Below are 144,179 nucleotides of genomic sequence, written 5' to 3' on the forward strand. Positions count from 1 at the left end.
CCCCACTGGGAGCAAACATATGGCTTCTGAGAGGGTTTGACCCATTTGCCATCTGCTAGTGACCAAACTAGAGGTAGGGAAATGCAGCATCAGCACCCATCTATGACAAGATGGAAGGAGACCTCCTGAAATTAAGGTGAACAGATTGATCAAGCAAAGATTTTGAAATAAAGGAAAGCTTTTTAGTATACCAGAACTCATTAATAAGTACAGCTATACATTTGTATGAGTGCATTAGGGCTTCATATATATTTATGAGTAATGCTATGATAATGCAAATTCTTCCATAGCAAATATTCAGTTGAAGTTATTAGTCAGTCTTCAAGATCCCTTTCATCATTATTTTAGTTGCTTGTAGACACTGCACAAAGATAATTCTGAGGTGGACACTGTTGGTCATCCCTACCATGCAGCAGGATGCAGTGAGGGGCTTCTCAAACTTGTAAATTTGATAACTCCAAAAGTAGCCATATTTCACTAATAATAATTCAAGTTGATAAATATATTTATTGTATTTATTTGTTTATGTTTTATATAAATGTATTTATTGATTATCTTTATTTTAGTGGAGCAATCCACTAATGCAGCCTTTCTGTTTCAGTGGCTGGAGTTCTCTGCATCAATGTGCTATATGCTACAAAGCAAGCAAGTTGATTTTATTAATAAATTGTCGTCAAACAATATCTCTATTTCTCAGTGCACTTCATTATGGAACTGCCAGCAGCAGACTTGTGCCAGGACTCTCATCCCAGGATAAAAGAGATTTAATATCTGCACTACAGTTTTTTGGAGCTGTGAAGCATTATTCCGCATATGCTTATAGTCACTCACTTCCATCTTTTAAAAATATGCTGAAATACAGAGCAGATTTTTATTTCAGTATAGATCTATCAAGCAACAACCAGCCAAAGGTTGGGTATAGGCCTTTTCAGGCTTGCCATCATACCAGCTTTGAAGGAATCCAACGCTGCATTTGTACAGTTTAGGAACAAATTACTACAAGTCCCTTCCTGCTGATCCTTTTCTCCAAATTCTCTAAAGAACTTCACCCTTCATAAAACTTTCATAAAAAACAATGTACCTAAATTTGTATTAGTCCCCCTAACAGTAACATAAGTCATCAAGTGCTAGATGACTCACAGATTTAGACTGCTAACTCAATTACCCACTGCTTTTCATTCTAGACAACATTCTAGTTTACATTGTTCCTGTCTTCGTTCATTCAACAGTATCCATCACTTCTTAATTTAAGGAATTTTAAAAAGAGCAATGAAAGGTAAGAGTTGCGAAAATGAAAATAAAGTTTTTAGCTCTAACTTAACTTCCAAGCATTCAAAAATTATGTCTGCTACTTTGATTTTAGGAGAATGGAAGCTCGGTGTCTGATCAAAGCTTCGAGAGCTCACAAATTCAGAAACATGTTCTTAGGCTTGGTATCCAGCACAGTGTTTCCTAAGGTAATTAGCTTCACTGATTTAAGAAAGTTGTGGTGTTACAGGCAGTAGATAGCAGACACCAAACTGTTACAGTGTTTTCTAGTATTTAATTTTTCATTTGGGTCATGTCAGAAAAACCACAAGAATGTATTCCCAGAGTGCTTCACAATTTCAAACTGCAGAGCAAAGTAGGACAAAACGTCCCAAAAATTCACATCACAAATTGTTTTGAGGCCCAGGCAAGCACTTAGGCTAAGCCACATATTAGCCACAGGAATGTTTCTTTTGCCTTCTGAAAAGCCTGAAGAGCTTGAGAAGACCAAATAACTCCAAAAGACCAATATATTTTCCTACACATTAAAGCTGCCGCCTTCAAACCTACCTATTTTTAGCTGCAATTCAATTTCTCACTTAGATTTTAACTGTGTTGTTACATAGAATACATTTTTCTTTATGAAACTGTCAATGAAAGAGACTGTAATGGCTGTCATATTTAATATGAACTTTAGGCTTACTATTAAAATGTCATTTTTATATCCAAAAATTTTTATTCTGAAAACTTCATAATTCTAGAACTACATACAATTCTGAATTAATGTGATTAAGGAGATTTTTTTCTGAAATATTAGAAACTTGCAAGAGGTTTTAAACACATGGCCAGTGTTACACCTTTTACTGTTTTTTTATGTTAATATCCCTTAATCCATTCATTTCAAACTTGTCATAATTTTTAGTCATTAACAGCACTGATAAGAGATTTCTCTCATCAATATCAGAAACTGTGCCTTTAATTGCAAATTCTCTTTCCTTATTGTTTAAAATTTATTTGTAAATTTTTAACTAAAATCAGCTTACTGAGAAACAAGACTTAAGCAATCAGGGTTATATTAGCTTTGCACCAACATTTCTCAGAATAAAGTAGTTCACATTTTAGAACGTTTCTAAAAGATTTTTTAAATTTTGAAAAAAGGAAAAGCTCTACCATAAATTACTCTAAATAAAAATCTAAATGATGGGAACCAAAGTGGCTTTTTCAGTCTTGTTCCAGGATTTTTTTTTTTTTTTTTTTTTACCTGGGAAGCCATAAAGAATTTTAAATTCTGGCCCATATCACTGTATTGAAAAAATTTCCTGGGTCTCACTCTGGTCTATGAATAGATAGTTCTGCTTGCCAACTATGGTACCAAGTCCTTCTGAATGCTTTTAAAATCCTGAGGAATCTTCAAACTCCTGAAGAAAATGCACTATTTCCCAGAGAAAGGAAAATTATTTGCCTATTAAGTTTGTCTAGCAAATTGGTTAAAAAATGAATGCCTAACCTATGTGTTCCAGCTGTAAAAGAATATGAAATTGTGGCTCTCATTTAGTTTCACACAGAGGAAAATAGAACTTATAGCAGAATTTTAAGTCCTTCAGTGTTATTTTAAAGATAGTGTTTTACTATGTTTGGATTTATTAAGGAGACCATAATTCAGTATTGTAATCTAATAGTCATGAGGGAAAAAAAAGTAAAAGTCAGCAGTAATTAAATTGAGCTACATGCTAGAGGGATACAGTTATTATTTTCAGAAAGTAGCACATCTACTGGTATTGTCTGTTCTTTTGCAGAGGCAAGCAGCCTATTCTTTGAAGTATCTGAACTATTAAATGTGAAGTCCATAAAAATACTTTGTTTACAAACAGAGTTCTTTTTAAAATCACAGCACATAAGATTTTTTAATGTGGACTGATGCTAAAGTATATACAGGACAGATCTATTGTTTGTGACAGATGTTCTAAAGGAACATGGATTTTAATTAAATTCTTCTCTATTTACTTGAATTATGTTTTATTCATCTATGATAAAGCATTGACACTCAGACAAAATTAATGGTGAGGTAAACAGATGCACTAAGGCTTCATTAGTTAATTGGCTGAACACCTCCATAATGTTTAGTGGATGATCCTTCATTTTCAAAGGGTTCATGTAACATTCCTGACCCCAAAATGTCTGTCTGAACAAATAAAAGGGCTACTAAGAGTGAATTACAAATATAGAACTAGCACCAAACACAACCAAGATTTCAACACTCTGAGCTTGTAAGCCTAATAAATTTAATATTTTTGATTATTATGTTATAATATAAATCTGGATAACACTGGGCACAGGTATAAATGTGGGGAGGAGTGGCTGGAGATGAGCCCTGCAGAAAGGGGTGGTGGTGCTGGTTGGCAATGGCTCAGGGTGAGCCAGCAGTGCGTGCTCAGGCAGCCCAGGGGGAAACCCATCCCAGGGTGCATCCAACCCATCTCCAGGCAGCCAAAAGGGGACATTTCCCCTCTGCACTCAGAGCTGAGGCCTCACCTCGAGTGCTGCGGGCAGGTCTGTGTCCCACAGCTAGCAAGTGAAGGTCCTTGAATGCATCCAGAGGGGGGCACTAAAGCTGGGAAAGGGCTAGAAGGAATTTCTTATGAGGAGCAGCTGAGGACTTTGGGCTTGTCTAGTTTAGAGAAAAAGAGGCTTAGAGACAACATCTCATTGATCTCTACAGCTTCCAAAGAGGGAAGGTGGGGTGGGAGGTGTTGAGCTCTTCTCCCTGGCATTCAGTGACAGGACAGGTGGTTCAAATGAATGGCTCTTTGATGGTTCAAAGATGGCCAGGGTCCAGACCTGGCATTAAGAAGCATTTATTTACTGAGAGGATGGTCAAACACTGGAACAGCCTTCTTAGCTGATGGTCTTTGATGCCACAAGCCTGTCAATGTTTAAGAGGCATTTGGACAACATGCTGGCTGGCCCTGAAGCAGTCAGACAATTGGGCAAGATGATCATTGCAGCTTCTTGACAACTGAACTGTTTTATTCTACATTATTAAATATCAACAAGTGGAAAGGTTGATAAATTATCTTTTGTTATTCCTGATATTTCAGACAAGAGAAAGGTGAATTTTTTAATCTCTAAAAATCAATAAGGTCTTATTTTTAGACAAAAACTGCTCATATTTAAAAAAATGCAGCTGATATTTCAGAAAGTTCATTCCTTACTTAGCAGCTCATTACATTACACTATTTCCTTCTTTTCACCCAGAAAATAAGTTTAGTTTATGGTTTCAATGTGTTTCTCTTCTAACCTCTAAAACACAGAGGGAGACAATATCTTTCTGGGCAGCATTTATACACAAAATTTTTCCTAATTATAGAACACCCTGTCAATTTAGTTTGTCAATGACTGGCTTCCTCAACATCATCAAAAACCATGGTGGAACCATGATTGCCTCTTTTGACATATAACTGTGTATTAAGAACTTACTCATTAACTGCAAGCTTATTACCAAGAGGGTAAGGATATAGACCTAAAAAGCTTTGTAATGGGATATACAGCATTTCACTGTTAAGCCATTCATCCACATCTGGTCTAGCTTAGCAGTGACCTAAAATCATTACCGCATGAAAGCTCCTTCCTAAGTTATGCAAAAGGAACCATTTAGTCCAGTTTTGAGGACATATCCACATCACAAAGGACCCATTAAAATGTCTTGCAGAGTCTCCAAGGATTTAAAAAATGAGCTTGCTTAGCTGAAGTTAAATTTATTATTACTGTGGTCTTAAATTGCTGCTGATTCATTTTCTGCATGCTGTAACCATACAGAATAAAGCCAGTAGATATATTTTTTGCATATTGTACTTTTTAACTCTTTAACCTTATTACAAATATGATTAGAAATAGTGCATCATACCCATTAAATGGCCACAGAGGAGTTTGCAATGTTCACGTTACTTTGACAGGAGCTGAATAGGAGCCGAGGCCCATGGGGTTGTCAAGCAGCAGCTCTGGCCTGTTTATTTCAGCTGTTACCTTATTCTCCCTTGGTTTCTTGTAGCCAGAAACCCAATATTTCCTCCTCTTCTACCTGGGGTAGCTCTGTCCAAAGCCTTGTTTCCTGCTCTGTGCCCCTTCTCTGAGGCTTATGCAGGCTCTGACTCTCAGCAGCCAGACTATTCCCACCTTCCCATGGAGCTGGAAGCCCTGATTCCACAAACACACCCTGGGCACAATTATTTTCTTCCTCACAAGTCCCTTCCCTGACTGCCTAAGCATCCTAAAAACATATTGAGTCTCTTGTTTAGCACTCCCCATATATTTCTAGCAGCAAAGATCACTTTCCAAAAAACAAAAAGCTTGTAGGAGGTCACAGCACAAATCTTCAATGCCTTCTCACATCCCTGCCATGTTCCTGGGAGGTGACTTTGCAGGCCCGCTCACAGACTCTCAGTGCATTTGGGGTGGGGAGGAGATACCTGGGACTTTTTTGTGCATCTCTGCATGACTTCACATACAAGTCTGAAAGTGTAGATAACAACAAGCATAGAAGTATAACACTAATACCAAAATGGATCATATTGCTGTGTTTGGTTTATTTGTTTCTAGGAGCTACAAAAAAACCCTTGGTATTTACCATAACTACTGCTGACCTCTCCAAAATCAGGTGGAATTACATCAGCAGATGGAGTTGTGATTTTGGCTCCTAATGTTCTTACTGCCTGTGTACTCCATCACTGTTATCCCTGCTTTGTCATTAAATAGGACTTAATCCCCTCGGGCTATCAGAAATAGTTCCCATAAATTCACATTTTAAGTTCAGCACCATGCTTTAGTCCCAAGAATTCACTGTGCAAAACTTTGTTTCTTATACATCAAGAACCTTCTATTTTCAGATTCAGTACTAGGATTTTTTTTTTTTACATTTCAAATAAGAATAAAACAAAAACCAATAAAATGCTAAGACATTATCAACCATTATAGCCCACTCCACATAAAAATTAGTAATTTTTTCAATCTTACTTTAAAGCCAAGGATACCTTACTTGGCCTTATAGAAAATAAATTCACTTCTTTAACACTTTTGATGCATTCCTGAAGATTTTGGCTACTTTACCCTTTTAAAGCCATATTTTAGAAATTGAAGCCAGGGTAAAATTTGAGAAGAATGTTTTATCATCTCTCAAGAAGGCAAAATACTCATGTCACCTTCTTGAAAAATTAGTTAAAACCTACCTGCATAGCATTACTGGTACTCAGATCCTAATCAGCTTTCCAGTACACAAAAATCACTTTTGTGCTTCACAGTACTCTAATAGCAACCGGAACTTCATAGGCAAAACTAATAACATATTCATTTTTTGGCAGGAAATTGAGGAGCAAGATTATTTCCAAATCTTTACAGTCCCACAACCCTTTATCAAACCTTTCAATCTCAAATGAGGCACATACATTTCTAATGTTTTTACTTCTTCCAAGAATTCAGCTTGGCTTTTTTCAACTTCATGACACTTTCCTTGGGGAAATCACAGAATCAGGGGAAAAAAGAAAACAAAAAACCCCCACACAACAGGGGAAGATATTGGGCCTGAAGCTTTTTAATGACCCTGGTAAGCCTTGAATAAGATCTACAGATTTATATTTCCATTAGAAGTGAAACATGAGAAGTCAGCAGGAGTTGAGTTAGCTCTGTACCAAGAACTGAGCAGCACCTGAGGCAAGATTCATTGGCATGCCTGTAATAGGTGCAGCAGAGAAATAACTGTGAGAGGAGTAAGTGCTAAGGTAGCTTCAAGAATAACCTAATGCTGATATTTTGGAGCAGCTCCAAAATATAATTTATCAGCATGCAATATCATCAGTGGTAAGGAATCCCACTCACTGCTGCTGTGCTGCAGACCCTGCTCCTCCCATGCTCTGCACAGCTCCCAAGGGAACTCTGACAGCCTTCCTCCTCATCACTGCTGCAGGAATTATCTCACTGGGAGCCATTAAAGTACCATTATGCCTTGTTAGCTCCCTCACTCTTCTTTTAAAATTAAAAAGAACACTCAGAAGCTTGGATTTTAGTGGGGGTGGGGGGAGTGTTAATCAAGTTTTCCATGCTGTGTGCTAGATTTGTTACTTGGAGTCAACATCCCTGGTGAACACCCATCTGTGTCAAGGCAATGATAGATATCAGTCTCCTTTCCTACCTTGTACATTTACTCCTATAATCTCTTTAAAGAACAATGTTTTTCCTCACATTGAAAAAGGATATAATTGGTATTGCATTACCACCCAAAAAGTCTAATACTCTGACTGATAACATTATCAGACTTTTCAGACTCTCAAGATAATGGAGTTGCTAATTGATCCATAACTTTTTTTTATCAAATGGCTGGTGATCTGCCCTATATTTACATCTTTATCAGGTTTCTAACAGGTCACTGCACAGAACTTTGGGGTTTATCACATTACCTTTTTCATCCCATTTGAATCTCACTTTGGTTCTGTGATGTCTTAGAAGATCTTAGAAGAAGAAAGAAAGCTACCTTCTGCTTGTGGCCCAGCTGGCAGTTATGAGCTATCAATCAGAAAAGGAGGACTTAAATAGAGTCTTATGGCACAGATTTTCTTCTCCTCACTTTCAGTAAAATTATTTGAAAGGCTGGAACACATCACTGTGCATCCTGGCCCAGGAGATAACCACATCTGAGTATTCACTACATCCACCATTTTTCTCATAAAGGAATTTATTCTACCCAAAGATTCTTTGCTCAGCTGCCTGCAGGGAGAAGTCAAATGCTGGACTATCTTCCACTGGGCTGTCAGGACGTGTTATTCTGCTGATCAAGGATCTTCAAGTACCCAACACTAATCAGTCCAAGACAGGCTAATTATAATCCCTGAGGCCGCCTCCAGTCTAGGAAAATATTGCTAAAAAAAAAACCTATGAGCCTTGCCAAGCTGGCATTTTTCCTAGCTCCAAGTGGTATCAAATTTCACTTTCAGACTGTATAATTTTCAGGCTGGATCTAGCTGGGGGAAATATCATTTCACAGGCTGAAGGTTTGTTGAGGTTCTCTATAACCTCTGCCTTCCCTGTGGTTCTCCCATACCAATGAAAGCACCTGACAAATATAAAAAAATGTTATTTTATCTTCATACTTTTGCCTAAGTAATGGATGTCCATAGTCTGAATTTATTAAAGGCTAGTTAAAACCACGTAGATTAAAAGGATCCATCAACAATTAACAGTCAGTAAAAACACAGGGAAATGCACAATTCAATTTCTAAACTATTCAATAAAAAGTTCAATAAAACATGCTGTTGGAGTTCACATGTCTAGCAGTAGTTTTAGGGGCTGGGTTTAGCAGACTAGCTTGTTTAATTTACATACTAAATGCATCCCTAGATTTAATTTTAAAAAATTCAAAATATCAATATAGGAATCAGAGTTACATGTCAGTATACAGGACTAAGACAAAACTGAAGTGGATTTTAAATTATATTGCGAGCCAGAAAATAATGGAGATTATTTTGAGGTCTACTTTTACTCTTTATCAGTCATAAAGTGCCTTTCTTGCTATGTTCCTCTTCCCTGAGCTGTTGGCACATTAATTGAAAATATTCACCCTTAGCTAACTTGACACAGCTATTCTGGTTTAAAAAAGAAATATTTATTAGACTGGAAAGAGCAATATCTCCACAACCCAGGGGACTGCCTAATTCAGAGCAGATGTTGGTCCCATCATGTATCTTATATCTCATTTTAATGCATATCCATCTGTCAATAGCTGGTTTGGGTTGTGTGCTCTCTGAACAAAACCTAGGCAATAAAGTTTCATGAAGATCAACAACTGGTGTTTTGATGTGTCTGCAATAACTGAAAAGACAGCATCTTGTAGAACAAATCTTATCAATCGCTAATTTTGGAAAGGAACACTTGGAGATCACGCAAAAGCAGGCAGGTCCCCCTTTCACAAAAACCAGCAATTTCTTTTTAAGTAGAATGGCATGCACATGTTGCATCCAGCTTCACAGAGGTGCTGCCTCTCTATCTGTATGGAAATCACTTTGACTCAGCCAGTACAGATATTTGCCTGGTCATTTTAAACTTCATTGTAGAATTCAGCTGACATTTTCAATTCAGCAGACTCAACACAGCTGAGCATACACTACTTAAAAATGTAAATTTGTGCTGCCAAAACCACTGAGCTTTCGATATGTTTTGTAAATGTTCTGCTGTGCAATCTTTTACCTAAGACCAAAAATCCCCAAAGCTACTTTCCTTGCTTTAGGGTTAACATGGCATTTTCCAGCACCCACATCTCTTCCATTCAGGCCTGTTCCCTTGCACCATTCTCTCTGGTGTGTGCCCCTTGCCTGTATGTGTGTCTCTGTGTGTAAAGTTAAACTGGCAGTGGTGTCACCTGGCACAAACACACAGTGGTTTGCAAAGGGAATCAATGACATTATGTCCATTCCACAGGGATGAGCAAGGGGCACAGGTACAGAGGCAATATGAAAGGGGCACATTCAGTGTCAGAGCCAGAAGCAGTTTCCAGTCTCCTTGGTTCAAGTATCACAGGCCACTCACTACCTTTCCTGTAGCTTATCACTTCTCTGACCAGCTTTTATTCTCTATCCTATTACACTAACATTTAAACCCAGGAGTTTCTTGTACTAGTTTCAGTACATTTTCATGACAAGCACAGGAGGTGGAATACCTAAGCTCTTTTCTCAAACTATTTAAGTACCAGTGTTTTGTAGAACTCACCATTCAAGCCCTCAAGGTGCTGGCAAACAATTCTCTGTATTGCCTAACAAGAACAGGGACAAGAGACATCTGAGGGAGATTAATCTCTCTTGATGAAAGTGACTTTATAAATTACAGCAAAGAAAAGGGATCAAGTAGGTGGTACCAGCAAATAAAACTGAACTTCCAATCCAATTCAAAGTGACCTAACAAAGCAAAGCAGAAAGAATAATTTAGAAGTTTTCAGTGTAATTCACAGAAATACAAAAATCAAGCCTCTACATTTATTTAAAAGTTTACTTCAAAAAGCTACTGCATTGCATACAGGTGCAAAGCACTTCAGGGGTTAAAATTCTTTTCTTCTGAAAGAGTTAGCACCATTATTGCTGATACACTGTTTTTACATCATGCACAGAGTATATTTAGATTCCACCTTCCACAGATACAATAAAACCCAAAATCCCCTAATTATTTTCAAAGGTTATCTGTGCATATTAACATGAAAAAACTTCTTGCTGCTGTTAATGACCGAGTAAGATACTAGGATGAAATTTTGAGAAGGAATAAGACTAGATGGCATATTAAGGATCTATAGAATAGACTCTGCAGATTTTAATAGCTGACCCTTAAAATGGCAACTTGCATATCTGCTGTGTCATTGCCTTAGCAACAGAGTAGACATGCTGAAATGTGACAGATAGCAGCCTGTTCTAGCTGAAGCTATGAGCTTGAAGGGGATGGGTTTTTAGCGATATAAATCTGATTTATTATTCTAAAAAAATGACATGTTTTAGGAGACTAGCAGTGAAGCTTAAAGTACAGGAAGGACACATACTAGCTAGTGCAGCCTTGGCCAGGGAATCAGCCTCTTCAGCAGGAAAAGATAAACATGATCTAACACACTTGAAAACTGTAAGTAGCGTGGAGTAGCCTCATGCAACAGCTTTGAAAGATGTCCTTATTTGAAAACATTCTCAATAGACTATAGTTATTCCATCAATAGCACTCAGCTCTGAAGTACAGCTTTTCAGGACAAAAACTAAGCATCAAGAAAAGTTTTTCATTAGATTTTTTCAACATTAACTAGTATTTTGTTTAAGTTTCTTTAAGGCTCATTTTGCAATATCAGCTGAACAACAATTTTATACAGCCCTCAAACTTGATAATATCAGGCTCTTTTCTTTTTGGTTTATGTTCATTGTACATGTTCTATCTGCCTCTCAAATAAAGACCTTTCAAAACCATATATATAGATATAAAAATGTAATGCAATTGACTGTTCAACAGCATTTCTTGGTGAACTCAGTTACCAACATCTAATGTTGTACTATGTAATGCAAAAAAGGCATCTGTCCTTACTTCCCAATTTTCTACCTAATGAGCATAATATTTCAGTTGGTAGGTACATTGTTTTCTTTTTTTCCTGTTATGCAGACATGTTTTGTTGTATCAAATGTCTTGGCAGAGAATATTCCATCACAGCAATCTGTTAAAAAAAGGAGGAGCACTTGCCCAGCCAATAAAGGAAATGCTAGTTTAAAACTTTCAAAATAAATGTGGGATTTTGTTGTGCTGTGTTTTTTTTAACCAAGGAGTGCACAGAACTTTTTCCTTTTTGTTGTATATTATTATGTTGCATAAAGGTGCAGCTTTTTGTTTCATTTCAATCAATACACTCAGTTTCTCTAAAACACTATGATAAGCAGATACTCCTCTTTTGAAAACTAGAATGTTCCATGCTTCTTGTGTTAATTTGCAGCCTAGTTTATAGCAGGTAGCAAACATTTTTTGCCTCAAATCCCTTGAAAGTTCATGATGGATCTCCACTAAATGCTCAGCTTTATCCAATAAAAGCATGACCATTAAAAAACAACCAACTAAGAAAAAAGTCAGAAGAACCAACAGGAAAATACAAAGACAGGCAGATAAAAGAGAAATTTTTTTTAAGTTCTATACAAGCAACAGGAAAAACAGCTTTTTCTCCCAGGTCTGCCAGAGGTTTTCCAAGAAACTTGTGCACATTACTTAACTCTTATAAGGAAATATTTAAGAAAAGCAAGAAAAAAAATTTATTTACCTCAAGTTAAGCTGAAAATCAAGGCAAACAAGTCAGAAAAGATTTGCCTGTTTCTCAGGCAAATCATTACAACCCCTAGCACTGTAAGAGTACTATCCAAGCTCCAGTAGAGAGATCTGAATTTTATTGATTTAAAACATAGTAATAACCCTGGAGTCCCACAGAAACTGTCCAGAAGAAAGGCAACATTTTTCCAAAGTGTTTAAATAAGAAAAGAATGACAACTTTGTAGAAGAGAGCAATTACAGTTATACAATTCAGAAACAGCAAGCTGGAAGGAGAAAGTAAGACAAAAGAAGTCAATAAATGATGGAATTGAGAGGAGATGAAAACAAATACAAGTCTAAGATAACCTGCAAGGAGGACTTATGGAGGATACACAGGATGCATTTTAAGACTGAAGTAGATTCAGCTACAAGCTTTCAGACCAGAGGAAAAATGCTGCAAAAATTACACAGAGAACAAACAAACTTGGATTCAGATACTAGTCTTCTTCATTTTATCCACACCCCCAGCCAGCAAAAAACTGGCATTAATATCTGACAGCACATGAAGCAACTTCATGTCTGCACCCTAATTCTGAAACTGTGACAACATTGGACTAACAAGAGAATCACTACAGGGCAGCTCTTGAAAGACAAAAAACATATACAAAAGTAATAGATATACAGAAAGACTGAAAGCAGAACTAATTACTGCAGCTGGGTGCTTCCTCAGTCCAATGCTGGGAGTTCTTTAGCACAACCTCGTGCTAACAAAGCCCATCTTTCTAAGTGTGTCAGCTCCCATAAGACACGGTACCACAGAGGCTGAGAACAGTATTTTATAGAGCTATTTCCTCACTGAAATCACCAGCACTTGAAAGACCTCTTTGCCACAGAGAGAATGCAGAGTCCAGCTAAATGCTTGGCATACTTTGGGCCTCTGAGAAAGCAGCTGGATGTGGGGCAGCAGAAGTGCTGGGGGTCAGTAATTCTGTGCCCGCTGCCCCAAGGATCTTCCCCTTCTCAGAGCCTCTCTACTGCCTCACCTACAGAGCAGTGAGTCTTCCAGAGCCAGCTGCTGGCCCTCAGTGCTCTTAGCAGTTCCAGAAGCCACTGGGCTGGCAAAGGCAGGGAAGTGTCGATGCAATTTACAGTGCTCATTCTCCACCCTTAACTTTGAGGCTGATACTCTCCTCAGGACACAAAGATTATCCCTCAGGCTGCAGGACATGCTATATATTTACAAGCTATCTCCATTTTTAGGCACCTTAGAAGACATTCTTGACACAGCTGAGGGAAAATCCCTCCTTGCCCACCACCAGGACTGAACACTGGACAAGCAGGAGGCAGCAGCATTTTGGCCGAGTCTGCCAGGGCAAGCCTGCATCTGACACATGCCATGAAAACAGAGTTCACACAGAGCATTCCTGGCTTGAAACATCCTTTCTGAAAATGCCAGACATTGTAAAGTACATTGAGCTGAATTTTTTTGACCTTGGAGGGATGAACAGCTGAGTCAGCCTTGCTGGGATTCATAGCACTCAGGAGTGCAGATATTTGAAACCTGTCTTTCATGCACCAAACAGGAAGGGAAGAGCTATCTGGATTGTTTTTTAATTTATTCCCTCTTTTCCTCAGAAGCAAAGCTTTTCTGAAGGCTTGTTAAAAATAAGAGAAATTTTGCTTCAGGAAAGCACATTTTGATACTCAAAGAGATTTCTGTGGTGACCCCTCTGACATTACATATGCATATAAATAGGAACATATCACACTAGTTGAAGGATTTATCACACTAGTTGAAGGATTTATATTACACAATTTTAGCAGGTTTTTTAATGGATATGAAGTTAGAGAAAGGTACTTTTAATTTTAAACCTACAAACAATATAAAATATAAGACTGGATATGAGGAGGACAATACTCCACAGGTCTTTGTCCAGGAGCACAGGTCAAACAGGATACATGCCCGTGCAGCAAGCAAAGTACAGGCAGCCTTTAAACACTGACTAAACAGAAAATTACTACAGTAACAGCTTGTTAGGATTAGAAACATAGCTGAGGCCTGCCTTGCCCTCTGCCAAAGTCTGAGAGCCTGAGAAGCCCAAGATGGGAGCTGCCTTTGCAGGAAAACTGGATCATGACTGTGATATCAGATACGATGTCCATGCATTGCCACTTTCAACCACTTATGTCCTGTTCCCTCACTAATCTGGTCTCCTTTTGGCTCTCCATCCAGCTCAGCTTTTGCATTGATCCCTTCCTCCTGTGGCAGGAAAGACTTGGCCCAGTCTGGGTAACTCATTATAGGGGCAACATTTGCAACTGTCATTAAAGTAGATTCTAGCTGCAGAAAAGGAGGGTTTGTTTTTATAGAAGAGGAGAAGCAAAAGTCACCTTTACCCTGTCCAGTCCACAGAAATGTTAGTATTCAGACATATATTAGTTGCAAGATGATTTCTTGATGTCATCTTCTCATTCATGTATTATTAATTTTATCCCAGTAACACCAGTATATCATCTCATTACAAAATGTAAAGAAATTTCATTATAGAACATGGGCCATATTTACAATACAAAATATAAAAATATAATATTTCAAGAGAGAAACAGGATATCTTTTAATACACTTTTTTTTTTTCTTTTTAAAGCAACTCCAGAACTTCAGACATTCTGCCCCTCCCTGAAGCTATAAGTACTCGGCAGAGACCGGGGCGGGGAAGTCAAGCCCAGAATTTTGTCAGTATTTCTTTCATGACACAGCAGTGACTTTAACAGAAGGGTGCAAGTAGACTAGGAGATGGCATGGGAATTTTTCTAATTATTTCCAATTCCTCAATTATTTTGAAGGAAATACTTCACCAGTATTTTGGAAATGCCATCAATTCTAATCAATACCTGAGCACTTCTGCTAGAGATCTCCTTTGACTGGACTTTCAAGGGATGAGTTTCTCAACACAGCTTCATTCCAGATCTGTCAGAGGTGGGAGGCACAGGACATCCACTCACTGTGCTACTGTAATGTGACCTACAAAAGATAAAGCTCAGAGCATTGGGTTCCCTCAACTCTTCTTTAGAGAAGAAAGAAAACTTCCTTCCATTGAGGGCATGCTCTGATCCCCTCTAGGTAGGCTCTGTATTGTTGCATGGTGAAAAAAACCACCCTACAAAGTGTTAAAATTGTACCAACTTCCATTGCTGTGGTCAGGTTTTGTCATCAGCTGCTACAGCTGCCTTGGGAAGAACCAAGCTTCTGTTTCTCTCTGCACTGAGTGCTAAGCTATGTAAGAACCAGTTAATTGATGATATAATAAAACCCTTCAGAGCAAAGTGAAGATTACACAGTAACATCCTTTCAGTTCACTGGTACACATCCATCTCCAACCCCATGTCAGTATGATGCTGCAGACACAGAAGAACTCTGGCCTTCAGAGTAACTGCCCAAATGCAGCCACCTCAGGGAAGAATACATGTATTTACAAAACATATTGCCTTCAGTAATGGTATAAGGCCAGCTGTGAAACACAGCTGAAAGCAGCACAATTTTCACACTGTCAAATGCTGTCTCACTTGTACCAGTTGTGAATCTGCCCCAACAACAATCAAAATTGTGTGATATCTTTAGTGTTTCTACATTTGGTCATGCTCTCAGGCTTGCTCTTCATAGTAAGACTCCCTTCATCACTCCATACTTTTCCATATCCTCACATACAGATCTCAGTGCAGCACTTGGGCCCATACAAAAATTAACAGGAAGCATTCTATAATCAAAGTACTCAGCAGGAGTCAGAATTAGCTAAGATTAACAAGAATCAAGTAGTGCCATCACAGCTCCATCATTAGCAGGTGTTTCCCAGGGCAAACAATGCTGTAAGAAGTGTGAGGAATAGATAGTAACAGGAACTTGTTAAGTGTTTAAAAATCACATTCTTTTTAAAAATCACAGTATTCTTATTATTAGGGGGAAAAAAATTCTTCACTGAGGGCTTCATAGTAGGTCATGCCTCCATTAATACCATCAAAAGGTGTTCTTTTTCACCCAGTATGTTTCCCCTAAGTTTTTACGTTGATCTGAGAAATTCTACTTGTAATCAAGTCACTTTAAAAATCTAAGAAAATGCATTTATTATTGTTGATGATACTAAAAGCATAATATTTAAATCAGAAATATCTGACATCCATGTCTCATTGGCTGTTCTTGTATGATCCCTAAAGTTGCACGTTAAGGGCATTGCTCACCAGCTCCCCTCACACCCGATTCTGCCACTAGGCAGACATCAGCTGTCCTGCCCTGCCCCCATCCTCCTGCTAACTCATCCCTTCCGAGTTTGCCTGATGGGAGCAGCAAGTGCAGGAGACCAACACTTTCATACTGTAAAAATGTATCACAAATAAAACATAACTCTAATAATGAATTTACAGACATTTGCTTTGTGTTTTGCAGTGGGGAAAAAAAACCCAACAGAGATACCCAGACCATGCAGAAAAAAGCAGATATGATTCTGTACAGACTGCCTAATTAAGATATAAGGGCTCTATTCCAGCTTGTGCCAGACAAGACCATCACACACACCCCTATTGAGGAGTAGTCAGATCTCACTACATTTATTATTTTATCAAATAGAAGGGACCAAACCCCACAATAAATTTTGATATCACTACAAAACTAGTGATTGCTTTTTTCTTGCTGCACTTTTGAAATCTAAACTACACAGGGAGAAACAGAGCCAGAGACCACTCCCTAATTCCTAGTGGACATATTGATCAATTAAAATGACATGTGTCTGGTCTTTTCTTTTCCTTCTAATAGCAAGCAGCTGAAAGACAATATTTCAAACATGCAAAATCAAACAATAATGTTGTTATATACCATCCAGCAAGATTAACTTGAAGTTAAGCAAAATAAACCTAGGCTCCAAAAGAAAAAGCTTAATACAAGATAAACAAATACTGGACATTGTAAAGAACTACTAAATACTGTAGACATTATTTTAACCAGCTTTCTAAATGTAAAAGATATGCATTTTCTTCCCAAGATAGAGGTCGAAACCTTTTTAATTATTGCTATTATTTTATTCATAGCAAACCCCCTCAGAACGCTTGAATCTTTGGCTACACCTTTTACTGCAGTTGCAGCAGAAAAAAAAGCTTGTTTTCTTTCCAGTAAAAGATAGTTCTAAAAATTCACTAAATTCATACTATAATTTTAAAAACAGAGTCAAAGAAAGTGAAAGAGTAGAAGAGCTAAAAGCTACTGTCCTTTCAAAATACTTGGTTATTTTTGACAATTAAATCTATGTTTTGTTTTTTTAAGAATACCAGTAGAAATAGGACAGTACTGAACCATGTTTAAAATCAATACTGTTCCAGTTGCTCGTTCAGCACCGGTTTGCACAGCATTTTCTGTGCTATCATGCCAGGGAAGGCCAATGAAAGTAAATAGGTGATATTAATGCTACTGAGAAAAAAATAGGTTCAAAGAGGAGCTAAACATAATAAGAATGCTTAAACGAAGAGACAGGGAAAAGAACAAGCTATGTTTATGGCATTAGAATTGAAAACAGATATTCTTTCCATTTAAGCAAATCAGACAGTAGCCACTTTAATTGGATTGTGAAATTTAAATATACTCCCTTCAAATATTCAGGCTATTATCACAAATGCAAAGGCAAGTCTAAACATTCAGACTGAATGCATTTTCTGTAGGCCTTTGTCTTAGCCTGTCTGCCTGAAAATAATACTTAGGCATGCAGCATCTTTCTTCAAAATGATTTTACAAGGCAAAACCCACACACTTACATTAGGAAAACCTTACAAAACAGGAAAAAATAACCCTGCAATTAAGAGCAGCAGAATATTTTGCAACTTACCATGTCCTGTTCAAATCATCCTCTTTTGATGTTTACGGCACATCTGTAAGATGCAATACTAGGAGGTGCCTTGTGTGACCTGCTGCATGATGCTGTGACATCAGTTCAGATGATGCAGCTCATTATGGGAAAGGCTGCTGTTGCTATGGCAACCGAGATGTGATACGAATCCTTACTGCATTTCCAGGGGAGTCCGAGACAATACGGAAGCCCTTTAAAGAAACAGACTAAATGCAAACAGCCTTTTAAAGTATGGTGCCACAGATTTTAGAGCCCATGTTAGTACATGCCTGTTGTTAAGGAATATTTTAAACAAATGATTCCTACGTGGTGATACAGAATTGAGATGTATGAGCTATAAATTATTTCTATATTTAAAACTTAATATCGTATGTGCCAATTTAAGAACAAAATTTTTAAGTCAAATTTGGTTATCATTTAAGGGAACCTTACTTAAAATAAACAGTCAGTAGCATGATTTTAACACTAAGGTTCTACAGGCAGTAGTGATTGAACAGTATTTTAAGAAATATATATTTTCACTCTGCCCCACCCTGCTCCTACATCCAATCTGTCACTTACAGAAAAATCTTGTTGCTAGGGGAAAACACTTGATACTTCAAAATGAGCAGATTTAACACTGTTGAATGAATGACAATGAGTTTTAAAAAAAATGTCAGGGGGTTGGCTTTTTATTCAGGAGAGGGTAAAGAAGTTTCTAGCCAACCAAGTAAAAATCTCCTTATCATTTTTCAACTGTAGGACAAACTACACTGCCCTCTGCATGCTGAGTAGCCTGGCTTTCATGCGCCCATCAGACAGAGAGATGAGTGAAGATTCTGAAAGCTGTGGGCAAGCTGCTGCTGTGCCCAGTGGGCCACACTGCTGCCAGCCTCCAGGTAGAGCAGGAAGGCTGGCAGAGCAGAGCCCCTCCCCATAACCCTCATGAAGGCCTGGGGCTGGAGACTGAGCCTGTAGCCATCACCTCCTGCACCAGGAACCTGCTCACACCCTCTGCTCAGAGTAGCGATGAGAGAAGCAAAGGTTATGTGAACAAGTACTAAAAGGAGCTGCCTGGAAATTAAAATTCACAACTAAAGAACCACCAGCACATTTTTGGCTACTTGCCAGTTCTATTTGGATGAGAAAAGTTTCTGGCAAAAACTGCTTTCCCTAGCCATGAAAATTCCTTTCTAGATGGTAGAAAAGAAAGTACACAAAAGGCTGGACCCTATACACTTGATATGTTGAAACCCAGAGTAACACAAAAGCTCAACTTTAAGTAAGAAGCCCCAGTTCCCCGAAGATGTCCAATAATGTCCAAAGCATGTGCTCCTGTCTAAAACCCTCCAGTCCATTAAACTTCAGCCTGGGAGTAAAAATTTTGATTATTGATTTCAAAAGAAACAATAGGAAATAATAACAATAATAATATCTCTTATAATAATATCCCAATATCTCTTAGCCATCACTCAACTTAGAAAGAAGAAACTTTGATACCTTTTGATTAATGTGTCACAGCACATGCCACAGTGGAGACAGCCAGAATACACAGAGCATCATCACATAACTTCAGAGAGCTTCAACCCATACAGAGCAAGACCATCTCACTTCAGAAGGCTGCAAGCATCTGCCCTTCTTGTTCTTTAGCCCAGCCTTTTATACCCCTGCTGTTGATGCATTGCACTGTGTGCCCTCTGTTCCCTTTGGTGGTTGGTCAGTGCCCCTGGGCACTCCAGGGCTCATTGCTGTCAGTGCTGCTCACCTGCTGCTCACAGCTGTGCCCATTGGGGATGAGGCTCAGCCTCAATTACCATAAACTGTGTACCTACATTAATGAATTAAATAAAGTCTCTCCATAAATCTGGGAAATGTCATAGACTTTCTAATTAGTGCTGGCTTGACTTTGCATGATCTCTTTTTTGACAGTTTCTCTCTTCCAATCCTATGTCATTCTAAACAATAAAATAAAGCTTTCAAACTGACACTATCAAATCCAGTCTAGATATACATAATGAAGAGTTACTCACAAAACAGCTATAGCTCTAGAATTTTGAATGTTTGAAACTTCCTTAGGTGTCTGAGAATGTAATTCACAATTTAGCAGAGGAAAACACAATTGAAACTTCATTTCTGTTAGACTGACATGAAAACTGAGGTATGTCATTTAAATTAACAAAGTTTATGGTGTGCTGCATGCCATTCTGTTCAAATAATGTGAGTACCTTAAGTTTTCCTTAAAGGAACTATTTCTATTTTGTTAATTACTATTTGATATTACTTCCACTACCTTTATTGCTATGGAAATGGAGTTGAAAAGAGGCAGTGAGCTTTTCTTTTTCTTAAGAAAAGGAGGAGATTCAGATCCATCATTAGGGCAAGCCAGGAGTCATAATTTAGTTGATACCAGAACTCTGCCTCATGCCCATGAGCTTGTCCTTTGTTCCCAAACACTGGGAAGTGGCAGTGGTGGGCTGGGCACGTTGGGGAAGCACATCCAGAGCCAGCCCCACCACGGTGGGGTGGCAGTGCCCACCAGACACCCTTTTCCAGGCTCCTGCTCCAGACTCTCCAGAGGGCAGCTGGCTGCATGTGACCTTCACGTAAACTTCTCTGGCAGGAGTGAAGCAGCAGCATAGCTAACAGGGACACAGAGGAGAATGGAGAGGGAGGAAGGTCAGGAAAGAATAGGGAAAATATCAGGCTATTTTTTACAAAGACTTCTGCCTACTTATTGCTAACTATGGCCTGTATGTGTTTGTTTATTCACATATGCAAATTATATGTAAATTAAGACAAAATTATAATGTTTTTCCTTACTTTTGAATGTTTGCTATTTTTTAGATATCATTCTGTTGTTAATTTTTCCCAAAAATTATTTCTCATGAGCCAAGGCACATGTCAGATTGGGAGCAAGACAGCTACAACAGGAATGTCCCAGGCTGAGTGGGAAGTATTTGTTGCACAGGTCTAATGGTACTATAGTGGCTTTACATGGAGGACTGCAACCACAAGATGCTAAAAGGAATTTCTACTTTATGAATACAAAAGGTAGCACCCACAAACTTTGCAATCTCCTAATTAAATCTGCAGGTCTAGAGGAAGATAGCTGGACCTAGCTGCTCTGGATCTTTTCTTATTTTTAATAAGGAAAGAAAAAATGAAGCTTTTTTACTCACCCAATCCAGGACTGACATATCTTCTAGATTTAAGCTTTTAAATTGCTTCCTATTCCTTACAAATCAGTGGAAGAGGAGGTGCAGATAGAGAGCCCAATCTGCCCTATTACCTCACAAATACATTGATCATTTTGAAGTATCACAAGCAGGTTTCCAAGACAAAAGCACAGGGCTTTGGCTATAACTTTTTCCTATCAAAATAGAAATACTTTATCCTACTTTCAATCATAGCAATTCAGATTAATGATATGCATAAATTACCAGCTTTAATTTCTTATTTTAATTACATTCTGGCTCTCCAACACATGTTGTGTCTTTCCTTTACTCCATTGGGACCCCAACAGTTGTTTTGAAAGGACTGATACTCACCTGAAAAGGAAGAAGTGTCTCATCTGCCATTGCTTTCCCTCTTGGTCAGTTTACATGCACAGCTAACATCTGCACAACCCACAAGGTTTTCAGTAAACAAGTCACAGTCATTCAAGTAGGCATGGCTTTAACTTTAAAAAGTTTTGTTTCCCCTCAGTAAGACCAATAATAAGCCAGAGACTAACCTTGACATGATTTACTCTCTATTTAATTATATTCAAGAAAATGAGTTAGGAGTAAATTCACAAACACAGTTAAAAAAGTAAAATGTTATTGCAGACCTTTTCTCTGCATAATCCAGCCATTTTCTTCTGTGTTGTTTCCCCCTTGAAATGAAGGAAAGCAATTGCTTACTGCTTGCCAGCTACCCTACCCAAATAGCCAAGAGAGAAAGGGGAGGTATGGTGAAAGACCAAATGAAATGAGAATTGCATATTCTGAATTACCTGCCCAATAAGCCAGAAACAGTCTTGAGGTTAAAATACATAAAAAGCAAAATCACAATTTTCTCAACACTGATACACACATCAGCAATGTGTAATGACACAACACAGGAAACCTTAATTCTCATTCAAGATTTTGTAATCCACCTAAAGAACCCATGTCCCAGATTTTGCATGGAGTGGCTTAATTAAACAGCTATATATACCTGGGTTTCTATTCCACTGTTGACTTTGTCAGAAGTAAAGGGTAGGGCATATACCTTGATGCCAACTCCATCCTGTTTCCCTAAATGGAAAGGGATATTAATCAGGATCTTATTGACTTTATTGTATTGAATCCATCAACTGAAGGTTTCATTGCAAACATGAGAGTTATACACAGTCTCCCTTGCCTAAACTCATTAAACATCTATTTCTACCCACATTGTTAGGTAGGGAATATTTTCCACCCTGTCACCGAGGTCATCTGAGCCTCTATTCCCAAAGTAAGGGAGACTAAGAATGGGAGCTGCTGCTCTGGTGCAAAACTGCACCTCATATGAAGTATGAAAAGTGGTAATGTTCCCACAGCTGCACAACCCAAAGACACCAGTCAGAGCCATACATCAGTGTAAGTTTGGAGCCTCTCATTTGTATGAAATCATCATCTAGAGAAGTCCCTGGTCACACAATGAGCACATTCACACTTGTTACTACAGCCTGAAGGGGATCTGGGTCACTGTTTTCCTATCTGCATCTCAGTCTCAAGAGAGGCATGAGATTAAAAGGCTGAAACTCAGTCTCCTAAGTGGATCTGCCTTGCTTCATTCTTTAGAAGATTAATAAATTAGTAACTAGGAGTGCATTTTTCTTCTTTACCAATAACATGAACGCATCTAGTGCTAATATCCAACAAACAGTCTATTCAGAAATAGCTTCACAAATTATTTTTTAAAAATGTCAAGAACACAAAGACAGTGGTAACTCTACAACTGGAAAAATCACCTATATTCTACATCCATATGGCAGAATAAAATCTTTCCATCCAACATTATTTAGTCACAAAGTATTGTGTCAGAAAGCAGGACAATATCCTCATTCCCAACACACTGAAAGATTAGAGCAGGGATTTGAGTAATGGGACACTTGTGTCAGCCACTTACTGAGCTGAGATCCTCAGGTGGGGAAACACATAAACTCCAGGTGTTGTGGTCTAGCTCTGGAGCAAATGCTATGTTATTAGAATACTCCAGGGCATAAAATATTGTGATGTTACTGTATTTGTTTTTCTTCATTCTTATGCTTTCAACCACCCAAGAAGCATATTATTAACACAATAAGAAAATGCCCTAGAAGGTCTTCAGCTTATTCAAATAACATTTATATGAAAAGAAAATGGCTTGAGATTGTTCTCCTTATGTTCTTAAATACAACCTATATGCAATATAAATCTCACTCACTTCTAATAATAAAACTTTAGCTTTCCCAGATCAAGTTGTAAATCTTGCCTCCAAAATTTCTGCCTACTCCATTTTTTAGTATAAAAGGCAGCACCAGAAGTGCTTGGGTTTTGCCTCTGTTACAGCCCTATCTGTTGAGTCATTGTATACCTCACTGTGTGCACCTTTCCACATTTTCTGAACTCATTTCTCACATTCCTTCTCTGCTTACACAGGTCTTAATCACAGTTGAGACTTGATCATTTCATGTCTTGAAAACCACAAAATCCTTCTCTCTGAACCCCAAAGATCAGTTTTGTCTTTCTCCATTCAGGGTATCAACAATAAATTCATCTTTCTGTCTTATTTTACAGTGAGCTTTAAATCCCTAAGCATTAAATTAAACACAATTAATTCTATTTTTACTTCAAACACTCTGGAAACCTCTGCATAGTTTCATCTTCCTGGTCCTACAGAATTGACTACTTTTTGCTCTGCCAGTAGCTTTCCAGCCTATTCATTCTATAAGCTCTTCATTTTCCACTTCCTCCTGCCAGCAAGAAAAATGCCCACCAAGAAAACCCCACAGTATCATGAATAATCTTCACACTCATTCACACAAACATTCTACTAAGATTGTTATGCACAGTTCTAACCTGATTTGTAAACAAGTAGGAAAACAAAAACCTGACTGCCATCACTGATTGACTTCCATGATGTTCTTGACCAGTGTATTCTAAATATCCTATTTTGCTTCCTCCACTTCAGCCCCCTCCACTCAACCTATGAAACTTCTCCCACTTGCCTCACATGTTCACTATGTATTACGTTTCAGGAGCAACAGGGTAATGGCATAAATTTAGTACACACAGAGACTCAAAATACTAAAGAAAAAAAGAAATAATAATTTTGGCTTTGTGCTGTTGGATATACAGGTATTTTCTCTGAAACAGGCTGGTTTAAAGTGAGCTGAGCATTCCAGTATTAGGTTAAAACTTTAGTTTAGCTCAAAGATAAGTCACCTATTGTATGTATCCCCAGAGAGATTAAGCACACCATGGTTCCCTGCACTAGTTAAAGCAGGGATCTATTTCCAGGATTTCAAGGCAATAGTCATTTAACAAAAACAAACAAACAAAAAAATTGTTCTCATCTGGATAGAGCTAATGATTTTAAGAGCACCTATTTACAACATGGCTGCTTTAATTTTTCATAATTTCTTTTTTAAAACATAGTTCAACATTCAGTGGAGTCCAAATTAGTACTTAAGCACAGTGGGATGGGAAAAAGTGTGGCTATTACTGTAATGGAATACAGAATTATACGTTAACAAAGAAAAAAAACCACAGCAGGGAGAACACAGCAAGAAATAGCAGAAAACTGATCTTCCTAAGGCACTAAACCCCACCATATAGATGAAACACTGGCAGAAAACAACTCATTATATTTTTAATAAGTAAATGTTATATGCCAGTTTGATAGCCCTAAAGAAAGCCAACTTAAGAATGGAACAGAGTCCACCAACTCATTACAAGCCCTACTTGGCATATTACCACTTAATTAGTTTGTGAGGTAGACAATTTTATAAGGAGAATAAAAAACATTCCAATCATTAACCTCTGCTGAAATCACCCAAATGCTGGGACATACAAAATTATGGAAGGAAGCAAAACATTTTCTTCAAGAAAAAAATAATTTTAAAAACCTGTGGCTTCTCATTTACTTTATCTTGGCTTTTGGTACTAAAGAACAACTAACACCTTTTACTATCAAGTGAAAAGAGTGCATGCTAAGGTGAATAATGAGAGGCAGTGACACAAATAGTGGCTCAGCTCTGATGGGCAGAGGATATTTGTCCAGCACCCAAAAGACAATTAAAGGCCATTCTGATGTGAGGATGTGTGTAATATAAAATCTAGTCTAAAAGTAATTAGCTCTGGCTACAGTTAAGAGTCCATACAAATGTTTTGGGCTGTAGAGACAATAAAACCAGTTGAGCAGTTGTAATGTTACCACCCCTAGCATTGCACAGTTTTAATGTCCCAGTAAATACAGGCATACTGCAGATCACACTGCTCTGAAAATACATTTTTCAGATGGAGATGGCACACTGAGCCCCAAATCTGCCCCTCGCTTGCCTGTGTAAATGAACCCAGTGTCCATATGACAAAACCAAAAAGAATCCCAACAAAAACAAGACAGAAACAGCTTTTCACACCTGGGCCCCTCCCAGCCCCTCCTTCCCCGGTTCCCACACCCTTTGTGGTGTCCCAACCAACAGGTTTTTAATCTGGTCACCAAAACAGTACAGGAGGCAGGCAGCTTCTTGCAGCTCTTGCAGTCTCAACAGGGCCTCATCATGCAAAGTTTGACCCTGGAGCAGAGGCTGAGTAGACTTCTTGCTGGAGAGTGGCTGCAGGTTCTCACATAGGAAGTGTTTGGTGACCAACAGGAAATATTCTGGCTGGGCTGTCTCACAGGAAATGGTTCTGGGTTTTACCAGAATTTCCTTCAAAGTGGTGAAGCTGCCAGGTGTTTGAGAAGAAAAGGCTGAAGCTCTGCTGGGGATCAAAGGCTAAACAGGACAATGCAAATCAACTTATTACAAACCTCAGCCACACAGCAAATTTACCCATCCTCTCAGATGGCCAGTCAGCCAATGAACATGTATTTAAAACAAAGTGAGGGACTGAAATCTAAATGAAGCAGGCTTGGAATCTGAAAACCTGGGTGCAGAGCAACTGGCAGTTCTCAGCAGCAACCCTTGATCCTACCATGGCATTGTGGCCCCAAAAGAAGTCAAACACCGAGAATCAGAATTGTCTCCATGACACATTGAATGCAATGGTCCCCCCAGACACAGAAGAAATGCCAGGGAAATGTCAAGCCATCCAGGTGTTTTTTACAAGTCAGATTAAATCCAGATTAGTTGATCCTCCTGCATGAACTTAAATTAGCTTTCTGGTTCAAAGCAAGAGTGTGTTTTCAAAACAATTCTCCCAATCCTGCACATTTATTGTACTTGCATCCCAACCACTGAGCAGTCCCCAGGACATGGACAGAATTCCTTTCTCATGAATCTAAACCAGAAGATGAACTCCATGAGTGCACCCAGTGCACTCCAACTGCTAAGAGGTATTTAATCCTGGGAACTAGACATGGTTTGGTCTGTAGTGACCCCCTACAATGTTTCTAGTGCAGACCTCGTCTCCAGAGCCTGCTGTTTTGTTCCAAAGCTCTTCTCTCACTGAGTAGGCAGGGCTTGTTTGGGGCAACACTGTCCCCGAAGCAAGGTTCTGTCACCAAGCTGAACCTCTGGGGTCCCTGCCATGCACCTTCCCTGCAGTTAACAGCTGCAGGAGCAGCTGGCTATGAACCTATATTACAATGCAGTCTCTGCTGCATTAGAGCAACCACATAGCCTCAAAATCTGACTTCTCCCTGAAGACAGTACAGCTGCACTCACACTACACAGCATCTGGTCTAATAAGTCCTAGTATAACTCTGCATCATTGCCTCTTCCCCTTGCACTCTAACAGCAAAAACACATCTTTTCCCCTCCCTCTTCTCTTTCAGACTCTCTTTATGCTACAGCCATCTCACAACATCTCTTCTTTGCCTTCATCCTCCCCTAACAAATTACCTGTATCACTCAACCTCCATGTGCTTGGTCCTCAAAATCTCTCAACACAGTTCACCTCTGTTGGTAGAACTTACCAGAACTGGCCACAGCCTCTGACAGCTGCATTCTCCCTTGGTGTGCCTGTGCCTCAGCAGTCCTTGGCACATCGGGGCTGAGGCTGGCTCATGCCTCCATAGTCCCTACAGCCATCCAGTCAGGCCTTTGCCTGCCTGGAACAGGCATCTGTGCTTTGGATGATAGACAGAAAAGAGTTCTTACTATTGCAAGACTCAATTTCATGGTTTTCCATAAAAGAATCATAAAATGCAGCTGCCGTGATTCAGTGGTTCACTTTTCACCAAAAAAATGAACATAAATATTAATCCTTCCTTCCTAGACCCTTAACTTTCAGCAGTGCAGTTCCACACCTTCCCTCACACTAATGAAACTTGTCAGATAATTTCATCAGCCCACTTAACTCACTAGTTCAGCAGAAAATGATCCAATTTTTGCTAGGTTTGTATCCTGCCAAATTGGTAAAATTAATTGACTGACTGAGGCTGAACAGTTGAGTCTGTGGCACTCCCATCTTTAGGAAAAATATGCTGATAGATGGTTCCACCTCTCCCTCCAAACTGCATATTTCTTTGGCATATTTTCTCTGGGCTTGGTGAGGCAGGGTTCATAGCTCAGACAGTGCTTGATGCAGGATCAGGGCTGGTGATGACAGAAGACAGCCTGACATTTTATTCAGTGCGGTTACATAACACTTGGATGTATTGGACCTTTTATGTGCTTGTCCCTCCATCACCTGAGGGGTTTATACCTCCTATTCACCAAATATCATCAGAACATATATTTCCCTGTCCTCTGTGTCCTTCTTTTCATACTGTGCTTATTTAGGTTTTGCCTTTTTCGTGGGCTTTGTGAAACACTTGTCTACCCTCACTATGATAAATTGTTCTCTCACAGAGATATATTTGTTCACCTCAGAGGCACCATCTCATTTTCCATGTAAGGTAGGTCAGCTTTATTTAGCATGTTGTTCCTCCATCCTGCTTTATTCTCATTCAGTGGACAGCCACAGGCTAGCATGCATTGTATGAATTCAAGGGGCAGAATGATTAAATTTAATTGTGACGCTTTCTAAGCTTTCTATATACTTCTTCCTGGGTACCTGAAAGCTTCACAAAACCAAACTCCTTCAGGCTCACAAAATCTGTAATGGAAGAGGTTTTAATCCTGCTTTCAGGAAGATAAACAAAGGCACACAAAGATTAAAAATAAAAGTATGACAAATATTGTGGTTCTGACCTTAGGTTTGACTTTTCAAGATCACATGTTTTCCTATAGCATGTTTTTATCTGAAGCCCAGCTGCTGTTGATTTCAGTTTCAGCTGTGAGCAGTTGGCAAACCAGTTCCTTGGGTTTCAAGTCAGGATCAAGAAAACAAATATCAACGTGACAAAAATTTAGCCTAAGTAAGCTGGTGAGCATTCTACAGAAGCTTTGCTGTAGAAGTAGAAACACAGGCAAGGACCTTCTGAACTCAATGGCCTGATTTATGAGCTTTTTAAAAACTTTTCTGTACTTGCTGCATGCTTTCAGCTTCTGCTGCAGAGGAATGACTACAGAAATCTTCTCCTGTCCTTTTTTGCTTTCACTTATTTATCCCAGATCCTTCCCATGCAGGCATTTTAAGGGGAGGAAACAACAGATGAGCATTATAATTACAGACAATATTAGAAAGCAGGGCCAGTTAAATATTAATTCTAGTGTTTTCTGTCTTAGCCAAGACAAGCAGCCTTACAGTGACCTATAAAACAGGGTTTTTTGAACAACAGACATAATTTTTTGTGTTTTATCCTACATGAGGTGAATCCAGATCCGTATCTCTGATTTACCCAAAAATCAAAGGTCCCTAATAAAATGTTATGTACAACATAGTTTTGATGCAGGTACATGCATAGGAGCCACAAACCAAGGCCAAAGAGCAGACCCAGCAGACACAGTCTGGCCATCAAGTGAAGCTAAATTTTGATGCTGTAAAATAGGCAGAGGACTGATTTACAGTATAAGTGACTTTTCTTTAGTAGTCTTTGGATTATCAATACGTAATAAATCAGAAAACATTTTCATATTGAGAATATTAGGTGATAATATATAGAACTACTGGCTGCCAGCAAGGGAAACAATTCATCATTTTTATAGTGCATGGTTATTTAATACATAACTGGCTATCTCAATACACTGAAAATCATAAATCTATGCAGAGTTTGTGCTTCTACTTAAAACCTTCAGTTCTGAACGTGCATTTACCACACAATATAATTATAAGCTTTTGATTAGAAATAAAATCTGTATCTTACATGACTCCTGGAAATTTTCATTAAATAAATTGGTTTACTTTCTGGTTTCAGTTGCTTAATATTCTCTGCACAAATTAATTTTCTAGTTAGTAAGAATGTACACTTTATTATATTCAGATATAAAATAATAGAAATCGGTTATATATGTGGATTTTTACAGTAGGAATATTTGACATTCAAACAAAACCAAACATAAAAAGGGTAACCCAGCCACAAATTCTCTACATCTGCCTCTTTATGATAATAATTTGAAAACTGAAAGTGACATTAATGATGTAAAAAAACTGAAAGTGACATTGTTCTTGTACATTGTTCCTCCAAAGGCCAGAATTCACTTTAACAAAATAAAACTCATGCCTTCAACAGTCAGCAAAATTACCACATGCTTTAAACCCTGTGGAGTGCTTTTGCCTTATGACTTTAGCGCACATCCCTGCTTCCTGCCCATAGACACAGCTATAGATTTAATCCACTTAGTCATCATTTAATGACTCAGTTACTGCCACCTTTTGGTACCTGACCTTGGTCTTTGGACTGAAACTAAAGCCATTTTTTGTTGACTGTCACTTTGCCTGCATGGCTCTCTGCATTCCTCTGCTTTCTCACAAATGTTAATTATTTGTTTCAATTTCAGTTTCTTCCTAATAAAACACTACCACATCAATCTCTTGTTGTTTCTATCTCCAAACTAGTTTGAGGCACAAAACTTCTTCATCCTTAAAAACCCCCCAGAACAGATAGTTTACTATCATTCATTTGTTTGGCAAGGTTTCTCATAAGCTCTGAGGAACTTTTTCACAATTTCATAGAAATATCATTTTAGGACTCCATTTTTTTTTCTATGCATTGTGCAGGTTTTAAGGCAGAGGTATCAAGGTATCAGCAGCTCTTCAAGCTGATCAGTACTAGAAGTGAAGTTGAAAAAAGACATATTTTCATTAGGCAAATTTCAAAAACTGGAAAATTAGTCTTCCCTTATAAAAATAAGAAAAGAATTTGAAAGATATGCACAAGCTAAAAAAAAAAGCTTTCCAAAAAAAACCCTTATCTGAAATAGAAGAAAATGGAGCAGAGAAGGGTGCTGGATAGAAGCAATACAGTGATTACCTCCAATAAGAAAAAGTGGATAAATATGATATATAAAACAAGAGGGCATAGTTAGTGGCATGCAATAAAAACACAACGTGAAATTAATATAACTTCAGAGTAGCATATGACACCTTCAAGAAGTCATGATCAAGAGTTTTTCTGTACCTTATAAAAACTCTGTCCTTACAGGAGAAACAATCCACCATAACTGAATCAATTTCAGGAAGATCCCTATATAGACAGCTTCTTAAAAAGAGGCTGTATGAGGAATCTAAGAGCTAAATATTGCAGGCAGGCCTAGAGACTGGCTACTTTAGACACCACTTTTTAGCTGCAGTAAAAGTACATCATCAATCAAAAATACTATCTATGTGGATTTCCAAAAGGTACTCAACAAAGTGACTCACCATAGGCTCTCAAGAACAATAAACAACCAGGTAACAAAAAGGAATTTTTAGATTAAGTATATGAAGGAGATGGTAGAAGAAAAGGGTTTGTACAGTACAGAGACATCACCAGGGGATTTCTGACAGTAGGTGAGGTGGGGTGTTGTGCTGGTAATTCAGATTCAGTCTGGTAAGGACAAGGGCTGCCTCTAAAAGTGCACACAAAGAAGTTACACAAGTGGCAGTGCATTAAAATGGCAGATAAATTTCAGTAGACAAAGTACCACTGTAAAATAACATACATAGGAAAAATTATCCTAATTTGCAAATATAGTGGTAGGTGCTGATATGTTCATTATGAGTCAGGAATGAGAGCTTGTGGACTTCATAAATAATTCAATGCAAACCTTAGCTCAGTGCTGTAGAAATAAAATAAATTATCATTAAAATAAAATAAATTAAATAAAATAAAAACACCAACCAAACCAAATTAAATACTTTACTTATTTCTGAGAGACTAGCACCAGCAAGTGCTCACCCTAGTCTAATGAGGATATTGAAGCCAAAGTCAATGTCTCCTCTGCTGGAGGGGAGCCCACAGCCCATCTGTCCCTCCTCCTTGGTGTGGAAATTCTGGTCACTTTTCTCCTTTTCTCCACAAGCAGGAAGACCACATGTGATTCATAATTTCGTCATTCAAGTCTGATCTTTGCTGATGGTTCTACCTGAAATTGCTCAAATACTCTACCAACCACCCTGTTTTACCTGCTGAGGGAATAGCTTTGTTGGCAGTGCACTGAAGATCCTTTGCTGGCTCCCAGCAGCTAGAAATGACTGTCACATTCTTCAGTAAAATTAAACCTTGAATGTGTTTTATAACGTCTGTTCAGAAACTCTCCTTATTAGAGAGGTTATTTTAAAATACATGTCAATCATATTAGTGCAATTGGGAATAAAAGAATAATTTGTTTCAATGTCTGTCGCCTACCTTTTCCTAAATACTAATTGCTTACTGGTATTATTAAAATTGCAAGAATATTTGACTTCTCAGATATTTGGTGAAATTTTTTTTCAGAAGTCTACATTTTACAAGGTGCTCTTTGAATCAGTAGCAGAACACAGAACTACCAAAATGTTTGCCTCTTCAACTCTTGTAACTTTGGTATCCTGAAGATGTATACAGACACAGAAAAGATGGCAAAGGGAACAAAGATTATGAGTTTCCTTACCTGAAGGCAGTTGTTTAGTGCACTGAGATTTAAATATGTTCACTAATATTGCCAAGAGCTAATTTCAGCATCCATAAAGCAGCATAATTTAATGAACAATCCTCGAGTAAGTTAGACTTTCCCATAAAATTTGGTTGCTCTGGAACACAGATAGAGGGTTATATAGCTATTGTAAAGTGAATGAGAGAAAAACTATTGTAAAATGGAAAGAGAAATCCATAGGTCCCATACCCTAGGGCAATTCATGACAATACTAAGCTTTCAATCTTTCACAAATTTATTTTCAAGATATATTTTTGTAAGATACAAAAATAACAGAACATTATCTAGAGGCATTTCAGAAACGCTGAAAGAGAAGAGAGAGTTATTCCAGGAATCCTCCTGTAAATGTTATGTCAGAATTTTGAGAGAGATATCCCAGAAGTACCTTTGGGTACACTGCTGATGTTATTTCCTGGCTAATTAGGGATATATGCTCTCTCCCAGCAAGATGAGTGACATGGTATGTTAAACCAGGTCTTGCCAGGAAAATGAAAATTCATGCCCATTTCAATACATCATCTTCTCTTCCTGGAAGTATGCTTAGTCACCATCCAAATTTGCACAAAAGCAGCAGATAAGCACAGGAGCATGAACACTGAGTCTGCAGAAGGTTCTGGTGTAGTGTGGATTTCCACTCTATCTATTTTTTCCACAGCTACTCATCTCTGAAAGCAGCTATGCTAATGTTCCTCTCTGGCTTTTTACCCTCCTTTGTCTTCTTTTATGAAAAGACCATAATGTAAATTTTTAAAAATTACCAAAAAAAAGAAAGAAAACAGAAAAATCATAAAAGCATGTGTGCTTGAGTAATCTTACTGCAAGGCAAGAACAGACATGCATATTACTCCTGCAGAAGACTCAGCTTAACTGTGAAAGATGAGAACTGAATTCTTCCTTTACACTGGGTAATAGCCCTCCAAGATTTTGCAGCTCATGGCTGCAGAGGATGGATCAATCATAGAAATTATAGTTGGAAAGAACTTCTCCAGGGGTTTGGTCCAACTCATGGCTAGGATAATGTTGGGCTGCTGCCAGCACCAGATCAGGCCAGTCAGAGTTCTCCTGCCAAGTCTTGAAACCACCAGAGGATGAAGCTCTCCCAGACTCTGTGTAACCTGCTCCACCCTCCCAGTGAAGAGGCTGGTTTGTTTGGGGTTTGTTTTGTCTACATGGGAGAAGAAAGTACAGAAATGACACAACACAATTAAAAAAACCCCACACTACATATGCTGCATGTCCTGATGGTAGTGTCATAGTCTGTCTCTGACTTGATGGGGACGAGGAAACAGCAGGGGAACAGTGAGGAACAGAGGGAACAGTGAGAAGTAGTGTGGTAGCTAATAGTGGGAGGAAGGAGTGGAATTTCTTTTCTGCCCTTCTTGCAAAGCTGCCTTTGTAAAAACAAAATAGAATCTTCCCCGGTTGTTACACAGTTACATAACCGCCTGTTATTCTTGAAAAGCAGCCTGCCTCAAAAAGATAGGGTTAAAACAGCAGAGGACACAGAAAGCATCCCAGTTTTGGACCCCCTGAGCTCAAATGGGTCATGCAGAGTTTTGACTAAAATGTCTCAAAAAAACTGAACTCAGATTTAGGCTACAGTGGGTTAGCAGTAGTGGTCTAGGGTAAAATAAAGAGTTGTCATGGGCTGAGGACCAGAAGGAGGCAGGGTTTAACAGCATAAATGTTGGAATTTATGCTGTTAAATTTGAATGCAATGGGGAAACTAGTATGTCTAAAATCACTATTATTTCAAATATTTGTTCAACTGCTTTTGTTGTCTTTTCTAGATTTGAAACCAGCCTGACAATCAAGTCACCCTGGATTCTGCTGCCTGAGCCTTGGCCACAGGAATGTCAGCCTGATTCACGCTGCCTCCAGCCCTCTGAGCGTTTCGTGGTTCAGAGACCAAACAGCCGCGTCCTGACAGTTTCAATGGGCGGTGTCAGCCCGTTTCCAGTGCTTTCAAAAGAAATTCCATCATTTCATGAATCATATCATTGTGTGGAACCTCTGAGATAATCAGACTCTGAACATCATCTCACAACACCATTTGGCTCAAAGACAGGGAAGCATATGTGCATTCTTTTCTACACAGATTTTGCAGGGGAAGTAGGGAAAATCCTGCTGGCTGTAAGACTTTTCTTAGCTTCATTTGCAAAAGGCTGGATGCTACTAGCAGGGGACAAGATGGAACTGGTTGGCCACAGATTGCACATCTCAGCACAGCTTAGCTCTGCTTTAAGCTTCTGCACAGAAGAGTGAAAGAGAGTCCCATGGGATGTGAAACCTGCTAGAGCTTACTAAGGGCATTGGATTGAAATAGTTGCAATAAATCCATCACAGTTCAATTTAATTTTTTTCCTTTTGCTGAATTTTTTTGAATTTTTTCCTCTTGTTGGCAAATTGAATGAACCTGAGTGCAGATTACAGCCTACAGAGGATGTCTCACCTACAGCTTACCATGATGCAACAGAACATGACATTGAGATGAAATTGATCTGCAACAAAAAACTTAAGTTGTCAAACCCTACACTGCAGCCTGACTTGACTATTTAGAATCCTAAATGGTGCTGAACATTCTTTATACCTGAGCTTTTATTTTGGAAAAGAAGTTAAAACTTATCAGAGGTCCTGCCAAAATTGAGACCCACAGTTCAACTACCACTTTATCTGACTCTTCAGAATAGTGTTTCTGGGTTGCGCTCTGAAACAGCTTTTATACATGTAAGTATATATAATATAGACATACATATATGTGTATATATTTGTCTCAAAAGGTTTTATTCAGTAATTACTCCTTCATTTCATTCAGTCACTGCCCTCCAGGCTCAATCACACTCTGGTATTTGACCTCTTCACATATGGGGAAAACAAACCCCAAACCCACAGTATGTTCTCTCAAGGAAGAATTTCTTGCCCTCTGAAATAAAAGAGCAAAGTTGATTGAGGAACAAAAACATTTTTTTACCTTGCCTGCATTGTTTTGCATAAAGTGTATGTTAAAATTCTCAGAGTTTCCAGATCATATGTCATATGAGAGCAATAAATTACTTTAGTTGGCTCTAGCATGAATTTCAAATAAATGGAATCCTTTATTTGTATGTTTGCATTTAAAATTGAATTTATTTTTCACATTAAAAGGTCATGTGTTCTAATTAATTCTTTAAATTAAAAGATAGCAATGTAAAAATTTCTTAGCAGGAGGAGTAAACAGAAAATAACAGAAAATAATTAATAACTCAGCTTTTCTGAATTTGCTAAGTATTTTTTAAGTACTCGGCTGATCTCTGCACAGTACTGAATTAAGACTCAATTCTGTTGACTCAAATATTTTCTTCAGTGATAACCTGTATTTATTTACACAGACAAAACAAAATTTCTCTTCTGGTGACACAGGCACTGAGGAAGATGTTGCTACCTCTGTTGAGGCAGTTTCCTTCTTTGTAAAATTATCTTCGCTTGAGGCACTGGGGCAGGGACTGCACAGAATTTTCACTATAGATCCAAGGAGTTAAAAACAGGTAATTTTTTTTCTTTCTTAAGCACAGATAACTACCTCAGTATCATTGTCTACACAAAACTAACCTGAGTCTCAGCATTTGGACTTATACTTCAAAGTAAGAAACACTCCAGGAGCTAATAGAAGTTCCTAAAGGCCAGACAGCCATAACACAAAGCCAGTCCCTCTGGGAAAGTGGGAATTCCCTTCTTCTCCAGCTTTTTGTCTGCTTCCCTCATACAGTCCCCTCCAAATCTCTTTGCAATCAAACTTTCAAGGGCTCAGCTAACATAGAAAGAGCATCCAGGTTCTTATCTCAGAAGTGATCCTCCACAGCACAATGGAATAATTATGATTAATTAACAGACACAGTTATTAAGGCCATTTCATGTTGTGATACTCATTCTCAGCAACAAAATAAGTCCAGGTGATTTCTGCTGACTGAGAGCCAAGACTGCTAGCACTACACTGCAAGCTGCTTAGGACACAACAAATCTGCCTCCTCTCTTCTATAAAAAGCAGAATGAGGTGACACACAGAGATCCCACCCCTGCCCATATTGTGCTTTTCTGCCCTGTGCTGCTTTGGGCTGCATTGAGTCAAAAATACAGTAAGATACAGCTTGGTAACCAACTATATTTCTATTCTCTGATATGCTTATGTTCACAACCTGTCTTTAAATACTTTGATAAAATTCAAGCAAAAGCTAGGGACTGTGTTCTTTGCTACATCTGGCAGTGCTAAGTAAGAAGAAAGCCAACTGAACTGAAAAAAGAACTGTCAAACTGAAAATGTGCTTCCTAAAAGCATTCCACAAAATTACAGTAGATTTCTACCATCCAGAGCAAGGATGAGTCAGGGCAATGGCACACTGGAACTGGGAAAGACATCTTTGTAGGGACTGGAATTATACAGCTAGTCAAAACCAAGATATAGATATTTCTACCACCAACATCTATGCTCTATCATTTGTTTTTACTGGGAAAAAAAAGAAAAAAAAAAAAAGAAAAGAAAAAAAGAAAAAAAAAAAAAGAGAAACTAATGCATGAGCTCTTTCTCTGCAGAGCTGTAGAAGCAAAGAGAGGCAAACCAGTAAAATATAAATTTCTATTGTCCTCTATGAAAAATTAAATGCTGCTGTTGAAAAATAGAATTAAATAATAATGAAAATAGAAATAATAACAAGATGATTTAGAAACTCTAATAATTGATAATCTAGGTATAAAAATATATAAATGTTATTAAATTGATAATTCTTTTGTTTTAATCCATGGAATTTTTTTTTTTTTTGTTTTAATTCCATTCCATATGGAAGACTATGAATGTTTACAGAATTTGATTGGAAGAAATCTGAGTTTATTTGGGAGTTTTGATGCACACTGCCTTCATGATCTTGGGAGGCTTCAGAGGCATATGTACCTTGTGCAGATGGTGAACGCTACTCGTGCCAATAGCCCATTCTTTCCACATAAGTGAAGTATTCACAATTATCTCTCTGCAGCACCAATGATCCATCCCTTGTAATGCAGGACAGTAAGTAATGAGCTCGTGGCACTTTTCCCTTTATGTATCCCTACTGCCCCACCATTTGATCAGACCAGAGTCTGTCTGGGTGACCTTTCACAGAAGAACCATCACAGAAGGGCTTTGGTTGGAAGGGGCCTGAAGGGTGACCTTGTTCCAACCCCCCCAGCACGGGCAGGGACATCACCCACCAGACCAGGTTACTCGGGGCCCCACCCAGCCCGGCCCTGAGCGCTGCCAGGGATGGGGCATCCACAGCTGCTCTGGGCAACCTGTGCCAGTGCCTCAGCAGCCTCTGGGCAGTACATATGTGGAGAGCACCTGGCACAAAAGGAATCCAAATCTGGTTGGCATATATCACTCTAACAGTAGCTGACAAAAATCTTCTGTTTGAATAGTGCACCTCTGCAAAATACTCTAAAATCAGGGGGGCTTTTTATCTAGTTTAAAGCATTCACATAATCATTGAGCACGCAAAATGGAAGTGGAGTGAACAAAATTAATATTTTCTCATTTCTTTGAAGTCCTAAAACATGGAAGAGGCAAAGCTGGATTTTCTGTCCTTTATACAGCAGAGAAGGAAGAGAAGAAGGAAATTTGACAGTCAATCAAGAAGTGGCACTTCATGACTGACTGTCAAATGCCAGGAATCTTTAAAGGACATTTTACTTCCTGGCTCATTGAAGATCTGTAATGCACAGAGCTGCAACAGTTTGAACTTTCTACTTACAGTCTATAGTGCAGAGATTTTTTTATACATGCAGTTGAGGGTTAAATATAGTCACATAACAAATTCTGACATGTCTGGGTAAAACAAATCGTGCTTCCAGGTAAGATTAATCTTTTAATAACTTGGCTACCCTTGACAAAAAGTTCTGCATTTGGCAGCAGCCTAATTTCAGTGTCTATATCCAGGCTGGATGTTGGGGGCTCAGCCAGGAATTAGAAGACAGAAATGATTAATATCTGGTGCTCTCTAACATTCACCATAGCCAGTGAACAGAGGTTGCTGCATCTCTAAGGCTAATTACATGTGCTATGACTGAATTAAAGAATAGCCGTGGCAACCCTTGTAAAATTAGCTATGATGTTGCAGGTCCTGTGAACCTATATTGCTCAAAATGGGTGAGCTGGGGAGGCCAGGAGAGGTGTTATGAAGGTGTGGGTAGGAAATACAGAAAACATGTTGCAATAGTTTAGTATAGTCGCAAGCACTCTGGGTTTTAGCAGTCTGGGATGATCTCAGCACTTTTTTTTTCAATTAATTTAAAACACTTTTGGAGAGAGCAATGATTTCTGTTCTGCTACAGTAGCTCCTAGACCCATTTATGAAAAATGTGGATTTTAAAATTCATGTCTTCCTTTCCATTTCATCTCAACAGTTTAGTGATTCTTCCCCACAAGGTGGCAGAAAGACCACACAGTTGACCAATAATGGTTAGAACCAACGTCTGCCTTGTCACAGAATTTCCACCTTAAAAGTCCCACTACCCAAGCAAAATAAAACCTTAAAGAATTAATTCTGTGTTAAATGAAACAGAGCAACATATCCATCTGATATTACAATGGTTTAAGGAAGAAGATCACAAACAGGAGAGATTAAACTGCTTAGTCATCATGACCTACTCCAACATTATTATGTAAATGGAGGCTTTTGTACAAGTGCCAACTAGCAATACCTTGGCCATCTGAATGGGAATGGATATGAAAGCAATTTGGATAAGAAAGAGAATCATATTTGAATACAAATGAACCCAGCATGGAGGGCAATAACCTCCTGTTGGATGAGTTTTCAAATAATAAAGATTTATTAGAAGAAACTCAAGGTCGGGCTTTTAAAACATAACTTTCAAGATGGTTAATGAGGGCACATGGCATGTGGAGAATGCCCCAGCCTCAGACGACGCAGGGCTGTGCATGTGGCCATGGAATGGGGCAGCAGTGGGCTCTGGAGCACAGGGCTCTCCCGAGCAGGGTCGCCAGGAGAGGGGGAGCAGGCAGGGCAAAGGTTGCCTGCCCAGCTGGTCATGGGAGCCTTCCAGCAGGACTAGGACCAGGATCCAGGGCAGGGGCAAGACACGACCCCAGCATGAACGAGCTCGGGGTGATGGTACCAGGCTCATGAGCTCTGTTCATGTGTGTCAGGCTGGGAGCCCTCGTGTGCCACAGGGGGATGGATGAGCCAGGGGCTGGGCCTGGAGCCCTGCTTGCTGTCTGGTCAGGACCCTGCCAAAAACATATGAGGGACTTCTCTAAACCAGCGATTACATTGTGTTCCTCTCCTGGATTCACCCAAGGTAGCTGATCACAGTGATGCACAGAGGAAGCAACTCTTGCCCAACACTGTATTTTTTCAACCTCTCCCCTTATAGTATCTCTCTTGGTATCCACCTGACATAATTTCCTTTTTTTACAGTAGGCAAAAAGACATGCTACATACACATTAGAATCCTTCTCAACCTCTGTACCAGATCCTCCAGTTTTTCCAACACCTCTAATCAATAAAATGCAATTTCCCCCTTGAGGATCAGCATTAGGAATAATCCCCACAAGCTCTGGAAAGGGCTCTGGCCCTGGCATACCAAATGAGTAACTGGCCTTTTAAGAGGCTTAAAAACCAACAATTTAGGAAATATCTTTCAGTAGAACTGACTGTTGTAGTTATTTCAGAATAAAATAAGAAGCAAAAGATAACCTGAAGTCAGGGCAAAAGCCACTTAAAGTGAACAGAAGCATTAAAGCCAAGCATACAGCAGCAATGGCAGTAAAGAGTCATGTGCCAAAAAGGCTGGACACAACCATGTCTCAATAACAAACATCTTCTTCAACTTGTGAAAATGCCCATATTTTAGTAGGAAAAAAATTCCAAAGTCAGTTCAAGCCAGAAAATCAAATTAAGAAAGCATTTAAAAATCAGCTTAAAGTGATTAGAATTTTTGTGAAGTGTAGAAAAAGGGATTTTTAAACCATTTTTGCTTGTCAGGAAGAAAGCATATCATTTGCCTGAGACTGTTGCCCACACACAAACAGAACAGCTAGAGGAAGCCAGGCTGTGCTATGTGACAGCTTCCATGTCCACCACAGTGCCACAGAGTCTGCAGCCTCAGCAGTGCCACCCCTCCCTCCTGCTCCAGGCCTAGAGGTCAGCAAAATAAGTTTGTAAGAATTTAGTTGGCCATTTTTGTGCTTTTTCTTCCCTTCTATAATGAGGTGAGCCAGACCAAAGTTAGGAAAATTAATTCACTGAAATACATTACGATGTTTGGTGTGCCACAAGAAAATTTTGTTGTACCTTCTACTGAATTTTGGGTTTTCAGTTTAAAGCAGCCAGATTCTCCAAGGTAATTTAGTGGAGTTTAAGAATAGCTTCTGTTTATACCAATGGGACTGTGCCTCCACAGAGACATTGCCCTAAATCTAAGAGAAGCCAGTGCATATAACAAGATTCTCCTCACAGAGAAAAAAAACCACATTTCAAATGCTTCTATTACATGTATGAAAAAGATTAAAATGATGATAATCTTATTCATGACTGAAACTGGAAAAAAAGATTATCTTACAGCTGAAATTCAGGAGACAGGGATTTGTCACCACGATGGTTCACAGATCCCCACATAGCCTCAGGTGAGCTGCATCCCTACTCTCATCTGAGAAGTAACGAAGGTGGTGTGTCACATTTCCTTCAAGTGGGCCTCTGATCTACTTAAATTGTCTCCTTTTGAGGGCAGGAACAGATGCTGATGTTTTGCTCTTACTTAATAGAAGACAGATAAAGTAAACATCAATAAAATGCCCTGCACTACATTAAAATTCTTGCACTAAACTACTTATGGCACCACAGAGAAGAGACAATGGCAGGTCCTTCACTGGCTGTTGACTGAGGGGCTTCTTGTCTTGCCTTGATCTCTGGGAAAGTTTGTATCTGAGCCACAAAGGAGGTGTATCAGAGCAGGCCAAATGTATTTTTTCCATGGAGATGTCATCTCCAGCAAAAACTGGACTGGTATTTTCAGGTCGAGCCAAGCAGGGTCTGTTCTGATCTCCCTGGACCACACTGTAAATTCCCCCCTAGATAAACATCCCCATGCTCTACCAGGTGCATGATTATTCTGCCTGGCAGCCCTTAGGCTTTCACACTGCCAGAACATGGGACATGCAGAAATTAAAGGAATGAAGCAGCTCACTGGCTTTTCTGTCTTTTTGCTGAGATCTTGCAGTTTTCCTAAGCTGCCAGGTTTCTGTGCTAAGTACCTGAGTTACTCATTAAGAAGATCTGCTCCTCGCCCAGAAGAATGTGCCAGAGGAAACCCTGCAAAAGGTTCCCAGTTTTCAACAAGGGTGGGGTTGGCCATATAAAGAAAAATCTATCTTGCAAAGCTATTTGTTGTAGTTAATGGATATCAGGGTATGACCAAATGTGCTTAGGTAAAATAAAGATAAGTTGCTGGAGCACTGCACAGAAGGAAGGCACTATGTTGCCAAGTTAAAATACCACTGGTCTTACTCAGCCATAACTGCTTTGCCCACTCTCACTTTGCAAAACTGAGAGTGGGCAAAAGGTTTCATGCACTTTGTATCTCTAACCCAGTAGCAATGATTTAGTATCACACCCAGATAAATAGTATGAAGTTCTAAAAGCAATGCAGTCAAGAACCTCTCTAGCAGCTGTTTGTTTTCATGGCATGTTCACAGATGATTTATCCCAGATTAACCTGTTTAATTAACTAAATGTGGCATAAACAGCAGAGTTATGTCTTTCTTATTCCAGGAAAGCTTATCTGAAGGGCAATCAGGTTTGCAATTCTTTAAAAGACAGTCAGAACCGTATCATAAAATGTAACAAATTTGAACAATCATCTAAAAACATGAAAGTATTTATAACACTGCATATTCACTTGCTGAGAATATTAAATGAAAAAGGAAAAATTTAACACAACCAAGAATTTATCAGATTCTATAAAAATCACACAAGAAGAAAATTTGCTCAATGTCAAGTCCTTAGTCAGTTAAGCTCTAATTGCACTGTAGTTTAAGATGGAAATGACTTACAGAGCTCATCAAATTTATGTGACTGCAAGGGCTGTCAGAGAAGATGTATCAGATAGTAAGCTGAGGATATATTTGTTCTTAGTAAAAAGGCCAAGCAAAAATCTATCTTCTTCCTACATCCATCAGCTGAGGCGAGAACACATAACTGGTTTAGAAGATAAGCCAATAACTAATTCAGTCATGTGGAAAGAGCTGCCATGAAATCCCTCCCACCACCCACAACATTTTTCCACCCACGTTGTTTGTGCTGCTGCACAATCCCCACCTAAACTTTTAGAAACTGAAATTCATCTCTTGGCAATCCTAATGCTTTGTTATTTCAACCCACGATTCTTTGCTTCGTTGGTGGCATAATATGGTAATGACAATGAAATCTCCACAAGCCTAATTCAAGACCTTTGGATGTCCACAGCAGCAGTCACTTGAAAGGGAATCTATCCTTATTAGAGCAGAGAGGATTTTCAATCAATAACTGTCAGCTGTACATTTTCTTAAACATGCTGTCAATGGGATTTCTCTCCTTCCTTATATCAGCCAAATGCTTTTCATACTCACAAATGTGAGAGCCATTTAGTCACTCCATGCATCTGTTTGGATTTTAGATTCTTCAGTGAGAATGCCAACAAGAAGGCCAGCGTTGACTGTGATTTCTGTGTTATCTGTACACACATCTAGCAGAAACTGTATTGAGACCATAAACTCATTTCCCATTCTGTAGGTCACTGAGCAGCTGCTGATAATGATTTTTGCTCACTAATGACCTAGGTTATATTTGAATCAGTGCCCTAGAGGTGAAAAACTCTGTATTCCATTACTGATTCCCTGAGTCATAAAATCCCTTGATAATTTTTTTCCTAGCTGGCTTTTGCAGTATTGTTATTTATTTTCTTATAAAAATTCCATGTTCATCAAGTGTCAGGAAAATGCAAAATAAAAAGCTGTACATATAAGAGATTAACTATTTGCATTAAATGACCCTCAAAATGGGGCAATACAATGGAATCAACACCATATAATAGTCAAATGGGTCGGAAGTAAGAGGCTTGTGACCCACTGAAAGGAAATACTCTGTCAGGAGAATAGAATTGTATAACCAAATATATGAGTAATACATTATTTCTGGCATAGTAAAAAAAGCTATAGTCAATGAATTATAACCTTGGCTTTTAACTCCATTTTTAGGTAATACTCCAACATATATCACTTGCATATTTAAGTTAACATGGCCACTTCCTTGCGGGTCCCTTCCAACTCAGCATATCCTGTGATTCTGTGATACTTCTAGTAAGATATTATACACATCATTTGCCACATTATGACCTCCCATGTGTTGCATACACAATTCTCCTGATGCCAATGTGGGATTAATGAAGAGAAACACCCAAGCCCTTAGGAGAAAAAAAATTTACTGTGAATCTTAAAAATCACAGATTTGTGTAGGAAATGTAGCAAGCTGTTAAACAGACAGAGATAAGTGCTTTAGTGTCTCAGTGTACCAGCGCTCTTTACATACTAGACTCTTCCTACCTGCTGTGCTTAGCTTCAAAATTCAACCCTGCCACAGGAAAGAAAAAAAAAGGTCTGTTTGCTTTTTCATGGCTGCACCACATGGCTTTCACTTTCATCAAAACACAGCAAAAGTGTCACAGGGGAATCATTCCCCTGGCTGCCTGAGCGCTGCTGATCTTTGACCTCGCAGGGAAATGGATTCCAGGCACACTTCTGCCTGACAAGTGAACCATGTAAAATCTTGATGAGGTGTGTGTTTTGTTTTGTTTGATTAACAAGCCCTAAAAATCGAGGGAAAGCTTTGTCTAACAAAAAAAAAAAAAAAAAAAAAAGCCCACTTTCTTTATCCATGCTTTCCTTTTGTAAATTTACTGACCTAGAACAGTAAATGCTGCCTTGTACATAGGTAAAAAGCACATTGGTACATCAAAGAGGCATTTTGGAAAGACACAAAGGGCACCAGCTACGCGTGCAGACCTTGGGCAAGGGGGAGGCTTAGAGCCATGACGTCATAAATCTCAGCAACTCTGCAATGCACCGAGCACGCACACGCAGCACAATGATTCTGCTCCCTGGAGGAAAAAGCTTAGGAGCAGGAGGAAAGAAAAGATTATTTTTAGCTAAGGGAACCCTTTGTCTTACAGCATTAAAAATCCTTGAGTTGGCTTCTCACAATAGCAGCCTTGTGCTGTGCTCTAGTTTTAACTCATGGCGTGCTACAAAATGTAACAATTACAGAGTAATGTGCTGCCTCCTAAACTTCCTGTTTGCTTTTACTTTATGCCCTTTTGTCTCTGATTAAAATTTTGTATACATAAAAGCTTCAGATTTAGCCAGAAAATGCAAAGCTCCTGTTCTTATTTATTACCAAGTTACATTTTTTCATAAGTAAAACAGACCTAACTAATAGGAACAAAAAGCAACATTTATTAGAGTGGTGAGTTTGAAGTGTAATACGTAAAATTAAACTGAAGGTGCATTCCCATTTGAACATTTTATCTTGTGAGACACAGATCTCCCTTTTCCTCTAATGCCAAAGAAATTTGATTCTACATCCATTAATAATCCCAGATGTCAGCCACAGACAACATTTTCATCAATCATTGCATTAAAGCACTGACCAAAAGATACACCTATAAAAGAAGAAAACACACTTTCCACTACCTTAATGTCTTTAATGTGTTTTCAAGACTTTAAGCCATTTTGCTGAAGGCTACTTTTAGTAACATGAAGAGACAACTGCATATACATCTCAGCTGCAAAAAATTTGATTTTGTTTAGCAAAGAAAAAAGAAATTTTATAACCTACTTTAGCTGCATCTTAGATACTCCCAAGTACCCTGCTACACTTTGTGGTATGCCTGGCTGTTTGCTAGAGCTAATTTGGGACCAGCTTTGACCTGGCCTCCAGTACGTGGGGAATTGCTGTGCCTGCCTGCTTTGCTCCATGGGGCAGGGGTGGCCTGGCATAGCTCTAGTAAATGGTACAACAGGGGTATGTCTACATCACACAAATCAAACCTGAGGTGAGCTACCCACATGGCCTCTGAAAACATTAATTCAAGTACCAGCAACAAGACAGACAGTGCAGTATTAGTCTGACTAATAAGCAGGGATAATTAGTCTGTATAGAAGCTTGTACTAATGAATTTCAATGAAAATGGGCTAAATCTAATTACCTAACATTTTTTCTGGTTAAGAGCACATAGACAAAGTGTTACTATGAATTTTCTGGTCCACAGTAGCTGTCCACACATTTAACCTTTCAGTGCAACTCATACCATGTTCATTCCACAGCCATACCCCTAGAACAGGCCTCCTGACTGCTGGTTTGAAAAGTTATGCTGAAGAGAGAAGGAAGATGTAAAACTGCCACAGGTGATCCTTTACATTACAACACAGCTGGAAAACAGAAAAAAACCCACATGCCACTACCATCACATCACAACTGTTCTCCACTACTGACTCCTGCTTGGGGCAACCTTTTAAAAATATTGGTATGGGGTAATGGAGAAAATAATTTTAACTCTGGCAGGGGAAGAGGAGAGAAGTATTACCCACCCTTCCTTTATCCAAAAATCCCACATTTTGCCATCCCACACCATTGGGCAACTCCTGGAAATCACATGGCTTCAGTGAATGAGAAACACAGGTCATGATAGATTCATCATTTACCTGCCACACAAAAATTACAACACTGCAGGACTCAACTGTTTGACAGCAGCAAGTCTGCTCCTCAAAATTCAGCCTCTGTCCCCATTTCTACAGGTATTGTTGTTCCAGATAAACAAATCAAACTGTTCACAGCTGGTGATTGTTTTAAGACTATTAGAACTTGGCTCACTGCTTCAAATTCAGAAGAAATTGAAATGAGGCATAACCATTCAGAGACTTACCTTTCAGAAAATTGCTTCAGAACATGCAAAGTTGCCATTTTCATACAGAAGTTTGTTCACTGCTATTTCAGGAAACAAGAAGATCCTTTTACACAGTATGGCTATCCTCTCCATCACTAAACAACCTGCCTATAAGGATTCCTAACCTTATTAAGAATTGCTAGTTATCACAGTAATTAGGAGTTTGAAGTGTTATAAATAGTTGTCAAATGTGTCCTAATTTCCTAGCACGTACAGTAGATAAGGCATAGTGCTTACTGATATCTGATGCTATAGATGTGCTAATTTTACTGGCATCTACAGAAACCATAAGCAAATAAATACATTGCAGAAAAAATGTCCTAACTCAAATGTTACAGTCTCACCCTTCACAGGAAAAGCATATGAAATCTGTTAATAACTTGAACTTTAGCTGTGTCTTAATAAGATATTTAATTCTTTTAGTAAGTGAGGCAGCAAATTCAAATGTTTCTAAAAATAGATACGACAATCCATTATGACCAAACACTTTCTTAGCATTCAGTTCAAAAAACAGTACCAATGAAGCATGATAATCCTTGATGGTACAGGATGTTTAAGCATATAATTAATATTAGCAGGCAAAGTCTAATCAACAGTTGTAAAGAAAGTCATAATACGGTGGTCCAAGAGACAAATCAAGCAACACTTGCTTGAAAACAAATCCTACCTTGATTGTCAATACTTGGGCATTAATTAATTAATAAGTGCATGTAGACAGTATGCAGACTAGAATTAGTTACTGGGGGGGAAGTACTATCAACCAACATTTTTCCAAAACCAAAAATTTCTTCATTGTTCAGTTATGTCAAAATTTTAGATTTCTGACAAGGACACTGCAATGGTGAATAATATGGATTAATAGAAGGCTCCAGGACTAGTGAATCTAGCACTTTTTTTAATATAAAAATTTGTATAATTCCTGGGGGGAAAATTGCATTAAACACTTATTTGGAAAAGTCTTTGGCCCTTAGATTGGCACAGCTGATGGGAAGACCTGAGATCCTAGGGAAAGGATCTTGAATTATGAAGAGTAATCTACTCAGATAGATTGCATGGCCAGTGAAAGGACCATGTTTAACTGTACTAAGTAAATAAATGTTGTCAGGGTAAAAGAAGAATCCTTATAGTAACAAAAAGGTCCTGAGAAGTTAAAAGAAATGGACATATTGAGAATCACAAAATAGGTTACCCTCTGTAAAGCAGGCACACAGTGGTGAATGCAGCAGAGACATTTTCATGTTCTCCAGAAGAGCATGAATAGATAAATGTGTTTGATAGCATTCTTTACTAATGCCATGCTAAGGTAAAAAAGAGAGAGGAAAGAGAGACTGCAATATGGGTCCAGAGGTGAATAGATAGTACTGAAATTCATTCATAGAAATAATCACCAGCCATTGCCTCATAATTGACAAACATTATTTTAAAACCCTGTGGTAACACTACCAAAGACCTGTTTATTTCTGCATGAGACAGTGGTTTTTATAGACTTTATAACCAAATCATCACTTTCAATAGGAGCAAAGACAAGACAAGCTGATCTTGTCTTGAACAAACTTCATTTAACATCCTAAATGTAAGTATAGAAATGCATACCTACATTTTTATATATAAGTACATAATTCGATAAATACTAATGCTTGACATTTTCTGTTTCTGTAGGGCCCACATGGGACATACTTAGCTGAACCTATTGGACAAGCAATTTTATGGACTTTAAAATAAAGGGGACACTTGGAATTTCTTTGAATCAGATAGGCATGTTTTCCATAAATTGTATATGAGTCAATGAAAGAAAAATCTTTAATGGGATTAACATACCAGACCCAGCTACATAAACAGCAACAATTGCTAGGCTGAAAGAGAGGCCTGGTAAATATGAAAGCCAAGCTGTCAGTCTCCCATGTCTTGTCTGTACAGCTCAGAGAGCAAAATTGATGGGATCCTGGCCAGTACTTCATCTGAAGGCAAACATTCATTTTCAGGAACCTTCAAATTGAGGTGTTTTTCTGGAAAGTGCATCCCAGCAAGATTTTTCAAGGGCTGGGTTTTCCTTCTGTGTCCTGCTCTACTTCTGCTTTAAGTCCTGAATTGTTTGTTATTGGGCCACCCTGCAACACTGTCTTTCTGTATATGTGTTCATAATAAGGCTTACACTTTTATTATACAAGAAGATATGGGGGCTTTTTGTGAACATTTATCAGTTCATTAAACAACATTTGAAATTCATTAAATGTTATTACAAGCTACGCTAGGAACCCTTTCCTTTGGCTGATACAACTGTGTTTCTCTACAGCTTTTTATTTTTAAAAAGCAAAAAAGGAGACTTTTGCTCATCTTTTCCTGATCTTCTCTTGCAGACAGCTGAAGGCTCTCTAGCACACGTGTGCTATGACAGTCTGCTTTAAAGGACCTGGGAAGCTGGAGCTCTGATCAAAGAGGACATCATTTCATAGTCTGAAGTGAATAATCCTATGCTTAAATCTTGAGAACCCTGGTCATGAACATCCAATTCAGAACTGGGTCTAGGAAAGCAGACAAATAAACAAGGACTAGTTAAATCCTATTTACTGAAATGATCTCTCTTGGTATTTGGCAGGAAAAATGAAGGGTGTCCACCTGGCACCCAATATGGATTTGCAATTATTGGAGTTGATCTCAGATGACTTCCAGTGCATGACAAATGATGACTTCCCTAATTGCTATGGGGGAGAAGGAAAATCTTCTCATGCTAGTGAAATTGCATTTTTTAATGGATTCCTAAGGATTTCAAAAACATTCTCTAAGGTCACTGACAAACAGGTAAGGAGAGTGAATCATCTCTGTGATACCAGATGTTAAATGAATTTCACCATTAAAAAACACTGTTATCCCTTCCCTTATGACACACCATTTCCTCTCTGACTTTTCATTATCCTAACCACATAAATGCTAAAGTGACCAGCTGGAATTAATGAGCACTTTAATTGACCACGTAAAACTACTACAAGTTTTTAAATATAAACTAATCCTGTATTCTGTATTGAAAAGATATTCAGCTATTGCATCTCTTTGAACAAATTTAATACAGAAGAAAAAAGATGAGAAAATAAAAACAGAGAAAATGGTGCCTTGAAATGAAGAGAAATTTAGGGTAAGAGCACTGTACCTCTGAAAACCATGCAAAGGAGAGCACACCATCATACCCATACAGAAAATAAGAGAGTACTCTTTTTTTACCAGGGGTGAGTAGTAGCATCCCCTTAACTTCTGCTCTTTTTTCAGTTGTTAGTGCTCTGAAGTAACATTTGTACTCACAGCTGCTAGATAAGCAGTACTGATATTTCAGGTGTCTGCTGAGAGCTTGTGCTATAACAAGTTGTAAAACACACTGAGGGAACACAGGAAATATTAATCCCCATGTTTCAGGATAACCACTTCCAGGGCTCCAGAAGGTCAAGATGACATTTCCTGCACAGTATATAATTGCTCCCCAATTAGTACAAAGATTTTTGCCTAAAAAGCCCTTGTAAAGCCAGAATAGACAAAGCAGTGATAAGATACTCTGTTGCAATAAAAAGATTTTAGTTTTTAGGTTTTAATTTTGAAAATTAGAACCATCAGACTGCAAAGAAATTTAGTTTTAATTTTCTTTTTAAATTAAGTGAAAAGGAATTTTTTAAAAAGTATTTTTACTATTACTGATTGATTTTGTAAGAATCTGAAGCAGCCTTTTCTGGTAAAGGAAAAAATAATCCAAATACCTAAAATATTTTCAGAAAAAAAAAAGGTTAAGAAGGCAGACAAATACTGTTGCTGATTCAGGAGTAATTTGACTAAAATATCATTTGGGAAAAAATATTTTTACTAGAAAAGAAAACAGAACAAGAGTGTTGGAGATAATTCTGAAAGAAGACAAATTTACAAAATGTTGCCAATTTTCACCAAGGAAAAGATGAAATTAAATCCTCATAGTTGACCAAAAAAAAAACCCCAAGCAAACTGTGGTGTCAAAATGACATTTAAAAAAAATGCAAAAAAGATGTAAAGCTCTTCATCATTATTATGGAGAAGAAGATAAAAAAGAAACATATGAGCACCTGCATATTCAAGAGAGAAGAACAGGATATTTCAGTTTGTTTTGTTTCCTTGAAATATTAGGTGTCTTTCCTTTAAACACCATGGGCCTGTGTGAAACCTCTGTGTAACAGTAACTGCCAAGCAAGGTGAGGCTCTGAGGCTCCATCCATTAGCATTGCTAAACTTGAGAAACTCAGCTGCAACATCCTGTGCTGAAATGCAGAACTCTCATCTGCATTCTGATGTAATGAACAGACACGGTATGGAGGGTGCTTAGAATAAAAATTCAGACCAGGGTGAGACTGACTTAAAGCTGTGCTTTCCAGAGAACTGGTTACAAAAGGCTGGCAAATCATGGAGGGTATGAGAGCTTTCAAGAAGAAAGGTTCTTTTAGGGATCGATCATAGCAGTTTCTTCTGGCAAACATTAAGGCTCACGTGCTTTGTTTGTGCATTTTTCAGTGCTAAACTTTCTCAGATATTTCAATAGCAACATCAGATGCGGTTGAATTCGATCACCACAAATCAGATTTGTGATCAGGAAAGTCAGTCACCCATATGAGCTACTCATCCTGCCAGTACCATCTTTTTCAGTACCATGGCAGCAGATGCTGTGAGCTCCATTCTCCCATTATTCTCCCCAAGCAACTTTTCTGCAAAAAGTCTTGTTGACTTCAATGCATAAGTGAATTTCATTCTCACTGGCAGGAGATCTGATTGCAGTCCTAATCATAGGCTTTTCCCTAGCTTCTATCCCCTATCATTACCCATCAACCTATGATCTTTTTCTGAGAGCACTTACTATTGTTGGAAATAGTAGTCAATACTTACATTTGGAAGAGGTGCTTGTGAGCACCTGTGCTGTGCTGCAGAACAGATACCATAAGATAGGAAGGAAAGAAATGTGGTGGAAAATGAGCAGTTTCTCTAATAGTTGTTTCCTTTTGGGGAAAGAACCTCTTCACAGCCTTGTTCCAGCTGTGCAACCTACCTTGCAAATAAAGCATCAATTGGTTATTAGACTTATTGTTTTGAGCTAATTAAATTTTTTCCAGGAAAGAGAAATGTCAGAGCATTTAGCCTACTGCATGTTTTTCTAAAATATGGTGCCAAGTGCGTGTGTGTGTGAGTATATATATATGGTAAAAAAAAGAGGATTCACCATATTCCTGTGTTCCTCTGAAACTTGCTTAGTTCATCTTCCAGTACTGAATATTTTTAATGTGAGATTCCAAGATTCATGACTTCGTATTTCAATTGTAAATGGATGAAAAGATGTGTTAACAAAAAACAGGAGTGTACCACTAGAATTAGTCATAATGAAAGTTTTATAGCTGAAGAAAAAGGTAGGGGAAAAATGAGGTCAAGTTCCCTTCTGAACTAAATGCTCCCACATCACCCCACACACTAGCAGCAAAGCAGATAACCTATCTGCAAAGCTACAGCTCAGTTACATGAAGGTTTCTGTCTCCTCTTGCTATAAAAGGCAAATGGAAGAAAAATTATAGTTAGATGGCAAGTGAGTTTTGAATATTAACATGAAAGTGAAGAAATAACTCACAAGCAAGATTCTTCTTTTTCTTTAAAACATTTGAGACATTTTTTAAAACATTAGAAACATTTTTCCGCCCTAAATTTTAGTTGTCTGCTGACGCATTTGCATACAACAAATCAAAAAAAAAAAGCAGTAAATAGATTTTGGCTCAGGATTCCACCTCTGACAAAGAAAATTGTACATAAAATGTACAGTCTGATTTAAACAACCCACTCAGGAACCTAAGCCATAAATTTGCAAACAAAAACCTTTTTCATGGGCAGGGATTACTGTTCATAGAACAGGTGGGGTGAAAACTATATTTTCCTTCTTGGTTTTTGAACTCACTCCTGTTACCATCCATAGCCCAAAAACATGGATCCACGAGTGCCAAGGGCTTTACCCAGTGGGATGAGTCCATGGGTGGCTGTCTGCACCAAAGGGTTTGGCTGTGTAAGCCTTCCAAGACTGGAGTCTTTGTGAGCGGCTTGCTCTTGTACACCCTCTCCAGCCACAGCTCAGGGGAAGGGGAGAGAGAAAAGCAAAACTCCAGGAAGGAGCCTGAGAGAAGCTGCAATTAAAATAGGCCTGGCCAAATGCCAGCCCGGAATGCCTCTAGATACAATGGGTCCTAAACCTAAATTAGGCCAGCTGCCAGGCTTGGGGATGCATGCACAGCCATAATCTCCCAAGAGCAGACAGACAGCAAAGTTCAATTAAGTGTTCTCAGTTCACCAGTCAGTCAGAGAAATCCTTGGGCATGGCAACATTTGCCAAACGTTTTTCATGTACAACACGAATAAAAAATAAATTTAAAATGTATTCAATTCCTATCACTTTGGATAAAAAGAGGGAGAAAAATTGAGATATGGGAAGAGAAATACTAAAAAGCACATATGGGCAGAGCTAGGGAAGAAAATTTTAAAGCTATTTTTTGACAAGGCCACATGCCTACACATGAATGACACTGATTTACCTTTCATTAACACGCACAATTGCAAAAATGTTGGTGAAGAGGGAACAAATTAAATAAGAAAGCCACATGGCAATATAGTTTGGCTACAATTTATGTTTGTTGCATTCTCAGCTTGTACGAGACAGACTTCCAGTAATCCCCTTTTTGACACTAACACCATGATCCAAGTTATTCTCTTCATTAGGCTCAGTTATTGGCCATCTGTCTGTGCAAAAAAAAATAGTCTGAATATCATTTCTTCCTCACAATGTGGAAACAATAATGAAATGCATTACAGGAAAAGCAAGCTGGAATTAGGATACTTCCCAGTTCAAACGAGAGAGAGCTGGAACCCATACTAAGGCTGCTGGACTCCAAGTCCTGCGACAGCCGCATACCAGGAGCCAACTGCAGGGACTGCCAGTGAGGAAAAAAGGCATTAAATCACTGCCAGCACTACTTTGGGCCTGGAGTCCAATGAAAAGAGAGTTTTAGTTATTAATAATGCCACTGTAAAGAAAACAAACCCCGCAAACATGCACACTTGGAAAGCCCCGAGCGGCCCAGGAAATGCGGCCCTGAGGGTGAGGTCAGTCCTCACAGCCTGCTGCGGCACTGGGCTCTGCTCTCCTTCACACTAAACACAGCCAGGATGCTGTCTCCAGCTTGGAGTACCAGGATTCAGCATCTTCCACCCATCCTCTCCTCCTTTCCACAGCACAAGAAAAAGCAGGGATGGGTTGAGAGAGATGGTTATGGCCTACCTGGAGCCTGCTGTCCAGGAAGTGCCCTGCAAACGGTGCATGGCTGAAGCCAGGGGCACGCAGAGGCAGGGCTGCAGGTGTTGGGGACAGTCCTGCTGGCTACCTGAGAGGTGGCTCTGCATCCCTGGAAGGGAGAAGCAGCCCAGCAGGTCAGCAAGGCAGCAGCACCATTGGTCTGGCCCAAAAGGACACCCCAAGGATCTGAGACCAGGCACAGACACCCCACCTGCTTGCTGGTCAGCCATGGGCCAGCAGGGCTGCACAGGGCGGTCAGCAGCAAGGACACAGGGCAGAGTGGGAGCCTGGTCACCAGGAAATACAAGATACTGTAGGCAAAAAACTAGGGAACATTTTGTTAAACATTCTCTGACAAATTCTGAAGACAGGGATATAATACTTGGAACGCAGCTCCCAGTAGCTAAACTGAAAAATCTGGCCCAACTAGCCAAGATCTGCAGCAATGAAATTAGGTATGCTCTATTACTTACCTTTGTCAGTCTGAATCACTAATTGTATTTTTGCCTTTCTTTTGTACACAGTGTTTTTGCAGATATCCTCATAAATAAACCTGAGGATTTTGAACCTCACCATCTAATAGATGAAAAATTAATTCTTATGCAATAGCTGAAAAAATGATTCTCATCTTACTGATCACTAACATTTCTAGGAAATCAGAGGTACCAAAAGAAAGAATTATGCAATGATTTCTGTGTACCTTTTCCCCAAAAGATAGAACCACAATAACCATTGTTTGGGTTTTTTTTTATGATTGACAGAAGTAAAGAAAGTCTCCCAAAGGAGTATATAAATAATTTAAATAGCACATACAGTGGCTGCCAGAATTACCTTGGCTGTAACTCTTCTTGGTGCTTACATTCCACCTCCAAAGCAGATAAACCAAATGTGTAATAGAGAATTAAGAAAGATTAAAAAATACCAGTAACCCTCTCTAGTAACAGTTATAATCTGTCTTGATATAGATTTGAAATCTAAGCTGCATTTTCAGAAAGGTTATAAAGAAATTATGTGTTAAACTGCTCTGGGATCTTGGGATGGAAAACACTACATATATTCTAAATCTTTCTTAACTACCACAACTTGCATACCATTACTTTGAACACAACCAATCCAAAGTTAGTGTACAAGGTGCTGTAGGAATGTTTTAAATCAGGGCATCAAGCCAAAGAATATTAAAGTATATAAGCTGCCTTCCTGTCTCTAGGGGTTTTAATACAACGAAGGCTTGAACTCCTGTTAGCCTTGTTACATGAATTATGATGTACTAACTGTTCATCTGAGCACAGCCAGTCCATTGTAAACCTAAGGAAAAGGGATATTACCCTCCAGTGAAAACTAAGCATTGTTTGCTCTGATTTTTTTTCTTGCAAACAAAAATTAGGTTAAAATTTTCATTTCAACACTAGAAAAAAATTTAAGACCTTGGTTTTTGGGATGGTTGCAAGAACACACAAAAATGGCTTGTTTTGTTTGTTTTTTATATCATTAGGGAGTGAAGGTGTTCTTTTTCTTGTAAATATTCTAAATATTTCTAGAAGTAAATGTGCACACAAATTCATTTGGAAGTTGAAATAAATTTCATTACTTTAAGGAAAACTTGGTTAGCTGCAGCAGCGCAAGGCAAATCTGTGATCTGTATTTTTGTATTTGAACATCTTGCCAGCTACAATTTGAAATAAGCCTGTGCTGAGGGAGAGGAGAATATATACAGTTAAAGCACAAAGTACAAGCATCATTAAACACTTCAAAAATCTTTGTCAGAGGTGAAAATGTTCTGAGAGGAAAACCAAAAGAGAAAATGAAAAATTACTCTTATTTAAATTCCTAATATGGGATTTTACCTCTTAAGTCTGTTAAAGCTCATTCCTAATCCACAGCTATAGAGGCATTTGAAATAGCAGCACTCAAGAACTAAATGTTTTGTGGTTTCTTCTACATACAGAATCATTTACTTAACAACCAAATTGTTTGTGATATTAAGAAATAATTGTATGGGTCTTAACACTACCTGTCAAGAAACCTTCTTTTCCCCCATAAAAATACTGCAGCTCATCCTGCACTGCTGTGGGTTTAGGAAGTCAGAAAGATGTAAGCATCATTACTGAATGGAATTAACTGCACTACACCAATTACCATGGCAGTCCACAGCCCTGTTATCTGTGGAAGGAGCTCCCTTTCAGAAAGTTCCACAGAACACATCTGCCTCTGAACTAGCCACTGCTAATGGTGATGTTTCCCAAGGCTCCTTGGGGAGAGCAGTGTTCCTCCCACTCTGGTACATCCACACCACTCTGTGAATTCCATTGAAATCATCTTACCTAGGTCTCAATTGTTGTATTATTATTTCTGTCATGTGTACTGCCTCAGTAGGTGTTCTGTCTGCTCTATCTTTGCTCAAGCTCTTCAAGTGTGTTCAAAATTCAAAAAAGGATCACAAGTGACATTCACTTTCTAAAAGTGTGAGGACACGAAACATGGGCCTGGTATGCACGTATGGCAAAAGCTTATGTTTTTTAACATAAAAAAAGTTATGTACAAAACAGTATAAAAAGTTAAATCTAGCATGGATAAAAACCACCAGGGATGTCAGTGTGGGTTTTAACCCAGCAAACTCCTCACAATTGGCTCCTTTTGAAACCTTATAAAACAAGTATTAGATGAAACAGAGGTGATTTTACAGCATTCATAGAACCTGCTTTACAAGTACAAAGAACATGTACTATTTATCTGCATGTGTAAGTAATTAAAATTCAAAGCATTAACATGAATAGTAAGAATAACAAAGACTTTAATGAGTCCCTGTGGAACACAGGCCAAGCTAGTTTGTTCGGCTAAAATCTTTCATAAATATAACTGCAGTGGAACTGTGCACACAAGAACAATAAAGTAGAGCAACTGCCTGAAAAAGAAAACCAAGTAAAGGTGAACAAAGGGAAAAAGTACACTGGAGTTGCGTGAATAAATGTAACTCTAGTGTAGCAAATATAAATGAGAATTAGAGACAACTCTATCAGGATGTAGTCAGGAAGGCAGCTAAAGCATTGCTGTCTCAGCCACTGCCTTTATCTCCCACTTCATGCTTGTTTCACATCACAAAATCAAGACAAAAGCAATAAAAGTGACTTTTGAAAAAATAACAGATGCATACCACAGCGTCATACTGAAATGTATGCAAAGACAAACCACTTTCACCAGATGACAACTGAACAGTCAAAAGTGGACTCTGCAGTCCACTTCTGATGCTGTAAATGGACCTGAGTTGGCTTGTTAGACAAGAGTGTGCATCAAAGCATGATGTCCATCCCCAGAGGAACATCTTTTAACAACCTGATAAGTCTTTTGAGCACCAGTTTTCCAAATACGCTCCAAGGACACCAAAGAAGTCAGTCACTCCAATCCTTGTTTTAACTGAAGGATTTGATCAACCATCCAGAACACATTACTTTGGGACACATGACAAGGTTACATCTCGCTAACTCCATTGCATGGATTTTCAAACTCTTTGTGAAAAACCCCCAGAGGGCTGTATTACAGTACAGCTTTAAAGCACACAGAAATGAGAGCGAGTTCTCTGTAAAATGTTACATTTTAACATAAAATGTAGTCTCTGAATCATAACCCACTTGGACATGGACAGAATAGGGCAGAAAGCCTGGAGGAGTTAGAGTGGAAGTTGCTCCAGCACACACCTTCCCTGCTTATTTTCAGAGGCCTGAGAATACCCTTTATTAGTCTGGCTGCATCCGCAGCTGGCTTTCACAGCATCTGGCTTTCAGCACTTAGAGTCTAGTACAACATGTAGCTTTTAACTGGGACTTAGACTGCTCTTATGATGTGATGAAAGGCATGAGGAGTAAAAAGTGGATGTACAAAAAAGTTGCAGCGCATGTTGCTGTTGAGACAACCACAGAGACTGCACAGAGTGCTACACAATTTCAGAAAGCTTCAACCCATACACAGTAACACCATACCACCTCAGAAGGCTGCAGGCATCTGCCCTTCCTGTTCTTCAGCCCAGCCTTTTATACCCCTGCTGTTGATGCATTGCACTGTGTGCCCTCTGTTCCCTTTGGTGGTTGGTCAGTGCCCCTGGGCACTCCATGGCTCATTGCTGTCAGTGCTGCTCACCTGCTGCTCACAGCTGTGCCCACTGGGGATGAGGCTGGGCCCAGCCCTACTCCCAATTACCACAAACTGAGTGCCTACACAAAAAACCAGTCCTGGGAGCAACAAATGGACCAAACTGAGGTGTGCGAATCATGGTCTTGAGCCTGCTTCTGAAATTCAGTGTCTCCAACAGCCATTGCTCATAAAACAAAACCAGGAGACCAAGTGGGGGTTCTTTAGTTTCATCCTATCATTAAATGTCATTTGATACACAGAAAAGTTGCATCTAGATCCATTCTGCACTTGACACATTTTGAATTTTTTTCCTATGCAGGCTGCTTTAATTGCTTTTTAAAAACTGAGTTTGAATATTTGCCACAAATAACATTTATGCACATAACATTCAGTAAAGCATGAACAGAAACAAACAAAAAAAAGGAGTAGAAATGTTATTTTTACTTATTGGAAGTCAAAATATTAAAACCTTTTCAACATGTAGTAAATGTGTATGTGTAGACATGAAGTCACAGTAACAATGTCTGCACCAACAAAACAAAACCCAATAATATTAATCTCAGTTATCTATAGTGAAATGCAGTGATGCAGCACTGGAAGTCTTCTAAATGGAAATAATGTGCTTAGACACATCAGTTTATGATTCTCTCTATAAACAGGATTTTTGCAATATTTACTTTGATCAGCTTCAGCTTCTCTACTGACACTTGACTTGCAGCAGGTTTCTACAGTATAAGAGCCTGAAGAATAATAAAAAATGGCTTCCTGATTCAAGAGCTTAGCCTCTAGCACAGACAACCTTTATTCTGGTTATAATACAATTCACATCTGGTTAAAAGAGATGTAATGCATAGAGAGGGTCTGTCTGTCATGCAGGCCTGATGCATTAAGTCTTTATTTTTCCTGTTTGCTGAGCTCTAAGGTTCAGTGGTGAATGTGAATGGAGGTCTTACAGACCTTTTCTTTTTTAGCTTAGAGGTCAAACCTACTGCATGAAATACAGAAATAAAACCCCCTTTTTTTAAACTAACTCACAGTAAGGATTATTATTCTTATGCATTCTGTCAAACAAGGAGAGTTACTTTTTACAGTAAGGTCATTACTTAACAGAGAAATTTCAGTGCTTTGCCTCAGTTGCTTTCCTGACAAAATAAAGTAACAGTAGCAACAGCAAGATGACATTTGTTTTCACAAAGATAATTATTTAAAGTGTCAGTAGTATCTCACAGTGGTAGAGAAAGAGAAAAGCTGCTTTCTTAAAAGAACAGACTTGGAAAACTACATGCACAATAAGGATATCTCAAAGTAACAGCTAACACAAAACCACATATAAATGCCATGAGCTCTGTTTTACATCCTAACCACTACACATGCTTATTTTCAGACCATGAACAGGCTCAAACCAAAACTTTTTTTAAATGACAAGGAGTAATTAATTGAGAAACATGAAGATACTTATTTATCTGTGCATATTGGGTCAAATTCTAAGTAGCAGTAAAGTTCTCATGAACTGAGTGAAGAGATTAAGGAAGGTTTCGATACTGGCAGAAAAAAGATTTTTAGCCAGGAAAAATGCAAGCAATACATCTGTGAGAAAAGAAACCAAAACACAGGGATAAAATATGAGCAAACGTTCAGTGGAGGCATGTGATCACAGGCAAAGTGGGACAAAGCAAAGAAAGGAGCAGAGGTGTTGGAACTCTGCAGGGGTCACTTCTCTCAGGGCACTTTGCTCACAGCGCTGGCAGTGTGCCAGCTCCCAGATGTTAACCTGGAGATCTGAGCCATGACATAAAACCTCTGAGGGAAAGCATCCTCCTTTCCTGCTGTCCTCCTTTCTGCACCACACAGGAACTCGGGGCTGTGTGCCTCCTGGCCTTAGTTCTAATGAACTTGTCTGCTGTCTTAATGCACAGCTCTCTGCTCGGCCATTGATCCAAACATGTCCTGTCCCCTGGCACACATTGTGGGGCTGGAGACTGCAGCCAATACAAACCATCCTCTTAACAGAGTGACAGCCAAGAGGCAGAGAAAGAAGGAATTCCTGTGATGTTGCTCAACAGCTTCTGTGTGCACAAGGTCTGCAAGAGTTCTGCTTGATTTGCTGTCCAAGTTGCTGATCAGCATTGTTGAGCAGAATCTCTTAGGAGAGAAAGGAGGAAGACATTTAGACTGAAAACATGAGCATCAGTCCTACATTCAATTCAGCCTGAGAAGACCTGAAACAGTGAACACTTTCAATGACAGACATCAAGTTGTGCAAATTGAGTTGTGCATGATTGAGAGAAGAAACTTGAAAACTGGCCACAATATTTAAATCAAATAGAAAGTAAGTAGTTTTTTAGAATGGTTCAAGTAGGTCTGATTTTTCAAAGTGATAAATTAATTTTAAAAGAAGCAACTTGCATCGATCAAACAATTAGGTATTCATTTTTAAATAAATTAAAACTCAACACTTTATTACTGAAAGCTTGTGTAGAGAAATATTTCACAAATCCTACTGTGTTCCTGAAAACATGGTATTTCATGGAGAACAGACACATTTTGGAATTTGCTTTTGATCTGCCTAGTTTTATGCTTTGTTTTGCCTGCTTCTTTGTTAAAAGAAACTCATTCACTGAGCTCTGAATTTCAGCTGAAGGCAGCTTACTTGTGGTCCATTCACAGCACCAGGTCCATGGCTGGAGACCCCTGGCCACATTGCACCTTATCCTGCCTTCACAGGGAGGACACCAACTATAAAATCTCACTGCTCAGGCCCAAGCTGTGGGCTGCTGCTCAGAATAAAACAACCTCTTGTGGGCAAATGAGTAATACTAAACTGAGCTAGCAAGCCTCCAGATCCCCCTGACCACTGAAATGATGATGGAAGCTTATCTAAACCACATTCACAGCAAAGCCTTTGCTGGCCAAAAGAATTCACATGTCCCTGCTAAAGATAAGGTATTTTTGTGCCTATTCAAAACAGCACAACGAAAAATACACTTGAGTTCACTGGGGATCTTCTCCTTCCACTCCAAACTCAAAGACACATGGTCTTCAATAACATGAGCAGTACCCAGTAAAGCCTCTCAGTTCCCAGACACACATTAAAGATGTTCCAGTTGTGTGATACAATTTGGGCATGGCAGTCCAGAGACACCAGCAGGCAGCACACACAGATGGTCAGGATTCCAGGCGGGATTGTCAGGCCCTGGTTCCTTGGGCTCTCCTCACCATATTGTCTTTTGTCTGGAGGGCCAGCTCTATATTTGGGAGGCCTTCCTTTTGTTCCCGGTGGTGAATACCCTTCGGTGGGTAAAGCACCCTCTCTCTTTGAGATGCTTTTTGCCCTTGGTAGTGCTGTGGTTTTTGTGATTTTAGTAAATTGTTATTCCTGCTCCTTCATTAGCAGAAGGGGCACAGGGTAGAAATGGAGCATCTTTAGTGGGGTTGAATTTTTCAGCTGGCTTTTAAACCATCACAATGTACTAGTGCTTTCTGAGAGGCTTTGCAATCAATTGGTCCTATGGTTATCCCACACTTTCAATAATAAAGCCTTCACATTCAAACCACAAATTATTGCAGAACAATGCACAGTAAATGTACTGTATATTGTTTAGATCTGGTGTGCATAGCTGAATATAAATATATCAGGAAGAACATTAGAGAAATACATTTCCTAATAGGATGTTTTTCTTAAAACAATCCTTTCATGTTGTTACCTTTTACAGGTGTACAGTAAGTTGTTTGTCTTGTCATTTAACATACTGCTGCTTCAAGACTTTGGAATGCACTATCAACACTAAAGGGAGGGATATTGATATCACATTCCAAAACCAGCAAAACTTGATTAATGGCCTCTATTGCAACAAGGATTCACACTGCAGTGCTGGGGATTCACTTTCCTATGAATGTAAAGAAAGTGAGAAGAATGAGAGGGCTGTGTGTTTAAAAGGCCAGATCACGGACCTTCGGACAGTGGTATTTATTCCACAAATTAAAGTTTGTGGATTTGGGGTTGGGGGGACTGTTGCTTTTACTTAGCCCTGGAATTGATGAAGGGAGCCATAAACTTAATAGTCAACAAACCTTATGGAAACATAATATTGAGTCTTAAATTAGCATGTACTAAATGAGATATTTATGACAGGATTCAGGGCCAAGTATATTTGCATTGTTTGTAAAACATTGCATATGTCTTTGCAGACAAAGTTAAGAACACTGCAAGAAACTTTTTCAGGAGTTATAAAATGTTGATTAGGAACTCTGATAAATGGGAGGAATTTAAACATTTTGGATATATTGAAGTCATTCAGCTGTGAAGACATCTAACTTACATCACCCTACTATATTTCTCTCCTGAATGTTAGAAGCATCCAATAAAGAACAAACATTAATTCTTGAATCCTCACTGAACAAAGCAATTCTTACATTTCTAAGCAAGGCAGCCATGATAATGCCATTTGCATTAAGTATACATGCCTTAAGAGGCACATCTGTTCTCATCACTCAATTCAGTAACCATTTTTTAAGGCTGCCTTTGCTCTCACCCTGTGTCTTTTGTGTTTTCTCTATCATCCTTCTTAATGACAGAATTAGATCACTGAGTTGTAGCATGATTTAATAGCTAGTGTTTCAGGAGCAATTCATAAGAAAGCCTCCTGCCTCCCCACTTCTTCGAAAGGCAGAATGCCTCATCCCACATCTCCCTGTCACTCCCGTGCCTACTGAGTGAGGAGGGGCCTGCAATACAGGGGTTCACACCAACTGAGCTTCTCCAGTGGACACAAACACGCACTAAACTGGGCAACAGGGGAACAAGCCACTCCCACAGAATGAATGGTACTATTTTAAGATGACACACTGGTAATTCAATCAGGGCACATAGTACATTAGCCACGGGGTTAATCAGCCTTACTTGTTATTTACAAGACACAGGAGGTATTAAACAGGTATCATTTGTACTCATAGAGTGGTCAGGGCTGCACCCAGTTTGGACCACCAATATACTTAAAAGAAAGGCAAAAAAAATACATTTTTAAACAAAACTACAAAAAAAAAAGCATAAGAGATTGTGTTACTTGGGCAAAGTTAAAGGAGTCACGAAAAGCAGTGAGAGAAAAATGGGCCATAAAAGTCTTCTGGCATCTAAAGATCACCATAAAGGTGACAGTAATAAATATCCACCATGTCCACTTGCAATAGAACTACAAGAATTCCATATATCTTGCCGAAAAGAAGATTTAGCTTGGCTACCTGCAGAATCTTTCTTCCCATAAGGCTACTGAATCACTAAAACAAGACACAGAGAAAACCATGAAATCTATTTCACAGGTTTGGAAGAAAAACATGGATGAATTTTCAAACCATAAGAATGATTACAACCTACATTTGTATATTGAATGACAACACTTATTTTATAAAATCTCTGGTGTGTCAATTGTTTCATTTCAATACTAGTGTAAATTTTAAAACCTAATGAGTGTATTGTATTAATACTGATTAATAGTGATTAATGAGCATGATGTATTGATTAAACAAGACAACTTAAATACATAGAAATAGCTTTAAAAATCCATTTGCATAGCATAGAGGTAGAACTGTTACATTAACGCATGCAACCAATCCCCCATATAGCTTATTTTTGCATCTTCCCCTTTATTAACAACTATGTTCTTCCCCCTTTGAAGACCTTTGCCTTAACTCTAGTTCCTATCCATTTCCATATTTGGGTCCCTATTTTATGCCCTTTTAAAATATTATTATTAAATGTTATATAACTCCACCCCCCTGCCTCCAACCACACATTTCTTAAACAATCTGTGCAGTCTCCACAAATTCCAGAATTTTGTTAGCAGAAACAACCAAATGGCCATGGAGGTCTACCACCTAGGTAGGGAAAACAGAAAAAAAGTAAGCCAGGGAGAAAAAAAAGGTGAGTGAAGATAAAATCATTCTAAGGCCTCTCAATTCTAAATGCAGTTCCTATTTCTTTTTAAAAATATACACAAAGCTATTACCATCCTATTGGTATTGTATCCAATTAAATTTTGCCAATATGATTTACAAATCTTAGCATAATCCCAGCTATTGTACACTTCCTTTTTTTTACTGTACATGTGTGGTCCCAGGAAGGTGCCAAATACCCCTCAGAAAAGTTCCTTGTTTCAGAAACTTGTAATTTAAGCATAATACAAGAGAGAACAGCTGGCTGTAATAAATGGGCAAGGCAACAGAGAGTGCAGTACTGGGCAATGCGAGTCAGGCAAGGTCACTCTTTGCTCCTTGTTTCATTTGGGGAAGTAGGGAGGACCAGAGAATTTTTAGCAGTAAGCTTGCTAAAAATACCATTTGCAGTTCTTCCAATAAACTAAAGGGTGAGATCAGATCCCTAGATTTGAGAAGACCCATGCATTTTTACACACATCTTTATTACAACTATTTTTTAGTCAAAAGGGAAGATCAATTATTTCCTCAGTATGTGCACACGAAGATGTTATGCACATATGTGAACTTCTTTCTTCCATTTAGACAATTCATTATCTCCTACATCAATTAAAATCAATAGGATGAGGGAAAGTGCAGTTGAGGAATGGAAGTGTGTTCCTTTAAGCCTCTTGAGGAAAAGGGCAAAGACTCACATTGCTGATGTAAAACAAGAGGATAGCTTTCTAAATTTTATTTTCAAAACCAGAGGGACAGAATTTTCCCTTGCAATGTTTAAAGAGAACAGTACACAGCCATTTACCAAAGGTTTCAAGGACCCAACTGCATATGAAATGCCAATCTTTGAGACTGTGCCCTGCCTAGAAACAAAATACTCAGCTACCCTGAGAGCGCCTGTAGGAACAATGCAGCTGGATCTCTTCCACAGACAGAACAGGGGCAAATTCCCAATACAGAAACTCCCAGATTTTTCTGAAATTCATTCACCTTCATTTTCTTCTCTGCTTCTTAAATACTAAGTATATTGATAAAGCATGGATGCTGTTCAGGAAACAGACTAAAAATGCATGCACTTACAGCAAATTTGAGTTTCTAAGACAAGCTGGAAAACTCAACATGTTGTGCTATACATAGCTGAATCTGAGACATTTGGGGACACAGAGTTCCTAGATTAATGAGCAAACAGCAGTGTCAGAGAGCCCTTTTCATAACCCCCATGCACATATGCGAGACTTCCCCTGATCACGTCGGAGCCGTCTGCCAAGGACTTCGCAAGTAAACAAAAACTTTAATTCCCTCCTCACCAACTGAACCCACACCAAAGCAGAAGTGCAACATTGCCATCCTCACTTAGCTTCTACTTCCCCTTTAAGGTGAAGACCAGCATTTTAAGAACAGTACATGACTTCCTCTACCTTTACCAGATTAACCAAAGACTGTTTTCTGACAACACTCACTAAACCTTTTAATCCGAACTAATACTGCCATTGAGTTAGCATGATTTTGGGCATGTGTAGGCATCATCTCTGAAATAAACAGGGCCAGGAGACTTCTTCTCCTGTGTAATGCCTTTATTAAAAAGTGATCAGCTCAGGATTGGGCGGCTCGACGGGTCTGCAGCGTCCGTCGTCTCCCAGGGCGACTCAGAGGAGGAGGATATGCGCAGCTCTGTCCACCAGAGGCAGAGCTGGGGATCAGATCCTCTTGGGAGCCTTTTTGGGTCTCCTGATCCCATAAGATGGTGTCAGATGTTGCCCCTCCCACTCAGTCGGCCTGGTCTCAGCTCCGGGGTCAACTCCCGTGGTCAGGGCGAGAGGGTCCGAAGGTGTTCCGCGTCTCTGCAGGCTCGGCACTCGGTTCCTCACGTCCAGACATCACTCTAGTCTCTCAACTCTTAGGTGGCTCGTTGTTTTTGGAGTTTCTCCATGAGTTTGGAGATGGGGGTCTCACAAAGCATTCTGGTCTTGCGAGTCACTTTGCATAACCCCCCCCACCTTCTCAGGTGTCTTCACTATTCTGGGAAAGGTACAACTTAGCTTCGGGCAAGGTCCCCACCCAGGAGAAGGGCCATTACCTCGCCCCAGCCAGGGCTTTTACTAATACAAAAACAACCATTAACGACAACGACCCGTGATTACAATAACAAAACACACAGAACTTGGGCAGGGCCAGTGGTCTGGCTGCCTTTTTGAAACTTTTTCTCATAAAAAAATATTAACCGAGTTTTTGTTCATAACAATCTCTTTTATAAAAAGGAATTGGGTACAGTGAGAAATGAAAATATAATGAATGCAGAAACACCAGTCTGCTAAATATTTTTGAGAGACAGGTTAGAGAATACACATCTGGCATTTATATTCCAGCCAGATTATGTCCTAAGACTATAAAACAGACTATGGCAGTAATTCTTGCAGTCAAATTTCCAGTAAGGAAAAAATAAAGACATGCTTTCATCTGCTCTACCTAAACTTCTCTCACTGAAAGTTAGATTCACAGAATGGTTCTCTTTCCTTTGTACATGGGTGCTCCAGATACTGCAGTTGCACTATTGCCAGCTGCAGTTGAAAGCAAACTTCCTCCAATCCAGGCAAAAAAAGGTCACCCTAGTTGTTCTTCAACAATAAAGAATGTCAGCTGTCTCCTTTTTATATTCTCAGGAAGAAATCTGGATTTCTTTCACTTACCATCAGAACAATGAATAATCCAGGGCCTCCTGTATGCAGCTACTTCAACACAGAAACTACTACATGCAACTATATTTTTTAAATGGCATTATTATCCCTGCAAACAAAACACACTTAAAGCCTTAAAAAAGAATCTAGTATGAAAATTATGAGGTCGCTAGAAAAACTAATCACAGATGATTGCCTTTAATTTGAATACTTCACTGGTATTTCCAGGTTACTTAGCTAATTCTAATCCTTTCTTTTAATAGTAAATTCCAACACCTCTCATTAAAAAAAAAAAAAAAAAAGGAAAAATTTGTTTTCAATACAATTTTTTTTTCTTTTATAAAAAAAGGACAACCAGTCAAGAAAAAATCTCCATAGAAACTGTTGGGATTGTGGTTTTTGCCAACAAAATTCCTGAGAATTTTGTCAAGGTGGGAAACTCCTTTATCCTACATGAAACCTTTTAAAGCTCTTGGGTTTTACATTGAAAGTGAAAAGGCTGATGCAAACTGCCTTTAGCATCTCCTCATCAAGCACACAGCTCGATGTTTCTTAAGAGCACTGCAGTGCTGGGAATGGAATGTGTCAGGACATGTCCCCATGTATAAACACAGACAGAAGCCACTGAAAACCTAGAACGGAAAGAACACCCACCATAAACATTTCCTTCCGCTCACTTCACAACTCAGCTCTTAAAATCCCCATTCTATCTTGGTTTCCTTCTGATGAGCTAAGCTATTTGCACATCCCATTTGCTCATATTTAGCACACTTTCTAGCAGTCCTTCACTTCAGCTGGACATGCAATTTGTCTGCAAGAAGGCAATTGCTTACTTTTTTTTTGGCTAAACAATTCTGAATATAGAGATATTTATAATCCAGATGAGTTCAGGAACGTAGTTCTTATTACTATTCACTGCAAGAATAGCTGTAGGTTTCCTTAAGTACATCAGCTACTCTTTTCTTTATATTTCAGAAGAAATTTTGCCATCCTAGGGCTCTGGTCATGTGTCCCGTAAATTAATGCACAAAAACAAATAACTGCCTCTAGGCATTCACTTTGGCACATTCATCCCCACCAGCTTTAGGGAGAAGAAAAGAACAAGGTTTGTAGCAAGTCCAGAAGTTAGCAAACAAATTCTTATAGTGCAAAGGAAGAGAGCCAAGCTCTAAAGCCAAGTACTCCCAAATGATAAAGCCCTGCAGCCTGCAGGAGAATCCTTTCCTCATTATGACAGAACTCTAGCTGAACAGCTCTTCTGTTTTGGAGACAAGCAGGAGGTGTATGGGAGAGAAAGAAAATAAAGAAAAATGTAGGGTGGGAAAGGACTGCATTTCAGGCAATCAGACTCAATACATTTACAGATCAGTACCTAAAACCCACATTTATTACAGCAAATGTTTTAAGTAAAATAATGGATATGGGGCAGCAGTCAAAATCCAAAGGGAGGTAAGAGATCCTTCCCTTCACGTAAAGCACATGGTCTTGGAGAAAAACAGAAGCATCCAGTTCCTCCCAATACTCTGTATACAGATATACATCTATGAAGGGATGTAGGTGTCTGCATTGACTTTTAGTGTGTTTGATGTCAAATTTTTTGCTTATTTCCCAACAGGGTCAGAGCTCAGGTTTGACAATCACATCACATGTACACCAGCTTATCCCCCACCTGAATAACAGAAAATAAAACAAAAAACCACAAAACATTATGTTTCCTTCAAAGAGGAACTATTGCCATGACTGAGAATTTGTTCTACAATTCACTTACTCTGCCACAGACAGTCTTCCAAATGATTGAAGCAGGATTCACATCTTCAATGCCTTCACTGAATGACCTGGGCATTTACCTCATGGTGTCACTATCATGCTATAGAAACATACCTCTGACAGGTAACAGTTCACTCCTCTGATTTTTCTTAGAAAATGCTTTCTTTGAAAAGAAGAAAGAAAACAAAATAATACTTGATAGTACTGTGCACAATCCCAAGGAGAATAGAGCTTGATTTCTACTTCCTCAGAAGTATTTCAGGTCAGAGAATCATTGTATCCTCTAAAGAACACTTTGACCTGCAGATCATGGTGGTAATACCACTCAAAACTATTTTTAAGTAAAAACTGACAAAACTCTCAGGGCAGCATGCTTCAGAAGCAGGGATGCTGATGAACAATTGAAGGCTTGCATGTATGTCCCCAGTGCTTTGCTGTACCAAGTTCAGTTGAAGGCCACATGCTAATCCATGACTCTGCGGGGTCAAAACTCCACACTGGACACAGAGAACTTTGTGCCCCAAACTTTGTAAGACTAAACACTTACCCTACAGGTTAGAGACAAGGGTACATAGCTAAGTTTTCCATCACCTCCTCCCTTTTACACTACCAGTGGAAGGCTTAAAAGCACCCTACACACAAACATCTAGCACAGAAAGGAAGCACAGTTGAGATGAGCATCTTCACCTCATTGATGTACTGAGAGCTCATGTTTATCCTTCACCATTTTTAAATGGTTTCCTTGCTGGTCTTTCCAGCACTCTTTTATAAAAAGCAGGAAAGGGATCACCCTGATATCTACCTGCTAGCAATAAGAGATCTCCAGACATGAACAAGTGCATCCCTGAAATTGCAGTGCAGACATAAAAGTCCAGACAAAAAGAGACAAAAAGAGTATTGGCAGATTTTATAAACCTTAAGTGGGACCTGGTCTATTTTATAGGAGACAAGTAGTATGATCGTGTTATGAATTTTAAGTTTTGCATCTAAGTCAAAAAGAAGAGTAAAGAAAGCAGTTATCTGTGAAAAGAAACTTTCCAACTCATAACAGTGACATAAAAGACATAAAATCAGGCTTATTTGTGTGACCACAAGATAATAGGATAACAAAATTAAACTCATGTGAGAGCTAGACAATTCACCAATACCAAAATTAGATAAAACTGTTGACATTAATTTTTCAAAACTCTACATCTGAGTTATAACCAATATTTACCTGTAGCAGGCTGACCACCTTTACTGTTAAAACCCCTGCATCAACATCCACTTCTTTACTAAGTTAAAAAGCATGCATACATACATACATATTTCAATAATCAACCACAGACACTTAATTCCCCATATTTATTTTATTTACTATACTCTATGTTTAGTAATTTCATCTAAATATTTTCAGAGACAGCTGCTCCAAGTTGTTTTGTTGGGTTTGTTTTTTTTTTTTTTTTTTTTGAGGTTTCTTGATGTCTTCTTCATTCCCAACTAGCATGGGATCCATGTGACCAAAGGCTGTTACTGCAGATTCAGGTCACACTGTCGAGGACTGAGAATGGAGCCTTCAAGAGGAGACCGTAACACCTGCACTTTGATAGTGCAACCTGGGTTTTTTCTACATGCTTCATTAACTGATTGCATTCAGTGTCAGTTAATTCAAAACTATTACTCCATGTTTACCACTTTAGTAAAACACTGCAAAAGCAATTTAGGAGCCCCTGGCAATTCTCACCAGTGGAAAAGCTGAGAACTCCAGAAATTGATGAGAACAGCCACTTTGCCCTCCCATCACTTCTTGAGTTGTGAAGCAGAAAGATCTGCAAGAACAGATAGATTGTGATACCATAATTTCTGGGAAAATATAAGCTAAAGCTACACTACAGAAATTGGCCAGTCACATAAGCAGCCAGAGGTACTTGGCAAGTCATTGCAACTAACCCTGAAGCACTGACATGCAGCTATTAGCTAGAGTCACTACAGCATCTCCTTTCCACCCTTTCTCAAACTCTAGTAGAAGCAACAACAGTCTTTTGTTATCACGCTGTGAAACAGAAAAAAACCCACAGCTGCTATACTGCAGGCACTCAGTGAAACAATTTCATTTATATTTTCTAAATCACAACAAACAAAAAACTAGTAATGGTCAAATTATTGCTGATCAAATATACTAAACTCTCTTCTGCAACATAAAAGCACTATGTTGTCTGCTGGGCATCAATGACACTCAGTTCAGCAACAAAATGTCAGCTCTAAACACACATGCATTGTATTCTATAAGGAAGACAAGAAACATATGGGAAACAGCCATGAGATGCACTAGCTACACACTTAGGAAAGAAATCGTCAGTAAGGAAGGCAGGAAGTGTTCAGTTCACTGATGATGACAGATTACCTTCATCCTTTTCTGATTCCATGGAAACCATGAATTAGCTGAAGGACTGAATCTGACACAAGTGACCACTGATGTTACACTTTGGTTCTCTGGGACAGCTACTCATCAGAAACTGGAGACTGAACAGTGCATTATATTTCAGTCAGATTCAGTAGAGCTGTTTTTTGATAAAGCAATCTAAATAACTGAGATTTGCACACTGAGGAAATTACATGTAAGATGAATCCCATTTGAGGTTAAAGTGCTCCTATCTGAATGCGTTACTCTGTGTGTGTGTGTGTAATAAAACCTGAACCATGTTCAGATTTGAAGACCGTAAGGAAGGTTTTGCAGTTATTTCTGCACCAACCATATGACTCAAGATGTTCTGAAAAAAACTAAGTAAGCACAGACACTGCGAACATGAGAACTAAGAGCAATACTACTATCAAAACTGTGTTCATCCCATATCGTTAGCAGAATTATGACCAATAATGTACAACTCTGATAACTTAAGTTGACCTTAAAAGCCCACAGTTTTTACTTCAGGTTTAAAAATTCCACAGGAAAATTAGATTTAAGAGACCCATGAGAGACAGCCTCCCACCCAAGAGAAACTTAAACGTACACTGTACTCTTACTTTAGCAAGATTTTGCGCTAAATTTCATTTTTGTGTCTGTGAAAGATAGAGTGCTTTTGCCTTTAACAATTTAGTAGGCAACTAAACTGAACATTATACACAGTAAGCATCTTAGTATTTTATTCGTTGCATCTTTTATACAGAATAAGCTTCACTGATACTTATTTCACTGCAGTATTCTCCTGATGTAGCAATAAAAGATTACATTATAAACAAAGAACAAAATTTTTACTTGAAATTTTTTTAAATGTGTGCAATTTTTGCAGTTAACAAACAGCATCACAATTACTGAAAAAAATGAAAGAAGCACATAAACTGTGGCCTGTTTTTAAATCTCCAATTGATAGTTTTTCTATGTTTATCATAAATATGAGAAGCTAACTCTAGTAACTAAAAATAAACATACCTATAAATTCCTAGCAACCAGGATTCAAATAAAGGAGAAAACATATAACAACAAAGTTTCTTTTCACTTAAGTTGACATCTGCGATCTATTTACACTATATGAGTTCAAATTCCACAAGATCATGAAGGGTAGAGATTTTTGAAACAACCTGTTAAAGCATTACTTAAAATGGCACTTTTGTAACTCAGGTCTGGGATTTTAGAATTGCTAAAACAGCAAAAGACAATGCACTGCAGTATGTCTATACCATTCTATAACATAAAAAAAAAAGAAACTACTCCATAAAGTGTCACTGAGATGGCTCAATCAAAGTAATATACATTTGTATCTTTATCAAGATAGATATTATGGTAAAAATGCTCACATTAAAAAATATAGTTATTATTATTTGGATTTTCATTAAAACTAGAAGGGTCTACATGAGCCAAAGTATGAGGAACTTGGATATAATAACATGCTTCCTCATTTTATAGCACTAATAAAAATAATAATTGAGAAAGCTCTATTAAAAATCTTTAATAACCACAGTTTAATTTCCTAGCTTATTTTAAAAACTTTACTATGTGGGTGTATGTGCATGCATGTCTGCATAAACACACAAACAGATAAAAAACTCCAAGTGTATATATTACACATACACACATGTCCACATTCCTGCACACAACAGTTCCATAATGCAAACAGTATGCAGGGACTCTTCCAAGTGACAAGCAGGCACCACATGCCATGCTTTATTATTTCTCTATGTTTATCCAGTAAATATAATAACCCTTTCATATTTGGCTGAATGGAAGTGTTAAGATTCTTAAAAATAATGGTGATTTAGCCATTTAGCCACAACATCATACATAAAGAAATGGAACTGCAAATACTGCTGATCAAAAGTTCAACATGAAAGTTCATAATGAAATGGAATGTAAATTATTCTAAAAATTAGTATCCAAAGATTAGTTAAATATTATGGCAAAAACCTTGGAATTTATAGAAAATTTAAAATGCAATTCACATTACAAAGACTGGAGATACTTTATAGATGGAATTTTTAAATATGGATATGACTGGCATTTATTCTTAAGCTTACTTCTATTAGAAATAGACTTGTTTCCTGTACAGGTGATGCTTTGTCTATGCCATATACAGTAGAAAAATAAATTCTTTAGCAACCTAGAAATAGTTTATAAAACTCTTGAAGTTTCATTTTCTTTGCTAAACATGCCAAGATTAGACTGAAAACTATAAATAAAAGCTAGATAGACAACAGGTAAAGTAGAACAAGTTAGGAATACTACAATTTACAGGACAGACTTTATTGTACTATTCATTCCTGTGTGCTTTGCAGTAGGAATAGGGTTGACTTTTCTTTTTTGTTTGTTTTCTTAAAAAAGATAATTACTTGCAAGAATATAACACGATATCAAGGTAATTTATAATATACATGTACTTCAAAGAGCAGCCAGGTTTATGGTATCTTAGTAATCTAGAATGATAATCCAAGTCAGTAGAAGTACAATACCTAGGACATAAGTGGGAAAGGCAATTTTTATTTTGGGAAAATGGAGCAAATCAATCTCTAAATAAAAGCCTTAATTCTCAAAATCATCTATTCACTATAATACATACAAGACGATCTTAAATCTTGTTATAAGTGAAGATTACAACAGTGACCATCATGAAGCTTTGTTTTTAAACTACACAAAACATTCTAGCAGCTGAATGAGCCAAAACTTTCTTCTTTGCAGACCTAAAAAGGTACATTTTGAGCATGAAAGAAAAAAGCTGCTATGAAAAGTCTCACAGGTAGTGTTTATCTATGGTCTCCCCTTTGCTACAATTTGTAACCTTCTAATTTACCACTATCAAAATATTTAACCAAAAAGATTTGTTTAAATTAAGCAGCATTCTTTTACAGCAAAATTTGTACCAATATAAAAGTAAAATAAATGAAAAAAAGATAATTTAAAAATACGGTGAAAAAAAAAAAAAGTCATTTGAAATTTTAGTACAACATACCACAGGAAAAAATATGAATACAATTTTATGTGATTTTATATATACACACTCCAAAGAGGTTAATTGTCAGTACCCAAAGTATTTATTGCCATGTATTAGCAATGCATTTTTGTATATCTTTAGAGGGTCACATAAAAATAGATTTAAAGAATAGATTAATTGAAGTCCTAGATTAAAACATTGTTTGGTTTAGAGAATTTTACTACAACAAAAGTCATGTTTATGTATGAAAAGTTATATAACCTTATATGAAAATGTCATGAACTATTTTCTAAACACTACATGTATTCCCAAGAGGGAAAAATTAAAATATCTAAAATATATTAGATTAAGTTTACAAGACCATCAATGATCTTTTAAACATGCAGCTGTTTACAGAATTAACAGTTTTACAAAATGTTTAGTTCAGTAATGGAACATAAAGAAATAAGTAGGCAACATCAAAATTTTTGTACAATATTTGAAACTCACTTTTACAACAAGCATGTCCTTGGTATTGTGCTGTAAGAAATAATAAGCAAGTTCACCCACCCTTAAACTGTCCACAGGTTTACTTATATGTAAAGATGGATGGTGAGGGATCGTAAAATTCTCAACAGTGCATTTTGCATTCTTCCATAAACCACCCTAAGCATAAAGTCACATAAGTAGCCAGGAGATTACAAAATAAACTATAGCTGGGCTTTAGTTGTTTACACAGAATGCTTGAATGTGAATAAAATTGCCAAAAATAGCATGTTAAATAACAAAAACCAGCCATAAAGCAGGCTGTAAGCACTGAATGTTTCATAAATGTAATTTTTTTAAATCATTTAATTTCTATAGAAAAATTTTTATTCACAATATATTGTGACAAACCGTCACAGGAATGATATAGTGATTGCAATAAGGTATCATGCAGCAGCAGCTTTGTACTTTATAGCTATTTTTGCTTTTAAAAATTAAACCTCTCCAGTCATGCTTCTCACATAGTTTTTATCTGCAGCGTGTACAAATGAGGAACACAGTACGGGATATAACAAAAAAGATGTCCAATCAGCTGGATGGGAATTATTTTCCATAAATATGAAGTACATTACTGTATCCTGAAACATGCATGTCTATAGCTTGTCTCTACTGTCCAGCGCCAGGCTGCCTGCAATCACCATCTCTATATAATGCCCAGAGGGTCTGCTGGTAACTGCGACTGGATCAGCTGGGGCTGCAGCGGGGGCGGCAGCTGCAGGGGTACCATGGGTTCCACCATCTGCACTGGGTTGGAAGGTGGTGGCTGACAGGCCACTGGGTTGGGTGCTTCTACAATCTCCCCGTTGTAAAAGAAAAACTGACATTGTTGAATGAAGGTCTCTATAACTGATTGGTGGATTTTGGTGGTGGAAAGAAACTCTCTGTTTTCAAAATCGGGTCTCATCAAAGTAGGCCAGAAACAAATCGATAAGTTATCAGCAGTCATATAGTTGGTCTTATATTGCTGACTAACCCTGAAACGAGAATGATACACACAGAGTGAGTTAAAACCAGTATGCAGTCAAGTAGAAATATTCTTGAATATTTTATGCGATTATGCAGAGGAAAATATAGAAACCATGTCATTTCCAGATTTGGATAGTTAACTAATATAAATCTGGTTAAGCTTTTAACCAAGAGAGAAATTCAACATTCCACTAGTATTTTGAACTGACAATAATAAACAAACTGAAACAGGTTCTTCACTTATTATCTAAATTCATTATTGCAATACTATTACCAAACAAAAACCAAAAACCTTCAAAGGATAACAAACCATCCTGTTATCAAATTTATCATCTACAAGGAAATACCTACTCAGAAAAACAAAATCCTTTCCACAGCAATAGGCTAGAAAGGGCCAGGGTATTTTGTTTTCTAAAATATTCTGTATTCTAAACTGACATCACAATTTTATCTGAAAGCAATTACTGAGAGATCCATGAAAACTCGTGTGTTAGTACATCTGGCAAACACCTAAGGTCTGCATTCAGCTGGGAACGTGCATTTCCTATATTACAGTAGATATCATGAAGGTAGCGGAGCTACAACTGTCATGTAGAAACTGGCAGAAAATAAAACTTCAGAAATGTGTCAGTTAGAATTTTGATGATTAACAAGAGCAGCCCACAAGAATTTCTGACAGCTGGCTGTAGTCCATAGACTAAAGAGCTGTGAAAGTCATAGTAAACACTAGAAGTAACACTATAAGAAAATATTTCCACTCATTTACAATGCATGTATAATGGTAAAGATAAAGTATAAAAAATAGTGTGAAGATATACAAATACTGCCTCTCAATCTGTTTTGACTAAGTATCCAAATGTCCTTTGGACCAAACGATTTCTGAGTGGCAGTAAAATTCATAACCTCTTTGCTAAAAAACTTATATTTTAAATTTATTTACAGATCAAAGAATCAATGTAAGCTTCATTTTGCTTAGCATTAACATGCTATACCCTCACAATCATCAGACTAAATAAAGGAAGTAACAGATGTGAGAAAAAAAAAAAGGCATTGCACCTTTTCCACAAAAATGGTTCATTCACAACCAGATTAAACAAAGAGAACAATCAACTGCATCCCCTCCTGTGCTTCAACTTTACCTTTGTACTTTCTAAGAGTAAACAAAACCCTACCAAGCCTCTATGTTGGTCTCCTAACAAATTTTCTCTAACTACTTTAGAATCTTCTTCTGTGTGCTCAGCTAGTGCTCATTTACCTTCCATGTTCACTCACGATTAAAAATGACATGCCTCTCTTGATCCCGCCCGCTTCCTCCACTGCCAAGTCTCAGGAACTTCAGACTGTAAACCCTCTCTGATCAGACCTTAAAAGCTGCCCACTGGTATCTTCCCAGACCTCAGAAGCACATTATGCCAACAAGGTCCTCACGTAGGAAGGGTCTTGTTACCAAAGAACGTGTATAAAACACAACTAAGTATCAAAAAGCCCAATGTCAATACAACGCTATCTTCTTCTAAAAGCTCACTTCTGCTTACAGTTAATTAACCACAATTACCTGAAATGCTCAGAAAGGTGTTTATAACACTAAAGAAAAATTCATCTCACTGTTTCCATTTATTAAATTCTCATACTGGTCTCATACTATGTGGATAATACTTGTATTTTTTTTGTTTCAACAACCAGGTCTTGTGCTTGTGGACACACCAAAATAATATAAATCACCAATCATTACTAACTATACAACAATAGTACATATTTTACTGTAATTATGTAGGATGCAAAAACAAAGCATCTAAAACATTAACTTGTGATGAGAGCTCTTTCATCATGTAGAAGACTGCTTTACCTCATCAAATGAACAATTCATTTGGCAAACAACATTTCCATTTAAATTATATACCAGCAGTATTTTACCACAAATTAGTCTCTTAAAAATAAATACTGTCAAGAATTTAGCTACAAGTTGCCTTTAAGATTCTCTACACAGCTGTATCCACCTCTTTCTGTATACACAATTGCTTACATCCCAGCAGATTTCTTGCTGAATGGAATGCAACTACCTGACACTGCAAATGAGACAAAAAATGACAGCTTTCTTTAAGAAAAGATCATTTTGTTACTAGCAACCTGCAATGTAAATCACGCATCATTAATAGAGCGAGGACCAGACCAGAAAGTTCCATTTACATCACTTATGTTCTCCAGTAAATTCCATGATTAATATGTTTCATTTGTTTGTAGATATTAGAATTACTCAGGAATTTATAAAATTATGTTTACTTCTTGTACCTGCAGCAATCCAGGTACTTGACATTGTACATTCAGCTGTGTGTGCTACACCAATGACCAGACGAAGATTTTGACAGTTCCAAGACTGCCATTCTTCCACAAAAATTTCTATCAGGTTGATTAAGAAGTTTTTAGGTAAGTAATAACTGTGTCAAGTCTGAGATGTTTAGTTTTACTTCAAGATACTTGCAAGCACATCCTGAAGTTTTGTAATGTCGGGATCAGTTCACTGATATGGTTTTATCTATTTTAGGGCTGAATTTGTATTGGAGAAGAGTACAATAGAAAATTTGATCCAATTTCCCTGACAAGGGAAATGGACAACTTCATAAAGGTTAAGCAAGCTGAACATATGAAGGAGAAGTGTAAAAGTAGGCACCTAAATTCCAAAATCTTACACATTCTGTGAAAAGTGCAAATAGAGAGTACCTACATTCTCCCTGTTGACAAAGTAGGAAAGTTAAAGGTTCTTATTTCTACCCCTGTACTACAAGCTCATTTAGATCTTTACAAATACCTGCAAAAACACAAACACACAAACAGTAGTCCAGAACAATTAAATGTCATGAAAAGCTTATTATATATGTTAATACACAAAATTGCTGGGCTGAAAAGTAACATTGCACAGAGAGACAAAGTCCTGATGGACAACAAACTGAGCAGGAGTCAGCCAGGTGACCCTGTGGAAGGGCAGCCAACAGCACCCTAGGCTGCATTAGGAGTGCTGCCAGCAGCTCTAGGGAGGTGATCTTTCCCCTCTTCACAGCACTCCAAAGACCACATCTGGAGTCTGGGTTCCAGCTCTGACTCTCCACCACAACAGACATTTAAACACACAGGAGTGAGCCCAATGAAGGGACACTAGGAAGAAGATTATTAAGAGATCAAAGATCCCTCAGATGAGGAAAAGCTGAGAATGTTAAGATTGTTTAGCCAGGGGAAGTCTTATCATTGGTTATAAAGAAGATGAATTGAGACTCTTCTGAGTGGTGCTCAGTGACAGGACAAAAGGCAACAGACACAAACATCCACAGGAAATTACCTTAGCATAAGAAAACACTTATTATTGTAAGGATGAATGAGCACTGAAACACGCTGTTCTGAGAGATTGGAGTCTAACTTCTCGGAGATACCGAAAACCTAACTGGACACCATCCTGGCCAATCTGTTGCAATGGACTCTGTCAAAGCAATGGGGTTGAACAAAACAATCTCCAAGATCCCTTATAACCTCAACAATAATATAGTTTTATCTCATTCTGTGGATTTCAGAGAATAATTTCATTTTAGCTGAATAAGAAGCACAGGTAAGCTGCTCTTTTTCTCTCTTTTTTATGACAATATTCTACACGTCAAGGCACAGATTATGATGCGATACACATCTATTAATACTATTTTTAAGTAAATACGGAAATAACTTTTAAATATAAAAACATTAAATTTCATGCAAGAAGCAAAACTTAAGAAGCAAGTGTTACCAATTTACTGTTACAGCTTTGTTCTATGTTTAACTATTCAGCACAGGGTTTGGGCTCCATATTGTAGATTTTGATTTAAGCTAGCCCTGTTTTGGCAGGAGGGGGAAAGAGGGAGAGGAGAAGAGGGTGTTTAAGCCAAATGATTCAAATTCCTTAAACCTAGATTAGTTTATAATGTTAATAGCTATTGCTTCCTGGGGGAGAGGGTCTGTAATAGTTATAATTAGGTGCATAGTTATTATATCTATATCAAGCTTTTATTATGTACAGCATTCTTATAACTTTATAGTAGCAGTGATGCCAAATAAATATATGTCAAAAATATGTGAGAAACAAACCTATAAGGCTTTAATAATCAACTGTAAGTCCTAATTTCTTTTTCCACATTTTCAATTCTAGTAGATAATTCATTGTTAAAAAGACAATCTTTTTTTGCAACTGTTACAACTTAAACAAAATTGAAAAATACTAAACCTGTTTAGATGTGTTATTATGTATCTGAAGACATCATAGTTCACTGGGTGGAATTTCTTCACAATCTCTTTTAGCTCGTGTAGCCGTTCTGTCTTATCCATGATTTCTATAGAAATAAGTGACATTTTCTGACACATCTAGAAAGACATACTGAATAAAGTGTTGCTAAATCTTTTTCCTAGTATAATGGTACAGGTAACCCACAGAGAAATATCAAGTGAGAAAATATTTAATAAAATTCCTATTTCCATAGAGTAGCTTTTTTATTATACAGTTTGTCCTAAGCACACTAATAAGTACACCCACTGCAAGTTTAACTAAGCACAAAAATATTTTTCTGAATTTTAGCAGAATTATTTATCTCTGTTCAGCAAATAATTACTTGACTAGCTTATTGCTGGCTTGTAGAATTACAATGTGACAGGGTCATTTCTTGTTAGAGTTCTCTCTGCTTGCAAAATGTCGTGACAGAAAGACATTCACATGAGGTTAGAATATCCTTAAAATTCTCAGTTATTTGAATAATAAAAAAATTACAGATAGGCCTGGTGCAGCTATTTTAAATATGCTGCCTAAAGAACAGAGATTCTTCACAGGCCCAAAGGACATTATTCATGCTTCAAACAGGAAATAGCCAACAAGTAGGAAAGAAATATGAAATAAACCAACAATTTTATTTTAAAAAACCAGCAACTAATGCTGTGGATCCATACATTCTGCAGAATATGCTTCCAATCAATGATGATTCATATCATAAAAAGGAATATAAGTTCCCCTCTATTACCTGACTGCATTGCTAAAAAAAACTTTGATCTACCCTAATGCCATAGAAAAAATGTTAAATACAATCCAGTATATCCCAAATATAAGTTTAGAGCAGTATTAATGGCATTTTAAAACAGTAATTACACTTACATTCTAAGTGATTTTATGTTTTGACTGGAATTTAACTATTACACTTTTAAGAAAAGATAAAACCAAAGTGACTACATTAAACAAGCACAATGTGCCTGAAAAGCATAGCAGTAATACCAGAAATAGCTATTTACAGATATCACCAGAAAATACAAAATTTCTAATGGGCTATATATTAATCAAGTCCAGGCCCAAGCCTTAGGCTTACACCAGTGCTTCAATAGGAGACACTCATTTCAAAGACAGGAATACTATGCAATGTCTGAAAAATGTTGGTAAGGCAAAGGCAAACAACACTAAGCATTTTACAAGAGTTCCAAAAGAATTTGAAAAAAATCTAAGTTAATTAGAGAATTACCATAATATCCCATAGAGGTGTCTGATTTTTAAAGTCTACTTTGAATGTAAGAACTCATTAATTCAAGGGGTTTTTCCCATTAACAACTGCAAAGCTGCTCCAAAAGCTTTCATCATTTTTATCACTTAACAAGAAATTGAAAAAAGTAGATGTCTCCAAATCAAATTTTCTTATTTTGAAAAATAAGTGTATTATATTCCACTCATCATATATAGTTCTTCTAATTTTAAAGAATATTAAAAAATGTGTGTCTAAGGAATTTAAAAAACTATTCCGTGCAGATAGTCCTTTCAACTTACAATGAAGTAAAAATTGCAATAAGGGCAATGGAAATAGCACAATTAAATCAAGAAAAGGTTGTTAATTGCTTACTTGATGTTTCTAACAACTCTTGATGCAAAGAGTAAGGAACTAATGGATCTGGCAGATCGGCAAAAAAAGCTTTCAGAGCCCCAGCCACAGCATTCACTGTTACTCCCATTGATTCTAGACTGATATTATGATCTGCAAAACAAAATTTAAAAAACAGCAGTGTAAGTAAAACCTACTGTTATCATTCCTTATAATACTTTATGAAGACAATTTATTCAAAACATTGAAAACTAAAATTTTGCTAAATGGTTATTAAATAAGGAAGGAAAAGGTGAACCTATTGAGAAGCTGCTATCACACCAACCCACAAAAAATCAAATATAAAAAAATCTGACAGCATTACAAAATAGTAGAAGATCGGAAAAATAAAGTTGTCTAATTCTCCATGAAGACTTGAATGATTTTGCATTTGTCATTAACTGGCTTCTGATTAATCTATTTTTCCCAGCAAGGAGTTATAAATTCTACTTCCCAAAACGCTGCTAAACAGCAAAGCATAAAGAAATAGCACATTTATGTTCCATAACACCTAGGAGATATTCTACAATTTTTCACAGACTCAACTTCATGATTAACATTCAAGAACTTTTAATAAATATTTTCATTTTAAAATATAAACACATCAAAGTGAACAGTCTAAACTACCAATCACATTTCATTATATTCTACAATGACAAAGGCTGTATTAGAAATTATTCAGACTTAACTGTTAATGCATGTTATTCAAGACAGCTTTCACTAAAGAATTACTGTTTGTGGGGCATAAGAAGCAGGAGTGAATGCCTTAATACCTAGGGCTGACGAGCTGTTAACACAAGGAGCAGCTAAGACTGCACTTCAACTCTTTCAAACCTTCAAATACCAGCCAGATAGTATTTTAACAGCCTTGAAGCAAACGGCAACAAGATTCCCCTCCTATCCTTGGAGCTTCACTGGTAATATCCTGGACTATACCAATATAACCCACCAGACCATTAAGGACACATATTGCACTGTGATAAATCCTTGGAGAATTCATCCTCTGTTTTACGTTTAAATAATAAAATCTCTGATTACCTTGATCAAATTGTTTTTGAATGTTGTCTTGATCTGTTTTATTCCCACTAACACGGTACAGGCCTTCAGTACATAATCCTTAGAAGAGGAGAAAAAAACAAATATTAAAAAGCAAGTTTATATACTATAAGGCAAAGCAGAACCAGTTATAACTACAAATTCAGAAATCAAAAGCAGGAATGCATTTCTTAAGTGCCTAAAAAGTTAACACATAAACCATTATAGCAATATAGGAATACCAAAACACAAACTGTCAGTTGTCTATTGAGTCCATCATTCCATTTAACATGAATCAGAGGAAATTACATTGGAGGATAACAAGATTCTGATGCAGATATTTGTTGAATTATGTAGCCAAAATTATTCTCTTACTGATCTCTATTAGACTGTTGTTATTTGCACCATTTTTTTAATAATCAAAAAGCTAAATTCTGTGGAACCCCAACACGTATGTTTTTAAAAACTGTCTTCACAGTTTGGGCTTAACAATTTATTATGGCAAGCAACAACACACTAAAAATACTCTGCAGGGTGAAAAAGACCCAGGCATTTGTAACTGAATCCTGATCTTTTAATTTCATGGTGTAACACACTCCTTTATATGACAAGAACTTAATCTTCCAACATGCTTTTCCTTTTACCATTTATATTTTATAAACTTTGAATCCATTTCTCCTCACTTCTTATCTAAGGTAAATTATCCCATCATTTACAAGTCTTTCTTTAAGGGGTGAGGGAAAAGGAGAAAGGTGTTAGGAAGCAGATGTTTCCCAAGCTTCTATTATTACTTTTATTATTACTTTGTTTTACCACACATTACAGAGTCATCATAATTCCACCAGACTTTCAAGGTAAGCATTGAACAGTCCACCTTAATTATGCACACACACACACACACACACTCTGCACTCCAATGATTATGCTTCCTACCACATTGCTGTCTTTTTTTCCCCACAGCTACTCACAGAATGAAAGAGACCATCCTGATAAACACACCATTACCAAAGATATTTTTGTTTTTTAATTTAGAACCTATTGAGCAATATAAACAATTTATAGTTCCTTAATTCAAGTTACCTTTATGGGTGCAAAATTACCTATATACTAGATCTTGTTAACACTACATTACATACATGAGTTTATTAAAAATTCACTGGTCTCAAAGTTTTATGAAATCTCTTGGCTTTTTGCCATCATAGGCCAATAACTGAATGCATTTTAGATCATCAGATCAATACTTAATTGTTCTGTCAACTGCAATCCACTGAAGGTGTCTTTTAAGTTACCAAGAAACATTAAGAATCCTATGAAAATGTTCAAAGTACAAAAAAATCACTTGGCTGGTTCATACAGCTGGGATATTTTTAACAATTTCACATGACTCTTCTCACTCCTAATTTCCTCCTTAATGTCTCAACAACTCAACATGTCTCTTCACTGGCTGCATCAAGGCTTATTTAGTAAGCATTTCTTCTATAAACTCACATGTTCATCATTTAGCTTTCCAATTCAATAGCCAAGTGTTTTCCTCCTGTAAATAAACACCTGAACAGTCCTTTCAAAAAACCTGAGCCTTGTCCACTGATACCCTGAACACTACTAAAAGGTAGAATTTGGTGGCACAGAACAAAAAGTGGTTTCAATGATTCAGTGACTTCCACATTTTGAAAGGAGTTTCAAACCTGCCTTCAAAAAAAAAATCCCGGATGTGTCACATGTGATCACAGCCAGAAACACTTTACACTCCTCTTCCAAAAGCTGCAAATAAATACAAAAGACCACTGGTAGATGAGAATAAGCTATGATCAAGATTCTCTTTGTCTAGTATGAGAGAATTCTCTGTTAGAGACCCTACAACTGCAGGGCAGTCTTTGTTTTATCCAACTACTATTCACTATCTTTCAGCACAAAGGAAACTGCATGTGCTGCAATAGCATCTCTGAGAAGTCTGACCCAGTCACTGTCTAGTAGGAGTTTATACATCTCAAATACTTGAATTGGCTGCTTTGGAGACACATGCTCTAGTGTGCTATCTGCACTACAGTTCTAAGAAACAAAGAAAGACAATTTAAAGTACTTCAGAAAATCTTCAGGTTAAATAAGGAGATGCCTACTGAATTTAGGCATCTTCCAAAAATAATGAAGTGCTGCAATTCTGGATTAAGCTACTAAATTTGTCTTCTGAATTCCTCAAGGAAAAATTTTTCTTGCTTGTGGATGTTCTAGAAAGTCATGCTTCATGAAATGGTTGGTCAATTGTCATTACACTTTCTCTAAGGCACGGAAGGAGACAATTTAATCGGTGTGCAAGCACAAAGCTAGAAGTGTGAAGGTATTATTTAAGTAAAGTTCCAATTCTCTGTTGCTTTCTATTACACAACCACGTCTCTCAAATGCTCCTTACACCAAGATCTTCCATCAAGTATCAGACATTCTAGTTCACTAGTTTTAGCTTTTAAACTCCTTGTACATCTATAGTACGTATCTATAATAAAAGAGGGAGAGATAGAGAGCCTTCAACATGTCTTTTTTTCTGACAGTTTTTTAAAAATTTGGTTCCTTCATCTGCATCCTTTTGATTTTCCATAACTTTTTTCTATGTTCTCACTCTTGTTTGTGTTCTGGTCCAGTTGTCATTTTCAACATATCCTTACCAAACATAACTGCTGCTGCAATATTCTATATCACAACAATATGATTTATTTGCTTCTCTGTCCTGCTAGTTTTACAACACCTCTAGGTTTAAATAACTAGATCCTTCTTATGTGACATCACAATAATCTATTTCAAGACAGTGCACATCCTCTTTGCCTAGGCTACTCTTTTCTCAAAGTATCTCATAGTGCCTAATAAATTCTCTTGCACCTTCTTTTGTGATGCCAGTTGTGACCAGGGCTCCATCCCATCTCACTGGAACTTCACCACATGGGGTTCAAAGCATTTCAGAGAAAACAACAAGGTGGATCTGCAACTATATGCATAATCAGTCTGCAGGACACTTCCATTTTTAGGCTCCAACATATTTTCACAACTCTTGGTTTCTCCACAGAACATACTCCAGCATAAAGGAAGATCAAAGTCTACCTGGCACAATATTCATTTTCCATATCATATACTACACCATGCAGTATATGCTTGAGGAGAGTCAAAAGGGCAAGAGAGAAAAAAAAAAACTACCAGCAATATTTTTGTGGTATATGCTCCCAGCTTTCTGTAGATGGTGGCTTACATAGGCTTTTGCATAAGGTGTTGTAAGAGCCATCTGGGGATTTATCCTTCACTAATTCACTCCAACTCCTTCAAGTTATGTACTTGTGGTCCTCACATCACGGTGAATGCAGTTTTGGCATTCCAGAATGTACATTATGAAAGCACACAGAGTTTATGCTCAGTACCTAAAGTTGGCATAATTTTTTTCACTCAACAAGAAGCAGTAACTTCTCTACATCTTCCCAGCATCGGTTTTGTAAATTTATGTAATTGCTCCTCCTGAGAAATGTTCTAAGCTAATCAATTTCGTGCATCTTTATCCAAGAGTTACAATTACTCCCATATGTATTATCTTTTCCAATTCTTTCCTGTTCTGAGAAAGGCTGAACCAAATTGCAACCAGTATCAAAACTGTGTATATAGCACCACATTATGTAATAGCATGATTTTTCTCCCTCCACAACATTTACTTTTTTTTTTTCTTGCTTGACAGCAAGTACAGAAAGTTTAAGTTTTCAGAGAGCTGTCTATGATGATTTCAAAGTCTCTTCCCAAGTGACAACAGCTATACTAACATTTAGACTGCTGAAAAGTCATAGAGTGTCTGCTAACAACATCCACAGCCAGGTTCCTATCATGTTCAGTCTGTGTTTCTGAATACATGCCACAATCACAGTAAGTCCATCTCTCCCAGCTCAATTCCTTCCCCTACAGTGGCCAATGGAACTTCTCAGGACTCATTCTCCACTACAGCAGGTGAGACTATCATTTCCACACTTAGGTTTGTAAATTTGGTGATCTGTGTATTTCTCTAATTTTATTCCACAGATTGATCTGGTGTACCTCTTTTCAACTCCCATGCTACAACACAAGACTACAAGAACTGCCAATTTACTGATCCAAACAGTAATTTCTATGTACACCTAGAATGTATATAATTACTGAGCAAAGAAGCCAATCTCTAAGTAAGAATCTCACACTCACTTTACTTACATAAAACACATTTAATGTGTCCTCATCAACACTGACATTTAAAGTCCCATGACATTCAATTCACACACTGAAAACCAGAACCAAAAATAAGTGTTTTATTGCTTCTTGTAATAAAATAATTTATAGCATATTGAAATGCTGAATAAACAATAAGCAGTGGAAGAAATAAGCAGTACTTCTAGAAAGACCCTTATAATAGGAAGCTCTCCAAAGCTGAATTAACATTACTATAATTTACACTAACTGATTATTAAACCCGGTCTCAATCATTTCATGAAGTGTCACTCAAGCCCATATTTTAAGGTCTACCCATTTCAAAGAAAAAATACAAGACTACAATTAATATGAGACCATGAAAATGCCTGGGAGAAGGTAGGTGCATTCTTTGCTTCACTAAAAATGGGTGACAACAGAAGCATTGTAGTTTTCCAGGCATATAGCTCTTTGGTCACTTTGGGTCTGGAGAATGCTGAGGGAATAAGTGGAGCAGGATAACTATCGTACATACCCTGGCACCTTGGTCCTACCTGAGTTGTTTACGAATTCTTTATATAATTCTCATTATGTTTCCTTTGAACAGATACCTCATTAGCAATACAACTCAAACACACAACATGTGTTTTATGAGTATTTCAAAACATATTTGTTTACAGTTTTCAGTGATTCTCTCGCACTACTAAATTAATGCATGTGCTCCTCCCTTGTCTGGTAGTCAGTCTTCCATTAGGAGAAATGACTGATGCCCGTTTTACCCTCTTGAGTTTGTTTCCTCTCTGTTGATTAATTCCAAAGTTACAAACACAGACTGGTGTACAGTCTCCTAACTACTGAAACCTATTCTATGCCAATTTAAGTGATCACAGAAGGAATTCTCAGGAGATCATCTAGTGCAACCTTCTGCTCAAATAACAGTCAACACTGAAATAAGATTTGGGTGCTTATCTAAACTTCCCTTTAATATCTCCAATTTACCCCACAATCTCTCTAGATAACCTGAACCAGTGTTTTAATAAACTTCAGAGCAAAAGTATTCCCTTTCTTTCTACTCAGAACCTCCAATGTTAATGACATTGTACTTCAGTTCTTTAGCCTGGCTGCACCTTTTCAGTAATCTATTTATAGGTATGGGAAGCCTCCTCTGGTACCTCCTCAGCCTCTTCCTCTCCAAGCTGAATAAACCCACATAATATTAGCAACTCCAGCCCTTGACCCCCTTTTGCTAGACTCAAGTTTGTCAACACCCTTCTTGCAGTATTTCAGATGACGTCCAACAAGTGAGTGTAGAGCAAAAATTAGTACCTGCTTCTACTGCTGTAGTGTCTGCCCCTTCTAGTGGGAAAATCCAATACAGAAGGCAAGATCAGCCTATTCTCCACCACAACCACAACATCCTTTTCATTAGCACTGACATGGACCCAGTCAAGTGCTCAGCATCTACTACTGCAGGGGTTTAGTCCTTGCAGTTCTAGTTGAATGGCCTGGCTTTGTCCTCACTGAATTCCTTCAGGTTCCTACTATCCCATTCCTCCAGCTTGTCTATGTTCCCTTCAGCAGAAGCCCTGGTCTTAAATACATTAACCACACCACCCACTCTGGAATCACTCTCCAACCTAATGAAAGTACCAAATGTACTGAAGAGCCATTTAAACCAGAATCACAAGTAGGAGTCATGGCCTGTGTGCGTTTTTTGCTGAACATAAAGCTTCATGGGCAGTTGAGTCAACTTCACTGAACAGTATGGCTGAAAACAATGGTCTCACTCCCCCCTCACCAATCACTCCCTCCTTGCTCCTGCTCCCTGCCTTGCACTTGTTTTGGCACATGTTTGACTCTTAACTTAGCAGCTGTAATACTACATAGCAGAACTTTTGCCATTTTTGCTGATACAGCTTTTCAGAACACTGAATTCCACTGATTCAGAGACATCTGAAAATTGCCCAAAACTAAAAGTGACAGAAACTCACACACCAGGCCAAGGGGGTGTCCAGGTCTGTTCTCTCTGCCCAACACAACAGGTTCCTAAAACCCTCCAGCTCTCCCAAGCCCCTTGAGTAAAAGGGGAGGCAATCAAGCTTGAATTTCTCAATTTTCCAGCTACTAGGAATATATCTCAATGATGTACCTGACTTCTTTACCACAACAAGCACTGCTGACTCATTTTCTTTGCCTGTTTCTACCAAACCTCATTCTCTGGAGACAAACTTTGCCTTATCTATACTGTCAATGTAAAAATCTAGCCTCACAGGATATTCAGCATAAAAGACCATGGTGCAAGCTAGGTTTGAAGGAAATTTGAAGAAGGCAATATTCTTTTACTTGAATTACCTCCAAAACTGTAAATTTCCCAGCATTACAAAAATAGTCTCAATATCAAAAGCAGCAATTATTGTACGTATCCCAAGTACACAATTTTTAATTTCTCTTAGAGCTCTCCATAGGAACCATGTGAGATAGCAACATTTAGCTCTGTCAAATTCCTTCCCACATCTTTATTCCATTCCTTGTCTCACAACTGAGTAACTGAATTATTAAAACACAAATTATTATAATAAGCATCCCTTTGCTAAATTATTTAATGTACAATTACCACTCCATTAATGTTACAAGTTTTCTATGAAGTATGGAATCTAAAATTTATAATCTGGTCAATGACGTACATGGATAGCAATATTCTATAAAAATTAAAAACATTTGAAAGCTCAGAGGAAAAAAAACATTAAAATATTGATATTAAAGTTGAATATCATCAAGAACTGTATGTACTCAATGGCAAAACTACTAGTATTTGCAATGTTAATTTGATGTCTCCTTCCTTGGTAAAACAGAATGAAATATAATCTATGTCAAACTTCTCACCAATGCATGAACAAATACAAAAAGTAAACCCAAAACACAAAAAATTACTAAAGTAAAAAAAAAAAACCTGACACACTAAGAGTATCAGTTAGCATTAGTCATCTTATCTGAATTATTTTAAGTATGGGAAAACTTAAAAATCAATAACAGTAGGTGTTGACTAGTACACAAACAGTCCATGGAATAGCTCATCACTAAATCTGAAGTGTGTGTAACAGCATAAAAACATTACCAACAAAACACTCAAGCTACAAAGTTGGTATAAATATGTACACTTTTCACACTTAAAATTGGACATTCAATAAATATTTTTTCCATTACACTGCAAAACAAAATTCAAACCATATCAACATTTTGTTGAAGACATTAAATCACCTTCCAGAAATCTGTTCCTCTCTGTCAAACTACTGAATATCTACCTTATTCTCTCCATGATAGTTCTTAGAGAAATACAGAACTCATGCAATTCATACAGCATACTTCAAAAAGTATCTCAATTCTGTAACACGTATTTTGAAAAAAGGTAACGGTCTGCATTGGATTTTCTTATTTAAAACCAGCAGGTAATATTTTTTTCTAGTATACCTTAGCATAGCACCATTACTTGTATATAAAAGCAGCCACTGCAATTTTCTTAAAAATCAAAGTTTCCCTGCTAAGTACCTTTCCATAAATCTGGTTTACCAAAAACCAATATCTTTTAAAAATTCATTTCAAATGATGCAACAAAATGAAGTTCTCTTCATCAGGAGAAAGCAAAAAGCCGACCAGAACACCTATACAATCAAAATACTCTTTTGGAAGCTCATAACCAAAAATAGCTACTAATGAGAGTCAATTCAAATAGTTGTCCTCATGGGCAAGTTACAAACCAATTTGCAAAGGATGTGACAGAGGTAAAAGCACACAAATATCATACATGTTACTAGTGACAGGAAAGTGCTCAAATAGTCTGTAAAAGGTTACAGATAAGACAACAATATGTTAACCAAAAATCAAGTTTTTTGAAAACATTATATATTTATACCAAGACATTTAGTGAAAAACTTGGTAATTCATCATTAGCAAGTTATTTATTTGAAAGGGAAAAAAAAATCTTTTTATCATATTGTTCAGTGAACCAAGAAAGAGCTCTGACAACCAACCAAAATATTACTCATCCTGCTATAATTACAATGAATTCAAAAATTAAAGGCTTGGACAGAAAAAAGGCTTTCCTATAATTGTGGACAATGTAAAAACACAGAAGCAAAGCTTGTTTACAATATTTAGCAAATATTTCCTCCTTTCTTATCCAGAAGTGACAGTAGTATAAATTTTAAAATGTTCTCACATGGTATTGTGATTTGTTTTTAATCAATAGATTCCAACAAAACCAAGTATTATGTGCTCTTGCTGCTTCACACTCCCAGGAGCAGTGACAGGGCAGGTGGCTGTGAAATGGAGGTTCTAACACACACTTACAGCTTACCAGCCTCACATCTACTCAGGCATTGACCTGAGTTAACTTTAAGCCTCCCAGCTTCTGCTTCCAATACTACCAAAAAGATTACAAGGGGATTCAAGCATTGTGCTAATGTTTCAAGAACTAATTGGTTGGCTCCATAAAGTTATACCAGTTTAGAATAAAGCTTTTTGTTGAAAAATACTCAAGAGGAAGAGAGACAATGACCCTCACTTATATGAACAGACTTAGGTTCTGTTCCTTATCTTTACCAGATCACCCTTTACCTTGACAGGAACAATATGGCTCCTTCAGAAGAAAAAAAATCTGTTGATTTATAAAAGGCTAGAAAATTAAGCTCCTGAATTTTCTTAGGTTTTTCCAAACTGTCCCTCTTCTACCGACACACATTTTTTTTTGGTGAGGATGTTTCCAGAACATTGTGGTAAAACAAAAATCTGATGGTACTTTCTGCATGGGCTCAATTCTTTAAGGTTTATGGTGGAGCAAGAATCTTCAAAAACACTTCAACATTCTATTGTCTCATCCAGGCATCTGAAATAGAGGAAACTGTTCTTCACTGTGTACTTTCTAGCCTCAGTCAAAATTTAGATGAGAGGGTACAAAGCATTGCCTTGTATAATTTCACGAGACAGAAACAGGAAACATTAAAAATTAAGATTAGCCTTTCAAGTCGAGATTAATCACTAATTCAGCCACAATCACAATTACATGGGAAGGAGCTGAACCCCGTGGAAGTACCTGATGAGGAAACACTAAACAATTATATCCTCTGTAAGAGAAATAACCAGATTAGCTGAGTTGGAAAAGACTGCACTTCTTGATTAGGAGGACAGTGCTAATAAACACTGGTATTCAGTGCAGTTGACACTGACAGCAGACTGACTGCTATGAGACAGACGAGTGCTGAATGACTCCCCAGGGCCAAGCAGCTTTATCACACAGGAATGGTGCCACTCTCAACTCCAGCTGCAGCCAATAGCCCCTGACTTGCCTTGTGCAGGCTGATAAACCCCACCACCATATTTGTAAGAATTTTCTCAGACAGTCACAAAGTCAGTGATGCGACCATATATCAGTACAGGATTTGAAGGCAATGCAAGTGAACATTCTTTTCTCTCAAAGGCAACAAATACATTCTATGAGAACCCGGCTTGAAACTCAAATACCTACAGCATATTAATTCAATATAAAAATAATACACACCAGAAATAAAACTCTCACAGCCAAGTATGGAAGCTGAAAACAACACCAAAGCTACTTACACACAATGCAGAGTAGAAAAAAAAGAGGAGAAAGAAAATTCTAGTACAGATCAAAATCAGAGGTTTTGTTCTACGTGTTTAACAGAACTAGGAAGACAACTAGGGGCGTCATGTTAGTCAGGCCAGAATTCATGGCCAGAATTAAAACTCTCCAGGTGTACAGCAGCATTCCAGGATGAGCTAACATAACACAGCCAAGGGAAAAGTTGTGCCTTCTGAGGGGACCCTACATTTTGAACACATAGCAGCTTAACCCAACATCTTATTTTCCCAAGACAGGTCATGAGAAGAGAACAGATGTACAAAATGTTTTGGCTGTTTGCATGGTTTGATGATTACAATGAAAAAAGGGAACAAATAATGTTCTCACAATATTATAGTTTTCCTTCTTGCCCCACAAGCTGGTGAAAATTCTTTGGGAGAAGTACTTTTTTTTTTTGAAAGTTCTTCACAAAGACAACAATATTTTTAAGCAAATAAAACTTCTAGAACTGGACTTACAAGAATACTTTCATTGTTTGAAAGTATTCTTAAAAAGTGGAACATGTTCAAACTAAGTTATTGCTAGATTCTACAAACTCTTGAAATTAAATACCAGTCAATATCTGTTTTATATAGCTATGCATAGTAGCTGTATATAGCCACTTTTAAAGAACAGCAGTGTCAGTGACTCACCTATAAATGATGCTAGTTTGACTTAGGTTGGGGGCCTTTTTTGCTACAAAAACCAGCAAACACAGCACACACACACACACACACGTATATATATATATATATATATATATATATATATATATATATATATATATATATATATATATATATATTCCTCCTTTCCCATTTTTAACTGGATGAGGTGGAAAAAGCAAAAGTAGGAGGGCAGAAAATGCAGCTCTTACCTTTAATGCATAGAAAGTAAAGGTTAAAGACAGATCTGTACTAATACCTCTGACTCCAAAGAGATCAGTGCCTGAGGTTTCACCTAATTTCTTTATTGCAATAATGCAGTATGTAAGTATTCAAAAACAGCTATGAAGTTTACCACCTGTGGTAGTTATTTTAGAAACACTATTCTTACAGATGGCAACAAAACTGAATTTTACTGTAAGAAAGAAAACCCTTTAGATTTTTTTTTCTTGCTAAAACTGCTACTCTCATCTTACAGTCAAAATTGTATTAGAGATATAAACAAATTTGGAAAAAAGATGCTGTTTTACTTTGCAATAAACAATATTCTCATTCCAGACACACATCTAAAGATGGTCCTGCACATGCTTCAGTTCAGTCACACTGTCACTTACTTCAAATACAGCAATATAGGATTTAGAAAACTTCAGAGCAAGCAGGATCTATACACTAGCTGAAAACTAGTGCTCACAATCTTTAAAAACAAGCAAACAAACAAACAAAAAAAACCCAAAACCCCAAACAAAACCCAACCACGGATACTCCCAAACCTCAAAACAAGTCCCCACTCCTAACTGCAGTCTTCTGTTTGACCAGCAAAATCGTCCTACTTGCCCCATGGTCACACACTAAATAGGCTGAAAGCAGGGACAAACACAACCATAAAGCCAGGGAGATAAGAGAGAGAGAAAACCATACTGTGAAATTTCACCCTAGTGTAAACACATATATATGTTAATATTTTACATTAAACTGGGAAATTACATCTTCAATAGATTAACATTTTTCATGGAGTATTACACAGTATTTAGAAAATAAGTGTTTCTGTCTCTGCAACAAGTTAAAATGCAAAATCAGGTTTACCTTCAAAATCAAAAAAGCAAGCAGACTAAAGATACTAAGTCAGAAACCATTTCAAACACCTGTTTTCTATAACTGCAAAAGGCAGATTTCAGAGCTTTTAAATACATTAAATAAAACACAGTGGCAACAGTAAGACATGTAAGACTGGACTGCCATGGGGTTAAAAGTCATTTGGCACCAGAAAGTGATGTAAGTTTTATTAATTACAGGGAACATGTTAAACCTCAGACATTTGTCAAAAGGTATTAAAGTATTTGTATAAATAAAGTCAAAAAACCATCACATATTACACATAAAATTTAGAAAACACATTCTACTTTTAAAATGCACCTAGCCCACAATTATTTATTTCTAGGATAAAATTCTAAAAGTACTTTAAAACAGAAAATGAGAGGTATTACTCATTATGCAAAATGGGAAAGTCTTTCCTCTAACAGTCCTCCTATCTTACCTGTATCTTCAATGAATTGCACACATTTTTCAACAAACAGAGGTATGGGTTTCTCAGGTGTAACCAAATCCTGTAGGGGCATCCCAAAGTAATTACTTTCCCAGTTTCTACGGATTGGAGGATTGAATGTCTTAGTTTTCTTTTTCGGCTACAATAAAACAGAGTTATTTAAGTAATATTCAAGCAAAATTTTAACCAACTCATATTTCAATCAGTCAGTAAACACAACCATATCATACATCTATCAGACATTAAAATTCCTCTACAGCAAACTGAATGAATAAAAATTAAATGTACTTTTAAAATTACGAAGCACTTAACTATAAAGTAATTATACATTAGATAAAAAGCACTAAACTTCCACAAGTTTTGATCCTTTTTGCAATACCTTAGGAACAGGATTAACCAATATATCAGTAACTGAAAGTATTACAGGAAGAGAAGTAAAGACAGCACTTGTTTAGAGTGCTGTGATTTGTTTAGAGTCTTTCAGCAGTGCTCACAGGAACCACATCTGAACCACACCTCTTCAGAAATTGCAAGGGTAAAACTCCGGTGTCATTCACCAAAACAAAGTTGGTGTCTTCTGCACATACCTAAAGATACTAAATAACCTTTATATTGCAACTACACAAGAAACACGATCATGGAGAAAGACTAACGAGCAATAAAGCCTTGAAGCTAAAGTTTCAGCACTCACACTAAGCATGAATGCTTTGTCACAGGCACAGGATTTTAGCCAAAAGAAGGTTTCTACACAACCAAATCTAAGATGGTGAGTTTGATACAGAATTTTCCCGGTTTTGTTTTTTTCTCCACTGAGAAGGACTTTTATCAGTGGAACTGATAAATCAGCCTTGGATGACTACAAGAATTGTATTGTATCAGATATCATAATTCATGCCTGAATAGTGATGAAAATATAAATTACATCAAAAGTATTTATTTAGGCAGCATCCAGTTCAGATGGGCAACAGCTGAAAGGGCCAAGCTGAAGCTAAACATGTAAAACGCAGTGAAAACATCTTTGTCAAATGATAATGTCAGATCATTTTAGATACATATATGAAGGCAGAAAAGAAAGGAAAAACAATTCAATTTCTTTTTCCCAAGGTGTTCGGTACACATCACCACCACCACAGAATAAACAAAGCAAGATATACTCAAGTCTGTATAGCTAAGATCAACAAGACAGAAAAGGCTCTGTGTGTCTCTTGGAAAGCAGCTGGGTAAATGGAATTATAAGCTAAGACTCTACAGGAAATTTATGAAAATTACAAATATTATCTGCATAGAATACCTGGAAATGGTATGAAATATTGGACACAGCTACAAAAGTAGACTAAAGAATGCTCTTTTCTAATAGTTGGCCTGCTTTTAGAAGACAGGTTGCAAGGGAATGCCATATCATATTTGGTATTATGCACACAGAAATGCAAAAGGTTTCTCAGATGAATTCTTTACCTGAATACAGTTTAATCCCTAATTTGAAAAGTGAGATTTTTTTTCTAAAGAACTTAATGAAGCATAAAGAATGAAAGAATAAAGAGAAAAAGGAAAGAGAAAACCCCAACCCTGACATCCTCTGCAAACTGGTCTAAATGCAGAGTAGAAGAGATGACCACTGCAAAACTATTCCAAAATCATGAAACTACAATTTCACCAGACAGTTACAACAGTAAATTTATCAGCTATTTCTCATTATCTATCATTATGTATTTTGCATCTCTCCTGTCCAATATTTATTAAAATACCTCTCATTATTTTCTCATTATTTTCCTTTCTTTTAGGGTGTGTGAGTGCATAAACTCTCCACTGACAGCATCAATCAAATCCTCCCACAAATAACACTAGCTACATGATCTTCAAAAACAATACTTCTGCAAATCAAAAGTAAAATTTTAAGGCTTTAAGAAAAAACAACATGCTCTTTCCTGATTTTAGACTTCCATACTTTCCTAAGTCTAGATTGCTTAAGTGGAAAACTTGTTCTGAACAAAAAGGTGTTCTGTGCTAAAGACCTGATTTTGCCTAAAGACCAACTGACTTCAGGGAAAAAAATATGGGGTCTTACTGCTAACACAAGTAAGTCTCAGTGAAAGCTCTTCTTTAATCCCTGTTCCCCACTCTGAGAAAACAGCATTTTTTCTGATCCATCAGACATAGAATGGAACTTTTAGATTTGCTAGTCAAGACAATGACTACCATAATTTTTTCTGTGTAAAATTAACTTTTAAAAGATCTCTACTGAAACAATAAAGAGAAACTGTTAAACATCAAATTATTCATTTAGTTAAACAGCACCTGAGTAAGGTGAACCCCTTTAAAATTCCTAGATTTTGGCAGAGAGATCATGATTTTGCCCCAGATATTTTTAGTTCAATCATCCCCCCAACACACCTACGCCTTCCAATGCAGCAGTCACGTAATACTGCATGCAGCAAGTACCAATCCAGGCACAGCCAAAAACAACTTTTATGCTTCTTCTACATCATCAGAAAAATGGACTAATGGGCACCAAGTTAAAGAAGACAGGAACCAGCACAAAAGTTTTGTTACTTAAGCCTAGCAAAAAGCTCCTTGTTCACATACCACTGTTTTCATGCTAGTAATTAAAATACAAGCCCAAGACCATAAAGTTGAAATCCCTAGTTTTCCTAGAGATCTGTGGGGCTTTGTATAATTGATTGCTGCACTTATGTTGAGCTTTCAGCATGGGTTTCATCACTTGCTCCTTGCCAAAGACAACTGCTCCTCATACCATAGCAGAGGATAGCGCCAAACCTCCAACTGATCCTTATATATTGTGGCAGGAAAGCATTTTAACTCTGAGAATTCCACACTTGCCTTGCATTGCATTTACTTGCAAAACTGCTTTCTTTTGCAGTACTTCAATCACCAAAATACATGTTGCAAAAGATTAGCTGAAGTCCTCTTAATGTAAGACAAGGTAAACATAAAAACATTTACTCCAGCATGGTACAGTATCCAAGTCTACATTTCAAAACCAGAAATATTATTACAAAGAACATTAACTTTAAAAATACAAATATAAAGAATACTAAGCTTAACCCTCTTGACCACGGGAACTAGGGAGTCAGCTAAGCAGTACTCATCATCTAGAGAGAAACTAGGCTAAGGCTTCAGCCAGCTGTGAGTTTTGAGAGGACAACACACATAAATACAACCTTTTAAAATTAATCTAGAAAACTAAAAACTGCCAAAATCCTATCAAGCCTCTTTATGGATGGGCTGCTTACTTTAGCAAGCCTTCTGTTCAAGACAGGCTTTTTTTCCTCTCATTACCATCCCACCAGAACATCCACTAATTATTTCTTTATTAAAGAAGAAATTCAGCCACTTCCCTACCTCCAAAAGACTTCACTACTACTTTTGATGCAAAGGAAATTTTCTGCCTGCTTCATCTGCAGTCGGCCCTAGGGTCGTGGAGGGCAAAGTCAGTATTTTCAGAACTAGTAAAATACTTCATAAAACCACGCACTGAGAACAGCATTCATTTTATAGGCTTAATAAAAGTATTTCTAATCTCTAATTCACAGCTAGCTCTCCAGAAACTGCATGATATGATATATGAATAATGCAGATCATTGTCCCTAACATGCTCTTCCTTCCCTTCATGCTTTCTGCCATTTTTAGAATTCCAGTTTGTTACACTGTTTTAAACTACAAAGGTTTAAGAAGACATATGGCTCTAAATATGCATATTAAGAGTGTTATATTTGAAAAGAGAAAACCTGAAAGTACAGATTCTGATATTTCCTATAATTCTCAGGAGAAAAAAAAAAATCACTGCACATTCCAGTCTGAAGTAGACAGTATTTTACTAAATTAACCAGTGAATTTACACAAGAACAGCTGAATAAAAATTTAAGTTGATCTCCCATTGCTCACATGTTTAGCATAGTCTTACTAAAACTGAGATCAACATACATGGGATCTACAGTTCCTCACACTATTTCCATAATAGTTTTTACATAAAATATCATACAGTGTTGAAATTTTAAGGGCAAAAAGCAAGTTTAAGCATAGAAAAAGAGATGACAAATGCACTGCTTCATGTTCTAAAAAGCCAGAGTAAAATATGTGAGAATTCATCAAGATGGTAGTGGGTTTTTCCTACTAAAATACCGAGAAAAGTTTTCAGATTAATTTAAAGTAAAAAGCATCTTACAATCATGTTGGTATAAAGGAAAATGGAAAGAAGTAATTCACAAACTTCTTTGGAAGCAATGAGTGTTGTCTGCAGACAGGGTTACAAGGCAGAATGTTTTAAAACACTGTTTCTCAGATTTAATTTAGCAATATGGAAACTGCATTCACACAAAAAAAAAATAAAAATCAGACCTTGAATAATCAAAGGTTATTGGCCAAAGAACCTAAATAGTGAAACTTTTCCAGATTTTAGCAATGGCATGCCAAAGAATTATCACTATGCAGTTAATTTACTTTATTGTTTACAAGATCTCTCTAGTTTGGATTTGTTTTCAGAAGTACTTAAAAAATTCAAGAGAAGGCTCTGCCTCATCCATTGCAAAAATTCGTTCAGGATATTTGCTGTTCTTGATATGTTGTGGAGAATATAAACCTAAACAATTATTCTCTCTATAAGAGGTGAAAAAAATACAGCCTAAATCCAACACTGAATATATCTCAAAGCGTTCACAAAGAGAGGAGCTCTAAAGTAGGTGGGTAAAGTTTTAATACTCATCAATTCCATTGTAAAAACAAATAATAAGGTTATTAATTGTCACTATATGGAATTGCTACAGGTTTCCACATCAGGCAGGCTTCCTGCTGAAGAGGGAATTACTAAATTATGACAAAGGTCAAAAATAACTAGCTATTATTTCATGGTAATAATAACAATAATTCTTCCATATTAACTTACAAATAGTTTTTTAAAATATTTACATTGGGCTTGTTTACACAGTGAGGCAAAGGAAAGCCAAGGACTACTGTGGTTTGGGCTTTATATTAATGCATAAAAGGCATCAGCTGCAGCTTTAAGGCTACTCAAGCAGTTCATCCTATCTAAGATATCACAAGGCTTCCCTCAGCAAGATCCTTTTCCTCTAGGAATACTCATGCCCTTTCCTGACCTGAAATTCTGTGCAGTTTCTGTTGTTTTGCATCTCCAAACTCATTAAGTTAAACTGAAAGCAAAAATAATTTATGATACAGCTGGCAAGCCCTGTGCTTTCCATGTGTACCAACACCACTAATGTTTACACTAGACCTTAACGTTAAAAGTTCTAATTGAGACAAGCATCTAATTGTAATTGCCACTTCCAGTTCTGGATAAAGACACGTAGATGAATGAGCACACATCTCAGCTGGAGAGGACTAACTTGGCAAAGGAGAAACAGCTGAGGCAAAGCTGCATTTTAACACTTCAAGGTGTGCTCACTTCCTCTTAAGTTTGTGACCACCATGAAGGAAATAAATAATCGAACATGGAAAGCATGCCAACATAGGGGAGAATTCACTCAGCAAAATGCACTTTTTTGCCATTTTGTTTAAAGGCAGAAAGGACAAGGTGCTTTTTTCCTAGGAGAAACCTTACAGAAGAAGTTCTGTAGGTGAAGAAAAGAAGGCCACTACAGTTAAACAAATATTAGCACACAACATGCACTTCAAATACTGAACAACATGCACTTGAAATATTTCAAGCCTGCTGTGCACACACAACTACACATGAATCTGGCTAACAAGTCCTGTGATTCAAGCCAGTCTGCTTGCTTTCTTCTCCTCCTCCTCCTTATTGCTCTTCATATTTATCCCCACCAGAAAAAGGTCAATGGTTCACTTGTTAATAGCACATGCAAGGTCTTATCACAAATCTTCTCAGAACATATGTGCTAATAAAATAAAATAGGATAAAGGTGGGTGTATCACAAATTAGATTATGATGATTCAGTTTTTTCCACTTTTTCTTTTCTAGAGACAAAGACTGAACCATCTGTTGGTTTTACCAATCTAGATTTTAGTAAGGCACGTAGTGATGGCATATAGGAAACTACAGCCGCAACTGGAGGAACAGAAAAAAGATGATACTCAGCAACAAGAAGGACAAAGTCACGGCATAATGGGAAAATCCTGCACTGGAATGCACAACTAACCAAACTTAGTGCTGTAATGTGCCTGTAGCACATGCTGTAATGTACAGGTACTTTACACGTGTGCAGGTACAATAAACCACCTGTACTGTGCAGTATGGAGTCATTGCCTGGAAATCACCAAGGACATGAGCAGGCCAAAGGTACCCAAAGCAGCAGCAACTGCAGCTAAGCAAAGGTTGGGGTGCAATCACACAATTGTGTTGGGTACTAGCTTCTAGTTGATATCAGCAAACACTTGGATTATGTGATGCACTGTTATGACATTCCTTGTAATACTATGCACAGTTTCAGTCATCCTCATTCAAAACCAGGTTCAGAGGAAAATTCCTTTTTTTTTTGTTTTTAATCTTCTAAAACTCAGGCCAAGAAGTAGCCGTTTTCTCTTCACTGGTGACTGGCCAAAAAAAGAAACACTTCTGGAGAAAGGATACAATAAGGAAGGGTGAAAACTAGGAATTGCAATATTCCTCACCAGTACAGAGGAAATAAAAGCTCTCGATGAGTTTTTCAGAGTAGTAAGAATGAGGAGATAAAAGTCTTCAGAGGAATTATTTCTGTGATAATTGTAAGAAGAGCTCAAGGATGATGCTCTTCCAGTTCTGACTACCAGTATACTGAAACAAGATCTAAGAACACCAGCACAGTGTTATGGACAAAAATAATGGGCAAATAATTCAGACCAAAGCACACTTGCTTAACTGGTCTGAGTTTTAAATTGTTTCTTTTGGCAAAAAGAAACCTTATGTGACCTTGCAAGTAATGTTACCTGCTTGCCACAGGTTTGACATCGCTATACTTGCCACAGTAAAACATTTTAATTTATGCTTCCAAATAGCAACAAGTAGCACAATTCTGAGTATTTACTTCTGCCTTTAATAACATTTGTTCTCAATAGATTTTTAAAGTTTGATACATGTGTGTTTGCCAAACTACAGCAGTTCATTTTTCTACTGTTTGTCAAATCTTGCTTCCCCCTTCCCATTCACCAACTCTTGCCTTTTTCCCTTCAGTTTTTTTACCTGAACCCTACAATCACTTTACATCCATTCTCTGCCTCCCTATATCTGTCCTAGTGCCTTTTTTTAAAATGTGATTCTATCCTGAGTAGGGACACTGGACGTGAAAGGATCAGGACAGAATGAGCATCCTTCAGCACAGTCGTGTCTCTCCTGAGACACCCTACAAGAAACCCACCCAGAAACACCACATCTCCAACCAACAAAAATGCAAGAGCATCAAGAACATTACATCCTACATGGGCTTTAAAAAAAATAATCTTAGAAAAAGAAAATTATGAGTCCAGACTTTAAAATGCAAGTTTTTCCAAACCAATTCATTTTGTTCGTAAGATTTCTGTACTTCAGAATCACTATAATTAAAGCAAGAATAGTTACACATGTACCCTATTTTCCCTTTACATAGAGCTGAAAAATTCAGAAAAAGTATCAGTAAGAGATTTAAGAAATAGCCAGAAAGAAGTACACAAGCTCTATTTACCTCTTTCACATTCAAGGGGTCACAATTCTCAAGAAAACCCATCAATCAGTCCATAAATAGTGATGCACTAATATCTCTTGCATGGACCAAATAACACTTGACAAGGACAATATCATTTGAACAATTTTTGTGTTTCTGTAATAAAAGACTACTAGTCACTCATCCAAAACAACACAGGAAAACATGCAGAAGTAGTTCCAAAAACTAGAAATGTGCATCTCTTCTGGAATAAAATTAACTGCTAAAAAACCCAAAGAAATAGATAATGAACTAGAATGACTCACTTGAACTGGAACTACTCTAACATCAACTTCATTCAAGTCAACACACAGAGGAGTCACTACTCATCACAAGCACTGAGCACTCAAGATACTTGGAAAACTTGCAAACATTTGAGCTACCAAGTCAAATTTGCTTTCTTAATTACAATAATGTCCACAATTATTAAAAGTTTTTACTAATTTAATAGCAGCAGCTTTGCTACGTGTGAGTAAAATACAGCACCCTCCTTCCGAAGAAAACACTCCCATAACCAACAAATCACCAACCAACCAAAATTTAAAACAATTCTACTCTTCAAGAAACTTATCCACTGCAAGAATTACAGCAGCCTGAAACTCCAACTTAGGCTTCTTCTCAACAGGCCAAAACCAGAAGTGGAGGCTTTGTTGGAGCAATTGGGGGATTTTCTGACATTTTAGGAAGAGACGACCCCCACTATAGTGATCTACTCAGTTTAACACAAATATATTCAACTCAGAGTAAGTTGCTTTTAACTCAACACAGCTGCGACAGTAGGAAGATTATGCAACTGCATTTTGTTTTCTATGTAGAAAGATTATTTAAAATAAAAGGAGTCCAGAAGCTGAATTCAATGACCTTTGTGGGTTCCTTTCAACTCTGGATATTATCAATGATTCTATTAAAAGTATATAAATTATAGTTTTTTTAAAAGTCCAAGTTTCTCCAAAAGAATAACTTCAAAGTATTTTTAACCATATGATTTTATACCCACAAGACATCATTATCCATGCATATGAGTAAGCCTTGAGAAAATTTAGTGGCCTTTAAATAAGTCATGTGTAATTCAAATCACAGCTGCATACCAGCAAGAATTTCATCTATTAGTTAAATTTAACTATGCTCTACTTTAACAAAACTTATTTCTGCTATTCAAGTACCATCAGATTTAAGATAAAAAAGTGACATTTTAAAAATGCTACAAAAGATAATATTACAAAGGTCAGATTATTTTGAGACAAGAAAGAAAATATCTAACTGATCAGGAACACTCCAGATTTCATGTCAAAACTATACCTAATACAATGACTGCTGGCCTAAAATGAAAACCTAAACTGTAAAGAATGTACATCTAGAATCCACACCACAAAGCCAGTCAAAAAATAAGTAACACTCAAGCATGAAGATGAAACATTTTTCAAGTAAACTGCAACTATTATTTTCCCTTTATTTTTCTGTTTTGTTCCCTTTATTCTGTTTTTATAGAGAACCATAAATGTAGTACAACTTTCAACTTGATTACCTGTTTGCCCACACTAGGAAAATGCAGCAGTCAGTAGAACTACATATGGTTTTCTTTTTATGCCCCTGCTCTAGAGTTCCAGCTAGACAACTAAGAATTAAAAAGAAATCACTCCTTTCATTCACCAGCCCTAAACCTCATTCCAACAGCAAAAACTGCAACAACTGAAAGAATCGGTTCTACTCAAGAATGCACAAAGCAGCTTTTTCCTTAAAAAAACCACAGCACCTCACTCAAATGGAAGGAAGCCTCCACATGTAAGCAGAGATGAAAATAACTGGCATTTATTGAACAGCTGACTATATTGATAGACAAACTATATCATTCACTAAGCTTTCCAAGCAACTTAACAGGAACTTAAGAGAAAAAAATCAAACAAATATAGTTTGAAAATTTTAAAGCACCTGCTTCAAATGAGGGTGTAACTCTTGCATATTTTGTCTCTTCCCATTTTACAATGCACCAGAAGTTGTAAATAAAATTTAAATTAATTGCCTTACCTTCTTATCTTCTTTTACTTTGTGAGGTTTCTTTTTCATTTTCTTCTCATCCAATTCTTGGTCCGATGTAATAGCAGGATTATCTATGCCACCCTTCCATGTTTCAACAGGTGAGAGAAGTGGGTCTTCTTCGCTTCCACGATGCCTTCCTTTTCTTTTACCTTTGGAGGTGGTAAAAGCCTCGTCATCACTTGCATCCGAATGGGTTCTCCTATAGTAAGACTTGGCTTTGCTGAACAGTGTCTTAGACTTGTACTTGTATTTTGAAGGTCTTCTTTCCCCATGACTTTTGGATACTCTATCAGAAAACCCATTTTCTTCTTCACCTTGGGTATTTATAACAATTGAGTTTCGAACTTTAATAATACGATTCTGACTATCCTCTGGAACGGCATAGATGTCATCTGCAAAGCCTTTGTGTTTGTAAATAGTGTCAATAGGCTCAGCATAGTTGTCAGATTGCTCTGTATCTTCTGGAGGTGCTGCAGGCACTCGAGAAGGCTGTTTCCTGGGGTTTTTGCCAATACCTGCCTCAATAGTTTTCAGGAGGTTGGGGTCCAGTTTTTTCACATTGGTTCTTGGAACAAGCGGTTTCGGTTTTATCGGAGGAGGCACTTTATGGTTGCGTTCATGGTCGTGACAATTGATTGGTGTGCTGTGAACAGGATACTCATTTCCTTCCAAATCCAGTCGGTACTTTGAACGGTCGCTAGGTGCTGGAAGTAACCTTACATCATCCCCAATGGGACTGTAAGGCGGTGGTCCTTCAGCATCATCCTCTGAATCCGGGTAATTATAGTCAAGGGAACCTCCTCTCGGAGACCTTGGAAAAACATCTTCACTTGTATGTGTTGATTCCCTTGTGCTGTCTGACATGTAGGAACTTTCAATCATGCTTTTCTTCTCTAATACATCACTGAAGAACAATGTGAAAACCTCAGTTTGACGATGATATTGAGATAATGAATATAAAGCTGTAAACTTAGCAGTAATTTCTGTTGCTATGTGTTCTCCTTCCGTCATGAGTTCCTTGATTGCTTCATTCTCAAAGAAGTCTGCCTGGCTATCAGTAACAGCCACCAACTGGACAGGAATTGTATCCTGAACTTCAGAAAGAAATGCTCGAAGCATTCCCATGGATGCCTTTCGCTTCGCAGAATAGACCAGTATATATCCATGAACAAGTTCATCTTTCCTTACACCAATGGAAGAATGATATGATAAAATAGTTATCTGTATTCGGCGTCTCTTTTCACCTATTATTTTATCAAGCATTAAGGAATTATTCTGGCCAGCCTGAGCAGCACTACAGGAGTGAGAATCGAGGAAAGGTGAAAGAATAAGATCCACACTGAACGGATCGCCACACATGGCACACATGACAATCCTTAAGTCAGCTTCTGACAGATCTTTAATGGTGGGAACTGGACTTACAACATCAAAATTGTGTTTAACTGCTTCCAGTACTCCCCTCAGAGCTTGTTTTATTTGGGCCTCGTTAAACTTGCGTGGGTATGTACCAGCAGGCACATCTACAAAAGGACACTGTAACTTGTTAGCCAATTGCTGTCCCTGATGCCTCAGAATAGGCAGATTCTTGCTAACACTGTCCCTCTGGTTAGCCAATATTAATGTAAATGAAAGATTAGCCATATACCTGTCTCTCCTTATCTGAGATGCTTCAGCCCTTATTTTTGCAATGCACTCCCCAATAAAAGTCAGTGATTCAATAGAGTTAAACACGCAGAAACAGCCATGCGGTTTGAAGGCTGAGGTCCACAACTGAGTCAGCAAGTATGGGGATTTGGCATCAACTGGCCTAAGATCTAGTTCATATATTTTTCCATCTAATGCATATTCATCATCAGTGGATTGTGTCCGAATTTCATTTGCCAATTCTTGTGCAAGGCCATCTTTGCCCAAAATGAAAAGATTGATTTTATCAATGTTGGCACTATCATGGTATAAATTTGAGCGTCCGTGGTCCTGTTGCAGAAGACTGTTGGCAAGCAACTCTTCTACTTTTATGTCCATGCAGTTTTGGCCACTGAGACAGGTTTCTTTAGTTGGGTGATAAACAAATCCTATATGTTTAAGCAGAAGAGATTCTCTATCAGGTGCAAGTTTCTGTAAAGCTTTGTATCTAGGTTCTTCACTCAGAACTGCATGAATTTCACTCATTTTATCTGTACTTGGTGTTGCATTAAGATCCAGATCGTAAAATAACTCTGAGTGTTCAAAAAGCATTTCCTGAAACTCCTCTTTGGCTTTTTCAACAATCTCCCTCTGATGCCTAGCATACACTTCCTTACTATCTCCATCAGTGATGTATTTGAATGCTTCATCGTCCACCACAAAACATATAACTTCTTCCCATGGCTGTCCGGGTGAAATGAATTGGATTTTCTCAAGAGTCTTTTTGAATTTCTCCTTCATTTCAACCCTCCTTTTTTCAGATATAAGATGCTGCACATGGTTTTGATAAACTTTTTCTGCCTCTAGGGTATTGAGAAGGTCAAATGGAATCCTTCTGTCATTCACTTTATCTATGTGGTCAGTTTCATCCCAGGGTGTTTTTTCAAGCACTACAAAACAGGACTGGAAGTCAGGCCTTTTCTCCATTACCTTCAAGGCTTCTGACCAGCTCAAAAGTTCAATCTCATCAAGATTTGATAGAAGAGTATTAAGAGCTCGTGGCAATGCATTAATGTATTCTTCTTTTCTCTTTCTAATATGTTCCTGTTTGAGTTGCTCTATGTGTTTTGAAAATGTATTTTTGGCCTTTTTTGTTCCTTCCAAATTTATGTACTCCTCATAATCAGGGTGGTTTTTCAGTTTGTTGCTAACAGTTTTCCAAGTTGCATGATAGTCTCTCACAGTTTGGACAAGTTTTTCAAACTTATCTGTTGCCGTAACAACTAACTGTCTTTGAGTTTTATAGGCATCCAGATAGGGGATTATTTTAGGCTTACCACGAGTTTTATCCATCATTTGTACCAGTGCAGTAAAACATGTTTCAACATTGACATTGAATCTTGCTGATGTTTCCACGACCACAAGGTTCTTCTTATTTGAAGCAAAGGCCTGAACCTCTCGCAGATAATGATCCACACATTCGTCACATTTTGTTGCTGCTATTATTATGGGTTTTTTAGATTTTGAGAGCTGGATGTAAAGATTATTCACAAATTTAAGTTGATCATCAAACTTCCTATTGCATCCTTGGCTTACATCAATGCACAATAAAAACCCATCTATGTTTAATTTCCCTTCAGGCATCTGTTTTTGCTCAAAGTCTTGCTCCAAGCCTAGCTGATCTGTGCAAATATACATGAGTTTTTCTGCGGACTGCAGTTTGGAGGCAGCTGCACGTTTTATGTACGGTTGTAAATTCGTACTCCGATGAGGCAAGAAAGTCTGATCATCAATGAACTCAGTCTGCTCAATCACATGAATTCTGCACTCAATTCCATCCTCACCGCTTTGTGCTACGTCACCCCAGTACAAAAAGTGATCATTGTTAACAACTCTTCCTCCAAAGTCAATTGTGCTAAGCACAGAGGTATGCTCAGGATAATATTCATCTGCTTTTGAACGAACGAATCTATTGCACAAACATGACTTTCCAACTCCACAATTGCCTTTATCCTTTTCAGTTCCAGACAGTCCAACAACACTAACAGCATAAGATGGGGGGCGTGGCTCTTTGTTTTTTGCCATCATAACTTTCTTCTCATCCTTTTGCAATTATCAAGGTAACTGTATGTGGTTTTCATTCTGGAAAAGGTTCCTACAAATCTGAATTGTATATCCAGGGTTCAGAAATCGCTTTCTGTTGTTCCTGCTTCAGCTTGTGATTAAGAGAACCTCAGATAACTTGGACAAGGAGCATCATCTTCCTAAAAAATACAAAGAAAAAAAAAATCAACATTGCAGGTATTTTTTTGTAATGTTCATGAGGGAAAAGAGATTTTAAGAAGCACTTGTGCAGCTTGATGACCCTCATTTTTTGTGTATATGAAAATTCTACAACTACTTTGAATGAGATCATAAATTCATAATTCAGTAATGCTAATGCTATTTATACTACAGATTTAAAATAAACAGATTTCAGGCACAGTTTAGTAGTAGTTTGTCAGCTGTTTTGATAGCTGAGTAGCATACTTCTAAAAAAAAGAAAACCCACACCCAAACTCCCAAACCACTAAGCCCAACCCAATATTCATGCACTTCTACTCACACCCAAAATTTTACTAGGTATCATGCTCATCTGTAAGTATAACATTACTTTCGTGTGCATTTGTAGGTTTGAGCTTAGGTTGCAGTAAAGGAAATTTCAAAACAAGTAGCTGTAAAAGCAGGCAGTTGGCCCAGCTGCTACCTATATCCAGAAGCAGACTACTTGATTGGTATACTAACAGCAAACTGCTTTTAAGGAAATGTTTCGAACAGGAATTCTACAGAAAAACAAAATCATACAAACACAAAGAGTAGGACTTATGTATAGATTTTAAGACTACAATGTTGTTGTTTCATTCTTTCTGTCTCTATAAAAAAACAAACTTCTATTAACTGGAAACAAAAACTACTGTATCTACTTTGAAAGTTCCACAGAATTACTACAAGGTTCCAGTGGCTTTATTGAAGCTGTCATCAAGTATAACAATTACCACCAACTCTCAGTTATTAATCAGAAGACTTTACTCGCATGCATACTACAGATGGAAATGCATTTGCTGGTTTTGAATCAATTATATTATGAGAAAGAGAGAAAAAACTGAATACCCATACGAGTGGTCCCAGAGATGGTGACAAGTGGCATGAAATCTACTTGAGGGCCAGTAACCAGCAGTGCACTCTGCAGGCCAGTACTGGGTCCAATTCTGTTCAGTATCTCCATTAATAACTTGGATGATGGGGGAGAAGGTATTCTCAGCAAGTCTGCTGATGAATAAATTAGCAGGAGCAGGCGATCCAGTCCTGCCTGCAGGGAGGAATGAGCCATGCACCAGCACATGCTGAGGCAGCCACATGAAGAGCTGCTGTGCAGAGGGGGACCTGGGGATCCCAGAGGACATGAACACCACCCAGCAGGGTGCACCTGGAAACAAGGCTAGGAGCACCCTGGGCAGCAACACACAAAGCAGTGCCAGCAGGCCAAGGCAGGTTAACCTTCCCACTCTGCAGCACTGGTAAGGCCACACCTGATACACTCTCCAGTTCCACAGCACAGGAGAGATCCACAACTACTGGAGAATGCAGCAAGGGGCTGAAGCACCACAGCAGCTCTCACTTAAGAAAAGGCCAGGACTGTTCAACCTGGCAAAGAGAAGACTCAGGGAAGATCTCATCAATGTGTACAAATATTTGGGGGAAAGGTGAAAAGAAGGCAGAGCCAAACTCATTTCCTGGTGCCCAGGAACAAGACAGGAGGCAATGGGCACAGATTAAAATACAGAAGATGCCATGTGAACATCAGGAAACACTTTCTTTTATTGTGAGGGTGACTGAGCACTGGCCTGGTTAGCCCAGGGAAGTTGTAAAGGCTCCTGCACTAAAGGTATTCAAAAGACACCTGGACACAGATTTGGCAACCTGCCCCAGAGGTGAGCCTGCCTGAGCAGGGAGGCTGGACAAGGTGACATTCAGAGGTCTCTTCCAACCTGCACTGTTCTATCCTTTCTGAAAATATTTTTATAAAAATACTTCTCATTTTCTTGGTAAAAAGACAACTATTACATGGCACTATAAAAGAAAGGCAGATACTATTGTACCTAACATATTTACTTTTACATTTGTAGATTACAAAGTAACAACACAAATGTACTTAAATATACCTATAAATAGTCCTTATCAGAATGAAAGTATAACAAGCATCAATACTGAAATGTTAATGTTATATACTTTGTCCTGCTTAGCAACAATCAGCTAACCAAAATATAAAATACAAACTACATACATAAACCCAGCTGTTCATTATGGAAATCACAGAAAAGGAAAGTACTTTTTTTAGGAAGAAAGTATCAACTTCATTAGAAAATTAAGGTGAACACCTTATTTTTGTACTCAAGAGCTTTTATATTGCAAAAACTGAAACTTTTATGCCAGATTTTAGAATTCTTTTTCAGTTAAATAAGATTACTCAAAGACCTATTCAGGAAGACAAGTCGTATTTTAAATTTTGCTTCTCACTGTTTCCACTGTGTTTATTATATTCTTAAAACACAGAATTTGGACCTAACAGAAAGTGGCTCCAGGAATAAAAATACTTAGCAAAAATAACATCCTTTACAAGCAGTATTTATATCACTACAAATAAACCCAGTGTTTTCTTTCTAAAGCAAAGCTTATCATAGTAGCATCATTCAAACTGCTAGAATGAGAAATTCAGTCAGCACTTCCACTATAAAATGTTTTCTGTTTGCCACAGCACAATACAGATTTCATGTGGACAAAACTAGAACACAAAAATCTTCATCCACATGATTACTTCATTTCATCAGGAAGACACTGTCAATTTGCAATTAGTTTATAAGAAACAATCAATACTTTCAGATACTCTACATCCTCAGTAGCAAAAGTTGTTCCTCCTCCATCTACAAAATGTTTTGTTAAATTGATACATTTTTAAGCAAGTAAGTACAAAGAGTAAGGTGAAGGGAGACACTGAGAAAGGGAGAACAAACACATCAGTCTCTCATTAAAGTTCTGACATGAAATATTTTAACCATAGTAGAAGATGAATCATTAAAGTTATTTAAAACCAGCATGGGTTTGTTTTTGGTTTCTTTTTTTAAATACAGTTCCTACTTTGCACTGATTGTACAAAGTCACAGAACAAAATCTGTGTTAATTAAGTAATAAAACTGGTAAAAAACTGACATTATAATGGCTTCATATTTAATATGCAATCATCATTAAACTGTTCTCCAAATGGAAGATTTTCCATTTGACTATACCACTAACGTAAATTTACTTGATCGTTTTGTACTGTTTTAAAGCATGTACACTGGAAATTCATTGTAAATTCATTCCATTATCTTAGCTCAATCTGCCTAATTCAATTATAACAAATTGTAAACACTACGATTCATCTAACCCTCCCCCCACCTTTGTTACAGATGCAAAGGTTGTTTGATTTCCCCAACTAATTTCAATCTTAGCACTGAAAACAATACAAAGCATCTGACACCACTGCAGGAAGGACCATCCACAGATGCACTGTAGGACCTTGTCTCTACAGACTTTTAGATTTCCAAGCATAGTTATAAAGTAAATAAGGCAGCAGTCTGTATTTATTTAAAGGTGGGTACCTTTAAACACATTCTAAAGGTCTAAAGCCCAAACTTACCCTTAGGAAAGAGGTGCAAAGCAAGATGACTCTCCTGCTGCGATCTTCCTGCAGTAATGTCACACATTTAAACAGTGCCCTTCAGTAAGTCCTTCCCTGAGGGATCTGAAAACAAAAAAAAAGAACCATTAAAAGTTTCAAGTTTATGGAGAAAGAAGCAGCAATCAGAGAAGGTATAGCACTTCACCTATGCATGAGGATTGTTTTCCTTATTTTAAACCCATTAACAAAACTCAAGCTGGTCTTTGTCTAAAGTTGGAGGGTTTAAATCCTGTAAGCACACCTATTAATATTTGAGAGAGGGCAGAGTTCATAAGTGATCGTGATTTGAATTTCAACTTGATACTTCAACAATACCTAGGTTCTAGAAGCCTGTTATGAAAACAATTAATGTAGCTTCTTAGATAACATATAAAAATGAGCTATAAAAAACACTAATCACTTGTAGAATAATTTGGAATTCTAAAGTGTTTAGAACATAGGTTTGCAAGATGAAGTTGGTAGAGTCATAAGTACAAAATATATTAAACAAATGTATGTTTATGCATATATATTCTATTAATAGGAGAAAAGTACAGTCTACATCAAAACCCTTTTACCATCCCTCTAAATTAAAAGGACTCACAAACTGTGATGAATTAGCAATTTAAAGTATAACTGTATTTGAAGATTTTGAACTCTCAACTAGGATACAAATCATTAATTTAACCCTTTTAAGTGCTGATCTCACTGCAGGGATGCTACTATAATCAAAACCAACTCTCTTCCATTGTTCTTCCCTTTGCACCCACACAAAACCCAGAGTTTGCCAGCCTGGTGACCCACACACCGTGATGCAGAACAGGAAAGGAACTTGAGGCACTTGCACTGGAATTTTATGTAAGCCATTTTCAACTAAGGAAAGGTGTCATTTTTAAGTAAGATGCAGCACCATGCTGCATATGTGCTAAAAACTACATCAAAACAACACACCTATTTCTTGTTTCGCCATTTACAATTATATTCTTAATAATTTCACTTTGCTTTGGGAATAACATCCACTTTGCTCTAGTAAATTTTCCTTTGGACAAAAAAGGTTTGGTAGTATTCATAAACAGTACAACAGTAACTAACATGGTGGTACAAAAGAACACCAAAATCAGTAGGCAGCAGTCTCAACAGTCTATCAGCCCTGCATTAAGCCTGGCTGAGCTTCAGTGCTAAATTCTATCAGTTAATAGAGAAGACAGGCAGTAAGGCCTGTTCCCTGCCCTTACCTCCAAGCTGTGGCACTCCTCTACATCCACAGCTAGCTGAGCAGACCAGATACTTGCTCATGAGGAAAAACACAATGGGACTCTGAAGAACTCAGAGTATGTGGAAGAGCAGACAGAGTGAGAGAAAAGCATCTCCACTTGCAAGAATGCATCTGAGGCTTGAGGGACACTGCCACAAGAGAAAGCTCAAACACAGGCCCCAAAACATCAGTCAGAAACATTAAGACACCAGAGAAAGCCCTATTTACAAATACATGTTTCCTAAAGTCTTCCAAGCTGAACTCTAAACACTAGAATAGAATGCCATACTATTAGCAAGTAATAAATACTTGAAGAATTAATCATCTATCAGTATTAAGTAATTGTGGCTGCACAGGAACTTGTAGATGAGTCCACAGTCAAGAAAATCACTTACAGATAAACACCCTTGAGTATTTCTCAATATCCTCCAAAATTGTTTTTTTCACCTACAAATGTTTTAGGCCTAACGAGGCTGAAGCAAAGATGTTGTTTGAAAGAGTCCACAGAATTGCTTATGACCATCAACTATTTAAGCAGCCTGCCAACAGGGAAAATAGAGTGTTTTCCAAAGTCCTTTATTCACTCTGTAGTGTTGCCTAGACACAACAGTTTATGGATCAGTATTTTCTGGGGTTAGGTTCAATCAGCATACTCTTGCAGCTGTGTTTGTAAAGTACCTGGCCAAGCAAAAAGAAGCACATGTGAATAAAAGGCCCATCACAGCCTAGTCTGCTTTACCAAAAGAAACTTACTGTAACCTCTACAGCAGATCATCAAGTAAATTCAAACACATTTGGTGTCATTGAAATGGTCTGGAGGATGAGTTTGAAAGTGTTGTGCACTCAAAATACACAGATCATGACTCCAAGAAAGTTACAGCTCCAGATTCAAGTTACTACTGACACCAAGGTTTTATACCAAATCATTCCTCACTTCATACTTTCTGAGAACCAAAGCCTGGCATTGGAAAACATTTATTACAGTACCTAATGTCTGAGATCTTTCAGCACAACAGTAACTATAGCCTGACCCAAAACAGAGTAAGAATTCCAGTTTTCTCTTCTAACAACCAGTTAGAAAGAAAAAAAATGTTGATGTACCTTAATTTAGCATTGTCATTTCTCTTCCAGTATTTACCAAGAGTTATCTTTTTCACTCAAGCAAGTATAAGAAATCTTTCCTTCAGGTGAAAATCTTTTTTAGAAATGAAACCAAAGTATATCAATGTCACCTTATCAACAATTTCAAATCACTTAAGGCTGTTGAGGTCCTAACACAACGTGTCCTGTCCACTTTACAAACACATTAATATTCTTGCCTTCACAAGGGCTGGTAACCTTAACTAACCATACCTGAAATCTTATTTATAAATAATGGTAAATACAACAATTACCCAAGTATCAGCCAACATGAGAAAAAACATGATTCAGATTGCTTATCAGAACTTAAGCTCAACCAAGCAACAGCAAGACAGTAAGGGACAAGAGTGATCCTCTGGCTGAAAAGAAATTCAGTTGAAGTGGTATGCTGATTAATCATGCCAGGGAAATGCAGGATGGGAATGGATGACTCCAACTGCTGTTCATTTCAGATTTGGTTAGTGTGACAGCCAACTATAATCCCTAAAGGAGTTCTGTAGCCTAGATAATTCTCTCCATACAAAAGCAAAGTAATCAATGTATTAAAAATAAAAAAAAGAGAGAAACCTCAACTGACCAACTTCATATTATAAAGCAAAGAAAAACTGTGTTTAAAAACAGAAGTTCAAAGCTCTTAGTTCCTACTAAGTTCAATAAATGTCTTCTATTAATAATACACTGAAGATTGTCTATGTATTACTCAAAATTAAATCAGAGCCTAAATATTATTTCTGAACTCAAAATATCATTCTTTAGGTGGAATCTAGCAGTCCCAGGGCATCTACTATCATTACTGCTCTCCACAAAAAAAAACTCCAACAAGAGAAAAACCAAACCAAGCTACATAAATTAAATCAAGGTACAATAAAAAGGTAAAGTGTAAAGGTTCAAATTACCAGCACAGCAGTATTCTGAACTCAGGCCTCTCAAGTTACTTGTTTTCAGATTTTTGACTATCTGAAAGCATTCAATATAGTTTCAAAGCCTGTATTTTAACAGGGGAGGAAAGTGCAAGATTACAGAAGAAATAAATTCTTAATTCTTTTGCACAGGATAAGCTCCAACCAAAAACATGCAGAGTGGTCAGAGAAGTTTCTCAAGTCTCCCGATCAGGCTTATTTGTGGAGATACTCAGGAAAAACACAAAAGAACTAATGGAGAAATTATACAAAGGGGATCCATAAAAAAAACTTACAAAAATAGGAGAAAGAAGAGGAAGCAGACAAAAAAGGAGGGATCAAAGCAAGGACAGAAAAAGGGCTAAAATGCATTTCCTGGGAGAAAAAACGAAGAAAAATTTACATCCTGCTATGGGCAACTACAACTAATTTTACTGATCCACAGATCTGGATTGTTTCATGTTATTTTGCTTCATGAGCAACTGCAGTACAGAATCCAGGACTCAACACCATAAAGCTTAGTCTGTTGTTTGACCTTGTACAAGCTGCATGTGTCATTTCTACTTGTGTAAAGCAACACTGGTTAACCCCTATTTAAAATTACTAAATGAGAAAGGAAATGGCCTATATAAGCAGCAAATAATATTCTGCATAAAAATTAGCCATCTTAAATCAATAAATGCCAAAATGCAACTATATATACTTTTCCAAAAATTGTGCATGCAGGTATTGGTTTTGCTGTTTTAAATGCAAACATTCTTCTGTCATGTTTGAATGTCAACTGATGCAGAACTGCAAAAATGCGTGGGAATTTTAACTCAAAGCCAAAGAAACAACTCTTATTTACCACAAAATGTAATGTGCAGAACTAGCCACAGATTAATTTTGTTTTCCAAGAGATGTACTAGAAAAACACAGCTGACACGCAAATTCAAAATAACTTCACAATTGTTTCAGATTTTCTTACTAGGAATTACAAACTCGTTTTTCTTTAAATATTTCACCAAATCTGTAAATACAAGGAAGTGATGGGTCAAATAATCTATAAAATGCAATACTCTTCCAGCTCACTCACACTGACCTTTAGGCTAAAAATTCCCAGAGTGAAAAAGAAAAACAGAACCAACCAAACAAAGAGTGATTAAAGAGCGATTAAGTATTTTGTGTGCCCATTAGGAGAGACGTAACACGGACGCAGGGGAGGCGAAAGCCGCGGGAGCGCTAATCCGGAGCTGCCGGGGTGGGTGAGCGGGACCCCCTGCGCCGGCCGCAGCCCCTGGCGGCAGCGCCTCCCGGCCGCGGGACACTGGCAGCCCCTCTGGCGGCATTCCTGCCTTATCGCGAGCAGGAGCGCACGGCGGGCTCGCCGCACGGCCACGTCACGGCCACAGACCGCGCTGAGGGCGCTCCGCCACGGGGGCTCGGCTCCCGGGGAAGGTCAGCCGCCAAGGACCCTCCTGCACAGAACCCTACGGACACAGCGCGGAGCAGCCGCCACGCCGAGGGATGAGCAATGAGCACTGCCTCGTGAAGTTTTGTGAGAAATATTCCTGAAGGATGCCAGTACATGGGATTTATCTCGTGTCAAGGAAGTACTTTTGGAAGCCTTAAGATAGCGTCAGCATCCTTCTCATATCTTAGTGCAAAAATAATTCCATTATGTTTAATAATCTACTCAAATAACAAGTCCCGACAGGGAAACTCACACAGAACAATCTATTATTATGATCAGTGCTTTTCTTTTCTACGAAGTCTGCAAACGGAAAAAAACACCTACAGCTTTAGGAAAGCACATAGCTTGAAAAACATGTGGAGCGTTTGGTTCTGTTAGTGCTAAATATAGCATTTTTAAAACAATTTAGTCTGAGCCTAAAGTATTTAATTGGATTGTGTTACATATGCAACACCTCAGCTAAAGTAAAGTCCAATACCAGGGAGTGGTAGGCATTTGGTTGCAATTATTTACAATTGTACAACAATGGCAGCTGCTTTAGATAGCAATACTTCAGGGGGAAAATGCTATTTCAGCTCAGTATGTTCCACACTTATAAGCAACTTATGCTGAAACAAGTTAGTGGTAAGGTAACAAATGCTTAAACAATTTCCCATACTTTAGGTACTACAGACTTTAAAAAAACCCTTACATTCACTTCATACTTTTTGAGCTCTTATAAGAGAGTTTTAATAGAGTACTATAAATAGAATTTTAAGAATTTTAGCACTTCTTAAAAATAATGTTTAAAGCAGCACAAAAAATGAAGGTAAACAAAAATGCACCTGGATGAATATTTGCAATGCCCTTACTTCAGATATGTTCTATAAATAAGTATCAGAAGGCAGTTAACTCTGGTCACTGATGTCACTGCTGAAAACAACTGCCATGTGGAGTCTCTTCACAAGGTAGGACAGCACATCTGACAAAAATGCCAACTATTAACTCCTCATTCTTTATGAAGTAAGCATACAAAAGTATCAGTGCTGCAGCTGGCTTCAATGCACAGGTTTAAAATGGACGGCCAATTGACCAGCTAATGCTGTTCTCTCTCTACTGCTTTTACTCTGCAGTGTAGAGTTTTCAAATTTCTGTAAAGGATATTTATTTAAAAAAAAAAAAAAAACAAAAACAAAAACCCACCGGTTTATCTGCATGACACTAAACTAAAGAATACACACATACCCCCACAGGCCTATTTTGGTCTAGATTAAAATCGTTCCCCTCCTACTTATTAAGGAACTATTCCACGCTGATATCAAAAGCGATACTGGAGAGAGCAAAAGAGGGGGGTACAGAGGGGTGGGGTGTATTGTGGGGAGAAGGTGACAAGTACGTCTTCCTTTTATAACTATACAGCCCTGCTTCTTTTTTAAATTAAAGCAGTGTTTCCTTATGTCCTATAGCTACAACACCACGGCATTACATCTGTATGTCTCTGGTGATTCCCTTGGGTGGAGAGAGTCTAAAGGTTATGCTGGTTGAAGGGATTCAAAACGCTTGAAAGCTGCTACACTGCAACTGGCTACCCTATTCCAAAGCCTTAAAATCCACCTGGTGGAAAAACAGAAATGCACACACATCATTAGGAGAGTGAAGTTTTCTGAAATTTAATATCGAGCAATATTTGAAGGTGAAAGGAAGGAGGAGGGGAATGGACAACTGCTCAAATTTAGTAGAGGAAGAAAAGAACAGAGAAGGCGTGAATGAGTATTAGGGGGTAATGAAGAGGAAAATAAGTACAGAGAAAGGAGAAAAGGGGGGAAAGGTAGTGGGAATGCAAGAAGGGAGGAAGCTAAAGGACTAGGCAGAAGAAGAGAATGAGGAAGGAAGAAGAGAGGAGAGGGAAGCTCCCCTTCCTGCCTTCCTCCCTCCCTAGAGAGCCGTGACCAGCTGGCAGCCTCGTACAGCAGGCTCAGACCCTCCCATTGCTCAGGCCTTCATCACCTGTCTGGGACCAGGCTCCCCGCTCCCTGCCCTTCCCGCCCGCCCTCGGCGGCGCGGCGGGGCCGAGGGGGCCGGCCGGGGGGCGCGGGGCCGCTGCCCGCTCCCCACGCGGCCCCAGCCCTGCGAACTGGTTACAGCCAGCGGCCGCCGCGCCGGCTCGCCGGGCTGCAGCCGCCTCCTCCCCCAGCTCCCCTTCCGCCTGCCGGGCCGGCCGCCCCGCTTCAGGCCGGGCCGGCTCCCACGGGACCGCATTCCTGCCCTCACCTCGCGCCGTCGGGATGCGGCTCCTCGGCGGCGGCGGCAGCGGCTGCATTCCCGGGACGCGGTCTCCGCGCCGGCGCCCCCGGCGGCTTCTCCTCCCCGCGGGGCTCTCTCCGCTCTCCGGCCCGCAGCTCCCGAGCGCTCCCGGCCGCCGCAGCCCCGTCCCGCCTCTCCGCTCTCTCCCCGGCGCTCAGTAATGGCGGCCGCCGAGCCTCCCCGGCTCTCGCTTGGCTGACGGAGTCTCTCTCTCCCCCTAACTTTACCTCAGCAGCTTCCCTCCCCTCCCCCCTCCCTCCCGCCGCCGCGGCTCAGCGCGCGCCCGCCCGGCCAGCTGCGCGTGCGCGGGAAGGAGCCTCTTCCTGCTGTCGCTGGATTCCCTGGGAAGCCTGGGAGGGCGCGCGCGGCCGGCACCCAGCTGCGCGCGCACGCGCGCCGCCCCGCCTCCCCCCGCCTCCCTGGCCCGTCCGGGGGCGCGCGCGGCGCGCGCCCGCTCCTGCCCTAGTGGCCGCGCGGGTATCGCGGGGAGCCGCGAGTCTGGGGGACCGCGGTTCGAGTCCCGCCTCCGGCAGCGGCGCGGGCCGAGTCGCGCCGCGCCCCAGCGTGAGAGCGGCTCCGAGGTGTGCGGGCGGCCACGGGCTGGATCCCCGGCCACCGGCACTGTCGGGTGGCGGCCAGCCTTACCTGGGGCCTACGCTAAGCCTACAGCCAGCAGCGATGCCTCCAAGGAAGGAAATTGGCGGTTGACCAGGATGGAATTAAGAGATTCCAAAATGCTGGTGTGGTCAGCCCTGTGCCCCCAGCTCTTCTCCTGCCCAACTGCCTATAACTTTTCACAACGTTTCCCAGGTTTCCCTAGTGTAACACAGCACTTCTTTCATTTCTTAATCATTAAAAAGAGAAGTAGCACTGCAGTGGGGCTGCGTGTGGGACACTCACCTTTGTGGGACAATGTGTAGGACATTTCTTCGCAGGCCACAACCAGGCACTGGCACTTTGGGAATCCCTCTAGGACATTCCTTCACAGGGCACACCAGGCACTGGCACCTTGGGAATCGCTCTAGAACGTTCCTTCACAGGTCACACCAGGCCCTGGCACCTTGGGAATCCCTCTAGAACATTCCTTCACAGGGCACATCAGGCACTGGCACCTTGGGAATCCCTCTAGGACATTCCATCACAGGCACACCAGGCCCTAGACACCTTGGGAATCCCTCTAGGACATTCCTTCACAGGGCACACCAGGCCCTGCACACCCTGGCAGTCAGGTTAAGCCCCCCAGGCAGCACAGGCACTTGGAGGGATCCCCACATGGCTTGCAGGAGGTGAAATCCCCCTCCCACTGTCAGAGCCCCCCAGGGTTGTACACAAACCCCAACCCCACAGGGATGGGGCTGAGGAGCTTTGTGCTCCTGCCTCTGGAGCTGGGTTTCTTCAGGAGCTGGCAGGAGAGGCATGGCACTCATTAAAGAGCTAGGGAGTAGGTGCTGATCTGTTCTATCCACCACAGGCAACAGGACATCTGTGGTCATCAGACACATACACCTTATCTCTGTGCACACAGAAATGCATATTCTGTGCATCATTTATTACTAAAGATCGTTTATATCTATGCATACAAAGGAACAAATTAATATTTTACTAGCAACTTCATTCTTGGCGCAGTCCAAGTTTTGACTGTTATATTTGTAATCATAATATTTAATAACAATATGGTTCATTCTGTGCAATTTTACATACTGCACATCATATGCACATCATAAGGTTTTACATCTGAAAATTAGGAAATTAAAAGATTTACAACGTCAGATCCTTTCTAAAGACACATTGCCTGTAAACCTGAATTTTTGAGAAAATCCTAACTATCTAAACCATTTTGTGTTAAATATGACTGAGCAGCCTAGCATGGACATTGCATTGCATGAGAATATTTGTAGAAATACTCACCTTAGGTAGGTCCACATTTAAAAAATGTAAAATTATTTGACATTGTAATCACAGCATTTCCTCAAGAGTTTTTTAAAAATAAAGAAAGGACAGAAAAGCAAGCTAAACAAGCATGAAAACAGAACTTAATTTTAATTTGAATTACCTGATTTTGAGTTGTTTGAGGGGGGAGGTTGTTGAAAATAGGTATCTTGGAGTGTTAAAGTCCCATTTCACTTTACCAGAATCAAAAGCTTATATTCATACGACAAAAAAAAAAAAAAAAAAAAAAAAAAAAACTTCTGAGGTTTCTTAGCTTAACATAAATTTAAAGGAAATCTGTATCTTTCTGAAATTCTGCTTAGGTATTAATTACCATAAACAGTTAATATTAGAGAATTTTGGTAAAGCTCCATCATGTAGGAGATCTCTCATGTAGGAATTGATTGTAGAAATTACTTTGATCCTGATTTTAGTTTAAAAAAAAGCTCAGCAAGGTGAATAGGCTTGGGAATAGCAGGAAGTTTTTCCCAGCAAGCTCAACCCTGTATTGTGCAAGGCCAGAGAGGAGTGCCTCAGTTGGAAACACTGTGGAGGGACCCTCTTCACAAGGATGCACAGCAGCCAGACAAAAGGCAATAGGCACCAGTGGTTTCCTGTGATGTTACCCTGGTAAGACAGACCACCAGCTCCAAAAGCACTCCTTGTCAAAAGAAAAAAACAGGTTTTCAGGCAGAATTAGATCAGCTAATTTGTCTTCCTCTGATCTTAAATAGTCCTCCAAAAATTAATATAACACAGGAAGACTGTGAAGCCAGAAATTGATTTTCATATAGATTTCCTCACGTCAGATCACCATCATCAGAGGAAACTGCTGTGCAGAAACTCACTTTGCTTGTGGCCTTCCAGGGAGCACACAAAAGTTCTGTCAGGCTGCAGTAGGCATCTTGCTATGGAATTGCAGAGCTTATTAAACCCCTTGATTTTGCATAAAGCTACAAAAAGTCAATAATTATGTCCAATGAACCAACAAGCAGGGTTCTAAGCAGATTAGTGACACAGTGTTTTTCCTAGCCTCTATGAAATTTATAATTTTGCAGTTTAATATAAACCATTGGGTAGAGATATACCCATAGATCATGTCAGATGCATATTAAAAAGGCATGCAAGGTTCATAAAGTTTCAAAGGGAAAGTGGTGAGAAAATTGCAAATTCATGAGAACACAGGTAGTTTTATGCCCTTATGAGAGCAAAATATTTAGATTTCTAGGGCTACTTAAAGATTTTATATCACTAATGAAGTAGTAAGTTAAATTAAAGCAACTCTATCAAGGTATTTTAATATAAAATTTTATTAAAATTGTTCAGAAATATTCAGAATATTCATCAGAAGAAATCTTTCAAAAAGCCCTTTCAATGACTGAGTAGCATACAGGGAGCACTGTAACTCAGAGAAGGCATAAAAATAAACTATAATAATGAAAAACAATTAATAATTTAGGTAGGTTAGTGTTTTGTAATTTATACAGAAGGGCAGTTCAAAGAAACATTTTAGTAAACCTTTGGAAACTCAGAGGAAAGTCATTAATGATTTGCAACATTTGTTATTTATAATGGCTATTGTTACTCGAGCCTTTTCCTGTAGCAGATTTCCCCTTAGAAATATCCTCATACTTCAAGGGCTGATTATAAACACAAATAAAGTAAGCACTTGGTATATCTCTAGTAGCCTGCACATCAATTTCCTCTGATTCTGGTGATCTGAAGCCAGAAGGGAGGCAAATGCATATCTCCTCCTGCTTCTGGAACTGGTGGATTTCAAACCACAAATCAGATGAGCAATGCACGTACTTCTCATGGGTGCAGCATTTTCTTAATTGCCCTCAGTCCTCTGTCACTGCTTTCATTGCAGCACTTGGAAGTGCAAAACAAGCAATCTTACCAGTGTACTGAACCAAAAATCAATGTGCTGTTGGTGGTTGCAGAACATGAAATCTGCACATATTATTTTACTACAAGCTGCTTTCAGACCTCTTCCCCAACATCCCTCATTAAACAGGAGAGCTGCCAGGTCTGTCTCACTTCAAGGGAAAGGCATTGTTTTGCATAAAGTTTAAGAATCAGTGTTACAGCACCTTCTTTGGGAGAAAATCTTCAGACACTTTGAAATTGCTCTACTGTCTATGCTCATGTTAATTCATCGCGCACCATGTAAAAGCATTTGTATAAAGGAGGAGAGGGCAAAATAGAAGCATAAATACTCACACCATTGTATCAAATTATTAAGGGGAGCCTGTTTGGTCTCTAATAGGAATCATTTAGATAAATGCATTTACTTACTGAGACCCACATCTCGGCATAATTCCATGGCATTGAGGGGAAAGCTCACCAGCATCGCTACTTTTCTGATCAGTACATGTGACAAAACAAAGAGGAGACAGAAAACTCACCTTTTTTACCTTTCTCCCTCTCTACCTTTGTTCTAATTTGGGGGTTTGGGTTTTGGGGTTGTGTTTTCCTAAATAAATATTATATTCAGTTTTAAAATTAAATACTACATTGATCACCATTTTTTATTAATTTGTATCATCTACCATTTCAAAATTAATATCAAGAGCATGATCAGTGATTTCAATGAACCTGGCTTATGCAAAATCAAGCATTCACATGATTCACACATTCAGTATTTGTGCTATGAAGGCCTGCTTTTTTCTAAGTCTTGCTATGTTCCACTCTGCTGGTATGAACCCCATGACTTCCAGGGACTGGAAAATCCCAAATGAGTGCAGAAAGATCTAACAGAGCATGAGAGGGAAATTGAGAAAAAATATGGAATCCATAATTCTTATTTTAAAAATTAACTGGAAAAGAAGATTAGTGAGACACCTTATATGTATTCATTAGTTCAGGAAAATAAAGGGAAAAAAATCCCCCCAAACTTCCAGAGTAGGTTTAGCATTTATATATATAAATATATATATATACACATATATGTGTGTGTGTGTGTGTGTGTGTGTGCACTATGCTTATAAATATATTTTTACATATACTTACATAAATATTGAGGAGTGATTGATTGCCTAGCTCAACATAGAGAACATAGAGAAGGAAATAGAGGATTGTTTCAAGTTGTTGTTTTACTTACAAGGAGCCCCTTTTCCCTCGAGTCCCCAGCCCCTGGCTGCTCTAGCCCAGCCTTGGGGAAGCCTCGGCCACAGCAGAGCAGCAGCACCCGCAGCACCAGGCAGCCTTTGCTGGAGCCCCCAGCAGCCTGCCCAGCATCCTGAGCAGCCCACAGAGGGTACTACTCTGGGGTGGCACCAGTTCCCATGGACTTACTGAAGATACCTCATTTCAGTACAGGCATCAGTGTGATGAAGGGAAAGGATAGATTTGTATGAACAGCACCTCTTCTGTGGCTTGCTTGCTTGTTGAAATCAGTGAGTTGAAGCACTGGGAGCTGCTGAGAAGAGATTACACTTATCACAGGTGAACCAGGAGAGGGCTGTGAGAAGAAGATACCAGAAAAGACTCGTGGGGTCAAGGTCATACAGAAGACTTTTGCTATCACCCTGTCTCCCTGTGTGCTTTCAGACAGCTCAGGCTTTCCCATTCAGAGGCACGTTGGTTATAGGAGTACAGGGATAAGAGAGATTTGAGTGAGAAGGTTTTCTTGATTGCTTTCTGCTAAGTAATTAGTATTGATATGTTTTTGTTTCAGATGCCTCAGGGATAATAGAGCTTTAGGAAACGGGTGTATTTCAGTTGCCTGTTTGCTTTACAGCTATAATTGAGAATTTCTTTTTCTAAAAAGGGGGGAAAAAAAAGGTGCTAAATGTGCCTCGGGAGAGGTGATGGAAAATATTATGACACTAGTCAAGATGATTGCAAACACGGTGAGGCTGAAATGTGTTCAGCTGACCTAACTGAGCATGAATAATACATTGCTTCTTTTGACTACAATATTTCTGGTCAAATTCTGAACATAACAAGGTGATTTCAATAACCAAGTTATTGCACTATCAGATAGTAACAGTTTAGATGTTATGAGAAAAATATGCTAAAACATCTCTAAAGAAACAGTACTAAGCATTGTGTTTTAAAGCAATCTTTCTTATAGGGCAAGAACCTTTCCTTCCCTAATAAAATGTTGTCAGAGACTGTAGTTTTTTAATACCACAAGAAGAGAAGATTCCTCCAAATTGCAAACATCAGAGGAGATTTAAAGGCAACAAGACATTCATTTTAGGAACAGATTACAATTACAAAGTGATGACACCATTGATCATACTGAACATATTGAACTGAACACCATTGATCATACTGATTTCTACTATTGCAACTATCCTTGTAAAGGTATTTTACTTATATAGAAATTATAATTATTTATTATTTATAATTATTTCTTTATAAATAAATAATTATTTACTTATATAGAAGTTATCTTAAATAGCTAATCTAATGCACAGAGAGAATATTCACCAACTACCAAGCTTGCAATAGTTCCAAGACAAATTACTATTATAGGACTGTATGTGCTTGTGTCTTCTCTTCCCACATGTAAAGGGAGAGCTAGGAAAAAAGTATGCTGGAAAGAGCAGCTGAATCTTGCCTCAAAGGCTGGAGAGACAGAATCCTGGGCAAAGGCAAACAAATTCCTCTTCTGGAAATTACTGTTTATGCATATGTGTCTGAGTTTTTTCACCAAAATTTTATGTGGCTCCTCTATTTCTTTTTCATTGTGAAGAACATAGAACAGCCATTATTTTCCTAATAGGTGCTAATTGCCTTCAATACAGAGCTATATTCTTTTGCCCAGTGTTATGAATCCAGTATTCAGTCAGGTGAGGCACATTAGGAGAGTTCAGACTGAGCTCGTAGTACGTTAATGAAATAGTAAATATTTACTTCTGAAACTTGGATTCCAAGCTATGACTCTGAAATGGGTTCTATATGCCTATGACAAATACTTTACATGCTACATTAAAACCCATATGCATGAAAATAGTCAGTCGAGCAAACATGTCTTAAAAGGTGTTGCCAAATAAAAGACTGAGTTATTATCCACCTACAATAAACAGGAAAAAGATCTTTTGTTGTCATTGTAAGATGAGTTAATGGATTCATATCAGTACATTTAAATGCAAATCAAAATTTATTCATGTAATAGATTTTTTGACATTATGGTGTACACATCTCTTTTATTAAGGTAATTTCTGCCCAAATTTTGAAGAAAAAATGCAAAACCTTTGGATTTAAATCCTTGGTGTGAAGAATGAGCTTTAGAGCTCGACAACAGTGAAGAAATACAACTATGGAATATATTCTCTAGAAACCTATTGTTCCTGCACATATGTTCTATTTTTTCACCAAAAGTGTACGTGGCTCTTTAGCCTGTGTAAAGAATGCAGAACAGCCATGTCTTCATAATAGATGATAATTGCCTTGAATAGATATGCAGTTCTCTCCTTTTGCCCTTTTCTGGTATCAATTCAGGATAACAGGCCTATTCTTCCCATTCTCCATCTGTAGATTTTACACACTGCAGTCAAGACATCTACTCTACAGAGTAGAAGCAACTTAAATGCATATGCATTTATGGCAACCAGTAAACAACAACATAGACATTTTTCTCATCTGGTGTCTGAAAAGCATGAAAGGGGTTCTTTCATATGTAAAATCCTAAAATACCTATCACTTACAAAAGTTACATATTTACCTAGCTAACATGACAATCAGTGCTTCCACTGTAAGCTTTTTTTCCTGTGTTCCTGCCTTTCCAGTTGCATGTGCGTGCACCCACTCTCACAAGCACCACATCAAATGGTCCAGCCACTGGCTGAAAGGCTCTGCTAGGAAGGTTTTGTTGCTGAACAGCTGCTCTCCTCCTTTAGTGTATTCATGAGCCTGCCAACTTCTTCCTTGTCTGACAGTGAGTCTGTTGTGCACATGAAAGAGGTGTGGCACTCCTCTCTATCTCTGAACATGGGAATAAGAGAAAATACGGCATTTACTAAACATTAGGTATCATTATGTCCATTTTGTTTTCATATAATCAATTCCTCCTTTACCAAGTTTCATCTTAATAGGACTGAAAGTGATGGATGTATTTGTGAACTATACTCCTTATAACATCAAATATCTAATCTGGCACCACATTACTTTTGCAATTAGGGGCATTTTACCTTTTAGTAAAACAGAAAATGAAACACATTTCAATCATTCTGGGTGCTGTGGAATACATCAAGTGTTTAAACTGTATTCATAACTTTAATATAGACTTTCCTATGTAAATAATTTAAATTAGAGATACTATGATGATTAATATCCTTAAAAAGGCAAAATGTTTTTAAAAAATCAGTTACTCTTCATCAGTCACATGTCTGAAATTTTGTGCACTATAGCTATAAGGAAAAGTAAGTACGTTCCTTGAACTCCTGCTCACAAAAGTGATCTCTTCTCCTAGGATGTTCCTTGAACTTCTATTTTGCCTGGCAAACAAATCAGATTTTTTAACAAAAAGAGTAAAATTATGCAGGAAATGGTTTACAGGATGAAAAATTTTAATAAATATTATTTGCTCATAAAGTATATGGAAGGAATTTCAGAATTGCTAAATGTAATTTAATACAGTCCAGAAGTGAAGTGATTAATATTTTATAGAAATGTCTGTATTTCGAGACACATTAATCACACAGATTGCATTCAGAAAACTGACTGGTTGGTTTTGCTCTTTGCTTTAAAAAAGAACATTTATTCTCACTTTTCTAAAAGTATCATTTTAGCTTTGTCTGAAAAATAAAAGTAGCAGTTTATTTCTATTTCAAGTGAAATGCATTACCTGAAGGACTTAAAGAGTTCATGGGACAGCTAATGGTTGCTTTGTTTCAAAAGCTTGCCAGCAGCAGGGCAGGCCATTTTTGCTGAGAAATATCCTACAGGAATCCATTAGTGTCCTTAGTCTCAACTGGGTTCAACTATGTCTGCTGTTTAGTCAGTGGGATGCTTGCCGATCTCCACCATGATCCAAATTTCTCCCATGATGCACATATATGATTTATTAATATAATGAGATGCAAGCAGTGTGTGGCGAATAATCCCCAGCAGAGCTGAGCCAAACCTACACCTAGAATACAGATAGAAGAGCTCTTTCCCAGGTACTTGCAAGGTTTCCCCACCTTACATTGGGATGTGCAATCCATTGTGGCCAACAACAGAAAAAAACAACTCTTTTTCCACCATCAAAAATCCTTTCTCCGCTAGGAGAGGTAACTAGATTCTCTGGCATTTGCACCTTTGTACATCACACAAATTGCTGAATCTGCCTCAGGCTTTTAAAATTCCTTCCAAGAGTGCAGAAGTTACAGTTTCTGCTCATGGAATAGAAACATGTATTAGTTTTGCCGTTAAATTGCTTTGTGGAATCAACAAATTGCGTAGGGCCAGATTCAGAAAATATGAGCACATATACAAAGCAGAACACAAACACATGCAAAAACCCCTCCCAACGCACTGTTGTCAGATCACTCTGTGATCTGTATTGGCCAGGGAATTTCCTCAGGAGTAAGGAATCCATCCTGGCCCTCTATTCCAGTGCTGTAAACTATATCAGTCCTTTTTTTCTCTAGCAACTGTCTATCATAGGATGGATAGGAAGACCAATGTTTCAGCATCCTCCAGTCCAGCAGTGTTCCAGCTACAGTGTCAGGCTCTTTACTCTCTTAGTAATCACGTGAATCTTTCCTTGCATTCTCCTCAGTGGCACAGCTTCATTGGAAACACTTTGCTCCTTTCAATGGTTTGGTCTTTCCATGGTAATAAAAGTTTGAATTTTCACCATCTGAATAGAAAAGGTGAAGCCCACACTGAACATATCCACTTCTCTGTTCTCCTAGGTGACTTTCCACAGCACTCAGCTCTTTGAACTAGGAGGCGTAGCCCCTTCCAAGGTGGCTTCCCAAACTTCCTTTGGTATCTTTACATCACTTTACATTCACCAGATGGTGCTGTGAATAGCAAAGCTCCCTGAATTGCTAAAGGGAACTTAAGCAATGGTTTTGAATCCCATTCTTAGCACCAGTTGCCTTAAACTTATAAACTGTACACCTAATCTATAGGTACTTCTGCCTTTTACTATAAATACTTCTTCATTTTTACAGCTTAGGTTACCAGCTCATATCCACAAAAAAATTGCAATGCAATCTCTCAGGTTATTTTTAGGCTTCATAATTCCAGATCTGTAAAAGGCCTAGAAACCATTCGAAAAATGCATAGTACTCTAGCTATCATTGTTTTTCTTTAAGATAATTGGTCTGAACATCCCTAAGTGTTACCTTTCTACATGTTGGTTAGTCTTTTGAGCCAAGCTCAACATGTGAAGTTTGAATTTGTAGTGCATATATTTCAGTGTCTACAGGGCCACAGCTTCTCCCCATGAGATGGGTAAGAGAAAAATACATTAAAAGAAATAACATCTGTCATTATTTTTCTGAACTTTTCTTTTTCTGACATGCACTTCAATTCCAGGTAGACACTTAATGATTCAGTAGATAGATAAAGTGGCTTTATTAGGATATGCCATATGTAAAAAATGTTTTAAGTTTCTATTTGTACATGAAGTCTATATTAAATAATACATAGAGACCCTTAAAATGCAAACATTTGTAATTTCTGGTTCCATTTTTTAACCAAGGAAATGCCTACCTTGTGATGTGATCTAATCTCAATTTGGTAGCTATGAACTACAGATTACATCGTGAATTTACTTTTCAATTTGAAATGGACTATCTGAATAAAGAGAAGCTAGTAATTAATTTGCTCTAAAATAATTCGCAGTAGTTTGGATGCAATTTTCAAAAAATTGAAGACATACTTTTTATCAGGGTCTGTTCTGACAGGACAGGAGGTAATGATTTTAAACCAAAAGAGGATAGATTCAGAGTAGATACAAGGAAGAAATATTTACAATGAGGGTGGTAAAACACTGGAACAAGCTGCCCAGAGTCGTTTTGGATGTCTCATCCCTGGAAACCTTCAAGGTCAGGTTGAATTGAACTCCAATTTTGGAGTTCAATTTTGGACCAGATAAGTCCAAAAGGACCTTCATAGGTCCTCTCCAACCCAAATTATTATATGATTCTATGAAATGTAGAAGTGCTTGTCTTGGAGGAAATTAAAATAGGAAAATTTATTTCCTGGCATATAGATTTACCATTGGTTAGTATTCTTTTTGATTTATTTTGTTGGGCTTTTTTTTTTTTTTGTTTGAGTGGTTTCTATACTTCCTTTTATTTGCTCTTATAGTTCATGTGACAATGTTCCTCTATTTCAGTTTTCAGAAATCTTGGGGAAATTGTGTGTCTAATGTAATAATCATGCTTCTGAGGAAATCAATAAGAAAATCACCACAAATTATTTTAACTTCTGAAGTTACAACATTCAGCAGTACCTTGAGAAGTGAAGTCACTAGTATTCTAGTTTATCCATCATTTAAATACATTTAATCTGTCAAGCCAGTCAAAGGAGGTGGTTGTTCCACTCTGCTCTCCAGTGGTGCAGCCTCACCTTGAATATTGCGTGCAGTTTTGGTCACTGCAATATAAAAAAGACATTAAGCTGTTAGAGAGTGTCCAAAGGAGGGCAGTGAAGATAGTGAAGGTCCTGGAGGGGAAGATGTATGGGGAGCAGCTGGGGGCACCTGGTCTGTTCAGTCTGGAGAAAAAGACACTGAGGGGACACCTCACTGCAGTTGCAACTTCATCTGAGGGGAAGAGGAGGGGAAGGCACCGATCTCTTCTCTGTGGTGACAGTGATAGGACACACAGAATGGTCTGAAGCTGTGTCAGGAGAGGTTTAGGTTGGTTATTAGCAAAAGATTCTTCCCCCAGAGGGTGGATGGGCACTGGAAGAGGCTTCCCAGGGAAGGGGTCACAGCTCCAGCCTGGCAGGGCTCAAGAAGTGCTGGACAATGCTCTCAAGCACAGGGTTTGGCTCTTAGGGTGTCTTGTGCAGGGCTAAGAGTTGGACTTGATAATCATTGCGTGTCCCTTCCAACTCAGCATATTCTGTGATTCTGTGAAGTGTTTGCTGTATGTTCTCCTGTGTCAGGTAAGGTTTCCCCTTGGTTCTTGTTAGTTTTCAAAAAAACCCCATAGTAATCTTCCGAATTCTTCTTTTAAAAATGCATTTTTAATAAATCTTCCAGAAGAATGTAAATCTGTGGTGTGTTTTAAAGCATGATGATCTTAGGGCATTTCAATAATGTATATACTGCTCTTACAGTCTTTTACATTTTAATCTAAATATCTGTAGTTTAATTCAGTTCAGACTATTTGTTTATTTCTATTCTATGATCTGACTGAGCATTCTCCATTTCTTCTCATTCAGATTCCTTGACTCTTCATACTACAAATGGAGCTCTACCTTGATACGGATATGCAGTCATTTTATTTCTTTGAAATGTAAACTTTTTCACTTTCTTCCCTATTTTCTAATTAAAATTCTCCAATACATGCTCCCTGAGGCTGAAGAATTAGGTCCAGGCCTGACATTAAAAAGTGTAAGCCCAGATCCAGACACAGCCAGCCTGGGAGTTGCTGCAAAATCTCCCTAGCACTTCCTCAGGACTCGAAATGGTGCATCATTCTGATCAGTAAGCCATTCTGATAGTGGCACAAGTAGCATTGTAAATTATTCAGAGATAAGACAAAGCTTAATTTATAAGAATATTTCCTGTCGCTGGGATTTTAAAGTGAGGTAGTTCAGCTGTTCAAAATCTCTTGCTTCTCCCCACAATTAAGATTTTTAAGTGAGTTGATGTGAGTTTTGATATACCCTGAAAATAGTAAGGGCGTTTTTACATACAGTGCATTTTGGAAATAAATTAGTGGACAGGTAACAGAAATACAATTGTGAAGAACTGCTTGACTTTGCAGGTTTCCTCAGTTCATCCCCACACATTGAGGGTCCTGTGACTGCTTGCTGCTCTTGCACTTGAATATGTTGGCAGAGTCAGCAGAAATTGCAGAAGTGGTACTAGGGAAAGCCAGCACAATGTAATGTAAAGAAACCCACTTTTGCTGTAAATTAAACTTCCATTTTCATGAAAATAGAAACAGTAGTTGCACTGACCACAACATAGACCAAAACCCACTGATTATCAAATCCAGGTCTTAGGACCAGAGCTATTAAATTCATGGATCAGTCCATATATTAGAAAGGAGTAATGACTTAAAGCTACCTGTTAGGTATCTTAACAGTATCATCAGACATTAGCTTGCAAATGACCACAAGACCATCCTTGTCATCACATTTAGTGAATTTGGGCTGAATTATCATTTCATTTTAAAAGATCAGATATTACTGCAGATGAGTAAAGTAAAGATATGTTCCAAAGTTCTCCAAACTAATTTTAAAGATTTTTCAACAAGTATTTCTTCTAAAATGCTAATAAAAGTCAGATTTCTAGTGGGATTGCTGAGGTCCTTCAAGGATCTATGCTGAACAAATAAAACATACATTTAGAAAGAATAGACATATCACAAAAGGAATTTTTATTCTTGATCACCTCCAAATATTATAAATGCTTGTAAAACCACATTCTGATACTCTCGCTTCTAGCAAGTTTTACCCAGTATTTGACATTGACATAGTTTTCACAACTTTATTTCCAAAAATAGAAATAGTGAATGTCTCAAAAAAGAAGAAAAAAAAACCGGCTCAAGCATAACCTGCCAAAGACGGCAGCACAGAAGTACACAGAAAAGAGCAAAACACTTAACTGAAACTTTATTTGAACTCTAAGTAGGACAATGTCCCTTTATTTGTCAAAACCCTGGTTAGCACAGGAACTTACTATCTCTTCCTCATAGTCTTCCAGGTGAATACTAAGGAAGATTTTCTACTGTCTCCAAATTCCTAGAAGAATGTGTATATTCCTTTCGTATGAAGACTTTTCAGCCATGATGGAGAAATGTGACCTTTTTTGCTCCTACTTATGGCTTTTATCCAAGAATTGTTAAAGCCTCCTATCAGTGCAAAATGCTCAGTTGCTGCTTTAGAGAGCATTTCACTTGGAATTCAGGCAAGTGGGTATTTTTAAGTTCAAAGAATTTTTTCGTGCAGCCCCATGGCCTGGCAGTAGGGCTCTGTCCATGACCTACTGTCACAGCACTATCTGTCATGTTGAATTCTTCAGTCTACTAAGCCTGGATTGAAGGGGATCTCAAGGTGCACAATTGACATGGCTAGGGATGGGCTTGTTCCAGGCACTCCCTGGAAGGCAGCAACCAATGGCTTCCCCTTCTTCCAGAAGCTACCTGAGGTCAGACGAGCCTCTGCACAAGCCAGAACTCTTCCACAAAAGCAGAAAAACTACAGATCTTACAACTGGTCATGGAGTCAATGACACTCCTGGTTTACTCTCCCATCCCCAAAGTAATCTTGACAAGTCCCCGTGGTGGGGATAGCAAAGAGAGGTACAAAGTTGCCTTTGGGGCACCTCAGGATTCCTTCATGCTAAAGGTACCCTTAATAGCACATTTAGAAATGCACTGGAGATACTTTATGTCATTTTAACATGCCCTGGGAATCTGTCAGAAAGATGTGGGGTTTGCATCTGAAAGATCAACAGACCTAAACCGTTCTTCTTTTTTAATCAGGATTTCCTTACCTGGCAAGAGGTGACTTAAAGAAAGGATCAAGGTTCATGGCAAATAACGTCTGAATACGAGCTTCAGTGCACTGGTGTAAGGTAATCTTTGTACAGCAGGAACTACCCTCAATTATCCACTCTAGCTGACCCTGCTTTAAGCAGGACATTGTTCCAGACAAGGTCTAGACATCCCTTCCTGCATGATTCTTCAGTTTTACAAATACACATCAGTATAATAAAATTGCTAGCACATCTGAACTCATGTTTGTAATGAAAGTACTAGAAAATCTATATACCTGTTCAGAATTTGCATTCTAAATCACAAAGGCTTTGGAAATGCATTGCAAGCTTGGACAAAAGTTTGAAAACCTGTCTTACCCTGTATGTTTTACTTCTCCATCAGAATAAGAGCTGCTTGTTTATGCTCTCAATTTGTTTGCACTGGAGAAGACCTGTACAGTAAAGGACCCCTTAGTCTAGTAATTAGGAGAATTCTCAAGTAATCAAGGGAATAGTGATTACAGGTTGCTGATGTTTTTTATTTAGTAATCAATTCATTTGATGTGGTGTCTGTGCTATGAAAGGAGCTGAAACCAATAATACTGTTCTCTGGTCTTAAAAGGTCAATGAATCTGGCCAATACAATTCAATATCAAAAGATTCTCAGCAATCAGCCACAAGTGCTGAATCAGTTGTTGCAGGAGATTAGAGCAAGTGTTTCTCTGTTGATTTTCATTTCCAAAGTTCACACTGTCAGAATCATATCTTTCATTTCCAAAAAAGAACAAAAATGGAACACAGTGCAGATAGGCAATCACCCAGAAGAATAAAAGGTTTATTTTGTACTAAGCATTAAAATAGTGGCAATAAATATTTACAACAGACTAGTCCTGCAAAGACTTGACAGTCCATGCCAGCTGGAGACTTTGTTTCACAGCAGAGTTATGGAATTTCACACTCTACTTCAATTTATTCACGCAAAAATAACTAACATTACCATTGCACTACAGGACTTCATTGTATTTTACTGCAGATATTTATATTCATTTAGCTTTGTTCATTATTGTGACAGTGTAATGTATACTTTTGAATATATTAATCATAGCTGTAATGGGACATAAAGGAAAGAGAATATGTTCCTGTAATAATGTATTGGAAGTTTAATTTCAATTTAATATGCTCTAAAATCAGACAAATTATAGATATAAAGCCTTTAATTAAACTGATTACCCTGGCTATACCCATTCTATCTCTTTTAACAGCACACAGATGCACATATCATCTGCCAGACTCAGTCCAGTGCCCTGGCCTTGGCAAAGCCCACAATGATGTCCATCTCCTGCTTTGGAAGGAGCACCATGAACTAACCCACAGGTCTTTGCAGCCTACAAACACAAACTTTTATACTGTGCAACGTTCAGTAAACTCTGCTGCTGCAGACATTCTTGTGTTAAGAGCAAGGATAACTTTTCTTTTGTGTTAAAAGGAGGAAAATTTGATAGAAAATAAACCTCCTTGCATTCCAGCTGGTCCTCAGATGTCAGAGTGAGTGTCTGGGCATCACTGGGCTGTGGTCATGTTCAATAAGAACTACCAGGATAATGGATTCACAAATAATGTAATGCACTCTAAGCCAGGTCGTGCCCAAAGGAATCCCACAGCTGGACTAGAAGCCCAGTCACATTCAATATCTCTCACATCCAGGTGCAAAATAGTATCGTTTATTGAGCAAGAGAAATGCAGGTTCTTACTGTATTGCTGCTGATATACTCTCTCCAGAAGCTCACATGAATACATGAAATATAAATGATAGAGCCAGTGACAAATAAATTCAATTGCAGGATTACTGTATAGTACTGCAAGTTGGACCACAAAAATGAGCTTGCCTTCTGAATTTTCTGCAGAAGCACTCAGTATAGCCAAGTATTCAGATCCCAGCCAATGAGCATAGGCATCCCTATGGGAAAGGAGACAGCTTCAGCCCAACTATCCCAGGACACAAAGGTGGAGCTCCCTCTGCTCCTCTTCCCCACTGAAGCTATATTTATATTGTTTTCTTTGAGGAAGAGGAAAATGTAAAGCTGCAATTGATGTCATTTCATGTTTAGGTGGAATTTTTTTACTTTAGTCACACATAAAAAGCAAGTACAAATTTTTACTTCATTAGCATACACAGGGCATGAAAAGTAATGTGGTTTTGAGTTATTGAAGCAAAATTCAGCACTTGGTCATTCTTTGATGCCATTATCTGCACGTTTTTAAACAGAGTATGACTGCAACACCTCCATGCTGATCCATCCTTTATTTCATGCCTCTTTCAGAGTGGTACACCAAGCTCCTTCAGTGTTCCTGCCCCTAAAGTGTGCAGAGAGTTTGTTCCTGGCAAACTATAGCCAACACATACACTCCTTCTTTGCTATTTGGTATTTTCCCAACAGATATCTCCTGCAATCATCCCAGTGTGCTTTATATAATCTAGATATCTTTTTTTTTTTTTTTTTTTTTTTTTTGCTGTCCTTCAGGCTCTATCCTGAGCCCGAAGGACAGCAAAAAAAGCATGTCAAAAGCATGACAAAGCCTTGCCATGGCCAGGAGCCTTTGTTAGCTAGTGCTGTGCCTGGACAAGGGTTAAATTTCCTCTCTGCAGAAAAACTGAGGAACATCCTTTCACATTTTACCACTTTAAAAGGTAAATCCACAGCCAAGTTAGCAAGCCAGTATAGGATGTCTGCACAGGGTGCTTCAGTGTTTTCTCACTTTCAAGTGGCTCAATTGCCATGAGCAGCTGTACTAATCAAGTTCTCCTTCTCCTGTCCAGGTATTCTGCTCCTTTTCATCACACATAATGTCTCCTTTCATGACAGCAGAGAGACTTTCCTGATTTCAAGTTACCTGCCTGCCCTGCACATAGTACAGCTCTTGAACTGTGGACCATATGACCCTAACTAATCAGTCATGGTGCACACCAAGTTACCAACAACACTGCCTTCCCAAACTTCCTTATTCTCAGAGGACACATATTTGTGAACTAATTGAGTGCTTTACCAAGGATTTGGCAGCATGAGTAGACAAGTAGATGGGACATAGCCCTTACCTAAGCCTGGCACATAACCCTGCTGTTGTCCCTTTGCCTGAGATTCCTTCCATGCCGAAGTTGGTGCATTTGTCCTGCTATCCCAAAGAGTGGCAGGAAAACCCTTTTTCCTTCCTAGAGTTATTAGGTATTGCACAGAGCCATACCTTGTTTAACTATGAAGCTGTCAATGCAGAGAAGTGACCAGAATGAGGCAAAAATCATGAGTATATAATCCTCAGGGGGAATGATACTGACTTGTGCCTCAACAAGCCCACAAGTCGAGCCAAAGCCAGAAGGGGGAGGTGCCTGAGAGATTGTCTGCTTAGGGTGGGGAGGGCCTGATCAGAGCCAGATCACACCACGTAATCATAACAGATTTCTGCCAGGTAATTGTTTACCAATCTGAGTGTGTGTTTGCTTTCAGCAGTTACATAGAACCACTTGAACGTGCTGCCATGGCAGCTAATCCAGGCTGGTACAGAAAGGGGAAGGAAGGTTGTGTGTACAGGTCACTTGCAGGTGCCTGGGAAGGTCTATGTCCCTTGAGAAAGAAATGCCTTCCAACACTGTCTGCATTTTCTTACTGGACACAGGACTCAAAGGTATGCTAAGTTTGCTGATGAAACAGTTTGGAGGAGCCATTGACTTCCTCAAAGGCAGGGGGTCTCTGCAGTGAGATCTAAACAAATGAGAGGGCTGGGCAATCACCAGACATGAAATTTAACAAGGGCCAGTGCTGGCTTCTGCACCTGGGGTGGGGCAATCCTGGATGTACAAACAGACTGGGAAATGAGAGGCTGGAGAGGAGCTCCACAGAAATGGATCTGGAGGATCCTGGGGAATGGCAAGTTGAACCTGAGCCAGCAGTGCCCTGGCAGCCAGGAGGGCCAGCCCTGCCCTGGGTGCATCAGGCACAGCATCAGCAGCCAGGCAAGGGAGGGGATTGTCCTGCTCTGCTCTGAGCTGGGGCGGCTCCACCTTGAATACCGTGTCCAGTTTTGGGTGCCACAGTATAAGAAGTACATTAGATAGCATAGGACAAAGAGTATATTAGACAGCATCTAAATGAGGCTACAAAGATGGTGAAGAGTCTAGAGAGGGACCATACAAGGAGCGTCACAGGTGTCATTTGGAAAAATGAAAAAACATTGTGCCTTAAAATGTAGCATGATTTTTGCATGTTTGCAAAAAAAAGTCTGACCACAAACTTCAGGTCAGACTTGCCTATCTCTTGCCATTTGCCTGATGATACCTGTTCAAACTGGGCTTTAGGTTATGGATGTCAGCTGGACAGTAGGAAAGAGAGCACATCTAATGCTGAGAAAGGACAGATTATTTTGTTTTTCTGCTCTCATTCCTCATCATGGGAATGATCTGTGTTTGCCAGAAAGAACTGTCAAAGGTAATGAAACGTTAGCTTGAAGTGATATAACACAGGAAACCTATAGCAGAATGCTGTTCAATTACAATTGGAACCAGAAAGACCTTCAGAATTAACTGTATTTTGTTTGAAGAAAGCCATGTTAATTTCTTGTCTACATGATAGGCAGAGCAGTAGCAGATGTTATATACATCCTCTGCTGATGTTATATACACAAGATATCAAAAACACAACACCAAGAAAGTTATGGTATTATGTGAAACCAATCCATATAAATATTTTATATTGTATATATCCTCCCTGGGATGAGTAAAAAGGATCTGTGGTATGTCTAATGCGTTGCTGAATTGAATATTCTTTTCGATTTATTCCCTAGCAGACAGGTAGAGCATACTGAATTTATAAACTAAATTTGGCTTTTCAGGCTTATGAGCTCATAATATGTGTGTAAGATATGTCCACTGTAAAGATACTGGAAAAAAAACCTTGTGACATGTCTTACAAATATGACTTTGAAGTTAAGAAAAGTATGGAACAAAATTGTGCCTTTTTCAAGTTCATCATCATGAAATTTCACCAAAGCTTTTTTTTAAAAAAGGATATGAATAATTTTCTGGACATTCAAAAAACTGATGTGGCTCAGCTGTATGACATTCCAGTTAGTAACAGTTATGGCTGGGGGGTGGGGGGGCTGGTTCTTCAGGTACTGTTATAATCAGGTAACATATTTATAACAGCAAAAGTAGCACTTTTTGTAGGCTAGCTCTAAATAGCTGGCAATTGACACAGTAAACTCTTGAAGATGATATTGAAATTTCCTTGAAGTTGGCACTATCAGACAGAAAAAAATTGACAGAAAGAGAAGGCTCAGAGAGGGACTAGAGATCAGAAGCTAAATGAAAGATGAGTGATGGTTGGTGCAGGAATCCCCCAGAAAAGTTAAATACTGGATTCACTGACCTGCTCCTCTGCTTGATTCCTACCTTTTCTGTGAACAGGCCCTGAATTTTCCCATGTTTTCTATTGCAAAGACAGAACCCCCCCTTAGCTTCTGCTTGCAGACTCTTCCTCAGTTATGTTGTTCTGATTGCACTTGCAGTACTTTTGTTGTGATAGAAGGGGGCATAAAAATGAAATGCAGAGAGAGACCAATCCTTTGGACAGGGCATTGTAGATGCAGGATATTAATTTTCTTTCTTCTAAGGAAAGCATTTTGTTTTTCTGATGCAGCATTTGATTCTTTTCTACTGAAATAAACTCTCACAGATTTAAGTATTAAAGTAACATTGAACTTAGAGCCACACTATCTGTACAGGGTAGTTTTTTTCTCTATCACATTCTTAACTTTATCATTATGTTCATTGTTGAGTTTTAATCTTTGATCAGATTAGAAAGTTTGATACAAAGTATTTTTGCTTTAATGATTTCTGTGACATTATAAAAAAATTTGCTCTAAGTGTTGATTGTGAAACTCAGAGAATTTCCCTTGGGAAATTTTTAGTGCCCTTCCAAATAATCCATAAATAGGATGTTCTTAATAAACACGACAGTTTATTCTCTTCTAGGGATTTCATTCTAAGCTCTTCATTCAAGATGTTTCCAGAAGAGGAAGAAAGCTTTTAAAGCATCTACTCCCCCAGCACATCATTTGTTATGACTAATATGCCTCTCATGCTCTGAATGATAATGAAGCAACTGCACAGTGATTTGCTCTTTTCTTCTAAAAATATTTACTGCATTATATTTCTAGTCACCTCTCTCTTTTGGTAATACACAAACTAATGACAATGGTAGCCAACTACCCCCACTGACTTCCACCAGATATTTTTCTAGTGATGAGAAAAATTATGCATAATTCCAGTTATCTAATTTAATAGATGTTTTTACTCTCTTTACTATATAACTACAACATTTCATTTCTTCATATGAACACTTTTTTAATTGTCATTTTTATTATTGTGATGCCCCCCCCATTGAGTGCCACTGTATTTGCATTCCAAAATATATGCAAATTTACATGCAGCACATACATAGAATACATATCCCAGGGACTTCAGAGGATTGTATTCAAATAAACTTTTCTTCATTCCAGGGGGAAACAAGTATAACAATAAAATCATTAAAAGGTCCTTCAGGCAGATAAATGTATTCCAATTACATTAATGTATATATATTTGCATTGCTTTACACAAATGCAATCTATTTACACAGGATTGAGTTCCTCAGTTAAATAAAGGTCTGTGAAAGATTGTATGTATCTCTTCAGTTCTATTTTACACATTTTCTTTCATAGAAAGAAAATACAAACTAGTATAGTTTGTTTCTGTCACACGCTGTAGACAGGACAGGCGCCCAGAGCTTGGATCTGCAGTGAGAAGGACATTCCCCCCTTGCTGCCCAGGGTGGCCCACCAGGGGCTGTGTGCTCTGCCCCCTGTGCTGGCCAGCCCCTGCTGGTGTGGTGCTGCAGCTGGGTGATCTGGCCTCACAAAAATGGCTGCAGATTCTGGCATTCAGAAGGTGACAATATTGTCACACAGGCTGACGCCAAAGCTCTCTTACTGCTCCCATCCTGGCTTGCCAAGAGGGACAGCTCAGGCACAGGTAGGGACGACTCCAAACTCAAAACCAGCACAACACACACCTACTGCCACAGGCACAAGCACCAAGGAGCAGTGGGCTTTGGCTCAGACATAGCTAATATCAAAGCAAAGAACAGTTACTGAGACTACTGTCACACCTCATCTGGTGGCCTGTCCCTCATGACTTCCCTTCAGCCCACCAGCTCGCTGGCTCTAGGGTGACTTGGGCCAGCTTAGTGCTTTAGCAGGTGTCTGACTGAACTGAAGCAAGACCTAAGCACAAAACTAAAATACTGGCAAACCAGTGAATTGTACTGTCACTTTAGTCTAGATTTCATATGAAGGATGGAGTGGAAACACACGGGGCAGGGAGACAAAACAAGACTCATGTCTTAGCATCTGCCTGTAGGTGAACCGCCTGCTGTGTAACAGGCAGCAGCACCACGCTCTGAAGGAGGACGTGAGCAAACTGCACACAGCACGCTTTCAAAACACACTTCTACAAAACCTCATCCCCCCCAAAAACAAAATCCTCTAAGTTCAAAAAATGACCAGAAGTGAAATGGCAGAAATTTAGAAAAGCTGTCAGGTTAAAAAATAACAGAAATTTATTTACACAGCAACAAAAGCAGAATCAGAATAATTTAACAGAGGCTTTTTTTAAATAAATGAAGTGTATTTAAAGCCAAGTTCTCACCCTTGGACAAAGCTGAATTAGACCTAATAAATAATCTGGTAAACAGCATCTTCCAACTATGCTGAAATTGTCACAATTTGTTGCAACCTAGAGAGTGAACCAATGAATTTGTATATTGACATATATTTATTTACACAAACCACATTTTTGCCTCATTCTAATGAAGGCAAAAAATGAATTCATTTTAAAAGGAGTGACCAAAAATAGCAATAAATGGCATGTATGAGTACAGCTTCTTTCAACATGGCATCACCTACACATAACACTCACAGTGCTCCTGTCTCAGGGTCCTTGATTACATAGGTAAGCTTTCAATTCCCAATATACACTTTTGGGTCACATGTATCCCACCCATATTACTCAGAATTTTGATGAAACACCTCAGTTTAGCAATAAAAGTCTGGTCACAGCCCCGGAGAGGAAAGCAAAGTTCAATTTTATAAACAGACCTGGTAGAAGGTTGTTCTCTAGCTACTTTTTTTCTACTCTTTGGTAATTCAGAATATTTCTTGTAGAAGCAAAGTTGTTACAGAAAGGAGCTCATAATAATTCAGAAGCTTTCAAAAAAGGAGGAAGTGCCCTTCTTCTAAAACTGACAAATTTGGATCATGCAACCTTTTAGCGTTTGATATTATCCTTCAGAGCAGTCTTTGTTCTGGGGAAAATATTCCATGAACACTGAATATTATAAGGTACTTCTAAAACAAAATAAAAATTAGTAACTGTAGAAATTTGATACAAGCTCCAGAGCCACAGAAAAACAAACAAAAACGTTCTTCAATTCGTGTTTACATCCCTTCAGTGGCAGGATAAAGACACTCTCCTAAACATTTGTGGTTTGCCTTTTAGCTCCAAAACAAAGAAATCTTCAGATCACAAAAATTACGCCCCTTCAAAGATGTCCTTGTAATTTTTCACTACAGTGGCTGCCCACTATGATTGTCAACAACATCAGAGCCCAAGTCACTCACCCAGGAGACCACTCCTGGCAGGAGGTCCTTGACTCACCTCCCACAGAAAATCAGGGGTGACCCTGTAGATAACTGTGGGACCATTCCATCAACTTTTAGCTGGGCAAATCTCCCACAGATTTCCAGTGGACAGTGTTTTATCTGCACAAGCACTTCAGGCCCAGGATCTGGATACCAATATGATGCTTCCCAGTGAAGAGTGACCAGTCATCATTCACAAGTTCCCAGTGTGCCTTTCATTATGATGTTTAGTCACCAAGTCCAAGATCAATGAAGATCAATTTCCTTGCCATTCAGTTTTACCACTGTCATCCTATGAAATATTTACTCTAGTTCCACTAACCAAACACATCTTGAAGCAAAATTGTGTACAGAAAACTTTGCTGACATAAAGGATCAATTTATAGGCACAGATAAAGTTTTAGTTAGTCACCAGAGCATGCAGCAAGGGTTTATGTTTTTGGGGAAGATTTGATCCCAGGAGAAGTGGATGAATGCATTAGTGTGCTTTTGGGAATTACAATCCCAAACTCTTCAGCTTCATTCTACAAGGCCAGGTGATGTGAGAGGAAACGATACTGTGATTCAGAACTGCATAATGAGACTTGGGGTCTGTAAGAAAGCATTGTCTTTCTGTGACAGCCTTGTGTTGTCCTGGTTTGGGGTTAGGCGGCCAAAGAGTTCACTGCAGGTGTCCACACAGCTATGTGCCACCATTGATACAGTGATGAATGTCAGCTACTTCCAGCCCTCATCTTACTGCCTCCCTTTTGTCCCCTATTCTGTTTGAGCCATGAGCTTTGCATTTCTGTCTTCATGAATACAGTAAACATATAAAAAATTGTAAATAGTCTGAAAGCTCTTTAAGGCTCATTGAGGTAAGGAATACCCAGCTTATTGTGCAGGCTATAGTGTTAAATGAGTTTCATTCCTAAAAAGAGTGACTATGCACACTCATATTTGCTATGTGCATCATAATTGAAAAATCTATAATATTTGTGAGTAATTCCTTGATGATTAGAACCATTGAAAAACAGAACAGGGGTGGGGGACTATCATAAGCACAGATGAAATTTCCCTTGTGCCTGTAAGTAGAGGCTCTAAGGACAAATTTTGGAGCCCCCTGAGAGGTGTGGCACCTGTCCTGTGAAACCCCACCACTGAGAAATTGCTTATATTTTGTAGTGTTAGGTGTGCAGTAGCACAGGAAACAAAAATCACTATGGTTTTACAAAATGCCTGTATGCCTCCTTCCTAGTAAAATAACGGTACCAGACATGCAAATGCTTTAAAAACCATAATAGTACACTCCACAGTAAACTATTTAAAGCTTAAGTACCTGTAAAATCTGCACCTTCCTGCCCAATAATTTTTAGAAAACCTTTTAGCTACAGAGATGGATTTCATTCTATGTTGTCGCTGTCAGACCAGAGCTCGTATTCCACCCATATTGCAGTAAATTTTCCCTAGTGTTAGTCTTCATACTGACACTTTGATAAACTAGAACTCCAGCTCAGATGAGAAGTAGTGTGATAGTAATCTCTGGCAAACATTCACAAATGAAAAAGAGAAGTAGGAACACTGGTGTACTGTATTGCTTCCCAGCATTAGACAGAGCTCCTGCTAGAGGCAACTGGGCAGTTCATTGTACTTCTCTCTCCTTTGCACTCTCTCTCTCCCCTATCTGCTCCTCATTCACTTTTAATTTTGGGAATTAGAAATGTAATGAGATGCAAGCCATAATTTAGCACAGTGTTAAAACAGAAAGTCTGAAATCAGTGGTATACCTCCTCTTGTGGCATAAATCAAGAGTATAAAGCTGGGAACTCAGACTCTATATTCACAATGAACCAGAAATATTGAGCATGATCAAATCAACCCATATATGTTCCAGTTAATCTTATCAGTGATGCACTTGGTTTATTGTATTTTATTTATCTCTTATAATGGCTCTTCTTGACAAATCACCTTCACTAATTACATAGAATTTTTATTAAACTATAGAACTGAGGACTGGATCTAAAATTATTTCTTTGTTTGACTGTTGGTAATATTTTTTATTAAAAAATCTGTAGCTCTCCTTTCCTCAATGGGTGATGCAATCAAGCTTCTCGGGTTGCTTGCAGCCCTTAGTATGCTATTAATTATGGCAGGTGACAGCGGTGACAGACACACTCCTAAGAATCTTCCCATCATCCTCTCTAGTGATGCACACAGTTGGGGTACTGTGTCACTGACTGTCCAAACATCAAAAAAAAAAAAACAAAAAAAGGGGGAAAAAAAGAAAAAAAAGACCAGAGGATTGTCTGGATAACTGTCTGAATAACTGTACATTTTTTGTGCTTGTTTTTTTTACTGCACCTTGTAAAAGATGAGAATAAAACTCACCTCCAGATGATATAAGAACCAGTGTTTGTGGGACATAAGGCTTTTATTCTGAGTTTAGACTAATTAATGTATTTATGTGTTCATTAAATTAACAGAAGCAACACATCAAAACCATGAAAAATGTCTCCAGAGTGAAACTTTATGAAAACATCTGAAATTGACTCAGAGTTGAATTTCCAGCTCTCCGATGTTTAAAAAATGTTTAAAAATTACTGAAGATGCATGAAGATGCACCAATTACTGAGCTTTTAACTATCTACATCTGTTGAGCATTTTAAAGTATCCCTCTAGGGTCCAGCTTCCCAAAAGGACCCCAACTGTACCATTTCTAACAGAGGCAAAGACCTCCAAAGAAGATATGTTAGTCTGTACATGTGTGCACTCGTAGATGAAGGAATTCTAGAATTGATGTAAGCCTTTTAGAGTGTGTAAAGAAACAAATCTTGATCTACAACTGAAAGATTCACCACAGCTAACTTCACTTACCTTGATACTTATATGTAACTTTTAACTATTCATCACTAGAACAATAAATGCCATATGAAAAAATACTTAAAAGGTAAGAAACGTTTCATACTTACCTCCAGTTTCAAAAAAGAAGTATCAAAATAACTTTATTCTCTTCTATAATTCTTACATAATCTTGCTCCATATCTTCTTTGATAGGAAAAAACAGAGGCCTTTATTAGGACAACTCAGAAGAAGACATCAAGATCTAAGATGCACATCTCTCAAATTTGTTGCAGAATAATTA

General features: G+C 38.2%; 2 protein-coding genes across 2 annotated transcripts in view; both read right to left on the minus strand.

Moving 5' to 3' along the window:
* Nucleotides 1-18,023, minus strand: part of AKAP6 (A-kinase anchoring protein 6) — a 257,113-nt gene extending 239,090 nt beyond the window's left edge. The window contains exon 1 of the mRNA XM_063160392.1: nucleotides 17,904-18,023. The gene's annotated coding sequence lies outside the window, so the exon portion shown is untranslated. The remainder of the gene's footprint in view (nucleotides 1-17,903) is intronic.
* A 54,289-nt stretch (nucleotides 18,024-72,312) lies between these two features.
* Nucleotides 72,313-117,882, minus strand: ARHGAP5 (Rho GTPase activating protein 5). The gene is made up of 8 exons (XM_063160397.1): nucleotides 117,760-117,882; nucleotides 110,742-110,846; nucleotides 103,391-107,289; nucleotides 93,711-93,858; nucleotides 81,701-81,778; nucleotides 80,645-80,776; nucleotides 79,000-79,105; nucleotides 72,313-74,767 (listed from the first exon to the last, which is right to left on the minus strand). The coding sequence occupies exons 3-8, from the start codon at nucleotides 107,111-107,113 to the stop codon at nucleotides 74,437-74,439; spliced, it is 4,518 nt and encodes a 1,505-aa protein (XP_063016467.1). The 5' UTR covers nucleotides 107,114-107,289; nucleotides 110,742-110,846; nucleotides 117,760-117,882; the 3' UTR covers nucleotides 72,313-74,436.
* Between the last annotated feature and the right edge of the window lie 26,297 nt (nucleotides 117,883-144,179).

The sequence above is a fragment of the Melospiza melodia genome, chromosome 6 (assembly GCF_035770615.1).
Source record: "Melospiza melodia melodia isolate bMelMel2 chromosome 6, bMelMel2.pri, whole genome shotgun sequence".
Taxonomy (NCBI): Eukaryota; Metazoa; Chordata; class Aves; order Passeriformes; family Passerellidae; genus Melospiza; species Melospiza melodia.

Excerpts from the sequence above, each read along its gene's own strand:
- ARHGAP5 (XM_063160397.1), bottom strand. The coding sequence starts at position 107,113 with ATGATGGCAAAAAACAAAGAGCCACGCCCCCCATCTTATGCTGTTAGT. Across the intron at positions 93,859-103,390 it reads AAGTAAAAGAAGATAAGAAG|CCGAAAAAGAAAACTAAGAC; the intron begins GTAAGGCAATTA and ends GTTTTATTGTAG. Across the intron at positions 80,777-81,700 it reads TCAAAAACAATTTGATCAAG|ATCATAATATCAGTCTAGAA; the intron begins GTAATCAGAGAT and ends TTTGTTTTGCAG.